The following is a 144,179-nucleotide window of genomic DNA, read 5'->3' as shown; positions in this document are numbered from 1 at the left end:
AAAATTAGCCAGGCATGGTGGTACATGCCTGTAGTCATAGCTACTTGGGAGGCTGTAGTGGGAGGATCACCTGAACCCAAGAAGTCAAGGCTGCAATGAGCTGAGATTGTGCCACTGCACTCCAGCCTGGGCGATGAAGTGAGACCGTCTCCAAAAAAAAAAAAAAGAAAAGAAAAGAAAAAATGGAAAATTACTCTAAAACATTAGCAGTATTTGTCTTTGAGTGATGGGATTATGAGTGGTGTTTAAAGTGTGTTCTTTTGCCTATCTGATACAAAGAAGGAAAAAATATTTTAAAATAAAAAATACAAACAAGGAAGAGAAATACACATAAATTAAAGGAACAAGAAGAAAACAAGTTTTGGTGATAGCAATGACAGTGAAAAAGAAAGGATGGCATAAGAGACTTTCTAAAAGAAGAATTGATACAAACTTAGTTCACCAGCTTCTGAAACTTCCTGGGGTTTCAGAATTCATTCACACTGAAGCAATTTTAGGTCAACAAGCTGTTTAGATTATTGAAGTCAGTTACTTTCTTCATGCTTCTCAAATCCTAGCTCCACACTCTCATCCCCATTAATACTCATTCCCTTGCTCTTCTCTCTCTCACTTTTTCCTACATTACCCTCTGTAATTCTCTCTCTATTGTAAATAAGCTCTTGGATTTCCTCCCCCTATCTTACAATCTGTTGCTCACGCCCTAAAGAACATAGCACCTTGTAGTTAATGATGCTGAACAGATATTTGCTGAATGAATACTTCTCCGTAGTGTAACTCCACCTGATTCCATCATCATAGCTCCTCATCCTTCAACCTGTTGCTTCTTCTGTGTTCCCATTCTGAGGAAATAGTACCAACACCCACCCAGCTGGCCAAACTAAAACTAGACATCTGAGAGTATGGTAGAGTCACCATCCATCTGCCAAATCTTATCAGTTCTGTTTCCTTCATGCATCTTAAATAAGTTTTCTTCCCTTTATCCTTTCTGCCACTACCCTAGTTCAGGCATCCCTCATTGCTCCCCTAAATTATTGTACTGGTCTTGCTTCTGCTTTTTGCTTCCTTCGGCTTTTCCATTCTTTGACCAATGTCCAGGCTGATCTTTTCAAAATGAGATTCTGATGATATTATCACACAGTTTTATTAATAAATCCTATGAAGTGCTCCCAGAGGGTTCACTGAAAGAGAGAAATAGAAGAGAAGGAAGGAAGGAAGAGAAAGAAGAGAAGAGAAGAGAAGAGAAGAGAAGGGAAGAGAAGGGAGAAAAGAGAAGGGAGAAAAGAAAAGAAAGACTTGTAGCATAGCATAGTGAGTAGATAAAATTCATTGTTATCAGGTCTCTGTCTCTTTATCTGCCAAACTGTGACACTCCAAGCATATTGAAAAATCTGTGATTGTTGGAACACATCCTGCTCTTATTTGCCTCCAGCTCCCTCTGCCTGGAGTGTTCTTCTCCCATCTTCATCCTGTTGTTCTTGTGATTATATCTTATTACCACTCTCCCCAGCCCCAAACTTAGCTCAGACGTTACCTCCTCTGTGAAGACCCCCTTGATGAGGGTTTTCTCTACTCCCTTTGTTCTCCCAAGCTATCCCTGTTTACTTCAACAGCACTTTATACAATCTTGGGATCATTTAATTATTCTCACATCTTCTCCACTGCAATGTATGTTACTTGGAATCACAGATCATGTCTTGTTCATCATGTGATTGGCACATAGTTAATGCACAAAAAATGTTGATGTTAACTGAATGAATAACCACACGTTTTGATGATTGATAGGCTGTGAGGACTAAACAAAATGGAGAAGTCTAAGTTGACCAATTTTGATACTGAGAGGTTGGAAGAGTTGAAGCACTGAGAACAGGAACAGGGAAGTTTGGAGGCACAGTTAGTCTTTATACATCATGAATTTTAACTGAAAGTATCCAAATGACAAATATGGACATTTTATTTTTTATTAACTTTTTAAAAATAGAGACGGGTTCTCATTATGTTGTCCAGGCTGGTCTCAAACTGCAGGGCTCAAGCAATTTGTCCGTCTCAGTCTCCCAAAGGGCTGGGATTACAGGTGTGAGCCACCGTGGCTGGCCGACATTTTCTTGTAGATCCACAGTGCCCCCACCCACACAGATCCATGGCAAACACACCATCATGGATGACACATGGGCACAGCAGACCCCTCACTAGAGAGGCAGCAGCCAGGGCAGTGCAAGGCTCCCATGATCACTCTCTCTCAGTGCTGTACAAGAAGCCAATAGGGTTAAAATGAATAGCTGTCTGCTTACATTCGCAAAAAGAAACTGAAAAGATAAACCAAAACCAATAAAAATGTAGATGGAAGTTATTCTTCTGAGAGTAGACTTTATACAGTTTTAGTATCTTGTTAATATTTCACATATCCAAAAGATAAAATTCAATCAAAAAGGAAAGATAATCACTAATTAAAAAAAAATTGAAATAACATATTTTATTGTTTTTAACTCTATATCAAGTTAGTGATATAAGCACATAGAAAATAATTACTTGAAGTCATTAACACAGCATTTTGATATATTTGTTCAATGGAATATATTCTAAGGACAAATAGAGCTGCAAAGAAATCATAAAATTCGTGCATTAAATACTTACTGTTAATAGCAATGTCAGTATTATTTCAAAACTGTTTTATATGTTGCAGAGAAAGCAATAACTATGTTACTATTGTTGGGAATCAAAACCTCTTTCTCAGTGTGTGTATATATATATATATTCCCTGTAATGTTAAATTTGAATTGGAAATATCAGTATGAGCCTGTGATTTTTAAAAAATTTCCAGAAATATTTCCTAGCTGTGTCCACTGAAAAGTCCTAGAAGTGATGACAGCACAGCTTGTGGCCTTTAAATATCATTTCCCACTCAAGAAACCAAGTTTCCTTGGAGAAATGATGATTCCAGGTCTATGTATATATACACACACATATATATAAAAATATACGGCACCTTGCCTTTTTCATTGATATTGATAAGATGATCATGTAGAAATTGAATCATCCTTGTCTTAGGTGGTGGAGATCTGGAGAACATTTAATTTAACCAAAAGAGATTAATTTGTATCAGAATGCCCATTTATTATTTTAGAAAGTGAAATAACACTACCAAATAAACTGGATATTCATACTGGCATTCTCTGTCTGTGGGCAGATCTTGGGAAGCCAAATTATAAGTGGAAGTAGCTTCTGAGCACCAAGCCCAAGTGAAGAGAGTTAGGTGGTAACCCCAGGGTATACATAGGTATATATACATATACATGTACACACATACATATACACACACACACTGAGAGAGAGGTTTTGATTCCCAACAATATTAACATAGTTATTGCTTTCTTCTGCGACATATAAACAAATGACCATATTGCCAAGCCATGGTCATCCCAGGCAATCTCCACATAGACAACTCAATATGCAACTACTCCATGGAGTGGACTGTTGCACTGTCTCACCTGGGCTTGCAGTGTTATAGACCCTTGGCCTCCGTTCACCCTTTGGCCCTCCCTTCCCCCCGCCCTTTTTTTTCTGGCCACCCTCCTCCCCACTGGCAGCCTCTTTCTTTAGATATGATAAGACTATTAAGCCTTAGCAAGCAAAAGATCACATCTGTCCCTGCAGATGTGTTTTTGTACCAGTTGGCATACAATATTGGTTGCCCACATTTCACATGCAAATACAGAATTCTGACTTTATTTTGTTAAGAGACAGGGTCTCGCTCTGTCAGCCAGGCTGGAGTGCAGTGTTGAAATCATGGCTCACTGCAGCCTCAGCTTTGACCTCCTGGGAGCAAGTGATCCTCCCACCTCAGCCTCCCAAGTAGCTTGGACGACAAGTGTGCACAGCCACACCCAGCTAATTTTTAATTTATTTTATTTTTTTTAAGATAGGATCTCACTATGTTGCCCAGGCTGGTGTCAAATGCCTGGGCTCAAGTGATCCTTCTGCTTCGGCTTCCCAAAGTGCTGGGGTTACAGGTGTGAGTCACAGTGCCCAGCCTGCTTTTTTTTACAAGAAGAGAAAAAAATAGAAAAACAAATTGAGCCACAAGTAGCTGGAGAAGTAGAAGCTGTCCAAAATCCCCAGTTTACCATGGACCTGCCCTGCCCAGCTCACTCATTTCTATCACCTGTCTTGCCACAGTCAGTACTGAATTTGCAATCCTGGCTTTAAGATTCTTCTGTAGGATCAGTTCTTCTTCTGAGCCACTGCCCTTATTCAGTAGTGAACTCTCAGAAGAAAATCTTTCTTCTTATTAATAGTACTCAGGTTTAAGGCTTGACTGGAAATCTCCCTGCTGGTTTCCTGTCTGCGTTGGCACCACTTAGTGATGAACTGGTTAAAGCCATGCCAGAGAAGGACTTTGCCAAACAGAAAGAAAGCAAGGCCTGAGTCTTGAGGAAAACCCACAGTAGAAAAGCAGAGTGGGGGAAAGAAGCCTCTCCAGAATGAGCTTCCTATTTGCTCTTAATTTTACATTTCTCATGTACAGACTTGAGAATCAGGCCCCTTTCTGGAGCGAAATCTCTGTAGCCAGAATCCCTGGGGCAAATCTCCAATGTGAAGTTTCTTGCCTGAATTCACTAGTTGAGTCTTGCACACGTTTGCTTTGTCATAGGCTGACATTCCTGACATAAGCATGTGCGAAGCTATCCCTTTTGTATGAATTATGTACAGGCTGGAACCCAAATTATTTCTGATCCCCATTACAGAAGTTAGCCTGCCTCCTTTTTTAACTCTGACATAGAAGCATATAGTGTTTGCTCAGGAGATATGAATCTGGGCATGCCTGAAGGGTGATGTATTTTGCTTCTCTGTGGTCCTGTTCACTAGTAGCCTCCAACACCATTCTCTCACTCCCATTCCCCACCCACACAGATCCACGATAAACCCACAGCCATGAGAGGTGTGTAGGTATGGCTAACTGTCCCTGGGTGGCAGCAGTTGCGATGGTGGAGCTCCCAAGAGCTCCCCTCCTCTTAGTGTTGGCCACATCGCCCTGTTCCACCTGCTCAAAAGAGCCATGGTCGATCTCTCTGGGTCAAATCTCAGTGAACATTTGCCGTATCCAGAACCCATCCTTTGCCACACGGCTCCCCATTGCCATTTTCCACGTATTTATGTGTTTGGTTAATGTCTCTTTCTCTCACTAAAAGGGCACCATGTCTGTTTTGTTCATCTATTTATATCCAGCATCTAATATACTCCCTACCCAGAGCAGGCACTCAATAACAACTGTATAAGAGAATTAATTTCAACGCATTCATAGTGGAAAGGACCTTAGATGAAATTTGGTTGCTTTCTTTATGTGAAAGATGAATACAGTGGTGAAGAAATGTTCCCAAATCATGTGGATTTTCAGAGAGGCAGCATTAAGTAGTGGTTAAGACCAAAGACTCTGAAGGCAAAGTGCCTGGGTTCGTATCTCAGCTCTACCACTTGCTGACTTAGCACTTAACATCTTTGTGCCTCAGTCTCTTATCTAGAAAATGGAAATAATTGTAGCAGCTCCTAAGGTTATTATGAGGATTAAGTGACGTTAATAAGCACTTTATAAAGTGCTTAAAATAGTACTATTTTAAATGTTTGTGTTTGTCAAAAAAAAAAAAAAAAAAGAGGCTAGGATAGGTTCAAATTCTATGTCTCTTAACACCTCATCTGGTGCTTTTCACAAAACTGCCTAATGTTATTTTGTCATTGGTATAGAGTAGTGCTGTCCAGTAGAATTTTTCGTGACAATAGAAAGGCTCTACGCTGTCCAATATGGTAGCCCACTGGCCCCATGTGACTGAGTACTTGAAATGAGGCTAGCATGACTAAAGAAATTAATTTTTAATTTATTTACTTTAATTAACCTTTAATTTGAATTAAACTACCCTAATAGGGTCATTGCAACAGCTAAGTCATCATGGCTGATAGAATACGTGTCTTACTGCTCTAAAACTCTGGGGGATCCTTTTGAGCATAAGCATTACAGTGTTCTGGAAGCCAAGAGACTCCCCACATCTTTATTTTGGCCAGACCTCCCAGGCCAGGCACCTGACATTAAGGTGAGGTTGCTGTTGTATCAGGTTGCTGTACAGGTTGGCATATACCCCAAAACTGTGGTTACATAAACCAATTAAGAGCATCTTCCTTTTTTTTCAGGACCATACACGATGAATTTTAAAACAACAACAGTCTATAGATAAACAATACTTGCAAAGCTCTGGCATGAACATTTTTTTCAACCAGCTTTAGAATTATACATTCTTCAAGAGTGCTTAAAATGCTACATTTAGAGAACACTTTTCTGTATGTATAGCTGTCTACTGCCATTAAAAAAAAGTCAATCCAAGAAAAAGGCAAGACCTCAACTGCTTGGTTTCCAAATTAAGCTACAGCTTGCGCTAAAAATAGCTTGCCAGTGTTGAGAATCTGTTCCCTGAATTTAAATGGCTTGCTCCTCTCCCAGAGGACAACATTCACTGTGTTCCATGGCAGGGGTGGACTCTGGGAAAGCACATTTCATTTTTTCACTGGATTCATTTCTACTTTGTGCTCAGAGCAGAGTGAAAAAAAACTAACAATAGTTTCAGACTTCACACATATGCATTGTAAAGTGTAATGAGCGTAAATATCTATAGCTTTTAGTAGGAGTGTGTGTGTGTGTGTGTGTGTGTGAATTCAGCTTTGTGTAGATAATCCTAAAGGTATCTATAGAAGCCTGAAGGTATGTTCTGAATAGATTTTACCTTCTTTTTTTTTCCAAACATGTTACTATTTACTCTACTAAAATTTATCTTCTCCTAATTGTCACTGAAAAGTTTTATGCTTTTTAATTTTAAAAACAATCTCTATTTTTTCTCATATCTCATGGAACTCAGGGATGGCTTTCTATCTGGTGGTAAAGACCAGAAGATGAAAATAAGAGATATAAGTTGTATGCTCAACATGGGGAAAAAGTGAAAAAAGTTGTATATCAAGATGGGTTGTATTATATATACTTAAAATTTTTTTAATACTAAAGAAAGGATAAGGCATTTCTCATGGGCAGCAATTTTTTTTTTTTTTTTTTTTTTTTTTTTTTGAGACAGGTTCTTGTTCTGTTACCAGGCTGGTGGTGTGATCACTGCTCACTGTAGCCTCGACCTCCTGGGCTTAAGCAAGCCTCCCACCTCAGCCTCCCAAGTAGCCAGGACTACAGGTATGTGCCACCACCCCAGTTAATTTTTGTACTTTTTAGTAGAGGTGAGGTTTCTCCATATTGCCCAGGCTGGTCTCAACCTCCTTGGCTCAAGTGATCCTCTTGCCTTGGCTTCCCAGAATGTTGGGATTACAGGCGTGAGCCACTGCATGTGGCCTACAGCATTTTTTTTTTAAGTTTTCATTTTTATCAGCTATACATGTACATAGTCTAAGTGGTCAAAGAATTCTACAAACCTTATAATTATGTTTTAGGATGAGTGCTTCTGCATATGCAAATACTTCCATAGGTACTTGCAAAGCCCTCCTTTTTTATTTTCTTGTTCACATAGACAATACATTTTAAGTATAATAGCCATGTTTCCTAACATCAGTGTTCTCTCTCCCACCTACCTTTTTAAAAAAATTTTTGAAATCTTTGATACTGTTTTTTATTTAAAAAGTTACTGCATTCAACAGGAGTGGGGTAAAAATTAAAAAGTTATGGATACATATCATAAAATTAAAATAATTCAGTAATATAGAAAACATAAAATAAAAGCCCTCTGAAATCTCACTTTTCCATGGATAACCACAAAGTTTGATGCTTATCCTTCCTGATCCCTCAACCCCTACCTGGTAGTCATTGGCAGGCAATCAACATTTCATTTACTCATTCAACACATTTTTTAAGATTGAATGCAGAATGAGACACTGTGCTGCAGAAGGATTACAGTGATGGCAAGGATGAATCAGAACTAGTTGATACCTCAGGAACGCATAGCGGAGTTGAAGCATGAGCTGACATAAAATTGAGAAAATGAAACGTGCTAAAAGGAGCACATTGTGCCAGGGAGCTTGGCTGAAAAGAGAGGATTTCCATCAGGGTGGACTAGGACAGGTGTCCCAGGAGAAGCTGCACTTAGGCTGGATCAGAGAAACAGGTATGACGTGGACATAGAAAGATGGGGAAAGGCATTCTAGAGTCAAGGAACAGAATAAGTGCAAGAAGGAATATACCCAAAGCAAACAATGCTTGATGAATTTTGTTTAAGACACAGAAGCAGCCCATGGAAAAGCAAGGTGGGAAGTCGCCTTTAGTCACCATGACTTAGGTTGCAACTTCTCTGAGGGTAATGAGGAGACCTTCAAATTTACAGGGCAAGGGTGTGAGGCAGACAGAGTGTTAAGGGCTGAATTATGTCCCCCACCAAGTTCATATGTTGAGTCCCTAATTCCCAATGTACCTGTATTTGAAGACAGGGCCTTTCTGGAGGAAATTAAGGTTAAATGAGGTTGTGAGAGTGGTGCCATAATCTAATAGGACTGGGTGTCCTATAAGAAGAAGAAGAGACAATAGGGGTGTGATTATGCAAAGAAAAGCTCACATGGGAACACAGTAAGAAGGCAGCCACCTGCAAGTCAAGGAGAGAGGCTTCACCAGAAACCAACCCTGCCAGCACCTTCATCTTGGAGCTCCAGCCTCCAAAACTGAAAAATTATAATATCTGTTGTTTAAGCCACCCAGTCTGTGGCATTTTGTTCTAGCAGCCCTAGAAGACTAATACACAACTTTCCTTTGGTTTATAACATTTCTCGGTTCTTACTAAAGAATAGACTTTAGAATGGCCACATATTAAAATGATGGAATTACTTTTATCCTTTGTGTTCTTTGCTTCTCCAGTTAAATAAGTGAGATTGACTTTATTGCTATGTTTTATCATCATTTAATGTGAGAGCCTCATATCAAAAACCCATTAATATTTACAGTATGCTAACTTCTCTACAAATATCCAAAAGTCACAATCTTAGCATCCTGAGTGACTTCAGTAATACAGCTTAATAAAAATAACAATGAAGTTGAGATTCGCATTCCCAATTTTAGGTGGCAGTCACAACTCATACTATTCGGACAGATGGCACAGAAACCGCTGCGCCTCTTGGCTTGTGGAGATGTTGAAGGAAAGTTTGATATTTTGTTCAATAGAGTTCGAGCAATTCAGAAGAAAAGTGGAAACTTTGATCTGCTGTTGTGTGTAGGAAATTTCTTTGGCTCCACCCCAGATGCTGAATGGGAGGAGTATAAGACTGGCATCAAGAAAGCTCCTATTCAGACATATGTGCTTGGTGCTAATAACCAGGAAACAGTAAAATATTTCCAGGATGCTGATGGATGTGAATTAGCTGAAAACATTACTTATCTGGGTCGTAAAGGTATCTTCACTGGAAGCTCGGGGCTGCAGATTGTGTACCTCAGTGGCACAGAGTCCTTAAATGAGCCAGTACCAGGTTATAATTTTAGTCCCAAGGATGTGTCTTCTCTGAGAACGATGCTGTGTACAACCTCCCAGTTTAAGGGCGTTGATATCTTGCTCACATCCCCGTGGCCCAAGTACCTGGGGAACTTTGGGAATTCTTCTGGAGAAGTGGATACCAAAAACTGTGGTTCTGCTTTGGTTTCCAGTCTTGCCATGGGCTTGAAACCAAGATATCATTTTGCTGCTTTGGAAAAGACCTATTATGAGAGGCTTCCAGATCGAAACCATATCGTTCTACAGGAAAATGCACAGCATGCCACCCGGTTTATAGCTCTGGCAAATGTTGGAAATCCAGAAAAGAAAAAGTATCTTTATGCATTCAGTATTGTTCCCATGAAGCTAATGGATGCAGCAGAACTGGTAAAACAGCCTCCGGATGTCACTGAAAACCCTTACAGAAAATCTGGGCAGGAAGCATCCATAGGAAAGCAAATTCCTGCCCCTGTGGAGGAATCAGCCTGTCAGTTTTTCTTTGATTTAAATGAAAAGCAGGGAAGGGAGCGTTCATCCACAGGTAGAGATAGCAAATCTTCTCCTCACCCAAAGCAGCCTCGCAAACCTCCTCAGCCTCCAGGACCCTGCTGGTTTTGCCTTGCTAGCCCTGAAGTGGAAAAGCATTTGGTGGTCATTATCGGCACACATTGCTACCTCGCCCTGGCCAAAGGAGGCTTATCTGATGACCATGTCCTCATCCTGCCCATTGGACACTACCAGTCAGTGGTGGAGCTTTCAGCAGAGGTGGTAGAAGAGGTGGAGACGTATAAGGCCACACTGAGACGGTTCTTTAAGAGTCGAGGGAAATGGTGTGTTGTATTTGAGAGAAATTATAAGAGCCATCACCTCCAGCTACAGGTCATTCCTGTCCCAGTCAGCTGCTGTGCTACTGATGACATTAAAGATGCCTCATTACCCAGGCCCAGGAGCAGCAGATAGAGCTGTTGGAAATCCCAGAGCACTCTGACATTAAGCAGATGGCACAGCAAGGAGCAGCATATTTTTATGTTGAACTTGACACAGGAGAAAAGCTTTTCCACAGAATTAAAAAGAATTTTCCTTTGCAGTTTGGAAGGGAGGTCCTGGCCAGTGAAGCCATCCTTCATATTCCAGGTAAGTCTGACTGGAGGCAGTGTCAGATCAGTAAGGAAGACGAGGAGACCCTGGCTCGCCGCTTCCGGAAAGACTTTGAGCCCCGTGACTTTACTCTGGATGACTAAACAAAGGTAAGATCTTTTTATGAACTTCATAGGAAGTAGTAGAGCCTTTTTCTTTTTTTTTTTAATTAAAAGAATTTTTTTCGAGACAAGGTCTCGCTCTGTCACCCAAGCAGGACTGCAGTGGCGCAGTTGTGGCTCGCTGTGGCCTCAACCTCCTGGGCTCTAGAGTTCTTCCCACCGCAGCCTCCTGAGTAGCTGGGACCACCAGGTGCATGCTACCATGCCTGGCAAACTTTTTAAATTTTTGGGTAGAAGGTAGAGACGGGGGTCTCCCTGTGTTGCCCAGGCTGGTCTGTAACGCCTAGGCTCAAGGGATCCTCCGCCTTGGCTTCTTAACCTGCTGGGATTATAAGCATGAGCCACCATTCCTGGCCTAGAAGCATATTTTTAAAGAAACTACAATCTCCCATGGGGACTGTTTCCCCGCCTCTTTTGTGCAGTCCCATGGAACTTGCCTGCAGCAAGAGGCCTAAGATTGAATCTTTTTGGGGAAAAGTCATTCTAGGATGAAAATCCTATGTTAAGGCTGGGCGTGGTGGCTCACGCTTGTAATCCCAGCACTTTGGGAGGCCGAGGCGGGCCGATCACAAGGTCAAGAGATGGAGACCATCCTGGCCAACATGGTGAAACCCTGTCTCTGCTAACAGTACAAAAATCAGCTGGGTGTGGTGGCACGCGTCTGTGGTCCCAGCTACTCAGGAGGCTGAGGCAGGACAATTGCTTGAACCTGGGAGGTGGAGGTTGCAGTGAGCCAAGGTCGCACCACTGCACTCCAGCCTGGGTGACAGAGCAAGACTCTGTCCAAAAAAAAAAAAAATCCTATGTTAAAAGCATGTCGCCAGGCACAGTGGCTCATGCCTGTAATCCCAGGACTTTGGGAGGCCGAGGCAGGTGGATCACCTGAGGACTGGAGTTTGAGACCAGCCTGGCCAACATGGTGAAACCCCGTTTTTACTAAAACTACAAAAATTAGCTGGGTGTAGGGCCAGGTGCTTGTAATCTCAGCCACTCGGGAGGCTGAGGCAGGAGAATGGCTTGAACCTGGGAGGTGGAGGTTGCTGTGAGCTGAGATTGCTCCATTGCACTCCAGCCTGGGTGACAGCGAAACTCCATCTCAAAAATAAAATAAAAGAATAAAAGTATGTCTGTCCTCCAGCTTCAAGTACAGCTTGTGTATATCAACATTTTCAAAATCCTTTAAACTACCAAATGAAATCCAGATGTTTTTCCAAAAAAAAACAAAAAACAATGAAGTTAACGCAGCTGCTAGCACTGAGTGTTTACAATGTGTCAGATAGTATTCTAAGTGCTTTTTATATATTGATTCATTTAATCCTCACAACAACCCTGTCCGGTAGTTACTATTATTATCCCCATTTTACAGATCAGGAAACTGTCATGCATGTCCCTGTGAAGAGACCACCAACCGGCTTTGTGTGAGCAACAAGGCTGTTTATTTCACCTGGATGCAGGCGGGCTGAGTCCAAAAAGAGAATCAGCAAAGGGAGATAGGGGTGAGGCCGTTTTATAGGATTTGGTTAGGTAGTGGAAAATTACAGTCAAAGGGGGTTGTTCTCTGGCGGGCAGGGGCAGGGGTCACAAGGTGCTCAGTGGGGGAGCTTCTGAACCAGGAGAAGGAATTTCACAAGGTAATGTCATCAGTTAAGGCGGGAACCGGCCATTTCCACTTCTTTTGTGATTCTTCACTTGCTTCAGGCCATCTGGATGTATATGTACAGGTCACAGGGGATATATGATGGCTTAGCTTGGGCTCAGAGGCCTGACATTCCTGTCTTCTTATATTAATAAGAAAAATAATGTAAAATAGTGTTGAAGTAATGGGACAGTGAAAATTTTAGGGGAATGGTATGGAGAGATAATGGGTGATGTTTCTCAGGGCTGCTTTGAGCAGAATTAGGGTCACTGTGGGAACCTAGAGTGGGAGAGATTTTGTGGTAAGGGGTGATATTGTGGGGTTGTTAGAAGAAACATTTGTCATATAGAATGATTGGTGATGGCCCGGATATGGTTTTGTATGAATTGAGAAACTAAACGGAAGACATGAGGTCTGAATAAGAGAAGGAGGAAAACAGGTATTAAAGGACCAAGAATTGGGAGGACCCAGGATATCCAATTAAAGAGTGCCCAAGGGGGTTCAGCGCAATTACTCGCTTGGTTGGTGAGTTTTGGGGCTCTATTCTTGACAGAGTCCTCTTTTTTAAGTTGGAGGCTGAGCTTGGTGAGGTGTGTTTTTAAAAGACCATTAGTCTGTTCTACCTTTCCTGAAGATTGAGGACAGTAAGGGGTATGAAGGTTTTACTGAATACCAAGAGCCTGAGAAACTGCTTGGGTGATTTGACTAATAAAGGCCAGTCCGTTATTGGACTGTATAGAGGTAGGAAGGCCAAACCTAAGAATTATGTCTGACAGAAGGGAAGCAATGACTGTGGTGGCCTTTTCAGACCCTGTGGGAAAGGCCTCTACCCATCCAGTGAAAGTGTCTATCCAGACCAAGAGGTATTTTAGTTTTCTGACTCAGGGCATGTGAGTAAAGTCAACTTACCAGTCCTTGGCAGGGGCAAATCCCCAAGCTTGATGTGTAGGGAAGGGAGGGGGCCTGAACAATCCCTGAGGAGTAGTAGAATAGCAGATAGAACACTGAGAAGTGATGTCCTGGAGGATATATTGGCATGATGGAAAGGAAATGAGAGGTTTTAAGAGATGGGCTAGTGGCTTGTAACCTACATGGAAGAGGTTATGAAATGATAACAGAATAGAAATGGACCTGTGAGGCTGGAAGGAGATATTTTGCTTGGTCTAAGAACAATTTGCCTTGTGTGGAAAGAGATTGATAGGTGGAAGCTTCAGTTGGGGAGTAGGTGGGAGTGACTGATTAGAAGGAGAAAAACTGGCCATGAGGGACAGAAGTTGGAACGCTAGCTGCTTCTTTAGCAACCTTATCAGCATAACCATTGCCCTGAGCAATGGGATCTGATGCCTTTTAGTGGCCCTTGCAGTGAATGACTCCAGCTTCCTTTGGAAGTAAAGTGGCCTTGAGAAGAGTTTTTATTAAAGAGGCATTAATGATAGAGGACCCTTGCATAGTGAGGAAATCTTTTTCAGCCTACATAACAGCGTGGTGGTGCAGGATATGGAAGGCATATTTAGAGTCAGTATAGATATTGACACATAGTCCCTTTGCAGGAATGAGGGCCCAAGTTATGGTAATGAGTTTGGCTTGCTGAGAGGTAGTGGAGAGGGGCAGAGCGGTAGCCTCAATGATAGATGTGGAGGATACTATAGCCTGCCTTTGCTGGTGAGTGGCAATTAGGCCTGGTGGAACTGCCATCAATAAACCAAGTGTGATCAGAGTGAGGAACAGAAAAGAAGGAAATATGGGGAAATGGAGTGAATGTCAGGTGGATCAGAGATACAATCATGGGGGTCAGGTGTGGTATCAGGTATAATGTGGGGGCCAGCCTAAAACAGTAAGGTCAAGTTGGACAGAAAGACTACAGGGCACAGTCCCGGCTCTTGTGTAAGAATTTTGACCACACAGCCCTATATTTTAGCTGTGTGTAATGAAAAGGGTTGGAATGAGTTAGGGAGAGCTAGTGTGGGAGCAGCTTCTAGGGCTATTTTTAAGGAAGGGAAAGAGGAGTAGTGAAAGGATTAGGATCTATGGGGTCAGCTAGGTTTGCTTTTGTGAATTTAATGGTTTAATCAGGATGGTAAAACTAGGTATCCAAAGACAGAAGTATCTAACCATGCCTAGGAAGGAAGTGTAGAAGGGGTTGGAGTTTGAGAGATTAGCCAGACATGATCAGCAGGGAAAGCATGTGTGCTTTCATGAAGAATTATGCCGAGATAGGTAAGGAATGAGGAAGAAATTTGGGCTTGACTGAAGTAATGGGAGCTGTCTGTGAAGCCTTGCAGCAGCACAGCCCAGGTAATTTGCTGAGCCTGATGGGTGTCAGGGTCAGTCCAAGTGAAAACAAAGAGAGGCTGGGATGAAGGGTGCAAAGGAATAGTAAAGAAAGCATGTTTGAGATCTAGAACAGAATAATGGGTTGTGGAGGGATTGTGGAGGGAGGTATTGAGGATAGGAGAGTATATGGATTTGGCACCATGGGGTGGGTAGGCAAAACAATTTGGTTGATAAGGCGTAGATCCTGAACTAACTTGTAAGACTTATCTGGTTTTTGGACAGGTAAAATGGGGAACGGTAAGAAGAGTTTATGGGCTTTAAAAGGCCATGCTATAACAGGCGAGTAATAACGGGCTTTAATCTTTTTAAAGTGTGCCGTGGGATGGAATATTGGTGTTGAGCAGGGTAAGGGTCATTAGGTTTTAATGGGATAGTAATGGGCATGTGATTGGTTGCCAGGGAGGGAGTAGAGGTGTCCCATACTTGTGGGTTAAGGTTGGGGGAAACGAGAGGAGGATGTGAAGGAGGCTTTGAACTGGGGAAAAGGGTGGCAATGAGGTGTGGCTGTAGCCTAGGAATAGTCAGGGAAGCAGATAATTTAGTTAAAATGTCTCAACTTAATAAGGGAGCTGAGCAGGTGGGGATAAGTAAAAAGGAGTGCATAAAAGAATGTTGTCCAAGTTGGCATCAGAGTTGGGGAGTTTTAAGAGGTTTAGAAGCCTGGCCGTCAATACCCACAACAGTTATGGAGGCAAGGCCCTTGAAAAGAAGGTAATGTGGAGTGGGTAGTCTCCGTATTAATTAAGAAGTGGACTGACTTACCCTCTACTGTAAGAGTTACCCAAAGTATCTGTGACAGTCCATGAGGCTTCTGAGGCGATCGGGCAGCGTCAGTCTTCAGCCACTAAGCCAAGAAGATCTGGGAAGAAGTCAGTCAGAGGGCCTTGGGCCAGACTTCCAGGGAGTGACTGCCAGGCGAGTTGGACAGTGTGGTTTCCAGTGAGGTCCCACACAGATGGGACATAGCTTGAGAGGAATCCTGGGCTGCGGGCATTCCTTGGCCCAGTGGCCAGATTTCTGGCACTTGAAGCAAGATCCTGATGGAGGAGGTCCTGTAGGAATGCTTGACCACTGCAGCTTAGGCATTTTGAAGTTTTTGTGTGCTGGAGATGTGGCTGGGTTTTCTCTCACAGTAGAGGCAAGTAATTGTAACTCTTCTCTATTATTGTACACCTTGAAGGTGAGGTTAATTAAGTCCTGTTGTGGGGTTTGAGGGCCAGAATCTAATTTTTGGAGCTTTTTTTTAAATGTTGGGAGCTGATTGGGTAATAAAATGCATATTGAGAATAAGATGGCCTTCTGATCTTTCAGGGTCTAAGGCTGTAAAGTGTCTCAGGGTTGCTGCCAAACAAGCCATGAACTGGGCTGGGTTTTTATATTTGATGAAAAAGGGCCTAAACACTAATGGATTTGGGAAAGGTCAGATAAAGAAAAAGAAACATTAACCTTGGCTATGCCTTCAGCTCCTGTCATCTCTTTAAGAGGAAATTATTGGGCAGGGCGGGGAGGGCTAGTCTCAGAACGAAACTGTAAGCCAGACCAGGTGTGAGGAGGGGAGGTAGTAGATGGATTATAGGGTGGGGGAGCGGATGCTGAGGAAGAATTGGCACCTGGCTTGGCCTGGTGAAGAACAGCCTGGGGAGGAGGGGAGAGGTCAGATGGGTCCATAGTAAAGGAGGATTCAAAGGACTCAGAGCTTGGGGTGGAGACTGAAGGAAGAGAAAGGAGAGAAAGAAGAAAGATTTCAGATGAGTTGTGTTGGGAGCAGAGACTAGGGAGGGACCAATGTGTAAAAGAATGCCTGGACATCAGGCACCTCAGACCATTTGCCCATTTTTTGACAAAAATCATCCAGGTCTTGTAAAATGGAGAAATCAGAAGTGCCATTTTCTGGCTATTTAGAACCATTATTGAGTTTGCATTGGGGCCAAGCGGTGTTGCAGAACAAAATAAGATGCTAAGATTTAAGGTCAGGTGAGAGTTGAAGAGGTTTTAAGTTTTTGAGAGCACGGGCTAAGGGAGAAGAAGGGGGAATGGAGGATGGAAGGTTGCCCATAGTGAAGGAGGCAAACCCAGAGAAAAGAGAGGGTAGAGACACCGAGAATGGGGGTGGTGAGCAGCCCTGGGCTGCAATGTGGGTGAGCAGCCAAAGCAGGCGTCCCTGCAATTGACTTGCCACCAAGGGAATGTGGGTGAATGACCAAAGCAGGCATCCCTGTGGTGATCAGACACCAATGAAATGTGGGTGAATAACTAGGCAGGCGTCCCTGCAGTGATTAAACACCAAGGGAAGACTGTCTTCTTGAGTCCATGACTGGCACTGGATTTTGGGTCCATGAATAAAATGTGTCTCCTTTGTCTCTACTAGAGAGGAAAAAGAACTGGAATTGGAAGGACAGGGAGATTGAAGGGTAGCAAGAGAGGCTGGAGAAGAGAGTGAAAAGACCACTTAACCTGATTTGAAATTGGTGAGATGCTCCTTGGGCTGTTTGGTCTGAGGATCAGAGGTCATAGGTGGATCGCCTCACGGAGTGAGGGTGAGGACAGGGGACCTGTCTCCCAAAGTAGTCCTCCTGTCCCAGGCTTCGGCACCAAATGTCACATGCGCCTGTGTGAAGAGACCACCAACAGGCTTTGTGTGAGCAACAAGGCTGTTTATTTCACCTGGATGCAGGCGGGCTGAGTCTGAAAAGAGAGTCAGCAAAGGGAGATAGGGGTGGGGCCATTTTATAGGATTTGGATAGGTAGTGGAAAATTACAGTCAAAGGGGGTTGTTCTCTGGCGGGCAGGGGCAGGGGTCACCAGGTGCTCAGTGGGGGAACTTCTGAGCCAGGAGAAGGAATTTCATAAGGTAATGTCATCAGTTAAGGCAGGCAGGAACCGGCCATTTCCACATCTTTTGTGATTCTTCACTTGCTTCAGGCCATCTGGATGCCTATGTGCAGGTCACAGGGGATATGATGGCTTAACTTGAGCTCAGAGGCCTGACAGAAACCGGGCACAAGAATGTAAAATCATTTGCCCTAGATTTTATAGCTAGAAAATGCAGAACTGAGACTGTTGCCTTTCTCTACTCCACTGTCACTGAAGATAAAACATATTGCACTTCAATTTGCAGAAATATGATCAAATATCCCTCAGAAGATTCTGAGGTCTAAATGAAAGTCGGAGTTTCTGGGCCAATAAAGCTGAGGGCCACCCTTTGGACCCTGGAAGGCCACGCTGAGTGGTCTGCTTACCTCTCTCTTGGATGTCTCTATTTTATTCTCTCTCTAACTCGACACTGTCTTTGTTATCTTTATTGCAAATATCTGAACTGTGCTTCCATGCCAAGGCTCTGTCAAGTTATAATCTAGATTGAATTTTCTTAGTCTAGTTGTGCAAACTCTGCAAAACAGAACAAAATTTTCTTCTCTCTTTTTCTCATCAGCTAGCTGAGAAGTAAATTTCAGTATTACACACCTACAAGATCCTCAGTAAACAGTTCTGAGTTCAGGAAAATTCTTTTTGGCACCATTCCCCAAATTAACAGCAACAAAAATTAATTTTATATATGAGCGGTATAAATGGATATTGTAGAATGCATGAGGAGGCTAAGCAGAACGGAGAGAACATTCTGTGAACTGTTCCCTAACCCCAAGATAAGACTGTGCATTGTTCTGGGAAAATGGTCTTTAGCAATTAAATAGTTAAACCTCCAGTGAAAGCAGGCCACAGCTGGAGAGAGTGTTTATAGTGCAAGGCAGGAAGTATGGAGTCAATGACTTCTGCTGGCAGGAAAGGGTGGAGGGGAAGGGGGAGGGAGAGAAAAGCAGGGTGCCGGGAAGGAGGATTCTTAGTTGTTCTCAGCCTGGAAGACTTCCTCTCTCAATCTGAAGCCAGATATTGGCCAGAAAACTTCTCCCATTGCTACAGAAAGGATGAAAAAGGTGCTGAGTGCAGACAGAGTGAAGCCAAAGTTGGGAGATGCAGGCGTTGTGCCCAGAATACAGTTGGAACTTCCAGCATTTGAATGGAGCTACACAAAAGTAGGAATTGAGATGCTTAGACATCCAGAAATACAGTTGAGAAAGCTTTCTTAAATAATAGTGATATTTATTTAGCAATTTTACATGCCAAGAGCTGCACTAAATGTTTTATATTCATTATCCCATTTAATTCTCAAGAACCCAATGAGAAAAGTCTCTGTTTTAGAAACTATTCCTCACTTTACAAGTGAGCAAACTGAGGCTTTACAAAGTTGAATAGGTTTCCCAAAGTATAAATTCAAATAATTTGCTCCTATCAAAATACAAATTTCAAAAAGTTAAAACATGATTTTCATACAGATATATAGTCCAAGACTTACTTACTTCATTTGTGACAGAACCAGCTCGTTTAAAGAGGAGGAAAGAAGATTGCTGATGTGTGTGTGTGTGTGTGTGTGCGTGCGTGCGCGCGTGTATACATGTCACCAGTAGAAGAAAAGAATGCTAGATAAAATTGCAGAGTTATATAGAGAATAGAGAACTGACTAATGTCCCACAGACCAATACAACCAAAACCATGGCTGGGCGCAGTGGTTCAGGTCTGTAATCCCAGCACTTTGGGAGGCTGAGGTGGGTGGATCACGAGGTCAGAAGATTGAGACCATCCTGGCTAATATGGTGAAACCTTGTCTCTACTAAAAATACAAAAAATTAGCCAGGCATGGTGACATGCGCCTGTAGTCCCAGCCACTGGGGAGGCTGAGGCAGGAGAATGCCTGGGCGACACAGCGAGACTCCATCTCAAAACAATAAAAAAATAATAATAAATAAATAAATAAATAAACTTTAGGGTTCTTTTTTATTGGACATAAATCATTTGACTCTCTATATGACAAAAAAAACAATTGTGACTGATTAATTTTCTAGATGTTCACATCTAATTTTAAAGACAATCAACCCTAATCAATAAAGCATAGTAGATCAAACAAAATCACATCCCTAGGTGATCAGTGGCTTCAGGTGGACTTAGACAACGTTTGCTATGGCCTGAATGTCGTCCCCTCAAAATTCCTATTTTGAAAGCACCAATGTGATGGTATTACGAGGTAAAGTCTTTGGGAGGTGATTAGGTCATGAGGGGAGAGCCTTCATGAATGGGATTAGTACCCTTATAAAACAGGGTCCCAGGGAGCCGCTTTTCCCCTTCCACCCTGTGAGGATACTCTGAGCAGGCGTCTTCTAGGTACTGAATCTGCCAGTGCCTTGATCTTGGACTTTCCAGCCTCTAGAACTGTGAGAAATACATTTTTGTTGTTTATAAAGTTACTCAGTCTAAGGTATTTTGTGATGGCAGCCATCAAGGACTAAGACAATGTTGTGTACAGCACTATCGAATGAAGCTTTTTGAGATGATGGAAATGTTCTATCGCACTGTGCAGTGACGTAGCCACAGGATACGTGTAGCTGTTGAGCACTTGAAATGTGACTAGTGTGCTGAGGAGTTGAATGTGAATTAATTTAAACTGAAGTAGTCACATGTGACTAGTGACTCCTTTGTTGAATGACGCACTCTAAGACTTTGAAAGAGCACAGTCTGCAGAATACCCAGGTGATTCATACCCACAGTAAATGTTGGGAAGAACTGTTGTACACGATACTGACAAAGGTAGTTGTAGACCAATTTTTGAGAAATACTGCTCCAATCCCTGCTCTTACAGATTCCACTTTCAAAAAACGCAAATATGGTATTATCAATCCTACTTAACAGGGGACAGAAGGTCAACTGCTGAAAGGCAGTATAATTAGTCAGTGGTCATGCAGTTTGGTTATAAAACAAACTGAAGGCAGCTTGTCTAGATCCTGTTGGTTGTAGCCCAGAATTGCCAGATCTTGCAATTTTTCAGAAAACTCCACAAATCTGAATTTTTATATGAGATATTCTTGGATTTTCAAAATCCTCTGTAGACCAAACAAAATGAGTTTGGAATCCTGATATAGTCCGTAGGCTACCAGTTTCCAACCCTGGCTAGCTCAGTACAAACATTACCCTGCTGCTAGGCCAGACGTAGTGGCTCACACCTATAATCCCAGCACTTTGGGAGGCTGAGGTGGGCAAATCACCTGAGGTCGGGAGTTTGAGACCAGCCTGACCAACATGGAGAAACCCCATCTCTACTAAAAATACAAAATTGGCCGGGTGTAGTGGCACGTGCCTGTAATCCCAGCTACTCGGGAGGCTGAGGCAGGAGAATCATTTGAACCCGGAAGCAGAAGTTGTAGTGAGCTGAGATTGTGTGCCATTGCACTCTAGCCTGGGCAATGAGAGCAAAACTCTGTCTCAAAAAAAAAAAAGAGAAAAGATTACCCTGTTGTCTCTACAAGGAACTGAGGACAGAGGTTTGGCCCTTCTAGATCTTTCCAGGCAGAATCAAAGGCTTCTCGCAGCACTTGTTAGTATGGCCCTTTCAATGCTCAATGCTGTGAGAAAAAAATATCTGTTATTTATAAATTACCCAATCTAAGGTATTTTATTACAGCAGCCCAAATGGACTGCTTGTCACATATCCCTAAAAAGTTATTTACATGCCATCTTTCCAACTAGATTGCAAGTCCCTGGAGGAGAGGCACATACTCAGCTATCTATTGTCAGCATAACACCTGAAAAACAGAAAGCATTTAATATATCTTAGTTAAATGTGTGTGTGAAAATTAGAAGCTTAAACCAGGCATAGTGGCTACACCTGTAATTCCCGTTCCTTGGGAGGCTGAGGCAGGAGGATTCCCTGAGCCCAAGAGTTCAGACCAGCCTGAGTAACATTGTGAGATTTCTCCCCAAAATAAGTTAAGTTTTTTTTAAAAAAATCAGAAACTGGCTGGCCACAGTGGCTCCCACCTTTAATTCCAGCACTTTGGGAAGCTAATGGGGGAGGATTGCTTGAGCCAGGAGTTAAAGACCAGCCTGGGAAGCATAGCAAGATCTTGTTTCTACTAAAAGTAAAAAATAATAAACAAAATTAGCTGGGCAAGGTGGTGCATACCTGTAGTCCCAAATACTTGGAAGGCAGAAGCAAGAGGATTGCTTAAACACAGAAGTTTGAGATTGCAGTGAGCTATGATACACCACTGCACTCCAATCTTGTCTCTTAAAAAAAAAAAAAAAAAAAAAAATCAGAAGCTTAAATGGGATGGCTATGGGCCAAATGAATTTATTTCCTTGTTGTCATGTTGTTTTTAAACAAGATAGCAGACCCCATTTCTCAAATAAATAAATAAACAGAAAAGTACAGAGTCTTGCTATGTTGCCCAGGCTGGCCTGCAGCTCCTGGGCTCAAGCGATCCTCCCACCTCGGCCTCCCAAGTAACTGGGACTATGCACCACATTGGAGAACCTGGCTTGTGTGTAGGTTTAAAAACTGTGATGGGGTTCCTCCTTAATCCATAATGGTTTATTTATTGCTACCACAAATAAAAACATACATGTTAAATGTGTACAGTTATAAAACTTACCCTTATTTATTTATTTATTTATTTATCTTTAAGACAGAGTCTTACTCTGTTGCCCAGGCTGGAGTGCAGTGACACAGTCATGGCTCACTGCAGCTTTGAACTCCCTGAACTCAGGTGACCCTCCCACTTCAGTAGCTGGGACTACAGGTATGCACCACCAGGCCTGGCTAATTTTTTTATCTTTAATTTTTTTGGTGGAGATGGGGGTCTCCCTATGTTGCCCAGGCTGGTCTTGAACTCATGGGCTCAAACCATCCTCCTGCCTTGGCCTCCCAAAGTGTTAGGTTTACAGGCACGGGCCACCACACCTAGCCAAACTCATGTTTTCTTTATATAAAATATAGAACTGATAAAATGCAACATCTGTCCAGGTAGAAATATATCAATTAACCATGCTGATTGATAGCCCTAAGTATTATGTCTTAACTGATTTTTTTAAATCACATACTTTCCAAGGAACATGATATATTCCTGTTTTGAACAGATCCAATTTTTCCCATGCCTACTTTTGAGGTAAACTAGGTCTTTCTACTGATTTTACCAAAATTATTTTTAAAATATACCTAGCATTTTCTCACATTTTTTTCCCCGGGGGCGGGTGGAAGGGGGGGAAACTGTGGTATAAAGAGAAGTCTACATACAGTTTTTTTTTTTTTTTTAAGCAAATCCAGTCATTAAAAGCAGAGCTGCAGAGACAAGAGTAGGGAGCTCTTTTCTGTACTGTGAAGTCTGCTTCTCTCTGAAGTAGAATTTCATCAGACTGAATGTGTTATGAATTTTAAATATATTTGAGGCTAAAAGGGAAAAAATAAGTATGTTGTTCTTTCTTATAGGCTTGCCTTTAGATGTGTCTGGTCACTACCTTGGAAACCCTTACAAATGGCAACTGACGTCAAGAAAAGAGAAAAAACACTGCTGAGAGCACACACTGCATGCATTATAGATGATTCTGAGGACTGAGGCTTGTGCCGGTCCTAAGTGGCTTGAAGATGAGCATAAGCAATCTTCCATTTCACATTCTTCATAAACTTTTTAAGGACTTGGAGGTCTGAAAAAACATCTTTGAGTTTTTATTTAAGCAAAGTGACAATTCAGTTATTAGCTTAAGTGTTCTGCCCCACCATAACTGCCAAGGTCATTAAAATGTTTGGCACTAATAAATCTCAAAAACAAGTGGAAGCTGCACCCTTGTTTTGAATATAGTTTATCCCAACATTTTATTATGAAAAAAATTCAGACATACAGCAAGTTGAAAGAATTTTACAGTGAACAAGCAAATACTCATCACCCACATTCTTCTATTTTCAATATACAAAACTGGCCTTATCATATGTCTGTCTGTCTACCATGCATCCATCGATCCATCCATTTATTCTTTTACCTATACCTTAATCCATCCAATTTTGATGCATTTCAAATAAATTGCAGACATGAGTGCACTTCCCCCATAAATATTTCAGCATGCATATCACAACTAGAATTCAATATTTGTTTATAGATTTTCTTTTGATATAACATTTACATACAATGAAATGCACACATCTTAAGTGTATATTTGCTGTTTTGATAAACGATTAGTTTCAGAGTGTAGTGGGCTAGTTTTTCTGGATTTATGGTTCTTTTTTTTCCTCTAGGATCTCCACACATATTATTCTTTTTCTTTTTTAAAAGGGAGTTTACTTTCTAGAGGTGTTTGAGGTTCATAGCAAAACTGAACAGAAAGTACATAGAATTCCCATATGCCCCCTGCACCAACACCATGTACAGCCTCCCCAACTGTCAACGTCCCACACCAGAGTGGTATATTTGTTACAACCAATGAACCTACATTGATACAGTCCATAGCTTACGTTAGTGTTCAGTCTTGGTGTTTTACATGCTATGGGTTTGAACAAATATATAATAATATATATCCACCATGGTACAGTCCAACAGAAGTTTCATTGCCTTAAAATCCTCAGTGCTTTGCTGTTCATCCCTCCTTCCCCTGGTAACCACCGATCTTTACTGTCTCAATAGTTTTACCTTTTCTAGAGATCACATAGATGAAATCATACCTTCCCCTGGGAACCACTGATCTTTTTATTGTCTCAACAGTTTTACCTTTTCCAGAGATTGCATAGTTGAACTCATAGTTGAATTTGCATTTACAAGTTTGGAACACTCTTTTTGTAGAATCTAAGAAGTGATTTTCCGAACCTATTGACCTTTTATAAGAAAATATGAATATCTAGTCCTGAAAACTAGAAACAAGCTATCTGTAAAACTGCTTTGTGATGTGTTGTTTTATATGGCAGAACTGAACCTGTGATACAGGTTTTCAGATTGGCTTTTTTCACTTAGCAATATGCATTTAAAGTTTTTCCATGTTTTTTCATGGTTTGATAGCTCATTTCTTTGTAGCACTTTTTAGCATTTCTTTTTAGCATCCCCTTATCTGGATGTCCTACAGTTTATTTATTCAGCTACTGAAGGACATCTTGATTGCTTCCAATTTTTGGCAATTGTGAATAAAGCTGCTATAAACATTCATGTGCAGGTTTTTATGTGTACATAAGGTTTCAACTCATTTGAGTAAATACCAAGGAACATGATTGCTGGATTACATGGTAAGAGTAGGTTTAGTTTTGTAAGAAGCTGCCAAACTGTCTTCCAAAGTAGCTGTACCATTTTGCATTCCCACCAGCGATGAATGAGAGCTCCTGTTGTTCCATATCCTTGTCAGCATTTGGTGATGTCAGTGTTTTGGATTTTGGCCATTCCAATAGCTGTGTGGCAGAATCTCATCGTTGTTGTTTTAATTTGCATTTTTCTAATGACATATGATATTGAGCTCCTTTCCACATGCTTATTTGCCTCTGTGTATCTTCTTTGGTGAGGTATCTGTTCAGGTCTCTTGCCATTTTTTCATCGGGTTATTTGTTTTCTTATTATTGAGTTTTAAGAGTTCTTTGTATTTTGGGTAATAGTCCTTTATCAGATACATCTATTGCAAATATTTTCTACCAGTCTATAGCTTGTCTTCTCATCCTCTTGACAGTGTGTTTTGAAAAGTTATATTCATTTTCCATTAAACAATTAGCCTATTCAACGGAGGGGAAAACTTGGTAGATAAGAAGATTCCTGCCGTCATGGAACCTAAATTTTAATAAAAGAGACAACGATAAACAAATAAATGCATAAACATATAATAGGTATTTACGTGGAGTTACTTGCTGGAAAGAAAATTAAAATAAGGTAAAGGGTTAAAGAGTAGCTGGAGAAGGATCACTCTGGCTGCTGTGTAGACCTCATGGGGCCAAGGTAGAACAGACCATACTCGGGGCAAGGGTAGACATGGGGGTTAGGAAGTTACTGCCCTCATACAAGCAAGAGACAATGTGGGCATGGACTAGGGTGGAAGCAGTGGGTGTGGTGAGAAATATCCAGATTCTGGACATTTCTTAAAAGTGGCACTGGCATAACTTGCTCATGGGTTGGTTATAAGAGAAAGGATTCAGGGATGAAAGCTAGGTTTGGCCTAAACAACTATGTGAATGGTGGTGAAATTGGGAGGACAGTATAGAAGGGAGGCGATGAGGACCAGGCTGGGAGATGGGACAATCAAGTGAATATTCAGGAGGAGATGACCAAGAAGGCCATTGGGATTTGACCAGAGAGGTTAGGGCTGGAAATACACAATGTGGGAGTCTTCAGCATATTTACAGTGTGCTGCATATCTTTGTAGCCTTCCTTATTCTCACTCCATGCCTCTCCACTCTGCTCTTTACCTTCACACAGCCTGACCTGTATGGATTAAGTCAATGGACTTCAACCCTTTGTTTCCAGCTGGAGTCAGCCAGTCCTGTGGCAGATCAGAAAAAAAGAGCAAGTGAGGTGGCGTATTCCCCCAGCTCCTTTCCTGAAGATTGCCTGAGTCCCTTGATCAAAGCCACAGCTGCCGTCACACAGGCCTCCCCACAGCTGTTCCTCTCTAGGTGCAGTCACTGCTCCTGATTGAATGAGGTTGGATGAGATCATTTAGAGAGTGTGAATAGATAGAAGAGAAGAGCTTTGAGGACTGCCTCCTAGGACACTAATATTTAGAGGCCAGAAAGAAGAGGTGGGCTCTGCCAAAGTGGAGTCTGTGTGGCAGAAGAAAAACAGGAACATGTGGCATCTGATGTCTGGGTAGAGGCTCAATGAAGGTAGAGTTCTTCAAGAGACAGGTCTCCTGGCCACGCACAGTGGCTCATACCTGTAATCCCGTCACTTTGGGAGGCTGAGGTGGTTGGATCACTTGAGGTCAGGAGTTTGAGACCAGCCTAGCCAACATGGGGAAACACTGTCTCTACTAAAAATATAAAAATTATCTGGGTGTGGTGGCACACACCTGTAATCCCAGCTACTTGGGAGGCTGAGGCAGGAGAATCGCTTGAACCCATGAGGCAAAGGTTGCAGTGAGCCGAGATGGCACCACTGTATTCCAGCCTGGGCAACAGAGGGAAACTGTCTCAACAAACAAACAAACAAACAAACAAGAACAGTTCTCCTAAAGTGTCCTAAGCTACCATTTTCCTTAAACTCTCAGGACCCTTTCTTGTTCCCCCTCATCATTCTTGACGTTTTCTTTTCTCAGGGTTGTTGAACTTGCTTTGCAATTAAGCTTTAGACACTCTGGATATGCTGATATGTTGTGTCGGACCCCAAGGGAGGTGATGGTTTGAGCTCTGGTCAGAGGCTCTCAGCAGCTGTGCACATCTACAGATGCATCAGGTATGGGAAGAAGAGGGAAAAGGAAACAGGGAGAAACTACCAGAAATATACACAGACAATTTTTTTTTTTTTTTTTTTTTTGTGATGGAGTCTCACTCTGTCACCCAGCTGGAGTGCAGTGGCATGATCTTGGCTCACTGCAACCTCTGCCTCCCGGGTTTAAGCGATTCTCCTACCTCAGCCTCCCGAGTAGCTGGGACTACAGGTACATGCCACCATGCCCAGCTAATTTTTGTATTTTTAATAGAGACGGGGTTTCACCATGTTGACCAGGCTGGTCTCGAACTCCTGACCTCAGGTGATCCACCCACCTCGACCTCCCAAAGTGCTGGGATTACAGGTGTGAGCCACCGCGCCCGGTCAGACAATTATTTTTAAATATCTCTTGGGTACTACGCTGTGAATATGGTCAAAGCAGGAATTATTTCATATTCACCATCGATGTTCAGAACCTAACACCCACTTCACCATTGCAGCTCAATAAGATTTTTTACAATAAATAAACACTTTAAAAAATTGACATACCCCGTCTCTACTAAAAATACAAAAAATTAGCCAGGCTCGGTGGCGGGCGCCTGTAGTCCCAGCTACTCAGGAGGCTGAGGCAGGAGAATGGCGTGAACCCGGGAGGCGGAGCTTGCAGTGAGCTGAGATCGTGCCACTGCACTCTAGCCTGGGGAACAGAATGAGACTCCGTCTCAAAAAAAAAAACTGACATGTTGTAATATAAGTATACTATGCTTTCAGTGCTTGAAGTCAGCCTTACAGACTTGACAACCAGTTCCTTGAATTGTCCTAGTATTATACAGCTCTGATTATGCTTTCAAATGTTACAAATTACTTAGGTGTGAATGCACTTTTTTAAAAAAAGAAAAAAAAAACAGAATTGTATTGAGAAGATGGCAACACAAACTCTGCAGAAACAAAGGCTGTGGATTTAGGTCATTTGGACTCTGGGGCCATCAGATAAATATATTAGTACTGCACTAGCAGTTTTTGTTTTAAAATGTGACACTGTTATTCCCTAATATCTTGGTGCCATTCCCAGAAAGCATGCTTTGTGTAATTGGCAAGCTTTTGCAAAGACTGTTCTTTATTTGCAGGCTCCATGTTAATGTGTTTGACGGATTTCCTCAACTCTCTGGATCTCTTCCTGACTTAGTTTAACTGACAAAAATCTGTCTCTTCTACAGGATTCCTAGAAAATATATATATTGATTTATTCATTTATAAAATGAAATTTCACATTCAGCACAACACTGTTGGGTTTTGGGGGTTTTGTTTGTTTTAGGGGGAAGAAGGAAGATAGGGGGCATAACCATTCCATTCAAGTAACTGTGGCATTCCTCATTTAACTGGTGGACCATGGATAAATATGGGTCTCAGCATCTCAGCTCTGGCTGTATTGGGCTCTGGGGGAGGGGAAAAAGTGGTTGCTGAACTTCCCCGTAGACAGGAAGTGTTGTACTAAGCAGGACTCTTTTGGTTGCAGATGACAGAAATAAAGCCAAAATAGAATAAGCAAAAGGGAATTTTTGGCTCTGATAAACTGAGGAAAGGGCAGGGCACAAATGGGCTTCCAGGGATGCCTGGAAGCAGGAAGTCAAATGCCATTAGGATTCCCTGTCTCTGCCCCTTTCTCAGACTGCACAGTGATGGAGAGGCCTGAAGCTCCTTCCAGGCTCATCATTCCAGCTTCATCACACATGAGACAGTCCCTGATGTTTTTATTCCAATTTTTAAACTCCCGAATGAGGACTTTGAAGATCCATGCTTGGGTCACTTGCCTAGCCCTGAGATCAGTATTTGCTAGAACCAACTAGTTGGAGTAAGGACAGGAGCTGTTCTTCAGGAGGAGAGGAGGGAAGTGCTGGGCAGACAGTAGCAGGTGACCTCCACAAAGCTCAAACTCGTGACTTGGAAACAGCCAGCCTCCTTGAATTGCCCTGATTTATAAGTTGTCTTGGCTGAGAACTGACCCCTATTCTCAGTTGCTCAAAAATGCCTTCCCTACTCACAATTCTCTCAAATGGATTATTATTGGCATTTAAGGGGTTTTGAGGGATGGGAAAAGAGACGCCAAGAGAGTTTACTGAGGCATTTGCTTTTCGGTGTTTGAGTTGTTAAACTTTTCTAAAACACCATGGGCATTTTTCAATGATTTTCATCAAAATAGAGAATGTGAACATATGACTAGAAAAGCAGAAGGAAGTCTGTAGGAAAATTATTTATAATTAAAATGCTGCTGCCAGGCTACAGAGAAAGCCTCCGACCTAAGTTCAAGGCAGAGGCAGGGTAGGGGTGCTGGGGAGGGAAAAGTACCTAAACTTTCCCTTCCCGAGGAAATGTGTTTTTGGTCAAGATAAGCAGATCTATCCCAGTCCACCTCTCCTTGTCTGTTGTTTTTAGAGCACTGAGCAAATGCAAAGCTCATACCAAAAGAGCCCCAGAAAATTTTTTTCCTGCTCCTGGGGCTCTGACACTGTGATCACTGCTCTTGCCTGCCTTTGTGATACTGTAGCAAAGGCCAATGCTGGGTTACAAATGGGATTGTAGGCTGCTAACCCAGTTGTCTTGGTAGGAAAGAGCTGGATGGAAGAAGGGAGGAAACGGAAAGGCTCCCTGCAGGCATGGGAAACTGGAAGAACGAGTGAGAAAGTGCTGAAGGGTGCAAACCAGGATGGGTAACATGGGTTTGGGAGGTGTCATGAGTTGAGTGGTATCACTCCCAAATAGATACAGTAAGGTTGTAACCCCTACTGCCTGTGTCTGTTAGGCACAGCAATATTCTTGCACTGCAATAAAGAAATACTTGAGACTGGGTAATTTATAAGGAAAGAGGTTTAACTGGTTCACAGTTCTGTAGGCTGTCCAGGAAGCATAGCAGCATCTGCTTCTTGGGAGGCCTCAGGAAACTACCAGTCATGGCAGAAGGCAAAGGGGGAGCAGGCTTATCATAGGGTAAGAATGGGAGCAAGAGCAAGAGAATGGGTGGGCAAGGTGCCACACACTTTTAAATGACCAGATCTTGTGAGATCTTACTCACTATCTTGAAGAGAGCACCAAGCTATGAGGGATCTGCCATCATCCAAATACCTCCCATCAGGCCTCACTTCCAGCACTGGGGATTAGAATTCAACATGAGATTTGGGCGGGGACAAATATCTAAATTATATCACTGTGAATGTGTCCTTATTTGGAAATAGGGTGTTCGCAGATGTATTCAAGTTAAGATGAGGTCATTACGGTGAACTCTAATTCAATTAATTCAACATGACTGGTATCCTTATTAGAGAGCAACATTTGGACATAGAGACAGACTCTCACAGAGGGAAAGCAGTGTAGACACGGAAGAATACAGCCGTATGAGGGGTCATGTGGTGACGGGATGGAGGCAGAGAGATTGGAGTTGTGTTGTCACAAGCCAGGGAACATCTGAGGCTGCCAGAAGCTGGAAGAGGAAAGGAAAGATCTTCCTCTGAGGCTTCCAAGGGAGCATGATCCTGCCAACACCTTGATCTTGAACTTCTAGCCTCCAGAACTGTGAGACAATGAATTTCTCACAGTTGTTTGAAGCCACTCCGTTTGTGATATTTTGTTGTGACAGCCCTAGGAAACGGATACAGGGGGTGACGTGGGGTTTAGGGAACCAATACCAAAAAAAAAAAAAAAAAGAAAGAAAAGAAAAACATTAAAAGACTTCATTGGAAAATCCAGTATGTATAATGTGATAGCATTTATTCATCTATGTAAAATTACAACATATGTATAAAGAAATTCAAATTAAAAAGGAAAAATATCTTCCCCATGTTTTCAGCCAAGTAGAGATTCATTCATTTGGATTCACAGGCATCTATTTTAAAACACAAACATCCCTTGAGATTGTTAACTGGAAGAGTTCATTACATTTCATGTAAAGTTTTGTAATTAGCTAATCAAAATACTTTGCTCTTAATGCTCAGCAGAAACCAGTATAGAGGGCCTTCAAATTTTTGCTTAGGAGGAATGGAAGGAAGGAATGGAAGGACTGGTAGTATCTCAGTATGATTAACTTAACCAGGAGTTCAATTTTTCTTTTTAGGACTAATTCTATTTTGAAAATTTCCCTCGCTATTTGACTTGTTAACGTGACCTGATCTTTTGTTTGAAGCATGTAAAGTTTGGAGAACTCTGGGTAGAATGAAAACTTGGCCAGGCACAGCAGCTCATGCCTGTAATCCCAGTGCTTTGGGAGAACTGCTTGAGGCCAGGAGTTCAAGACCAACCTGGGCAACATAATGAGACCCCATCTCTACCTACCCCCAATTTTTTTTAATCAGTCAGGCTTGGTGACTCACACGTATAGTCCTAGCTATTTGAGAGGCTGAGGCTGGAGGATCACTTGGTCCTACACATTTGAAGCTGCAGTGAGCTACGATCATGCCACTGCATTCTACCTAGGATGACAGAGTGACAGTCTATGTCTGAAAAGAGAAAAGAAAAGAAGAAAGAAAGAAAGAAAGAGAGAGAGAGAGAGAGGGAGGAAGGGAGGGAAGGAGGGAGGAAGGGAGGGAAAGAAAGAGAAAACCTAAATAGTATTCTTCAGTAAGAGTGCTTTAGACAACAAAGGGACAGGCGAAGGCCAAGTGTCATCTATGGGAGGGTGGCAGTGGTTACTGCTGTGGAAAAAGAGAAAATAAAGTGAGAGAAAAATTTTGCCGAGTTTCATCATTATGAAAACTGCTTCTTGATGACCTTTAATGTCATTTGGCTATTACCTTTTCAACTTGCCAGTATCTGTATTGCTGGTCAACAAACTGTTGCAAAAATGCAACTGCTGATGTAACAGATCCTGCATCCTAATTCTCTGACCCCAAATTTAGTTTGGTCCCATGCTTGGGTAGGTTGTACTCTCTTTTTTGGTTTATTTGACTAGTAACAATTTTGGAATCTTTACGCCAAAGCACCTTCCTTTCACTTCTCCTCAAACTAGAGATGTGCATGGATGTGTGTCCAGCATGAGGGGTAAGGCAATAGTCACTGAGGAGAAAGTTTGAAATGGCCTGCAGCAAGTAAAAAGTTTGGGTTTTTTCCAAAAATTATTTAAATTTTACATTCTACTCAGTGCTTTATCAGTGTTTGTTTTAATGTTAAAATGTTTTGGCCGGGTGTGGTGGCTCACACCTGTAAGACCAGCACTTTGGGATGCTGAGGTGGGCAGATCACCTGAGGTTGGGAGTTCGAGACCAGCCTGACCAACATGCAGAAACCCCGTCTCTACTAAAAAATACAAAATTAGCCAGGTGTGGTGGCACATGCTTAGAATCCCAGCTACTTGGGAGGCTGAGGCAGGAGAATCACTTGAACCGGGGAGGTGGAGGTTGTGGTGAGCCGAGATCGCACCATTGCACTCCAGCCTGGGCAACAGGAACAAAACTCCATCTCAAAAAAAAAAAGGGTTTTCATATTTTAACCCACACATGGGTTAAATAATGTTTTCATTGACTTTTCTATTAGGTTAATTCCCTTTCTCCATATGCCCCCTCTTCTGTCTTTGAGCAAAAAAGAGGCTACAGAGCCTCTTACCACATCTTAACAAGATGTGCCATGTTACGTGCTGTAACACGTAAAGAGAGGACCTCGTCTCTTTGGCCACCTCCTTTATTGTATTCCAGGAGTACATACACTCCAGCTTGAGGGGCATAAAGCTGGCACTGGACACAGGAGCTCAAACCCCAGGAGTGACTTAAGGAACACAGGCAATGGGAGTGAGTAAGTCAGTACAGAGCACATTCCAGCCATCTGCTGCTGATGCTCAGCTCTCTTAAGGCCTCTTAAGGAACTCTCAGAAGTGCTGCAAGCTCATAAGGCCTGTGCTCACAGTTGAGGTCATCTCAGCTTCTAGCCTAATCGAGATGTAGGACTGGTCTTTGGCAAAACTTCGAAGGAGGCAAAGTGTAGCTTCCTCTTGTTGATTCTGCTTTTGAATTGTTGTATAAGATTGCTCTTCCCCAAAGTGCTCATTCTTCAGATATTTGTCCTTGTCTCAGTGTCTTAGTCTATTTTGTGCTCCTATAAAGGAATAGCTAAACCTAGGTAATTTGTTTAAAAAAAAAAAAAGTTCACTTTTTGTTTGTTTGAGACAGAGTCTTTTAAAAATAAGTTTTCCAATTTTAGAATTCTGTTATAAGCAACAGAAAATGGATTAAGACAATGTCATTAAACAAAAACAAACATAAAACAATATTACGTACTGATTGGTTGATGAACATATTGTGACCAGAGGCTTACAGGAACCTAACCCTTTGTTGTCCCTAGGTTCAGTGTTCTGAACTAAACAGTACGGAACAATGATTCAGTACTCACTGAGTCAGTGTTCATGGTGATTTTCTAGTTACCATGAATAATGAGAATCAACTGTGCCTCTTTTTCAAGGGCTTTGTGAAGATTCAATGTGAGCATTTAATGTGAGGATTCAGATTTTCTTTTTCTCCCACACTCCTGTGAGTCAGACACATCCATAATGATGAGAGCCTTTTGTAATGTGACTTAAGACTGGGAAGAATATAAACACTCTCTTTGACTATTAACAAAGAGAGTATTGACTGTTAAATATAAAAAGTCTGATTACCTGCAGATGTGCCAACCTGCGACCAGACCGCCACAAAGACTTACTGATACTTGTCGCCTCCCCCATCTTCCTTCCAGCAGTGGAACCAGAAAGAATGCCTGGCTCCTAGGCTGGTGGCTGGACAGCAGAGCAGGTGAGTGAAGAACTCGGGAGTGAAGAGATAAAAGGAGTGGACATAGCTCAAGTGTGGACAGCACCCTGGGAGCTACTCTTAGCCAGCCATGGAGGTGACTGTGTAATGTGATCCCACTGTCCAGGATAAAAGGTCCCATGAACAGAACTAGAGATAAGTTGAAAGGACTAGAGAAGCTAGTCCAAGTTTCTGATACCTCTGCACTCATTTCTTATTTCTATGGACTCTGTGAGAGTTAGAATATAATACTTGAACTTAAGTAAAAGTCCTAAATTAGTATTTCTCAGAATTTCATGGGAGTGGTTTATAGGCTAAGAGTAAAATCATTTTGAAATGGACTTATTCCTCCACAGTAAGTGTCTTAATACTGGAGTTACATATATAGAACACAGAATAGTATACCTGGCATATAATAAGTTTTCAGAATATGAAAAAATATTGAGAAAGGTAGAGAAGCAAAATGGACAAATAGAACCCTTCACTGATTATCCTCCCTGCAGGAACACCAAATTGAATAATTATCCACACAAAAAAGCACCTTCATAAGAATCAAAAATCATGTGAGCAATCACAGCACCTGGTTTTAACTTCATATCACTGAAAGAGTTACAGAAGAGGGTAGGAAAGAGTCTTGAATTGCTGACACCATGCCTCCCTCATCCTAGCTCCTGGATAACATTTCTAGACACATGTTGAGCCAGAAGGGAACCCACTGTCTTGAAGGGAAGAACTCAGTCCTGGCAGGGATTTATCACCTGCAGACTAAAGAATCTCTGGGCCCCAAATAATTAGCAGCATTAACCAGGTAGTACACACTATGGGCCTTGGGTGAGACTCTGGGATGTACTGGCTTCAGATGTGAACAAACATATTCACAGCTATGGTGGCAACGAGGATAGACTCCTTCTGCTTGAGAAAAGAAGAAGGAAGAAAAAGGGGACTTTGTCTTGAAGCTTAGGAACCAACTTGGCCACACTGAGAAAAAGCACCAAACAGGCTCTCATGGTCCCCAGTCCCAGCCCTTGGCTTTTGGGTAGCATTTCTGTACCTACTCTGGGCCAAAGGAGAGCCCACTGTCCAGAATGGTGAGTCCCAAGCCTGGCAGCATCCACCACAAGCTAACTGAAGAGCTCTTAGGCCTTAAGTGAATATCAGCTACACCCTGGAAGCACTTACTGTGGGCTTGTGGTGGTGTTGGACATGGGGAGAAATTCCTCCACCTGGGGAAAGGGGAGGGAAGAATAGGAAGGACTTTGTCTTGTGGTTTCTGTACCAGCTCAGCTGCAGTAGAAGAGAGCACCAGGTAGAGTTCTAAGATTTCTGGCTCTAGGCCCTGGCTCCTGGACAACATCTCTGGACCTGCCCAGGGCCCAGGGGAACTTGCTGCCCTTAAGGGATGGACACAAGTCTGGCTGGCTTTGGCATCTGCTGATTGCAGAGACTTAGGGCCTTGAGCAAACAGGGTAGACAGGTAGTGGTTACAGCAGGCCTTGGGTGAAGCCTGTGCTTGTCAGCTTCAGGTCTCACTCAGCATAGTCCCAGTGCTGGTGGCCACAGGTGTCCTTGTGTCACCCCTCCCCCAGCTCCAGGCAGCTCTGCACAGACAGCAGCTCCACTTGTTGGGAGAAAGTAAGGGAAGAGAACAAGTCTCTGTCTGGTAATCCAGACGATTCTTGCAGGTCTTATCAAAGATCATGAAGGCAGTACCTCCACTCTTTAAGAACCACAGCATTTAGCCGGGCGAGGTGGCGGGCGCCTGTAGTCCCAGCTACTCGGGAGGCTGAGGCAGCAGAATGGCGGGAACCCGGGAGGCGGAGCTTGCAGTGAGCTGAGATCCGGCCACCACACTCCAGCCTGGGCGACAGAGCGAGACTCCGTCTCAAAAAAAAAAAAAAAAAAAAAAAAAAAAAAAAGAACCACAGCATTAATGGGCTTGGAGCCCCCGAATGCAGATACAGCTGCAGTAACCAAAAACTTAGATCACAACACCCAAGTCTCTTTGAATACCTGGAATACCTTCCCAAGAAGGAGGAATACAAACAAGCCCAGACTGCAAAGACTATAATAAATATCTGAAGGGGTGGCCTGCCCCTCCACACCTGTGGGTGTTTCTCGTAAGGTGGAACGAGAGACTTGAGAAAAGAAATAAGACACAGAGACAAAGTATAGAGAAAGAAAAGCGGGGGCCCAGGGGACCGGCGCTCAGCTTACAGAGGACCCACGCCGGCACCGGTCTCTGAGTTCCCTTAGTATTTATTGATAATTATCTTTACCATCTTAAAGACAGGGGAGTGGCAGGACAATAGGATCATTTTTAGGGAGGAAATTAGCAGTAAGACATAAGAACAAAAACCTCTGTGATATGAATAAGTTCAAAGGAAAATCCTGTGCCTTGAGATAAACCTTTTAGCAACATTGTTTCATCCTATCACATGGGGATAAACCTTGGACAATACCTAGCTTTCCTAGGCAGAGGTCCCTGCGACCTTTGGCCGTGTACGTGTCTCTGGGTAGTTGAGATTAAGAGAATGGTGATAACTTTTAACCAGCAAGCTACCTTCAGGCATTTGTTTAACAAAGACACATCCTGCACAGCCCAAAATCCATTAAACCTTGAGTCACCGCAACACATGTCTCTTGCAAGGACAAGGTTGGGGGTAGGGTCACAGATTAACAGCATCTCGAATACAGAACAAAATGGAATCTCTTATGTCTGCTTCTTTCTATATAGACACAGTAACAGGCTGATATCTCTTCCTTTTCCCCACAAATATCTAACTCTTCAATGCCCAGACACCAATGAACATCCACAAGTATTTGGACTATCCAGGAAAACATGTCCTCACCAAACAAACTAAATAAGGCACCAGGGGCCAAGCTTGAAGAGACAGAGATATGTGTCCTTTCAGACAGAGAATTCAAAATATCTGTTTTGAGGAAACTCAAAGAAATTCCAGATAACACATAGAGGAATTGAGAATCCTGTCAGATAAATTTAACAGAGATTGAAATAATTAAAAAGAATCAAAGCCAGGCATGCTGGCTCACATCTGTAATCCCAGCACTTTGGGAGGCCAAGATGAGTGGATCTCGCTTGAGCTCAGGAGTTCAAGACCAGCCCAGGCAACATGGTGAAACCCCATCTTCACAAAAAATACAAAAATTAGCTGGGCATGGTGGTGCACTACAGTGACCTGTAGTCCCAGCTACTTGGGAGGCTGAGGTGGGAAGATTGCTTGAGCCCAGGAGGTCAAGGCTGCAATGAGCCATGATCATGCCACTGTACTCCAGAGTGAGACCCTGTCACAAAAAAAAAAAAAAAAAAAAAAAAAAAATCAAGCAGAAGGTCTGGGGTTGAGAAAATGCAATTGACATACTGAAGAATGCATCAGATTCTCTTAGTAGCAGAATCAATCAAGCAGAGGAAATAATTAGTGAGCTTGAAGACAGGCTATTTGAACATATATAGTCAGAGAAGACAAAAGAAAAAAGAATAAAAAGAGTGAAGCATGCCTACAAACAGCTAGAAAATAACCTCAAAAGGGCAACTGTAAGAGTTATTGGCCTTAAAGAGAAAATATAGAGAGAGATGGGGTAGAAAGTTTATTCAAAGGGATAATAGCAGAGGATATCCCAAACCTAGAGAAAGATATCAGTATTTAAGTACAAGAAGGTTGTAGAACACCAAGAAGATTTAACACAAAGAAGACTACGTCAAGGCATTTAATAATCAAACTCCCAAAGGTCAAGGATAAAGAAAGGATCCTAAAAGCAGCAAGTGAAAAGAAACAAATAGCATACAAGGGAGCTCCAATACGTCTGACTTTTCCATGGAAACCTTATAGGCCAGGAAGAGTGACATGACATATTTAATATGCTGAAGGAAAAAAACTTTTACCCTAGAATAGTAGATCAGGTGAAAATAGCTTTCAGACATGAAAGAGAAATAAAGACTCTTTCAGACAAACAAAAGCTGAGGGATTTCATCAACACCAGACCTGTCCTATAAGAAATGCTAAAGGAAGTTCTTCAATCTGAAAGAAAATGATGTTAATGAACAATAAGAAATCATCTGAAGATACAAAACTCATTGGTAATTGTAAGTACACAGAAAAAACACAGAATATAACACTGTAATTGTGATGTGTAAACTACTCCTATCTTAAGCAGAAAGACTGAAAGGTGAAATCACCAAAAATAACTGCAACAACTTTACAAGACATAGATAGTATAATAAAATATAAACAGAAACAACAAAAAGTTAAAAAGTGGGGAGATAAAGTTAAACTACAGAGTTTTTATGAATTTTATTTTTGCTCATTAGTTAATTTGTTTATGGCATCAGTGTTAAGTTGTCATGAGTTTAAAGTAATGGGTTGTAAGATACTATTTACAAGCCTAATGGTAACCTCAATGAACGTATAAAAATAAAAAGCAAAAAAAATTAAAATATGTCATCAGAGAAAATCACTTGCACTAAAAGGAAAACAGGAAGGAAAAAAAGAAGGAAGAGTAGCTACAAAACAACCAGAAAACAAATACCAAAGTTATAGGAGTAAGTCCTTACTTATCAGTAATAACTGAATGTAAATGGAATAAGCTCTCCAATCAAAAGACATAGAGTGACTGAATGGATTTTTCTAAAAAAAGCAAGACCCCATGATCTGTTACTTATAAGAAACACACTTCACCTATAAAGATGCACATAGACTGGAAATAAAGGGATGGAAAAAAATATTCCATGAAAATGGAAACCAAAAGAAGAGCGAGAATCGCTGTATCAGACAAAATAGATTTCAAGACAAAAACTATAAAAAGAGACAAAGAAAGTCATCATATAATTATAAAGGAGTTAATTAAGCGAGAGGAGATAACAGATGTAAATATGTATGCACCCAACAGTGGAGCACCCAGATTATGTAAAGCAAATATTATTAGAGCAAAAGAGATAGACCCCAACAGAATAATAGCTGGAGACTTCAGCACCCCTCTTGCATCATTGGACAGAGTATCCAGACAGAAAATCAACAAAGAAACATTGGACAAGAGAAAGAAATAAAAGGCATCCAAATGGGAATGAAAGAAGTCAAATTATCCTTGTTTACAGATGATATAATCTTATATTTGGAAAAATCTGAAGACTCCACCAAAAAACTATGTAAACTGATAACCAAATTCAGTAAAGTTTCAGGATACAAAATCAACATATAAAAATCATAGGATTTCTATATGCCAACAGCAAATGATCTGAAAAAGAAATTAAAAAGTAATCCCATCTACAATAGCTACAAATAAAATTAAATACCTAGGAATTAACCAAAATGAAAGATTTCTACCATGAAAACTATAAAACGTTTATGCAAGAAATTGAAGAGGACACAAAATATAGAAAGATATTCCATGTTCATGAATTGGAAGAATCAATATTGCTGAAATTCCATTCTACCCAAAGCAATCTACAGAATCAATGCAATCCCTATCAAAATACAAACAATATTCTTCACAGACATAGAAAAGACAATCCTGGTCAGGCATGGTGGCTCATGCCTGTAATCCCAGCACTTTGGGAGGCCGAGGCAGGCAGATAACCTGAGGTCAGGAGTTCGAGACCAGCCTGACTAACATGGAGAAACCCCATCTCTACTAAAAATACAAAATGAGGCAGGCATGGTGGTCCATGCCTGTAATCCCAGCTACTCAGGAGGCTGAGGCAGCAGAATTGCTTGAACCCAGGAGGCGGAGGTTGCGGTGAGCCGAGATCACGCCATTGCACTCCAGCCTGGGCAACAAGAGCGAAACTCCATCTCAAAAAAAAGAAAAAAGAAAAAAGAAAAAAAGAAAAGAAAAGAAAAGACAACCTTAAAATTTATATGAACCACAAAAGACCAAGAAGAGCCAAATCTATTCTGAGCAAAAAGAACAAAACTAGAGCAGTCACATTACCTGGCTTCGAATTATACCTCAGAGCTTATTGTAACCCAAACAACATGGTACTGGCATAAAATAGACACATAGATCAATGGAACAGAATAGAGAATTCAGAAATAAATCCATACAGCTATGGTGAACTCATTTTCAACAAAGGTGCCAAGAACATATATTGAGGAAAAGACAGTTTCTTCAATAAATGGTGCTGGAAAAACTGGATATCCATATATAGAAGAATGAAACTAGACCCGTATCCTTGCCATATACAAAAATCAAATCCAAATAAGGCAGGGACACAGGTAGAGCCGTGGGTAGGCTGTGTGAGGAGAGCCAGGCCAGGCAGGACCCCAGGCAGGGTCCTCTAGTGTGCTAGTCAGCATGAGGAGATGGCAGGGCACAGTAGTTGATGCCTGTAATCCTAGCACTTTGGGAAGCCAAGGGAGGAGGATTGCTTGAGCCCAGCAGTTTGAGACCAACCCAGGCAATATATAGAGATCCTGTCTCTACAACCACAACAATAACAAATTAGCGGGGTGTGGTGGTGGTGGTGCATGCCTATAGTTTCAGCTACTGAGGTGGGAGGATGGATTGAACCCTGGAGTTTGAGGCTGCAGTGAGCTGTGACAGCGTTCAAGGCCCCAGTGCTGCAGGGAGCTGCGATCATGCCACTGCACTCCAGTCTGGGTGAAAGAGTGAGACCCTGTCTCAGTTAAAAATGAAAGAAAGAAAGAAAGAAAGAGAGAGAAAGAGAGAGAAAGAAAGAAAGTGAAACAAATAACGAGATAAAAGAATTCAACCCACAGCCTGAGAAGATCAGCTCAGTCCCAGGCAGCTGGAGCACACCAGAGTAAGGGGACCAAGTCCCAGGCAGCAGCTACCTGCCACTGTACTTTGGTTTTGAGCCGTTTTCCTGATATAGATGGAAAAAGAACAAGCAGGCCCATCCAAGGACTAGAGAAGTCAGAAGAAGATTAGGTTTTCTGGAAAGAAAAAAAAAAAAAGTTCGTATGAGTTCTGGGGTTCACTATTTTAACAAAAGTGAGCCATTCCTTTTTTTTTTTTTTTTTTTTGAGATGGAGCCTCCCTCTGTTGCCCAGCCTGCAGTACAGAAGTTGAATTACTTGATATGTACCGGAGATTGAGGCCTGCAGCTGCAGTTACCCGCTATTTCAGGCATACAATTCATTTTGTAAACAGATGACATAAATCTATAGTGCCTATAAATACATTTACAGTACTGTAAACGTATTTTCTCTTCCTTAAGATTTTCTTAATTATGTTTTCTTTTCTCTAGCTTACTTTATTATAAGAATACAGTACAAGCATACAAAATATGTCAATCAACTATTTACATTATCCATAAATAGTCATCAGAAAGCTATTAGTAGTTAACTTAGGCTAACCCTAACCCCTGCATTGTTCGAGGGTCAACTGTAGTTCTTACAGATATTAAAAGCATCAGAGTCGTTCCCATTGTGCCAACTGGGCTGTAGTAAGAAACAGAGAGTAGCAATGCTCCTGGAATTTTTTGGTGTCTGTCTCCTGGGACATGTGAACAAAGATATTCTGAAAGATTCCACACAATAGCCCATCTGAAAGGTTCTTGAGTAACACTTGAGAGTAACATTTTGAGTGCGTTGGTTTTCCCCAAGAAGGCTTATTTTTAGAAATTTTACCTAAACTTGCTCTATTTCACATTATTACCATTATGATTATAATCACAACTTTTGTCTAATTTTTTTTTTTTTTTTTTTTTGAGATGGAGTCTTGCTCTGTCGCCCAGGCTGGAGTGCAATGGTGCAATCTCGGCTCACTGCAACCTCTGCCTCCCAGGTCCAAGAGATTCTCCTACCTCAGCTTCCCGAGTAGCTGGGATTACAGGCGCCCGCCACCCCGCAAGGCTAATTTTTGTATTCTTAGTAGAGACTGGGTTTCACCATGTTGGTCAGGCTGCTCTCGAACTCCTAACCTCAGGCGATCACCCACCCACCTCAGCCTCTGAAAGTGCTGGGATTACAGGCGTTAGCCACTGCGCCTGGCCTAATATTTTTTAAACTGTGGTTTATTGCAAGCTGCTGACCCTGAGCACACAATAGGAATAAAGCAAAGAAAACTAGGAAAATATGTAAACTTTGACAAGCATAAAGTGCAGACAAGCATTGAAAAGAAAGAGACAAAAGTGATTGTATATAACTAGTAATGTGTACATTTTAAAATGTTTCATTTTGTGTCATAAATTTGTTTTAAGATTATTGCTTTCTAAAAAACATTTAGGCCAGGCACGGGGGCCCACGCCTGTAATCTCAGCACTTTGGGAGACTGAGGTGAGCAGATCACCTGAGGTCAGGAGTTCAATACCAGCCTGGCCAACATGGTGAAATGCTGTCTCTAGTAAAAATGCAAAAATGAGCCAGGAATGGTGGCGGGCGCCTGTAGTCCCAGCTACTCAGGAGGCTAAGGCAGAAGAATCGCTTGAACCCGGGAGGCAGATGTTGCAGTGAGCCAGGATCACACCACTGCGCTCCAGCCTGGGTGACAGAGCGAGATTCTGTCTGAAAAAAAAAATTTTAACTTTTATATTAAGAAAAGCTTTCTACAATCCCAAATTGAGGTTTTAGTCACCAGGTTAACATTTTGGTGCATATTACATCAGGCTTTTTTCCTTTGCTTATATTACCTGCTTATCTATATAAAGATATAATTTTATATATAGACATATATAACTATATTTTAATATATAATTACATGTAGTTACACACATGATATATAACATTTATATATAATTATGTAGTTACAGAGTTTTATTTATATAATTTTTACGTATAACTTTTAATAAAATAACAACATACTCTATAAATACACAATCTGGTTTTTTGTTTTTTTTTTTGAGACAGTCTCGTTCTGTCGCCCAGACTGGAGTGCAGTGGTACGATCTCAGCTCAGTGCAACCTCCACCTCACGGATTCAAGCGATTCTCCTGCCTCAGCCTCCCGAGTAGCTGGGACTACAGGTGCCCGCCACCACGCTCGGCTTATTTTTTTTTTTTGTCTTTTGTATTTTTAGTAGAGACAGGGTTTCACTATGTTGGCCAGGCTGATTCAAACTCCTGACCTAGTGATCCACCTGCCTCGGCCTCCCAAAGTGCCAGGATTACAGGTGTGAGCCACCGCACCCACCCTACACAATCTATTTTGAAACATACATTTTTTTACAATGTAATTTGAAAAGTTTTCACATTATTTATGGATTTACCTAATTTTTTAAAAAAATGTTTAGAAGAGGGGTCAGTAAACTACAACCTGCGGGCCAGCCATCTTATTTTTGTAAAGTAAGTTTTGTTTCTTATAATATCATGACTTTTCTCTGCTTCTTGGGAGCACTTAAAGCACGACCAGTGGCATTTCATATGAGTCCCATGGTGTTATTCAAGGTTTATGGTTTGCATTAAACAACATAAAAATATTTAAGAACCGTGAGAGATCACTTTTTACTGCAATACGCAATTTAATGGAGAGACAACCTGCTCACACGAAGACGAATAGTACCACGCCGTGTTTCAATCAAATACTTGCAACACTTGAGCTCACAGATATAGAAACAGGAGATGATCACAGAATTATTACAGTAGTGCAGTATGTACTACATTTAATTTTATGCAGCCATGTTTTAATAGTGCTTTTTTTTTTGGGATAGAGTCTCGCTCTGTCATGTGCAATCTCGGTTCACTGCAACCTCCACCTCCCAGGTTCAAGCAATTCTCCTGCCTCAGCCTCCCGAGTAGCTGGGACTACAGGCACACGCCTCCACGCCGGCTAACTTTTTGTATTTTAATAGAGATGGTTTCACCTTGTTACCCAGGCTGGTCGCCAACTCCTGAGCTCAGGCAATCTGCCCGCCTCAGCCTCCCAAAGTGCTGGGATTATAGGCGTGAGACACTTTGCCCAGCCTAATCCTGCATTTTTACATTTATTTCTCTTGACTGCGAACGGGGCTCATTTAATATCTGTGTTTATGTGTATAGTAAGTTCTTATAAATTTTAACCTTTTATAATAGATTTGTGTATTATGTTAGTGAATGATAAAATAGCTGGTATCTGCTATATCTTATGCATTGATGACATGCCTTTTTCTTAACTTTTTGGATATGTCTAGGCTATGCAGTTCATTCGTCAGTCTTTTGTAACTGTCACAGATCTCAAAAAAATTTTCCAGTATATTTGTTGAAAAAAATTCGTGGCCAGGTGTGGTGGCTCATGCCTGTAATCTCAGCACATTGGAAGGCGGAGGCAGGTGGATCACTTCAGGCCAGGAGTTCAAGACCAGCCTGGTCAACATAGCTAAAACCTGTGCCTACTAAAAATACAAAAAAAAAAAAAAAATAGCTGCATGTGAGGGCACAAGCCTGTAATCCCAGCTACTTGGGAGGCTGAGGTAGGAGAATCACTTGAACTCGGGAGGCAGAGGTTGTAGTGAGCGGAGACTGCGCCACTGCACTCCAGCCTAGACAACAGAGTGAGACCCTGTCTCAAAAATAAAAAAAAATAATAAAAATAAAAAAAAACATGTATTTTGAACCTGCACAGTTCAAACCCATGTTGTTCAAGTTGTTCAAAACAAACTCTATAACCAATCCCTGGTTAGAAAGGTAGTGCACACTACAATTAAAATGTGAATACTACATATTACGTGTGGCAAATGCCTTTTCTCTTGTTTGCAATTGTTTTAATCATGTGCCAGGGTGGAAGAGAAACAACTGTAAATGGAGGAAGGAACTGTGCAGTCACCACCCACATCTTCTCAAGCATTGGTGGAAACCTCAGCCTAAGTGGATATTTGGGATCCATTCTCCAAGTAGCAACTGGAATGTGCTATCAGCCACTTTCACATTAATGGGAGACCTGTTACAGCCCTTGAGTGAAAGAATGGCTCATTTCTCCTAGTATCCCTGGGGCCAGGCTTAGAGCAGGAGTTCAAAAAGTTAGCAGATCAGAAGTTTTGCTTGTAAATTATTCTGCTTCTTTTTTCATTGAAAGTCTTAGAGCTCCCAAAATGCACTCTTGGATCTGGTGCACTGTTGTTGGTACAAACAGTAAATCACAGGCTCTACCTAAACAGCTAATGAATGAACAAAACATCTTATATAAAAGCTCCATCTTAACAGAAGTTTTAAAAAGTCCTGTGTTGGTGAGGGTTGGAGGAAAAAAGTGTACTCCCAAACATATCATTGGGGAAATGTAAATTGTTTAAGTCCTGTGTAACCTGGCAATGACCATTACAATTAAAAATGTATATACCCTGTGACCCAGCAATGTCACTTCCGCTATTTCATCCTGCACAAAAACTCTCATATATGCACAAAGAAAATAATAGTCATTACAGCATTCTTTGTAATGGTAAAAGACTAGAAACAAATGTCTCTTCAACAGAGAACTGGTGAAATAAATTATGACATATACATGTAATGGAATTCTGTACTGACGTTAAAAAGGAATAAGAATTATACATGTTGACATGGACTGACCTCTAAGATAATACTGTTAAGTAAACAAAGTCAAGTACAAAATCACCTGTTCAGTATGTTACAGCTTGTGTAAATAACAATAATGGGGGGAAGGAATATAAATATATGTTTCTATTTGAAAAGACTATCTCTGGAAGGTTACATAAGAAACTGGTAACAGTTGTTCAATTTGGGGAAAGGAACTGAGGAATTGGGAGGATTGAAAGAGAAGGAAGGGAGCTTTGTTTTTTACTGTTGTGTCATTTCAGTTTCTAGCCGTGTGTAGACCATTTAAAATTATTAAAATAAAAATGTCCAAAGTAAATATTTTAAAATTGATTTCTAAAGAGAATAATGCTTTTTGTTTTGTTTTGTTTTTTTGTTTTTTGAGACAGCATTTCTTTCTGTATCCCAGGCTGGAGTGCAGTAATGTAATCATGGCTTACTGCACTCTGGACCTCCCAGGTTCAAGTGATCCTCATACCTCAGCCTCCTGAATAGCTGGGACTACATGCACACACCACCAGCCTGCCTAATTTTTTTTTTTTATTACTTTTTGTAGAGAAGGGGGTCTCACTCTGCTGCCCAGGCTGGCCTTGAACTCCTGGGCTCAAGCAGTTCTCCCACCAGAGCTTTCCGAAGTGCTGGGATTACAGGTGTGAGTCATTGTGCCCAGCCAAGAATGCTTCTTAAAGATCACTAGTGTATTGTGAGTTACATTTGGATCAGAAAAAACAGAGTAGGGGGAATATATCTACATAATCAGTTGTTTAAGCATAGAACCACCCTGAAGAGGAGACAGCTAGGGATACAGGTAAAAGGGAAGACTTAGTTCTCTGTATCTTTTTGTACCTTTAGATTTACATACATATCTGTATATATACATACGTAATATGTGTAGATTATATTATTATATATTATATATAATTGAAATTATTGTTTTTAACATTTACTGGTAGCATGGAAGTGGAAAGAGAAAAATAATCTTGAAGTAGAAACAGCATACTCAGTAGGTTCAGACAACCCTAGTTTCAAATCCTGAATCTCAATAGCTTTGTGATGTTGGGCAAGCTGGTAAATCTCTGGGCCTCTTCTGCCAAAACCCTCAGAAGGATAAGTTGATTAAATGGAAAATATTATACATAAAGCATCTTTCCTATGATAGCACATAAAGTTCAGTAATTTGTAGTCATTATTATCATACGGCCAATGAAATCCTTTCTATTCCAAAACAGTTTCAAGTGTTCCAAAGAAGCCATCCATAGCAAGAATCTTGGACTCAGGAGAGTGTTGCTGCTTGAACTGTGTAACAACAGCCTTACAACATGGTGTTGCTACTGACCTAGATCAATGAGAAGCCCCGATTTGCCCAAAAGTGGCCCCAAGCAACACAGCGTCACTTTACAGCACCAATTGATTAAATGTTGGCATTGCTTACGCACATTGTGATTTTCCCCAAAAGCTCTATCAAATGAACAAAGAAGAGGTTTTTGTTTTTGTTTTTTTTTTAAGATAATAAAATAACAATACAGATTCGTAAAATTCACTGAGCATTTAGCACTTCATCTTTTTTTCTTTCCTTTCTTGTCTCTTCAGGACCATTGTTAATACTATAGCAAACCTATTAGTGTGTTATAAAGTTACCAGCTGTGATCAAACATACTTTTATTTGCTTCTTTGTATATCTAGGTTATATTATTGAAATGGATAGATCTCTTACTATTCCGACGGCAAACATGTATGAATCTGACCAATCATATTTCTATTGTTGAAAAACCCTATATATGATACCAGGTATTTATCTTTTATCTCAGTAGTGCTCGGATGAGTGTTACACATTTGGAACTTCAGTACACAAAGGATGGTGCTTACAATGACTCCTCATACACATACAAAATGTCTATATTGAAAATTGCTTTTTACTATTGCCAACTTTATATATTTTGCAGCATGAAACAAAATAATTCTAAATGTACATAAGTTTCTGTGTCATTCCTTCCTGACAGACGGATGATAATTTTCTGAATTTGTTTCCTAGCTTGCATAAATAGCAGTTGCATTTTTTTCAATGCTGAACTTAATAAAAGCTCAGACAGAGGACAAGATACGTAACATTTCATAATAACTGCTGAAATTCTATAACTTGAGTGCAGACAGGGCTGGTGAAGAAAGGAGAGAGGATCCAGCATCACAAGTCCTGGTGCAGCATTCCAAGAATGGAGGACCAGCGACCCAATGTGGCAAAGCCAATTGTTGCACCCGGGGCCGCAGAGGAAATTCTGGATGCTTGGCTATTACAAAGGATTTTTGAAAGGCTCTTTATTTTTGTAAACTGGATTCAGAATCAACCACTGAGCACCTACTGTGGTCTAGATAAATTTATATACCTGTTACTTCAACATCTTTTGTTTTTAGGTTGACATACCTGATATATTGGTTCAGGGGAAATTTTACAAGCATTGATAGTTTTGATATGCTGTGCCCTTGAGAACTGAAATAACAGACAATAACCTTGAGTTGTTGTTGCTGTTTAATCTGACTAGTTATTGATAACATTAATATAGGCTGAGCCAACACTTTAAACATTTTAGACAACAGGGGAGAAATATCACTACTCAAAAAACCCCAACCTTCGTATATTTTATATTTCATAAAGCAGATTTTGCTGGGTTAGTACTTTTGTTTTAATGTACTTTCAACTAGTTTTCCTAAGAATGGAAGATTGGAAGGCCAAGGCAGGTAGATCTTTTGAGGCCAGGAGTTCGAGACCAGCCTGGCCAACGTGGTGAAACTCCTTCTCTACTAAAAATACAAAAATTAGCTGGGTGTGGTGGCACATGCCTGTAATCCCAACTACTGGGAAGACTGAGGCAGGAGAATCAATTGAACCTGGGAGATGGAGGTTGCAGTGAACCGAGACCATGCCACTGCACTCTAATCTGGGCGACAGAGCAAGACTGTTTCACAAAAAAAAAAAAAAAAAAAAAAAAAAGAAAGAAAGAAAGAAAAAGAAGAATCAAAGAAAACAAACTGCTATGCTGTAAGTCAAAGGAAATAACGTCATTAATGTGGAGGATGCCCGTCCCCTGACATAGTTCTCTTAGAAGCCTGAATAGATTTTCTTTCTGAACAATCCCATCCTCCAGCAATTCAATACTTCAGGGCTAATAATCTTAGTGTCCTATTACATTTTTTATTGATTAAAATTTATTAAAGGCTTCACAAGTGTGCACTTCCATCTGTGTCAACATGTGATTTGTCCTGAAACATCAGATGTACTGTGAAGTTTATTTCCTTTGAAATTCATTTCAATGGCTTATTATTAAATGAAGCCATGGTTCCAATGGGACATCAAGAGATCAAGCCAACCTGAAATTACAAATGAACAAACACACGAATGACCAGTCTAGTATTTTTCCAAATTATCAAATGGTGCAAAACCTGACTTTAAGCAAAATCATGTAAGTGTGACTTTCTTCTTCTTTGTGCTTACGATTCTCCTGCACAGTGTGGTTACTCTGCACACAGTTCAGGACAGTCTTAAATCTGGGGAGGAGACAGTCCCATCTCAGGCTTTCCAGAGGCTAGGGGGTGTGGTCCTCATCAACCCTCTTGAACTGTTTTGTTTTCTGATAAACGCTGAACAAGTGGAACAAATATTTTACTCTCTTAGCCTAGATAGGTATTTTACTTCTAGGACATATTATCTTCAAACATGAGAGATGTTGGAGATAGTATTGAAGAGAGATATCAATGTTCAGCAATATCAAAATCTAGTTAATTTGCTGTATATAAATTACTTGGCATTTAAATGCTACATTGATTTAAATGGATAACTGTGTATTACAAACTCACAAATAGCATCTCTTCAATATTTAATTATTAGAAAGCATCTCAATATTTTATAACTCTTCAGCTACTAGTCAAACACATCATAAAAACAGATTGGAAGAAGAAATATTTGGGGATTTGATATACGTCTACAGTGACAGCTATAATAATGGGGACAACAGTTAACATAGGGTACTTATGCATGCTATACTGTTTATATCACATGTGTTAGCTCAGATTTGCAAACTTTTCTTGTAAAGGGTCCAGTAATAAATGTATTCTCCAGTTTAGTGGGACGTATAGTCTCTGTCTCCCAACTACTCAACTCTACCCTTACAGAGCAAAAGTAGTCATAAATGGATAAGCATGGGCTGTGTCCTAATAAAACTTAGTTTAAGGTCACTGAAGTGTGAATTTCGTATAGTTTTTTTTCCTCTTGCTCTCTTTCTTGGGCTTGCTTTGTCACCCAGGCTGGAGTGCATTGGGGAGATCACGGCTTACTGTAGCTTTACATTCCCGGGCTCAAGCCATCCTCTCACTCTAGTCTCCAGAGTAGCCAGGGGGCATGTACCACCATACCCAGATAATTTTTAAATTTTTTTGTAAAGACGGAGAGGGGTGGGTAGTCTCCCTGTGTTGCCCAGGCTGGTCTTGAACTCTTAGCCTCAAGATCCTCCCGCTTGGACCTCCCAAAGTGCTGGGATTACAGGTGTGAGCCACCATGCCCAACCTGTCACACATTATTCTTTAAAATTTTTTAAAAAATAATTTAAAAACAGAAATAATCATTCTTAGCTCATGGTCGTAAAAAAAAAAAAAAAAAAAGGCAGTCTTCCCACCTGCTTCCCTTTTTCCCCACCTCCCCTCCCCGCCCCACACACAAAAGATGATTTGGCCCTAGTGCCTTAATTTGCTGACATCCGCATTATCTCACTGGGTTAATAGGGCTTTTCTAAATGATCAGATATACTGTGATTATATTGTCAAGTGAATGGGAAAGAGTTTTCCCGCTAGCCTTGTTTCCCACCCTACTGCCTCATCACTGTCTGCCACTCTGCTGCCACTGAGACTGATGGGGTTTTAGTCAATTGTTTCTGAGGTTAAAAGCAAGCTCTGCGTGTCTAGACTCTAGACATATCAACTTAAGAACTGCTATCAATTATAAGGATAGGCAACAATCTTACGGGTTTGAGCGCTGGAGTGTCCTGATTGGGTTTGGTCGTTTTTACAGATGAAGCTCCGTTGATCAAGAGTGGCAAAGAGACAGAGCAACAAGTTGCTGCAGTAATCCGGGGATAAAGGAAGGTGATCTGGACTAGGCTGGTAGAAACAGGGGACTAAGACAGGCTGTTTATAGGATGCATATTTAGGATTGGGTGCTTGCTTGAATGAAGATTGATTAGCTGTTTTAAATACCTCTCACAGGATAAAATAAAGTTATTTATTTTTATTTATTTATTTATTTTGAGACAGAGTGTCGCTCTGTTGCCCAGGCTGGAGTGCAGCGGTGCAATCTCGGCTCACTGCAACCTCCACCTCCTGGGTTCAAGCGATTCTCCTGCCTCAGCTTTCCAAGTAGCTGCGACTACAGGTGTGTGCCACCACGCCCAGCTAATTTTCGTATTTTTAGTAGAGACGGGGTTTCACTGTGTTGACCAGGCTGGTCTCGAACTCCTGACCTCGTGATCTACCCGCCTCGGCCTCCCAAAGTGCTGGGATTACACGCGTGAGCCACCACACCCGGCCTGAAATTTTTTTTTTTTTTTTTTTTTTTTAAGAAATTGATTTTTTAAATCGTTTTTAAAGCGCTACCTAGGTTTAGCTGGGATAATGCATCATTTCATTCTTCTTTTACTTATTAATAACCATTTTAAAAATTGCAAGATCCTATCAATTTGTCTGATTTACTGATTCCCCTATCCCAAAGTGGAGCGCAAAATTTTTATTTCTTCAACCTAAAAGTTAGTTTAAAATACTTTTTCTGAAGAAAAAAAGAAAGAAATCCGCATTGCCCACAGTCACTGGACAGGAATCTCAGCGTGGAGACACACGTTCAATTTCCAGAAGTCTACCTTCCCCTACCCAGGTTCCCGCCGCTCCTCAGCGCCCAGCCGCACCTCTTACGCCCCTCCCATGCTTCCCTCCAGCCTTCCTCCTTCTTCTCCACTGCCTCCGCCCACTCTCTCGCCCACCCGGGAAGCTCCGCCCGCTTCAGCTCCGCAACCCAACTCCTTCTGTCCGGCTGTCGCTTTCCTCTTTCCCCGCCCCCATGGCTGCCTTCGATTGGCTAAACCTGCTGGGCCGCGGCGGGATGCGGCGCAGCCGCATTCTGATTGGCTGAACGTAGGCCTGGACCCTCGTGATTGGCTGATAGGAGGAGACAGCAAGTGTAGCTGAGCTCCTGGGTGTGTGGACGCCGCTTTGTTGCCTGAGGGGGGTGGCGGTGGAAGTTAAGGGAGTCAGGGGCTATCGCTTCTCGGGACTCGCAGTCGCGGCCACTGCAGTCACTTCTCCAGTTAGCCCTTAGGGTAGGGGTCGCGCCGGCAGCAGCCATGAGCGGCGGCGTGTACGGGGGAGGTGAGTGAGTGCGGCCGGAGGAGAGAGCGCGCGTTTTCGGCGTGTGGGGTTTGTAACCGCCGCTCCCAGCCCTCCCCTCTTCGGCGTTCCCTTCCGGTTTCCCCCTCTCGGGACCCCGGCCTCCCCGCCCCGTCCCCGCCCCACGCTCTGCCCGCCCCCGGAGCCCACCAGGCTCGGCCAGCGCCTCGTGCGCCCTGGAGTGGCAGCTCTCTGTGGCCGGTTCCTGCCTCTGCCCCCGGAGAAGCAGGGTTTTGGGATGCACGCTCGTTTCTCTAGAGAGCCTCGGGGCTGGGCGGGAAGCTCAGTCCAGCCGGCCGCCGGGCCCCGGCTTGCGTTACCGCCCCAGGGTCGCATCTCCACGAGTGCCTCCTGGACTCGGCTGTGTCGGGGCGCATGTGCTCGCGCCTAAACTTGGAAGGTCCCGGCGGTTTGCAAGCGTGGACGGAGGGTTCCCAGAGCGTCTCATAGGTGGCAAAGCGAGCCTCAAGCCGTAGAACTGACTAGGGAAGCGGCGGCCACTTAGGGTACTGCCTCCTCCCTGTCTGTGCCCCATGCGCGAGCTGCCTCACCTTTCAGTAACTCCTGCCTGTTTGTTGGCTGCGGAGTCTCCAGAGTGACTCGTGGGCGGGTCTGTTTGAGATTAATTCAGGAGCACGTGTAGTTTAAGGATGCCCAGAAAGTTTGCCGGGGTCCTAGGCGTCTTGTTTTTTCACTTATCCTTGATTAGACTGTGGTGTGGCAGAAAGATTACCAGGTGCGGGGGGTTACGTACCTGAGTTGAAATATCCGCCTCACTGTTGAGCGCTTTGGTCTTGGGCAATTTACATAACTTTCCAACTTCAGGCCTCATTTGTGGAATAATTCCTAGCCGATGGGGATGGGCGTGAAGGTTAAATGAAATAATGCTACATTTGCCACTTAAAGTCTGGTCCATGGACCAGCAGTGTCAGCATCACCTGCAAGCCTGTTAGAAATGCAGAATCTCACGCGTCATTCAAAATCTACTGATTTAGAGCCTCCATTTTTGCAAGATCTGCAGGTGAATCAAAACACTGATACATATAATTAATGTTTTGGGTTGTGTTTGATGAGTTAGAGACCCAGAAAACAAATCCAGACTATTGCTATTGTTGCTGTGTCTAGTAGTGATGCTGTTTCTATAAAGGATGTCATTTTACAGGTAAGATACAACAAAAATAAGATTTTTCCTTCATGTTCCCCAAGAAAATCACATCACCCCTAAACTTGGAAGGAGAAAAACATTTAAATCCTCAAAAAAGAAAAAAAGCCTTTTTAGTAGAATAGAGGTTCAATTCTTTTTTTTTTTTTTTTGAGACGGAGTCTCGCTCTGTCGCCCGGGCTGGAGTGGGCTGGAGTGTTTACGTCATTCTCCTGCCTCAGCCTCCCGAGTAGCTGGGACTACAGGCGCCCGCCACCTCGCCCGGCTAGTTTTTCTGTATTTTTTAGTAGAGACGGGGTTTCACCGTGTTAGCCAGGATGGCCTCGATCTCCTGACCTCGTGATCCGCCCGTCTCGGCCTCCCAAAGTGCTGAGATTACAAGCTTGAGCCCCGGCGCCCGGCCGAGGTTCAATTCTTGAGGATTTTTATACACTAGAAATTGCATCCTAGGTTTTAAACATCCAGAACTCTGTGGTTCTTTCTACTAAGCCTCCTGCCTCCCATTGCCACTCTCCTACTTAGGGTTCATGGGGCTTGATTTTTAATGAAGCAGGGTACAGGAATTAGATGTATCTCCCATCCTGAAAAAGGAACAGATGTAAAATTCTAAGAATTTAGAGTCTTAAATTAAACTTCCACCATATCCAGTTTACTAATTAGGGCAGGAAAATGAGCTGATATGTTGGATTTTTTTCTATTTCACAAAAATGTTTTTTGAGCACTATGTGGCAGGTATAGGCTGTTGTCATCAAGAAGTTCAGTCTTGTAGATGAATCCGTTAGGTAAATAGACACCATATTTCACCGATTCTTAATTGTACATTTTTCCCACATTTAAACAGCTGAAGCTGGAATATGTCTTTTTATTGTTTGTTTGTTTTTAATAGAGACGGGTCTTGAACTCCTGAGCTCAGGCAGTCCTCCTGCCTCAGCCTCCCAAAGTGCTAGGATTACAGGTTTGAGCCACTGCCCCCAGCCAGAATATGTCTGAGTAGTGCTGGCCTGGCAGAGTTTTAATTGCCATATTATTTTCTTAGTGATGCCGGAAATAGTGGTGCATCATGTGGTTGATAGCATCTTATATTGATCAGAAATGGTAACTGTAATTCAATGAGAGCTGTTCATTGATAACAATATGTAGAAGGGGCCAGGTGCGGTGGCTCACACCTGTAATCCCAACAACTTGGGAGGCTGAGGTGGGCGGATCACCTGAGGCCAGGAGTTCAAGATCAACCTGGCCAACATGACAAAACCCTGTCTCTACTAAAAATACAAAAATTAGCCAGGCATGGTGGCACATGCCTGGAGTCCCAGCTACTGGGGAGGCTGAGGCACAAGAATCACTTGAACCCGGAACTGCACTCCAGCCTGGGTGACAGAGCAGGACTGTATCCTAAAAAAACAAAAACAAACATATATATATTTATATATATTTATATATGTTATATATAATTTATATATATAATTATATATATAATTTTTATGTTATATATTTATGTTATATATATTTATATGTTATATATTTATGTATGTTATATATATTTACATATGTTATATATATATAGTGCAAAGGTAGTTCAGAGAATAAAGTTATTGATTCCATGTGGTGGAGTCAAGGGACTTTACAATAGAGGTAATGGGGATGATGGAGGAGGAGTGGAAAGGGACAACATATGCAAAGGTTAGCTGAGAGTATGTGGTGTGTTCAGGAGATGACATATTACCCAGTAAGTCAGTGTATGAGGCAGGAAATGAGACTGCTACCAGATACTGCTACGCCTTGAATTTCAACTGGCTAGAGTGATTTAAATTTTATCAAATTCAATGATGAGAAACCACGGAATGATTCACCCCCTTATTTTTGTTGAAGGATTTATGTACCAAAATAATGACAGTTACAATATTGAAAGATCACAGTGCAGCAGTTGGAAGGGTAGATTTAAGAGGCAAAGAGGTGGAGGCACGGTATCTGTAGGGAATTGTAGTTTCCCTGTTGAGATAAGAGCTTGATTGAAGGCAGGGGCAATGGTATTTAAAAGGAGGGGATTTGAGAAATACTTAGCAGAAATATTTGGCAGAACTTGAAAGATGGAGGTGTTCACAACAACTCTCAGCTTTTTGCCAATGTGGACTGTGGTCAGCAATGTGTTAGGCAATGCTGAGATGAGCAGTGCTTCAGATGTGTTGAATTTGAGATACCCATGAGACATCAGATACAATTATGTTGTACAGTAAAAAGTTCAGGATATGGATCTAGACATTGGTTAGAGCTGAGACAGAGAGAGAGAGAGAGAGAGTTTTGAGATTGGAATTACCAGTATTTAGGTAGAAGTTGAAGCTATAGGAGTACAGTATATTATCCAGGAAAGGGTAAATTAGGGAAGGGGCTCCTAACATGGGGTTTGTGGCCTTCCCAAAGTTTTCATGGTAGAACTATATTTTATTATAATTGGTTTCTCTTATAAACATTTAAAAACATTCTAAGAAGGGATTCATAATTTCCTAAACTGTGTGTATTAGTTTGTAGGTTGCCATAATAAAGTACCACAGTCTGTGTGGCTTAAACAACAGAAATTAGTTTTCTCACAGTTGTGGAGGCTAGAGGTAGATCTTAGTGTCAGCAGAGTTGGTTTCTTCTGAGGTCTCTCTCTGTGCGTAGATGGCTATCTCCTCCCTCTGTCTTCACATGGCCTTCCCTCTGTACAAGTCCAAGTCTGAATTTTCTGTGTTTTTGTTTTTTTGTTGTTGTTGTTGTTTGTTTTTTGAGATGGAGACTTGCTCTGTCACCCAGGCTGGAGTGCAGTGGCACAATTTCAGCTCATTGCAGCCTCCGCCTCCTGGGTTCAGGCAATTCTCCTGCCTCAGCCTCCCGAGTAGCTGGGACTACAGGTGCACACCGCCATGCCCAGCTAATTTTTTGTATTTTGGGTAGAGTTGGGGTTTCACCATGTTGGCTAGGATGGTCTTGATCTCCTGTTCCGCCCGCTTGCCTCCCAAAGTGCTGGGATTACAGGTGTGAGCCACCATACCCAGCCCGAATTTTCTCTTAAAAACATCAGTTATACTGGATTAGGACCCAATCTAATGATTTCATTTTAACTTAATTACTTCAGAGATTCTGGTTTCACTGGGCATGGTAGCTGACATCTATAATCCCAGCACTTTGGGAGGCCAAGGTGAGTGGATCACCTGAGGTGTGGAGTTTGAGGCCAGCCTGGCCAACATGGTGAAACCCAGTGTCTACTAAAAATATAAAACCTAGCCAGGCTTGGTGGCCAGCAGATGTAATCCCAGCTACTCAGGAGGCTGAGGCAGAAGAATCTCTTGAACCCAGGAGGCGGAGGTTGCAGTCAGCTGAGATTGTGCCATTGCACTCCAGCCTGGGCGGCAGGAACGAAACTCTCTCTCAAAACATAAAAAAAAATAAAATAAAATAAAAGTACAGAATAAAGACTCTGGTTTCAAGTACAGTCACATTCTGAGGTACTAGGGGTTAGGATTTTGACATAGGAATTTTAGAGACACAATTCAGTCCACAACACTGTCACAAGGGTCCATAACACAGAACAGGTTAAGGGTTCCTAGTGCAGGGCAAAAGATAAATCCTTGAGGAACAGAAGTTGAAATTTTTGGTTAACTATACAATTAATTCATTTAATTAGGATATCTCTTTACCCAGCATTCTGGTTAATAAAAGTATTAAATGTTATCAACTCCTGTTCATTGCTATACTTACCATTTGTACTCAAGTTTAGGTGCTGTGGTGAAAACAAATACAGTGTTCTCCTTTTAAGGATCCCCTAGTTTCTGACAAAATAATTTGGACCAGAGAATTTTACAGGGTTGTGTTAATTATCTTGAGAAATGTAACAAATACATAAACTTTCTTTTATATTAGAAATTTAAATGTGTCTTTGTTTTATTTGAGTAAAAACGAAAGGCTGGATGCGGTGGCTCACACCTATAATCCCAGCACTTTGAGAGGCCAAGGCAGGTGGATCACGAGGTCAGGAGTTTGAGACCAGCCTGGCCAATATGATGAAACCCCATCTCTACTAAAAATACAAAGATTAGCTGGGCGTGGTGGTGCACATCTGTAGTCCCAGCTGCTCGGGAGGCTGAGGCAGGAGAATCAGTTGAACCCGGGAGGTGGGGGTTGCAGTGAGCCGAGATCACACCACTGCACTCCAGTCTGGGTGACACATCAAGACTGCGAGTCCAAAAAAAAAAAAAAAATCATTCTGCAAAGATACTATCTCTTAACTGATATTTGCAAAGTAATGGGTTTACTTTTAAAATTTTTAAGAAGTTTTTGAAATATTTTAAGCATACTAAAAATATATAAACATAAAAAATATATAAATATATGTTTGTATGTGATATTACGGTAATATTACTATAAGTTTGTATGTAATACAATACTATATTCACCAGTGAGATTAAATAGATGTCATATTTTGCCATATTAATACCTCAGATATTTTAAGAATAAAAATGTTAATTGATACAGATTTCCTCTCTCCCACTTCTTCAGTTCAGGTAACCACTGAACTGAAGTTGGTATGTAACATTCCCAGACCCCATGCGTATTTTCTTTTCTTTCTTTTTTTTTTTTTTTTTTTGAGGGGTGTGTGTGTGTGTGTATACATATATAGTTTTTTGGTAACTAGCTTTTAAAACTAAGCGTTCTTTTAGATTTATTGATGCTGACATATGTAGATCTAGAGTGTTCATTTGAACTGCTGTACAGGATTCCATTGTATGAATATACTATTGCTTATCTATTTCACTACTGAGAGACCGTTAGATTATTTCTGCCTTTTCCTATGGCAAGCAGTGTATCAATTATAATAGCAGCTTACATTTAGTGTGTGAGTTTTCTAAGACTTCATATACATGAAAGTATTTAATACGTTTAATCATTAGCGCATCCTGTGAGGTAAGAGCTATTATGTATATTTTACATGTTAGGAAACTGAAGCAGAGAGGTTAATAAATTGCTCAGTTCTTGTAGCTGTTGAACATTCTTGTACATGTCTCCTTGCAACCTGTATGAGAGAGTGTCTCCAGAATAAATAAGTGTAATTCTATGTATGCACAATTTCAACTTTAGTAGATGTAACTAAATTGCCCATAGTGGTTGTCCCACTTTGGATAATAAATTATAGAATCACCCTAGTTGATGGTGGAGGGAGGTTACTGGTATATTTATTAGCCTGATTCATTCACCTCAGGGTAATCTATGGCTAACTGCATCCCCTCTACTAAAAGTCACAGCTCCTATCAGGTAGCCCTCCTCATACAACTTTCTCTCCAGATTCGGATAACAGTAATTTCTTCTTGTTTCTTCAGTTTGAAGAATGGCAATGGATCCATTATTATTAGTTATCATTATAGTACTGGGGTACTGTACTGTTCCTTCTGGTTGTCCGTATTTCACCTATATCTTTGCAAATAATTCCCTTTAATAAGTAAACTCAAATTACCCAGTTTTAGTGTACCATTTCTTAACTGATTGAACCTCTACTGAAATACGGTGTAAATTAAAATCATTTAATTAAATGATTCTTTAAGGTGTATTTGAAACTAGGTTCAAGTGAATAATAATATGAATATAATTGGGTTGAGTGCAGTGGCTCATGCCTGCAGCACTTGGGGATGCTGAGGCAGAGAATTGCTTGAGCCCTGGAGTTTGAGTCCAGCCTGGGCAACATAGTGAGACCTTATCTCTACAAAAAAATTTTTAAAATTTGCTGGGCGTGCTGGCATGCATTTGTAGCCCCAGCTACTTGGAAGATGAGGCAGGAGGATTGCTTGAGCCTAGGAGATTGAGGCTGCAGTGAGCTGTGATTTTCATGTGATACTTCTGCAAGCTGTTAATGCTAATTATCTTTTAATCTTTTCAGATGAAGTTGGAGCCCTTGTTTTTGACATTGGATCCTATACTGTGAGAGCTGGTTATGCTGGTGAGGACTGCCCCAAGGTAAGTGTAAAGTTAGAGTTAATTGGATATGTAGAGCTATTCATGTAAATTAAAGTCATGCAGAAATTCTAATTTAAAACAAAATATAATAAAATACATTAGTTGGGGGAAAAATGCCTCCTTGATAAAAGGTGAAACTTGTGTATCATATTTCTGACTCTTACAGGTGGATTTTCCTACAGCTATTGGTATGGTGGTAGAAAGAGATGACGGAAGCACATTAATGGAAATAGATGGCGATAAAGGCAAACAAGGCGGTCCCACCTACTACATAGATACTAATGCTCTGCGTGTTCCAAGGGAGAATATGGAGGCCATTTCACCTCTAAAAAATGGGATGGGTAAGATGTTTTCCCCATGGAATTGATTATAGAGTATACATGTTACAGTTTACATATAAAGTAGTAGCTTCCTATAAGTTAAACATCAGCCATGGTTTTTTTTTGTTTTTTGTTTTGTTTTTATTCCACAAACTGATTTCAGACACTGAGAATATAAAGATACATAAGAAATGTTCCTTTTCCTTAAAAGCTTAGTTAGGAGAAATAGATGTATGTGTATATACAAATAATGGTACACTGTGATAAGTGCTACAATATAGGTATATGCAATGAGCAATGGGATTAGAGAGGAGAGGTATTTTACTCTAGTGTTGGGAGTCAGTGATGGTTTTCACAAAGGAGGTAACTTGTGATGAATCTTGATCAATGAATAAGAATTAGTCTGGCTGAAAATTGACAAATGGGATCTAATTAAACTAAAGAGCTTCTGCACAACAAAAGAAACTACCATCAGAGTGAACAGGCAACCTACAGAATGGGAGAAAATTTTTGCAATCTACCCATCTGACAAAGGGCTAATATCCAGAACCTACAAAGAACTCAAATTTACAAGAAAAAAACAAACAACCCCATCGAAAAGTGGGCAAAGGATATGAACAGACAGTTCTCAAAAGAAGACATTCATACAGCCAACAGACACATGAAAAAATGCTCATCATCACTGGCCATCAGAGAAATGCAAATCAAAACCACAATGAGATACCATCTCACACCAGTTAGAATGGCAATCATTAAAAAGTCAGGAAACAACAGGTGCTGGAGAGGATGTGGAGAAATAGGAACACTTTTACACTGTTGGTGGGATTGTAAACTAGTTCAACCATTATGGAAAACAGTATGGCAATTCCTCAAGGATCTAGAACTAGAAGTACCATATGACCCAGCCATCCCATTACTGGGTATATACCCAAAGAATTATAAGTCATGCTGCTATAAAGACACATGCACATGTATGTTTATTGCAGCATTATTCACAATAGCAAAGACTTGGAATCAACCCAAATGTCCATCAGTGACAGACTGGATTAAGAAAATGTGGCACATATACACCATGGAATACTATGCAGCCATAAAAAAGGATGAGTTTGTGTCCTTTGTAGAGACATGGATGCAGCTGGAAACCATCATTCTCAGCAAACTATCACAAGAACAGAAAACCAAACACTGCATGTTCTCACTCATAGGTGGGAACTGAAAAATGAGAACACCTGGACTCGGGAAGGGGAACATCACATACCGGGGCCTATCACGGGGAGAGGGGAGGGAGGAGGGATTGCATTGGGAGTTATACCTGATGTAAATGATGAGTTGATGGGTGCTGACGAGTTGATGGGTGCAGCACGCCAACATGGCACAAGTATACATATGTAACAAACGTGCACGTTATCCACATGTACCCTAGAACTTAAGGTATAATTAAAAAAAAAAAAAAAGAGTCTGGCTGACAAAGCTGGGTAAAGCAGAGGGACCAGCATGTGTGAAGGGATGGAATTGTGAAAGAAGCTTATGTGCTTAAAAATGTAATACAATTAAGTATGCTTGCAGCATTGGGCTCATTAGGGTCAGTAGCAGGAAAGGTAGGCAGGGAGCAGTCATAAAAGGGCTTGTAAACCATCCCAGGGTTGTATTAAGCTAGTTACTGAAGGATAACCCCAAAGGAATTTAAACAGATGTGATATGCTCGTATTTGCCAGCTGGAAAGATTAATAGTAATATGTAGTCTAGATTGGAAGGAGACACTAGAGACGGAGCTCAATAAGGGAGGTAAGAGTCCAGATGAGAAATGAAAAAGGTTTAAACTCTTATATAACGCTGGTAGAGATTCTGAAGGGACTTTCAGGGTAACCAGGAAACAAATGGTACTAAACGATCGAGGGAGTGAAAGCAAGAGAGAAGTTGAGAAAGTTTCCTAGATTTTTGGTTGGAGTAACTCTGAACAGAGAGTACCATGCATTGAGATAGGAATAGAAAGGGAAGAAGCAAGTTTTATGGTTTTAAAAGGCATGGTTGGCCATGCGCGGTGGCTTGCGTCTGTATAATCCCAGCACTTTGGGAGGCTGAGACTGCGGGTGGATTGCTTGAGTCTAGGAGTTCGAGACCAGCCTGGGCAACATGGTGAAACCCCATCTCTACTAAAAATACAAAAATTTGCCAGGTGTGGTGATACATACCACCTGTAATCCCAGCTACTCAGGAGGCTAAGGCATGAGAATCACTTGAACCCAGGATGCAGAGGTTGCAACTGAGATCCCATGACTGCACTTCAACCTGGGTAACAGACCGAAATTCTGTCTCAAAAAAAAGAAAGAAAAAGAAAAAAGCGAGGTTATCAGGGATACTCCAAATCACTCTCAGGTTCAGTTACTCACCAGCAAGACTCCCTCACAGGACTCAGCATATGGTTGTATTCACAGCTAAGATTTATTGTACTGAAGATTCAGATTCAAAACAAAATCGACAAAGGGAAAAGGGACAGGGGATGATGAAGTCCAGATGCAAGCTTCGGAGAGTTTTCTCACAGTGGAGTCACACAGGATGTGCTTAATCCCTCCATCAACAAGTTACAACCTGTGTTATCTTCCAGGAGAACTCTGAAACTCAGTACCCAAGGATTTTACAGAGGGCTGGTTATGTAGGTACCATCTACCTGGCATGTAACAAAATTTTAGATTCTCAGAAGGAAAGCAAGTGTTCAGAACCAACCACATTGTACAAACAGTGTAGGTATAGCGAGCTACTTTTGCCATTTAGGGACAAGTTTTATATGAACATAGGGAACTGTTTGCCAATCGTGTTTCCAGACACCAGCTAAGAGTGAGCCTTACAAGCAGGCCTTTCTCAGGCTTGCGGTGTTAACTCTTTCATGTAGAGTAAGTAAATGGGTTCACTAAGTTAAAAGTGCTTAGAACATCCAGGTGACAATTCTGTAAACAGGGGAATAAAAGATTATAAGAAAGATTTTAAGACATGGAGTTGCGTTTTATTACTCTGAAAAAATTTGGAATATGGGAAGAGGATTGAAGATGGAGTTCTTAGTAAAAAACGTGTATATTTTAACCAATAGAGAATAAAAGGTACCCTTGAAGGAGAATGAAAGGGAACAATTAGGGATGTAGGAAAAAATTCAAGGGAAGAATAAGAAAAGAAAAAGTTTCTGGAACATAAAATTCCATTTATTCTCAGTGTTTTCCGCTGTGACATTGAAAGCTTTACACTAAGAAAGAAGTTAAAAAAATCCAGGTGGGCCTGTGGAAATATATAATTAATGACATTTTTTCTTTGGGCTGCAGTAGAAAAGTTTGTAAACTCTTGTGAAGGCAATACTGTTATAATTTAGAGAAGTCAGATGAGATTAAAAATGTTAAGTGTCCATGAATTTGCCTAGTAGAAGGTCATTCGTGACTGGGGGCGGTGGCTCACACCTGTAATCCCAGCACTTTGGAGGCCGAGGTGGGTGGATCACCTGAGGTCAGGAGATAGAGACCAGCCTAGTCAACATGGTGAAACCCTGTCTCTACTAAAAATGCAAAAATTAGTTGGGCATGGTGGCGGGCACCTGTAATCCCAGCTACTTGGGAGCCTGAGGCAGGAGAATTGCTTGACCCCAGAAAGCAGAGGTTGCAGTGAACCGAGATTGCGCCATTGTACTCCAGTCTGGGCGACAGAGTGAGACTCCATCTCAAAAAAAAGAAGGTCATTAATGACTTATGTCAGTAGTTTTAATGGAATGTTTAGGTGGAAGCCAAATTGAAGACAGACGTTCTTCTTTGAATTTTTAACATGTCTTTTAGTCTTTTTCCAAATAGATTGTAAGCTTTTTTGAGTGTTGGGTCTAGACCATACAAATCTTTGTTGTTTTTTTTTTTTTTAAACCCAGCAGTAGTATCATTTAGAAGGCCATATAATTCTTCTGTACTTCCTGTTATTCTGATCACATTCTGGGCCTCTAATAAGTATTTATTGAATTGAATAACATTTACTTGGTATTTTAGGTCTGTTAGATTAATTACATTTGGGATAGGTCTGGGGGCTGGAGGGACCAAAAAGAAGTTCTATATATCTAGAAGACAAAGGTAATCTTTATATAAAGTACTGTGGTATGAAGTTGATCTGTAAAATTAGTAGGTTCTGTATAATACGGTATTAATTGTTAAGTCACAGAAACAATTTCTCAAAATATGTTGTATTCATCTTCAACTATGCATTGTTTCCAAGTTACTAATCTTATATTCTAGTTGAAGACTGGGATAGTTTCCAGGCTATTTTGGATCATACCTACAAAATGCATGTCAAATCAGAAGCCAGCCTCCATCCTGTTCTCATGTCAGAGGCACCGGTGAGATAAACATTTTCTTTTTCATGTTTCTGTAGTTGTTTTTTTTTTTTTCTTTTTTCCTTTAGTTTTCTACTCATTTGATGACTATTTTTCTATAAAGAGGCATAGAAATTCATATTTTGAATTTGAAAATTAGGGAAAAAGATTAATTTTTTAATACTATTGTAACTTTCATTTTACTATTCTGATAAAATATGCAGAGAACGACAAAACACACTAATGAATTCTTGTGGTTATTTATGTATTTCTAGGGATTTAACATTTTATTTCCTAGGACTGCTTCCCATTTTGAATTACGAATCATTTCTTGTGCCCCAAGGGCAGCATATATCTACTTTATTCAAGTTTCCAAGAGAGAATTGAGATGTTGAACAAGGGCTGGAAATTTCTGGACCAAAGTCTCTTGTGAAATACATTTGGTACATAGACAGAAACGACCCAGAAAGCAAGCATAATGGTCATAAATTATCAGTATCTTATTGTTGCTAACTTATAGTTTCTTTTATGAATACCATCGATAAGTGGGAGAATTTGGTGGTCTAAAATTCATACTTAGGATTTGGATTGACCATATTTACTCTTTAGATTTAATAATATGTTTATAAGAATACTGATTTCCTCATATGTGGAAAAGTCTGTAATTCTAGAATTTATAGAAGCAATTTTATTATTAAAGAATTTTAATTCTTATCTGATTGATTTGTTAAATTTAATCTACATCTAAAGAAATATAGAGGTTTTGTTTTTATTTTTGTGAGATATTATTATGAAAGATTATTTCCCATGGTATTTTTTGCTGTTCTTACTGTTTTATTTCTTTGTTAATATAGTGCTAGATTTTATCTGGAGATAAATCAACTTTTTAATTCTTAATAACTTGCATTTCTTTTTCCCCTCTTCTCAAGTGGAATACTAGAGCAAAGAGAGAGAAACTGACAGAGTTAATGTTTGAACACTACAACATCCCTGCATTCTTCCTTTGCAAAACTGCAGTTTTGACGGCGTATCCTTGAAAGAGTAATACCTTTCCTCTTGAAGTGTATACCATACTACTGAATGTGATAACTCTGGCAGAAGACATAAGCCAATTATTGCTTGTTCAGAAGTTTTTTTTTTCTCTTTTCTCTTGCTTTTTAGCTATTCATCTTTTGGTGTTTCTCATTAGAACTGATGATACACTAGAAAGTATGAGGGAAATAAAGTAACACTCAAATTCTGAGTGTTAAGACGTTTTTGTTTTTAAGAAGGTGCATGTGGATAGAAGGCAATATTTTAACCAGTTGGCTTAGATGAAATGAAAGATTGCCATTTTCTCCCTCCCTTCCAATATCACAGAAAACTGGAAATTGGCTGTAAATTCATTCCCCTTCAAATTTAGTCAGTCATCAAGTCCCACCTATTCTTTCCTGCTATTTGTTTCTCTCTTTCCCACTGCCACAGCATTAGGTGGAAGCTATTTCCAGGATTACTGAAGCACATCCTCTTGTCTGCCCATTCTTTACACTGTTGATCTAATAATCTTTCTATTTTTATTTATTTATTTATTTGGTAGAGATGGAGTTTCACCATGTTGCCCAGGCTGCTCTCTAACTCCTGGACTCAAGCGATCTGCTTGCCTCAGTCTCCCAAAGTGCTGGGATTACAGGCATGAGCCACCATGCCCAGCCTCTCATAATCTTTCTAAAGTGCTAGTCTGCTTTAAGCTAGAATCATCTTCTACATTTCTTCCTTTTACTTTCAGACCGTACTGAGGTGCTTGCAGTTCTCTGACCTCGCTGTGTTCTCTTGCCTCCTGGTCTTCCCACATGCTCCTACTCTTGCCCATATTCCCTTCCCCATAATTAACAATTGGATATCCCAGGAATAGGTTTCTCTTTTACACCACCACCTTCCCTGGGACATCGTGAGCTTTTCTTTTTACAGCTTTATTGATCATCTACTTCACTAAACAGGATAACCTTCAGGGAAAAGGCAGTTTTGGTGCACCATTGTGTGTCTACTGTGTTAAAGGAATTTTAGTGCCAGGTGAGCAGCCTCCCTCTTTCCTCCCTCCCTCCTTATTAAGCACCAGACTTAGTAGACACCTAATAGACGCTCAGTAAATATTTGATGAATGAGTGAATGCCCCTACTCCTAAACTTCAGTTTAGTATATTCAGGTAGTATAGGCCTTCTGCAGCACAGAATGTGGAAAATGGGATCTGCCAATATTCACCAACTGTGGAATTCACCTGGCATAGTTTTCCCGCCCATTGAGTTAGAGGAGATAGGAACTGCCATATGGCTTTGCCAAACTGCTGAAACAGCTCCTCTTCAATGCTATGTGAGAATGGTTATAGTCCCTAGCTCAGTTGTCACAACCTCCGACTGTTCTTACCAAGTTTCTGTACATTTTGTTAAATAAATGCATCTCAGTTTGTTGTAAGCGCTTTGATCAGTCTCCAGAGACTTTCAATGATTATGTTAATTTTGACCAGCTTAATAGTAGCTGTTTCTAGGATAAAAGTTTCCCTGAGTTCCTGATACCTCCATTCTAGAATTCCTGCCTCTTGCTATTTGTTCTTAAGCCATAAATATTATTTTATACCAATTTTTATCCCTGGATTCACTGTAATACATTTTTAACTATGAGATAGATGTTTAAGAAATAGTTTCTGAAATACAAGAGCCTGCCCTTTACAATAAACATTATTTTAGCGGCCTTGATACTTTCTTTTCCTTAATGTTTTAAACTAGATTTGCTAATGGTCGTTCTACTGGGCTGATTTTGGACAGTGGAGCCACTCATACCACTGCAATTCCAGTCCACGATGGCTATGTCCTTCAACAAGGTAAATGTATTTAACCAGGATACACTGAGATGATTTTAGGTGTTATGAGGACGCACATAATGAAATAAAATGATGAGTAGCACTTTTAAAGCATATCAGTTTCTGAATAAGATCATTTTTAAGTATGTTAAAAATCTTTAGTATATAATGTGTATTTAAAACTGATGCATTGCTTTATTTATGTGTTGAAGGATAGTTCATTTACCTGAAAAAGTTACTCATATAAATACACCCGTAGGGGAAATTCGTTCTAGGAAGTTTGGACTTAACTGCTCTCTTAGCCTTGTCTCATCTGTTTCATAGGCATTGTGAAATCCCCTCTTGCTGGAGACTTTATTACTATGCAATGCAGAGAACTCTTCCAAGAAATGAATATTGAATTGGTTCCTCCATATATGATTGCATCAAAAGTAAGTATTGAATTTTCTTTCTAGAACTTACCTCTAGCTCCCCCACCCCTATGAAATGAACTCCATTAACCTAGCATCTCTTGGTACTCTCAGGAAGCTGTTCGTGAAGGATCTCCAGCAAACTGGAAAAGAAAAGAGAAGTTGCCTCAGGTTACAAGGTCTTGGCACAATTATATGTGTAATGTAAGTAACCCTCATTCTCTTTACAAAAATGTTATAGGCTTTTTGCGTGAGTGTTAAAAAAAAAGTTATATATAGGCTGTAAATCCTTGAGTAAAATATGAGCACTTTATATTTTCAAGCTCTTTTTTTAAATTACTAAATATATTTTGAAGATTAAATAGAGCATGATCTCAGGATTACACTCTATATTTTTAATGATACTTTACTAACAAAAGAGCTTTGCTGTGAGAGGCATGCTTTTCATATTTGCCAAACAAATGTCTTTGCAAATCACTACATATTCACTTGGATTACTATGGTGAGACCTGGAAGGAATTTTGGTTTTATGCTATTCTGAACATTTTTGACTGAGAAAATGGTTTTAGGTTTTGGAGAGGCCTACTAGTATGTCTCAGTTATGTTCTGTTTCCCAGCATCAGTCAGCCATATCAAAAATGTGTTTTTGTTCAGAACAAGGAACCCATGAGAGATTCTCTACTAAAAACCCATCTCTGAACATATGGCTTACTGATGCGGAAGAGGTTAGTAAAACAACCTGACACCACAGATACACCTTAATTTCTTTTTGTTTTGTTTAAAAAAACTGTTATTTTAGGTTCAGGGGTACATGTGCAGGTTTGTGATATAGGTAAACTCGTATCACGGAAGTTTGTTGTACAGATTATTGTCCCCCAGGTACTAAGCCTAGTACCCAATAGTTATTTTTTCTGCTCCATTCCCTCGTCCCTCAGGGAGGCCCCACTGTCTGTTGTTCCCTTCTTTGTGTCCATGTGTTCTCATCATCTAGCTCCCACTTGTGAGACCGTGCTGTGTTTGGTTTTCTGCTCCTGCATTAGTTTGCTAAGGATAATGGCCTCTAGCTCCATCCCTGTTCAGACATGATCTCATTCTTTGTTTTTTTTTTTTTTTCACTGTGGTCTGTATATACCACATTTTCTTAATCCAGTCTTCCACTGATGGGCATTTAAGTTGATTCCATGTCTCTGCTATTGTGAATAGTGGTGCAGTGAACATACGCATACATGTGTCTTTATGATACAGTGCTTTATATTCTTTTGGGTATATACCCAGTAATGAAATTGCCGGGTCAAATGGTAGTACTGGGCCAGGCATGGTGGCTCACGCTTGTAATTTGAGAGGCTGAGGTGGGTGGATCCCTTGAGCTCAGGAGTTAGAGACCAGCCTGGGAATCATGGCAAAACCCTGTCTCTACAAAAACAGAAAAATTAGCTAAGTGGGGCCAGGTGCGATGGCGCACTCCTGTAATTCCAGCACTTTGGGAGTCCGAGGCGGGTGGATCACCTGAGGTCAGGAGTTCAAGACCAGTCTGGCCAACATGGTGAAATCCTGTCTCTAAAAATATTAAAAAATTAGCTGAGTGTGGAGATGGGCACCTGTAATCCCAGCTACTTGGGAGGCTGAGGCAGGAGAATTGCTTAAACCCAGGAGATGGATGTTGCAGTGAGCTAACATGGTGCCACTGCACTCCTGCCTGGGTGACAGAGTGAGACTCCATCTCAAAAAAAAGAAAAAGAAAAATTAGCTAAGTGTAGGGGTGTGCACCTTTAGTCCCAGCTACGTGGGAGACTGAGGTGGGAAAATCACCTGAGCCCTGGGAGGTCGAGTCTGCAGTGACCCGTGAGTGTACCAGTGCCCTCTAGCCTGGGTAACAGAGTGAGAACCCACCTCAAAAAAGAAAAAAAAAAACAAATGGTAGTTCTGTTTTTAGCTCTTTGAGGAATTGCCACACGGCTTTCAACAATAGTTGAACTAATTTACATTCTCACCAAAAGTGAATAAACTTTCATTTTTCTCTGCAGCCTTGTCAGCAGCATCTGTTATTTATTTATTTTTTTCAAGACAGAGTCTTGCTTTGTTGCCCAGGCTGGTGCGCAGTGGTGCAATCTCGGCTCACTGCAACCTCCGTCTCCCGGGTTCAAGTGATTCTCCTACCTCAGCCTCCCGAGTAGCTGCAACTACAGGCGCGTGCCACCATGCCCGGCTAATTTTTGTATTCTTAGTTGGCCAAGGTGGTCTCGAACCCTTGACCTCATGATCTACCTGCCCCAGCCTCCCAAAGTGCTAGGATTACAGGTGTAAGCCACCGTGCCCAGCCCTATTTTTTTACTTTTTTTATAATAAATAATAGCCATTCTGACTGGTGTGAGATGGTGTATCATTGTGGTTTTGATTTTCATTTATCTGATGGTCAGTGATAGTGATCTTTTTTTCATATGCTGTTGACCGCATATATGTTTTCTTTTGAAGTGTCTGTTAATGTCCTTTGCCCACTTTTTAATGAGGTGGGTTTTTTTGTTTAAGTTTTTTATAGAAGCTGGATATTAGACCTTTGTTAGATACATGGTTCGCAAATATTTTCTCATTCTGTAGGTTGTTTGCTTACTCTGTTGATAGAAATTAATGTGTATCCAGCAAAAGAAACTAAGAGTAAAATTATATAAGTCATAATTACTATGAGAAGGATCACGTCTAATAGGTTTTTTAAAAATTATATCATATATATTTATATAATGTATATATCGTGTGTATATATATACATATTATATATATACACACATATGTATATATACGCACACACACATATACATATATATATATATATATTTTTTTTTTTTTTTTTAAAGACAGGGTTGGCCGGGCACGGTGGCTCACACCTGTAATCCCAGCACTTTGGGAGGCCGAGGTGGTGGATCACTTGAGGCAAGATGTTCAAGACTATCCTGGCCAACATGGTGAAACCCCGTCTTTAGTAAAAATACAAAAATTAGCTGGGTGTGGTGCTGAGTGCCTGTAATCCCAGCTACTTGGGAGGCTGAGGCAGGAGAATTGCTTGAACATGGGAGATGGAGGTTGCGTTGAGCTGAGATTGTGCCACTGCATTCCAGCCTGGACAACAGAGCAAGACTCTGTCTAAATAAATAGAGCAAGACTCTGTCTAAATAAATAAAAATAAAATAAATAAATAAATAAATACAGGGTCTCTCTCTCTCTCTCTCACCCAGGCTGGAGTGCAGTGGTGCAATTGTAATTCACTGCAGCCTCAAACACCTGGGCTCCCCCTGCCTCAGCCTCCTAAGTAGGGAGGACTACAGGTGCACACCACCATGCCCGGCTAATTTTTTATTTTTTATTTTTATAGAGACAGGGTCTCACTATGTTGTCCAGGCTGGTCTTGAACTCCTGGCCTCAAGCGATCCTCCTGTCTTGGCCTCTCAAAGTGCTGAGATTACAGGCATGAGCCACTGCACCCGGCTCTGACAGTTTTTGCACCTAAAGATAAAGATTTTGTGTGTGTGTACATGTAATATATGAGGAAAAATTAGGATTACTCATTTTTCCTAGATATTAGACAAGATTTTTCTAGAGGTCATGTTAGTTCATAGCATTTTATTAAACTGTTTTATACTATGTACAGTCATTAAAAGTTGCGTAAAATGTGATGTATATGCACATGTGTATATGTAGGTAATGAAATCTTGCTTCTAATCTAGCTTATTTTTAAGAAGAAAGTGGTGTTCTGAAATTGGTTTTGTTATGCAGGACTGTGGTGCAGGGGTTCCTGCACCTGCAGTTGTTTATCTCTCATCGTTTCATAACTGTTGTAACTTAAATGTGTGTAATTTAGCTTCTAATGCAAATATTTAGAATTAGGTTTCTTGATACTCAGAATTCTTGTTAGGTAGATTAATACTGTTGAAATGATTTACACATCTAGAAACATGGTCCAATTTCATTCTGAAAAGTATTTAAAATATATTATAAAAGTATAGATTACAAAGATAAATCTCAACCTTGTTTGTTAAACTTTTTTCTTTTACTCATAGTGTGTTATCCAGGATTTTCAAGCTTCGGTACTTCAAGTGTCGGATTCAACTTATGATGAACAGTATGTTTTTTTATTTAAATTGTATACTTTATAAATGAGGAAAGGATTTGTTTAGAAAACATAGAAAGTACTTAATTGAATAATGTTTAAAATATTCTCATTCCCATTTTTTTACAAGTTGATAATTCCCTAGTAGTTTATAATTTTGAAGAGAATTATTTTTGTCTTTTGTGTAATACTGTTTATCATGTTTTCAGAGTGGCTGCACAGATGCCAACTGTTCATTATGAGTTCCCCAATGGCTACAATTGTGATTTTGGTGCAGAGCGGCTAAAAATTCCAGAAGGATTATTTGACCCTTCCAATGTAAAGGTATAAAAGCTTTTCATAATTAGCCTGGCTTTTCCTATATAGGTAAAGAGCTTTTGTGGCTAAAATGTTTTGGATATGCTTTACTGTATGAAGAGCCTCCATGTGACTACTTGTTTTCTTTTGTTGTAGGGGTTATCAGGAAACACAATGTTAGGAGTCAGTCATGTTGTCACCACAAGTGTTGGGATGTGTGATATTGATATCAGACCAGTAAGTGCCAGTCTCCTGTTATGGTTTAAAGGTACCTTTTAGGGGATTGAAATGCCCCCAAATCATTGTTAGGTTGACAGTGACCTAATGGTTGTCAATGTCATTGACTTTAAAGTTCATTTTATAACAGTATCTATAAAAAGATGAAGTACTAGAAAAAGAAAAATGTGCAACTCTAGAGCTATGGTGTCCAGTTTTGTAGCTACCCTCCACATGTGGCAATTTAAATTAAAATAAGTAAAAACATAAAACTCAATTCTTCAGTTGTAATAGCCTCATTATAAATGTGGCTAGTGGCTGCTGCGTCAGACAGTGTAGATATAGAACATTTGCACCATCACAGAAAGTTCTGTAGACAATGCTGCACTAGAGATTTCCTGAAATGTGGCAAACCAAAATATGTATTGTTGGTGATTTTCTTACAGATAGTACAACTTCTACTTTTATTTTTCAGGAAGGTGTGGTTTAAATGGTATGAGTAACTTTTACATGAAGTTTATTTTAAATGATCTTCATATTTTTTGTGCTTTGTCAGGTTTTAAATACTAACTCCATATTATATACTTCACTCATTATCAGTGATAGGTTCTTGGAGACTGAACTTTAAGTGAAACAATGTACAGTAAGTCCTTGAAGGACATTGTTTCAGGAAAAAAATTGGTTTTGTTACATGTCATTTTGTTGAAAGTCAGTTTCCAAGGTCATATTGATAACATTGAGGACTGACTTTATCTTATTTAAACCTAATTCAGCTTCTCACCCACACACTGCCTAGATTTTGAATAAATTAATTTGCTTAAAGCATAGTGCTAATAGCTACTATGTTGTTCAAAAAAGGCTTTGAGTGGCTATGAAAATCATACTTTATTTTACCTTTATTTCACCTGGTAACCTGGTAGGCATGTGATGTTTCTAGGACAATAGTAATATAAGTTTGGGATGTTTTTTAGTGCAAATACAATTCCACCTTTGGGGGAAGGTAATTGAATTGAAGTATATTTATTGCAACAGTGATAACTTTGTTTTTAGTGAAATTTCTCCCTTTAACTAATGAGATACTTTTGCATTCTATTTTCTACTTCAAAACTTAGATGATTTAGACATTTGAAATACGTTTTAAAAATAGGAACTTATCCACTAAAACAGGTTGACATTTAACTTTCTGATGCATACATGCAAATTCAAAGTAAATATAAGTAGTAATTTATTTTTATTTGGGGAGGCCTTAGCATGTGTGTTTTGGAAAAGCTCCCATGTGCTTCTGATGTATATATACCTCTGCAAAAGAGAAAGGTAGCAATCATTTTGGCCAGGAATATGTTCAGTTTATCATTGTCTGTCACAATCATAAAATAATCTGTCTAATTTTGAATATCCTAACTTCCAGATGAGCATTCTTTTTCAAAATATTTGTAATTTTAATTTTTGGCTGGTGGTTGCTATTAATATTTCCAGATGACCATTCTAAGATAAAGTCATTATAGAATGTACTTCTAATTAAATATTGGCAGCTATCTGCCAAAAAAATTATGATTTTTAGAATGATTCCTTTAAGTTAGTGGTTCTTAAAACTTCATGCACATTAAAATAATCTTGGGAGTTAAAAACCATGCCTGCCAGGCACAGTGGCATGTAGTCCCAGCTACTTGGGAGCCTGAGGCAGGAGGAATGTTTGAACCCAGGAGTTTGAGGCTGTGGTACACTATGACTGTGCCTGTGAATAGCCACTGCATTCCAATGTAGGCAATATAACGAGACCCTGTCTCTAAAAGTAATCTTGCCTGGATCCCATCCCCAGACATTTTTATGTAATTGCCCCTAGGAATTTGTGTTTTAAAAGCTCCTTAGATGAGTTGAATGTACAGCTAGGATGGAGAATCAATGGATTAAGCTATTAGGTCTATATAATAGTAAAACATTTCCAAAAAATGAAAGGGAAGATTGTAGTAGCGCACATTTTTGTTGTATTTAAAACTTTTGGAAACATGTGGAACTGATTTTTCTTGTATTTTTATCCTAGGGTCTCTATGGCAGTGTAATAGTGGCAGGAGGAAACACACTAATACAGAGTTTTACTGACAGGTTGAATAGAGAGCTGTCTCAGAAAACTCCTCCAGTAAGTTCTGTTTGTTCTTTAATGGTATTCTTCAGTCATATATTTCCTCACTGATGGTGTCATTTTGTAGATAAGCATTCATTTTTCAATAGATACATGATATTTTGTATGTGCCTGGTATAGTATCACTAAAGTTAATATCCTTTAACCAAGTTTTCCTAGTTAACATCTATTAGTTTCTCTTAAATTATTTGAATCTCATTTATTAACTTAATATTTAAATATGGATAGTTTGCTAGGCACTAGTCCCTGCACACCAAGGGCTCAGTCTACTAGGATGGTTAGACATGCAGAAAATGATGACTGTAGCGTGCTAAACAATTCAGTATGTCATGGACCAGGTGCTGTCGGGAACACCAAGAAGCCACTACTTAACTCGCTAGGAGTATCAGAGAATAGCCTCATGAAGAAGCTATAGTTTGAATGAATAGTTCAACTCATTACTAATTTATGAAAGGATATCTAGATGGAGGGAATAAAACCATTTACAAAAATATTAAGAGAAGATGGGTATGTTCCAGTAATTCAAAGTAGTTGGCTTCTAGTCTTTACATAAGTGGGGAAAGCAATGTGGCTAGAAAGATGGATTAGTTTCCTAGAGCTGCCATAACAAAGTACATGTTGGTGGCTTAAAACAGAAATTTATTGTCTTATAGTTCTTGAGGCTAGAAGCCTCAAGGTGTCAGTGGGGCTGTGTTGAATCTCTAGGGGAAAATACTTCCTTCTTCACAGGATAAAATCTAGCAGTGGACTGATGAGCTCATATGTTTGTTTTAGAAAGATCAGTGGGTATATTGTAATAACTTTTAAGAGAATAGAAAAACTCGGTTTGAGAAGGTAATTTATATAGTACTTCAATAACAGAATGGCAGTTATAATCTTTTAACTTTAAATTTAAAATTTTTATTGGCTGGATGCGGTGGCTCATGCCTATAATCCCAGCACTTTGGGAGGCCGAGGCAGATGGATTACGAGGTCAGACCAGCCTGGCCAACATGGTGAAACCCCATCTCTACTAAAAATACAAAAATTAGCTGGGCCTGGTGGCGGGCATCTCTAATTCCAGCTACTCGGGAGGCTGAGGCAGGAGAATTGCTTGAACCCGGGAGTCAGAGGTTGCAGTGAGCTGAGATTGCGCCACTATACTCCAGCCTGGGTGACAGCGCGAAAGACTCCATCTCAAAAAAAAAAAACAAAAACAAAAATTAGCCGGACATGGTGGCACGTGCTTGTAATCCCAGCTACTTGGGAGGCTGAGGCAGGAGAACTGCTTGAACCCAGGAGGCTGAGGTTGCAGTGAGCCAAGATCATGCCACTGTACTCCAGTCTGGGTGACAAAGCAAGACTCTGGCTCAGGAAAAAAAAAACAAACAAAACTTCAAGTGGTTTTTTTGTAAGGTGTTCTGCACTAAATATTAAATTTTAAAACCCTTATTAGTGGTTACATATGCCTTAACAATGTCTATAAATCTGTATATTTAATAGTCTTTTAGCTTCCCATATAAAAGAATGTTTTACATATGCCACATTTCTATTATTACAAGTGATATCTAAATATATAGGCACACAGTTGACATCTGCCTTGTATTTTCTAAATTCTTGGAGATCTAGAGCATACGTGAATTATAATACTAATCATTAGATTGATTTATTGATTGATTTGAGATTCGTTATCCTATTTCAAAATTACCGTATTTTAATCAGTGTTTGAACCACAGGGAGCCATTCAGAAGTCTGTCAAAATTGAATTTCCTGGCTGGGTGCAGTGGCTCATGCATGTAATCCCAGCACTTTGGGAGGCTGAGATGGACCGATTGCTTGAATGCAAAAGTTGGAGACCAGCCTGGACAATATGGAGAGCAAGACCCTGTCTCTATTTAAAAAAAAAAAAAAAAAGAAAAAAAAATTTCCTAAGTCGAGTCACAAGATTTGATTGAACTAATGCATATTCTTCTATTTCAGAGTATGCGGCTGAAATTGATTGCAAATAATACAACAGTGGAACGGAGGTTTAGCTCATGGATTGGCGGCTCCATTCTAGCCTCTTTGGTTAGTAGATGAGCTACTTTGCAAAAATGTTCTTACTGAATTATACTAAATTTAGTAAAAATACAAAAAACAATTCCAGTGCTTCATTTGTCTTTGCATTTTATAACTGTCAAATGAGCGGAGGACCTAATAGAATAACCAGTTTTATGTGTTCTGATATAATAAAATGCCTCTTTGCCTAATTAGTGGACATCTGTCAGCCTAATTTCAATGTCCTCTCTCAAACAGAGGTGGAAATATGTTAACATATGCATGCCTCTTCTAATTATACCCCCATTGGCACTGGTCAGGGCTTGTCTGGAATGTATTTAAAATCGAAACATTCCTTCTCAAGTTCTGGTCATTCCCCAGTTTACAGTGAGGTCTAGGAAGTCAGGAATTGGTTCTTGGAGCAAATGGTGAAGTCATGGTGCTGTGTGTAAGATGTTTCTTGGACTACCATCTGCCTTGAATAAGGAGAAAAAAATCCTTATACTTTTCTGCATCCTGGACTTACAGCATCCTCCCCCTTTATATACTGTATATATACACACCATATATACTGTTCTGGAGTATGGTTCTGGAGGAGGACAGAAATAATCGAGTACTATTTTGGGAGGTGGGACTCTTAAATGAATTATTCAAAGTTTAGGAGTTATGAAAATAAGATATTAAAAGAAAAAAAGGCTGGTGCAGTGGTTCACACCTATAATTCCAGCACTTTAGGAGGCTGAGGCAGGAGGATCACATGTGCCCAGTAGTACAAGACCAGCCTGAGCAACATAGTGTGAGGCCCCATCTCTACAACAATTACAAATTAGGCAAGGTGGCATGCCCCTGGAGTCCCAGGCTGATGTGGGAGGATCCCTTGAACCAAGAAGTTCGAGGTTGTTATGAGCTATGATCACGCCATTGCACTCCAGCCTGGCTGACAGAGCAAGACCCTCTCTCAAAAAAATAAATTAAGAAAAGCCATTTCTAGTAAAAAGTAAGGCATAATTATATAAATTTCTTTCCATTTTACAGGGTACCTTTCAACAGATGTGGATTTCCAAGCAAGAATATGAAGAAGGAGGGAAGCAGTGTGTAGAAAGAAAATGCCCTTGAGAAAGAGTTCCCAAGCTTCTACCTTCCTTTATCACCTTACGTTTCATAGCTTTAGTATACTCAGGAAAAGAATGACCATCTTTTGTAGAATGTTTATACATTTTTGCATATTTCAATTTCCACTTAAATTTTTTAAAGCTTTAACTGGCTCTATAAATTAAGATAAGTTTGTGCTTTCCTTGAAATGCACTTATTCTTATTACAAGCATTTTTATAATTTTGTATAAATGTCTATTTTCTCTAAATATTTTGCTTTCAGTAAAATGCTTTCCAACTCTGTTTAGTATATTAATTACCAGTGGATTGGTAGAATTGCTTTTTATTGACTAGTAAAAGTTACTGCCTATCCTTTTTACCTTAGGCTTATAGAATTAAATAAAAATTAGCCATTCCAGAAATAAATTTTGGACTGTGGTGCACTGTGACTTACTACTTTAAGGACTGAATGTATTTATCATTATTTTGAAGCAGTACCCACATCCTCTTCATATCCTATTAACAACAGAGGTAAAATTATTACTCAAATTCAGTTATTGCCTTTGCTGTGGCAGTTACCATCACCTTCACCCTCTAAGATAGTAGGCGACATTTAAAGCCTGCTTAAATGTCAGAATTCATAAAGTGGGAATTTAATCTGAACTTTATACCTGATTTTTAGAGGTAAATTAGCTTCTACCAAATTAGCTAATTAGCATGCCATATTCACACTTAGAACAACTGATTAAAGTCACTTGACTAAAAACAGAATTTCTTTATAAACCACTTAACATATTTACTCTTGTACACAGACTATTCAAGAAAAACAAAATGGTAAATTTAAGAGTTCAGACATCTTAGACAAGACTTGACTTCTGCGCTTCAGCAAGATGTGGAAACTTTTTTAGAAGAATTTTTGCTTTCTTTCTCTCTAAATTTTCCTTCCGTGCTTTGATGCGGGCTCGTTTCTCACGTTCCAGTCTAGAATAAAAAAAGCATAAAGCAATTTATACAAAAATATTTCCTTGTTATTCAATACTATCAAAATATGCATAAATCAATTACATCAAAGCTTCAAACATGCCAGTCTCTGTATTTGGTGTGTTATATATATTATTAAACTTGAATAGTAATCACTGTAAACCTATACAAGTCAAGAGCATCTGAAACCCTATACCAACTATCCCTGTTTCTTGACTAGAAAGAATGTCCCGATCTTACAAACCTGTAACAAACTGGGACTTAATAAGCATCATCTCTTAGCAGGGTTTTACTCTGTGTATAAGGGAAATGATAAGCTAGAGTGAGTACTATTTGAAAGTAGGGAATTCCCACAAGTCTCAGGATATATCTCATGATGTCAAAAATAAATTCTTAGGCTCTGGCTAGGCTTACTATTCCTTAAATGAGTTTGTTCCCACACATCAGTATCCCAGGGCATGACACATGTGCTGCATAAATTACAACATAAATTACTTGACCTGTAGGGTCAACTTGGGAGTTGTAAAAATTGAAAATGAAAAAAAATGCTTGGATACCAAACCTCCATTTAAATTGATATCTTACAGGATATTGATCAATAGAAATAAGCTTATATAAAATACAGCAATAAAGTTACTACAAATGAGTTTTTTTTTGGGAAAAAAAGGCTGAATACAATATGCCAGTGCTGTGGGAGAGGTCATAGAAAATTGGGTGAAGTAAAAAATATGCACATATATAGGAAAAGTATAAAGGCTACAGTCAAAATGAGATTACCCGTTCTATTCATCAGTCTTTGCTCCAACTAAATTTTGACCATTTACAAAAACAAAGACCCATCTGAAGGAATAAAGGTTTGCTATTCTTAAGAATATTAAGATGATGCCAAATTCTGAAGGTGAGGCTAAAAAAGGTACTTTCAAAAACAAAATCAGAATGTGTATAAAACCTGTAAAAGTGATACAGGATTGATACATTCTCATACATTATTTTAAAAGTTATGGCCAGGTGCAGTGGCTCACGTATGTAATTCCACCACTTTGGGAGCCGAGGCAAGAGAATCACGAGGTCAAGAGATCGAGACCATCCTGGCCAACAGGATGAAACCCTGTCTCTACTAAGAATACAAAAATTAGCTGGGCGTGGTGGCATGCGCCTGGAGTCCCAGCTACTCGGGAGGCTGCAGCAGGAGAATCGCTAGAACCTGGGAGGCAGAGGTTGCAGTAAGCTGAGATCACACCACTGCACTCCAGCCTGGCAACAGAGCAAGACTCCATCTCAAAAAAAAAAAAAAAAAAAAAAGATTTATAACCACCCTGTATGACTAAGGGACAAAAGGATCAAACAGCACAACACTGGGCTTGGAGAAATCTCAGACTCAGATTTCTTCAGTTGCTTAGCATCTCAACTAGGTCTTAAATGTGAATAGCAAAGAAAAAAAAAAGAAAAAAAAAGCTTTCGCCACAGAAGAAGCAACAGTGGAAAATGAGCAAGGAACATTTAGGAAACAAGGCAAGAGTTCTGACTTCGATGAAGGGTAGGTAGCTAAGACTTGGAATGCTGGGAGGAAAAGAGTTTAAGATTTGATCCCGTAGATAAGAAGCTGCTGTATGTTTCTGAACAGCCCTGATGTGATTAAAAAAAAAAAAAAAAAAAAAAAGTCTTGAGGAAAATTAGCCAGGAAGCAATACTTGATTGGACTGCAGTCAAGAAGATGTGCGGTAATTCAATTTGATAAAGACAGAGACTGCACTAGGGCAAAGACAATGGAAGAAGAAAAGACAGATCCTGGAGACATTCTGCAGCAAGAATTAAATCAAGGACTGATTAAATATACAGCAATGGTGATGAAAAAGACGACTGATGGTTTAGTGCCATGCAGACTGGATGTACTACACATGAAATGAGGAGAGGTAGCTGGTTCAGTAAGGAAGATACGTAATTTTAAATGTGATTCTAAGGTACACTAAACACTTTAAAGCCAAGCTTAAAGATACATTCCATTCCTGTTTAAATTGTTTTTAAAAGTTTGTTTTGGTATGAAAATCTTTCGTGGTGGGGGGCGGGAGAGAATCAGTTTTTGAGGAACTTGCTAAAAGTAGAATGTATTATTCAAGAGAATTGTTAAAAGCTGTGGTTCTTGTGCTGCTACAATTTCCCTTTTAATTTTCTAGCTGCCTTCCCAGCCTTGAATTCTGACTTCTAGCACCTTTAGCCAGGAGCCTTTTGGTTCCTCTGCCCTCTCTCTGGAGCCACAGCAATGGGAATTGAGTAGCACCCTTGGCCCAGGAAACCATAAACTTGCAATACTTTTCCCTTCTAATTGCAGTTTTGGGGATTAAACTCTATCCTCTGGCTTTGTCTCCTTTTGGATATGGCCCAAGTGTTTTAAAATAGCTCTTTAAAAAAAAAATCTTAAGTTTGTATAGTTATCAGCGAGTGGTTCATGGGAACACGCGCTCCTCTATCATAACAGAAGCCCTATGTTCTCCCTATTCAATGATAAACCTAATGCAGGAAAAATGTGCTAAAGGAAATATTTGGAGATCAACATTCTGCAGGACAACATGAGTTTACATATAATACAACAGACTTCTCTTTCTAGCCCCATTTTCTTTTCAACAGCCTTGGAATAACATGAACTCACAGTGTATGCAACTGAATTATTTGGACCTTCATTTTAACATAAGAGTAGAAATTTTTCCATTTACATATAGATGCAAGAATAGAAAGGCAATAAAACTTTTCAAAGGATACATATTATAATGTTAACAGTGGCTATTTCTTTTTTTTTCTTTTTTTTTTTCTGTTTTTTGAGACGAAATCTCACTCTGTCACCCGGGCTGGAGTGCAGTGGTGCAATCTCAGCTCACTGCAACCTCCACCTCCTAGGTTCGATCAATTCTCATGCCTCAGCCTCCTAAGTAGCTGAGATTACAGGCGCATGCTACCACGGCCGGCTAATTTTTGTATTTTTAGTAGAGACAGGGTTTCGTCATGTTGGCCAGGCTGGTCTCAAACTCCTGACCTCAACTGATCCGCCTGCTGTGGCCTCCCAAAGTGCTGGGATTACAGGTGTGAGCCAGCACGCTTGGCTGACTGTGGCTATTTCTGATAGTGAGCTTATATGTGACTTCAATTTTCTTTTTTACCTGACTTTCCTGTTTTTTTTCTTTTTTTTTTTTGAGACGGAGTTTCACTCTGTCACCCAGGCTGGAGTGCAGTGGCACAATCTCTGCTCCCTGCAAGTACTGCCTCCTGGCTTCACACCATTCTCCTGCCTCAGCCTCCCGAGTAGCTGGAGTACAGGTGTCCACCATCATGCCCGGCTAATTTTTTGTATATTTAGTAGAGACGGGGTTTCACTGTGTTAGCTGGGATGGTCTCGATCGCCTGACCTCGTGATCCACCCACCTTGGCCGCCCAAAATGCTGGGATTACAGGTGTGAGCCACCGCACCCGGCCTGACTTTTCTATTTTTAAAAATACTTATGTAATAACAGAAATTAAAATGTAAAGAAAGCTTTCTTTATGTCTTTATGTCATATTTCTTTATGTCTTTATGTCTTTATGACTTTCTTTATGTCATCTGGTATAAAGATAATATGTTTTATTAAGAGTACTTGTGCTCACCTGAGAAAATGGTCCACATAAGGCATGGCAAAGAATCGTTTCCTATTGTATCTTTTATTTAGGTGCCAAGGTATAACCCACTGCTTGAACTTATGCCTGCCAATAAAGCAAAAAGTTATTTGCCTTAAAGAAAACATTTAATACATTTTCACTTTCCTAATTTACCTCAAATGGGTTAGTCCAAATACAAATTAGTAGAAAATAAAACAGATAAACGTTTTTAGTGAGATGTTTTGGCAATTTCTCTCTTTTCTGTGTTGGACTTAAACCCCATTGAAAGAACCTACCAAATGAGCTATGAGTTAAGTGGTATAATGTCAAGAGTACAGGGAAGGTCTCTAACCAAAATGCCTTCCCCATTCTGCCTACATTTAAAAGTCTAATGATGCTTCATCTTGGTTGTTCAGCCCAAAGGTAAATAAACCTCCTTCTGAGCGGAAGTTTATTTACCTTTGGGTTGAACAGCCTTCCCACCGAACGAGGTTTATTTACACCAGGTCTTCTTAGTTACTTACACCTCAGCATGAATGCTGATTATCAGATCCTTTCCCAAAGGCCGACAAGACTCTGGAATATGAATGTAGGAGAAACAAGGAGGTATAAAAAATAAACTATTTTTCTTTTTTTTTTTTTTTAAATAAACTATGTCATAACTTGTCCTAGGGTTTATCCTGATGGCAACGGGAGCAAACTGAAACTGGTTCATGTGACATTCCCTGAGACTTTAAAAAAAATAGTTCCAGGTTCTCAATGGGCAAAGAGGGCAGGTGTGTGTCCTGAAGTTAGCTTCGTGGATTTTATACCTTCTGAAATGATACGTGTGCATGTACATTCTTCTGAGGAAACTATCCATAACTTTCATCAAAGTCTCAAAAGGCCTTGTGATTCATGTAAGACTACGAACCACTACAATAAAGACTTATAGGTAACTGAATCATGGGAATGGGATGTCTGGGCTGGTTTTACCAGATAAAGCTACCTTCATTCATATCCCCCTTCGTTAAAGTGCAAAGGAGTGTGGGGCCTCTTCTTTTATTAGACATATCACTAATATATCTCATATGGTGCAAGTTTTTTTTTTTTTTTTTAAAGATATTGGGCAGGGGAATGAGGCATGGATTTCCACTCTCATCTTAGAAGAGCCACAGTGTAACTACCTACCAGATGATTCTTCCAAAGATGTCTCTTCTCCAAGCACCAGGTCTAGCTCTTTCTTGACCAGTCTGAAGAAGCCTTAGGGCATCTTCTCTTTCCTGGACAACTTTATCTAATGCATCCATGGAATCTACTACCTGAAAGGAGAATAGAAAGATACAATTTCAACAATCACCTACTACAAAATTCCAAAAAAAAGAGAATGTATAAACACTCTGCTACAGAAAACTTATGATGAATATTTATACCAAAGAACCACTCTGTTAAGTATTTCCTAAAAATCTTTTTGGCACAAGTATGTCTACATGGGTGTCTAGATTACCACTTTCTATGTTTTTAAAAAAGTTTATACAAAAAATTAGCCGGGCGCGGTGGCGGGCGCCTGTAGTCCCAGCTACTCGGGAGGCTGAGGCAGGAGAATGGCGCGAACCCGGGAGACGGAGCTTGCAGTGAGCCGAGATGGTGCCACTGCACTCCAGCCTGGGCGACAGAGTGAAGACTCCGCCTCAAAAAAAAAAAAAAAAAAAGGTTTATAGTTTTATATAACTACAAATCTATTTCCACATATTAGTTCTGTTTGGAGTGAGATACACTTACATAGATTCTTTTTGGAGACCCAATTTGATTCATGTTATTTCAAAACTCAATGAGCTAATAAGAAGTGACAACAATTTGCTATTTTCATTATATTAAAAAAGACATGTTCTGGTCTCAACTAATCATTGTGTCCCTGACATGCAGACAGAGATATTGCGGCCTGCTTGGTAGCTGTTGCTACTACAGGGAAAGGAATAGCAGTCCATCTAGATAAGAATCTCCAAAGATTTATCAAGATGCAAGATGATACTATTAAACTTCTATTTAATTTTACCTCTTTAAGATTTCTATTGTTTTATAATGTATACATTGGCAGAGTTATATATATATATATATATATATATTTTTTTTTTTTTTTGAGACAGAGTCTTGCTCTGTCAATCAGGCTGGAGTGCAGTGGTGTGATCTCGGCTCACTTATCTTAGCTCACTGCAACCTCCACCTTCCAGGTTCAAGTGATTCTCCCGCCTCAGCCTCCTGAGCAGCTGGGATTACAGGCACCCGCCACCAAGCCCAGCTAATTTTTTGTATTTTTAGTAGAGACGGGATTTCACCATATTGGCCAGGCTGGTCTCGAACTCCTGGCCCCAGGTGACCTGCCCACCTTGGCCTCCCAAAGTGCTGGGATTACAGGCATAAGCCACCATACCCGGCCCTATATTTGTTTATACATAAATATTCATATGTTGGGGATTGTAATGTGAGATGGGCCAAACTTTTTCATAGTTCTAAATACATACTGAGAGCCATTTTATGTATTATGTATGTCCCTTAAGCATCACAAGAGATATCAAATACTGCATAAGTACATTTGTTTCTCATAAGAATCCTCAAAAAAAGCACAGATTATAATCTCCCAGGTAGCTATGAGATCTGAAAAAGATGTGAAAGCCACAAATTTAGATAAATTATTTCATAATCTGTTTCATTTTTGTTTTTTGAGACAGGGTCTAGCTCTGTCACCCGGGCTGGAGTGCAGTGGCACGATCTTGGCTCACTGCAACCTCTGCCTCCTAGGCTCAAGCAGTCCTCCCACCTCAGCCTCCCAAGTAGCTGGCACTACAGGCATGCACTATCACGCCCGAATGATTTTTGTATGTTTTTGGTAGAGACAGGGTTTTGCCATGTAGCCCAGGCTGGTCTCAAACTCCCTGGCTCAAGTGATCTGTTTGCCTTGGCCTCCCAAAGTGCTGGGATTACAGACGTGAGCCATCGCACCCGGCCCATAACCTGCTCAGTTCACACTCAGCACTTCTGCTATCCTCAACTTCACTAAATGGCTTACAGTAGCTGAATTCACATGCCTTCCTCTTAACTATTTTATTTTCTACAAAATCCCTGAAAAAGAAAAGATGACTAAGGCAAATTCTATTTTGAAGACAAGCAAACTCAGGAGGGTAAAGGGACCACACTGATAAGGGCTTTATATAAAATTCGCTAATCTTTAGACATTTTTAGTAAATCTGGTTGTTGATTAACTACATTAAACAGTTTGCCTAAGCAAGGGTAAGACTTGAGGCTTTCAGCTGAAATCCAGTGTTAGCTCACAAAGATAGAAAGTAAATGGCTACCAAGTCCACAGAATTAACATTCAGAAGTTCATGCCAAGAAATGTGAAGGAAAATCAGAAGTATTATTTAGATATACCTTACTGTAAACAAGTCAACCTCAAAGAGCCATCTTTTCTGTAAGTTTCTCAGTGCCAAAAGCGTCAGTTGAGAGAATATAAAATTAATAGGACTGTGTTCCAGGGTAAGAGTACACACTTCTCTTTACAGCCAAGAATTAATATTACAGAGTAGCCCTTGAAACACATTTTTTAAAAAGAGACAAAAAGATACACTTGCAAAATTATAATCAATCTTTTATCATGTGCCTTGTTTCTGTATTTCAAACACAAGGGAAGTAACATAATATCATTTATTTGTGTGATAAATAGGTACTAATACTCTGAAGAGAAGCACATATAGTGAGGGTTTTTTATCTCAGATGGATAGTTAATACTTTAGTTACAATCATAGCTATTGTGCCAGAATTATACAATTTCTCCCTTAATTTTTATATTATTCTGTAAGTAAAATTTGTCTGTAATATGCTTGAACTGGGTATCAACTCAGATCAGCCCAGTGATAAGAATTATATCCCAGTTATAATTCTTCTTTTCTGTTTTCCTTAAAATAGTTCCAAATCTTTGGTTTCTATCTTATATTGAGAAATTTTTTTACATTTTTGCTTAATAAAGTTTCCTAGTAGTATGTCACAAAACACTGGAAACACCAGATATATTTGAAGTTTGAAAAAATTACAGTCACTTTCAGCTTCTCTGGAGTAAACTTCTATTATTTTGGGTTCTACTGATTGAGAAAGTGCAGTACATATGACCTACTGGGCTGAAGTTCACCTCTGAAATATATATTTAAAGCAGATAATCCACTGTTGAAATTCAAAAGTTCTATAACAGCACCATTATAACAAAAGCTTTTTCATCAAATAATGTGTTCTTTATAAAGCATCCTTGTCAATGCACTTTCAGTTTTTTATTTATTGAGACAGGGTCTTGCTCGGTCACCGAAGCTAGAGTTTGGTGGTGCAATCGGGGCTCACTGCAGCCTCAACCTCCCAGGCCCTATCGTTTTAAAAAAGTTCAATGTCAGGAAACACAATGAAAGATTAAAAAATCTATTTGACAACAAATACAAGAACCACATAGCTAAACTCCTTTTAGCTGTAATCGTGTATACCAGTCTCCAGCCTCCCCCAATCCTTACCTTATCTAACCGCTCTGGACTTGGCATTGGCAATCTCTGCCGCTTGGCCTCCTGCTCTAGGGTTAAAAGCATGTTTCTTTCTTTCAGTAAGACATACCTAAACAAAAGAACACAAACCTTGTGACGCTATTCTGTGGTTATGTTAATAAAGTTGTGATTTCTGACATCAAAATTAATTGTCTGTACTTGAAAGTCACTTAGGGGCGAGGTGCTGTGGCTCACACCTGTAATCTCAGCACTTTGGGAAGTTGAGGTGGGAGGATTGCTTGACCTCAGGAGTTCAAGACCAGCCTGGGCAACACAGCAAGACCCCATCTCTACCAAAAAATAAAAAATACACTTAGCCGGGCATGGTGGCACACACCTGTAGCCCCAGCTGTTTGGGAGACTGAGACAGGAGGATTGCTTGAGCCTGGGAATTCGAGGCTACAGTGGGCTAAGATCGCACTACTATACTCCAGCCTGGGGATAAAGTGAGATCTTGTCTCAAAAAAAAAAAAAAGTCATACTAGAAATCTCAATATATAGAATATGATTACAAAGAATAATCCTATATACATAACTATCTTTGCTTATCCATTTGTTCAATAAACTTTTCATCTGCCACATGTATTAAGTGCAAAGATAGTTACAAAGAGGCATAAAATATAGTCCTTACATTCTGAGTGGAGAGTAGAGAAGGCAGATGGAAGATAAATAACATTTGTTGAGTACCTATTATACGCCAGACAATGTGTTAACCATTTTATATACACTAATTTCATCTAGTTTTCACAACCGCCTTCTGAGGTTGGCATTATTTCCACTTACTAAACAAAGAAGCTAAGGCTGAGAGAAGTAAGGTATTCTGGGTCATACAGGTAATTCAAGATTCAAATCCCTGATCTCTGTGTACAAAATGCATTCTATTTTAACTCCACCATGCTGCTTCTGAAACTGTAATGTATGTGGGATAATAAGTGGGGCAGGCAATAAGTACCGGAAGAATTAAGTGGGGGAGATGAGAAACATCTCTTCTAGCTAAGATGGCCAGGGAAAGATTCATAGAGGAGATGCAGTTTATCATAGAAGGGAGAGCACAGCAAACATAATCAAAGGTACTGAAGCAGCAGAGCTAAAGTGAAGACAGATTTTCTGAATACATCTATTTGAGAATAAGAGTTAGGGCCGAGTACAGCGGCTCACACCTGTAATCCCAGCACTTTCAGAGGCTGAGGTGGGTGGATCACTTGAAGTCAGGAGTTTGAGACCAGCCTGGCCAACATGGTGAAACCCCGTGTCTACTAAAATACAAAAATTAGCTGGGTGTGGTGGTGTGCGCCTGTAATCCCAGCTACTCAGGAGGCTGAGGCACGAGAACCTAGAAGGCAGATGTTGCAGTGGGCTGAGATCATGCCATTGCACTCCAACCTGGGCGACAAAGCGAGACTTTGTCTCAAAAAAACAAAAACAAAAACAAAAAAGAGAAATGGCAAAACTTTGGTTGGTTGCAGCCATGAATGTTGAAATAGCCTTAACTATCCTTTCACCGATAACCCATGGTAACTAATAGTGCTTTAAAACAACTTATTTTTCTATAATGAATAAACATAGTATCAGTGGTTTTTATAAACACCTTACAATTCTTTAATTTGTCAAGAAAGATAAACAATGCTTTACATCAGGGGAAAAAACATAAACGCTGGCCAGGCACGGTGGCTCATGCCTGTATATAATCCCAGCACTTTGGGAGGCCAAGAGAGGCGGATCACTTGAGGCCAGGAATTCAAGACCAGCCTAGCCAACCTGATGAAACCCCGTCTCTACTAAAAATACAAAAATTTAGCTGGGCATGGCGGCGTGAGCCTGTAATCCCAGCTACTTCAGAGGCTGAGGCACGAGAATTGCTTGAACCTCGGAGGTGGAGGTTGCAGTGAGCCAAGATCACGCCACTGCATTCCAGCCTGGGTGACAGAGCGAGACTGTGTCTCAAAAAAAGAAAATAAAAAAAAGTAAATGTCTACTAGAGTCCTTAGGCAGATAACAATTATGAAGGAAGTAGACACAGTGAAAGAACCACAGGGTGCCTAAGAAGTGGTGTGTCCCTGCTCCATCTAGGAGGGGCAGTTGCTCCACAGACCAGCCAAGTTGTTGCCACGTAGGAATGCAGGGCCAGTGTTGCCAAATCACAGGTCTCGTTATTCAAGAGCCGACAGAAATAATATTTTCTGTGTGAAACTTCCCAATTTAAAAAACAATTATGGTCCAAACAAAACATATCTTTGGCCTACATATAGTACATTAAAAATGCAATCCTGTCTTAAATCTTCTCAACCCTCTCTAATTCATCAGAGCCCGCCAGAAAAATCTACCTATATTCCCAATTAAATGCACCCTCCAACATGCCCTTCCAAAGCAAATATGCTAAAGATTACAGATCATGAAAACATAATAAAAAGGAGAGAATTCTAAATATAACCAATGGCTGGGCACAGTGGCTCACACCTGTAATCCCAGGATGTTGGGAGGCCGAGGTGGGAGGATCACTTGAGCCCCAGTGAGACCAGCCTGGGCAACATAGGGAAACTCCCTCACCACAAAATGCAAAAAAATTAGCTGGGTGTGGTGATGCATACCTGTGCTCCCAGGTACTCAGGAGGCCGAGGTGGGGGATTGCTTGAGCCCAGGAGGTCAAGGCTGCAGTAAGCCATGACTGCACCACTGCACTCCAGCCAGGGCAACAGAGCGAGACCTTGTCTCAAAGAAAAAAACAAAAGCAACCAACTGTTCCCCGTTTCATTTTATTAATTGACTGAAATTGCTAGTATAAAGGTGTTAGTAGGACCAATGTAAATCACAGTAAAATTTCTGAATTCCCGACCACTTGAGAACTGTGACATTTGTCATAATCTAACCTCTGTCATATAAAATCTTTCATGATCTTAAATATCAGATTTATCATCCATAGTACTACAAAACAAATCACTTTACTCAATTTCCTATATCAGATTTAGTTTTTACCTCATTGTTACACTATAACTGCTTCAAACGTCTAGATATTAATGTACTTACTATACTTACCAAAGTTTGTGTAAATCTTCATTACTTTTGTTCCTTAGTTGCTGACAGGTCCATGCTGCTCCTATTAAAATAATACATAACATGAAATAATATTTCTAGCCATGTGCCCTTTGGCAAATTATTTAAGCTCTCTAAACCTGTCTAAACCTGTTTCCTTATCTGTAAACTATATAATAGCTTTTTTACAGTATATAACATAATGTGTAATTAGGGATACATTAGGTAACATATGAAAATAACATTAACATGATTGGCAATAGCATTCAAAAAATGTTAGCATTAGTACAGAATGTATTTTCACATCCTAATGACAAAATACTTTATGTCATTATAAGTTAACTTTTTGGCCGGGGGCAGTGGCTCAAACCTGTATTCCCAGCACTTTGGGAGGCCAAGATGGTGGGGATCACCTGAGGTCGGGAGTTCAAGACCAGCCTAACCAAAATGGCGAAGCCCCACCTCTACTAAAAATACAAAATTAGCTGGGCATGGTGGCACATGCCTGTAATCCCAGCTACTTGGGATGCTGAGGCAGGAGAATCACTGGAATCCAAGAGGCAGAGGCTGCAGTGAGCCAAGGTTGTGCCACTGCACCCCAGCCTGGGCAACAAAAGCAAAACTCCATCTCTAAATAAATAAATAAACTTCTAATTATCATTAAAAAATAAAATCTAAAATAAGCCCTAAACCTTACTTTAGTTAATAATTTCAACCTATTCCTTTTCTAACCATCTTGCCAATCTGCCAAGGAACAATTAACTCTACTATTATATGGTTCTTTTAATTTTCTCTAGTAGACAGTCTCAAAGAAAACTGAAAAAGGAAACATCTAAATAATTCCTAAACTGGATAAATAATCCTAGAATGATGGGGGGAGGTTCCATAAATATATTTAATGTTGACAAATCCAAGTATCTTACCAGATTTTACTTTTTCTTGCCCCCAGTTTTTTGGGTCATCAAAAAATTCTTCTAGTCCTTTTCTTGACAATGTGGTATGAAGTAATCTATATTGGTGAAAGGATGTCACATTTGGTGTACTCTTAGGCAACAAACCAAGAAAAAACCTGCAATTGAACACATATAAACAAGTTTTATAATATTTGGATTTTATAAGCAGCAAACATTATCATAATAAATATAATCATTTTGTCATCTATAATGTTTTAAAAAGCTACTCAGGGTTTCTGCACAAGAATTAATTTTTTTTTTTTCTTATTTAGAGACTTGGTCTCACTATGTTGTCCAGGCTGGTCTCGAACTCCTGGACTCAAGTGATCTTCCTACCTTGGCCTCCCAAAGTGCTGGGATTACAAGCATGAGCCACCATGCTTGGTCACAATAAATTTTGAAAATGCTTTAGAAAGTATTTTCAATATTGCATTATAGAAGCTGCTATCTTATAATTTCAGAGGTAACATATTAACACAATTATATTTTAAGGTAACATTTTTGGGTCCTTCTTACATTGCTAATGGGTGCAAGCACAGGTAAAAAGAGCAGTCAATTTTGCAACATGTGGGCTGGGCACGGTGGCTCACACCTGTTATCCCAGAAATTTGGGAGGCCGAGGTGGGAGGATCACTTTGAGTCCAGGAGCTCAAGACCAGCCTGGGCAAGATGGCAAAACCTCGTCTTTTAACAAAAATACAAAAATTAGCCAGGAGTGGTGGCACGTGTCTTATAGTTACAACTACTCGGGAGGTTGAGGTGGGAGGATGGTTTGAGCCTGGGAGACAGAGGTTTCAGTGAGCTGAGATCACACCATTGCACTCCAGCCTGGGCGACAGAGTCAGTCCCTGTCTCAAAAAACAAAAACAAAAAAGCCCCACAATTCTGCAACATGTATCAGGAGCCTCAAATACTTCCTCCTTTAACTCAGTAATTCTACATCTAGAAATTTCAACTGAAGAAATTATCATAGATGGGAATTTGTAAATTAAGATGTTTATTAAAGCACTATATAGGATATCAAGTTTTTAATTATGTAAATGTGCAGCTGAGAATGGTTCAAAAATTATTGTGCATCTGGATAAATTATTATGCAGTAATTCAAAATTCCTGTTTTTAAAAAATAGTTAATGACCTGAGATGATCTGAAACTAAATAATGAAGTTTATCACAAGTGTTGTATCCCTACCAAAAATATTTAGCCTAAATCTAATCATGAGGAAACAATCAGAAAAATCCAAAAGAAGAGAGATTCTTAAAAAGCTAATCTCATCAAAATGTCAACAACATTAAGACAGAGAAAAAAAGAAATTGTTCCGGATTAGAGACTAAAGAGTCAGGGCAACCAATGTAATAAATGATCCTTCACTGGATCCAGAACCAAAAAAAAAAAAATTAAAGAAGTTACGAAGTTACCAGTTACTTTCATTGTAACACATTCTGTAAATACAAACACCTCTTCTTTTTTAAACCATCCAAACTTGACACGGACTTGAGTATCATAACAAAAACATCTTAGGTAAAGTTTTTCCCACCTCACCCAGCCCAACAGGATGCTTCTGTACTTATAGGTTTATTTACTTGAACAAATTCTGGACATCTACAAACCCCATATACTGTCTTGTCCGCAGCGGGCAGCAACAAAATGAGGAAGAAATAGAAATGTCGGAGGTGGGCGACTTCTCCAAGGTCACTCACTCCTCACCAAAGTGGGCTCCGGCTCTGCCATCCAGGCGGCCTTTCCATTCTTGAACTGTTCTCGGCATCTCGGCAACCAAAGAAGATCCAGAGTTGGAGAGGTGGGCAAACCTACTTTACACATCACTTACCCTGTGCAGGCAGGGACCTGAGGAGTTATTAAGGACCTGGAAGCTTTCAGGGCAGCTGAGACTCTCCTACAAAGAAGGGCCAAACCTGCCGCAGCCATGTTTTCGCATAACTAGGCAAACCGCGTTTCCGCCAACGATGGCGTCACTTCCGGCGTCTCAAGCCGGCCGTGAAGGGACTAGAAACTTGCCCTCACTTAAGATGGCCACTTCCTGGCTTTGTCCTCATTGGTAAATTGGCTCTCTCAGCTTCCGTGACCCGCCCCCATTTTTCCTGTTGCTCGTAGTAGCCATGGCGGGCATGAGTTTGTTGCGACGGGTTTCGGTTACTGCGGTGGCAGCGCTTTCTGGCCGCTCCCTTGGCACTCGACTCGGATTTGGGGGCTTCCTCACTCGTGGCTTTCCGAAGGCTGTTGGTGGGTGCTGGCCTTGGGAGAACGGGCGTGAAGCGGGTGCAGGGCGAGAAAAGAGAGGACGCTTCCAGGGTGACCTTGGTGGGATCCGGAGGGAGCCGGGACAAATTGTGGGCTTGGGGCTTGAGAGGAGAGACGGAGCGCGAGCTATAGGAGGGGTTTTCGTGAAGTAGTCTGATCGATCGCGTTTACATTATTAGCATTTCTAAAACGTTGTTATTCACCATCTCAATGCTAATTTGCTGATGAAGCTGAGTATAGGAAGCTATAGAGCTGAGACCTGTATCTCTAGGTCACAAGCTTATTGTTGCGTTCCACCTGCCCAAAGGCTGGGTTCTAGTCCCACATATGCAAAGTCATGTTGCTGAGAAGCCCACCTATGCTAAGGAATATGAAGACAGGTAATATGTAGACAGGTAAAGAGGCTCAGGGCCAACTTATTCTTTAGGCACAGTAAGTACGGTGCCGCCCAATAATGAGATGCAGATGGACTGGGGGGGAAGAGAGGTTTTTTTTGTTTTCTTTGTTTTTTGAGACAGTCTCACTTTGTCACCCAGGCTGGAGTGCAGTGGCGCGATCTTGGCTCACTGCAACCTCCGCCTCCTAGGTTCAAGCGATTCACCTGCCTGAACTCATGATAGTTTTAGGGGTCCACGAAAGTGTTTTAATTTAAATTTCTTTTTTAAAAAGATCATAATGTTTATGAATATGATAACGAATCTAGCCTGTATTATATTCGTTTTATACCAATGCAGTCATAAAATACGATTTTTGGTAACTTAGAGGAAGGGGCCCTTGAAGGCAAAAGTGCCTAGGTCTCAGGAAAGTCATAATACAGTCTTTTTGTTTGTTTGTTTTGAGACAGTCTCACTCTGTCACGCAGGCTGGAGTGCAGTGGCACCGTCTTGGCTCACTGCCCGGGTTCAAGCCATTCTCCTGCCTCAGCCTCCCAGTAGCTGAGACTACAGGTGCACACCACCACGCCTGGCTAATTTTTGTATATTTAGTAGAGATGGGGTGTCATCATGTTGGCCAGGCTGGTCTCGAACTCCTGACCTCAAATGATCCGCCTGCCTCAGCCTCCCAAAGTGCTGGGATTATAGGCGTGAGCCATTGCACCTGCCCAATACAGTCTTAACAGGGTTATTTGGACCTAGTGAGTTGCATTATGGCGGTGTGAATAATCATAGCAAAGCATCAAATGCTTGGTATTTGGTGCATTTTATTATCTCAAAGACTGTGCAAAGAAATTACAATGTTATTTTCATTTTACAGATGAGGAAATTGACTCAATTATTAAATAATGTGTCACTGTACTAAATGATAATGACAGCCAACATTTACTGAGCACCTGTTATGTGTCAAGCATCATTTTCCTTTTTTTTTCAAGACGGAGTCTTGCTGCGTTGCCCAGGCTGGAGTGCAATGGTGTGATCTTGGCTCACGCGACCTCTGCCTCCTGGGTTCAGGCAATTCTCCTGCCTCAGCCTTCTGAGTAACTGGGTTTACAGGTGCATGCCTCCGTGCCGGGCTAATTTTTTTTTTTTTTGTAGAGATGGGGTTTCACCATGTTGGCCAGTCTGGTCTCGAACTCCTGACCTCGTGATCCACCCACCTCGGCCTCCCAAAGTGCTGAGATTACAGGCGTGAGCCACCGCACCTAACCTCAAGCATCATTTTAAGGGTTTAAAGTATTAATTTATTTAATCCTCCTCATTAAATATATACTGTGAGCTATTTGCCCTGTGCAATAGAAACAGGTAAAGAGGAAGTGAAACTTTAAAGTCAAAAAGTTGTCTCCAGCCTCAAAATATCTTGTTCTGTTTTTACCCTTATTCTCCCAATTTAATTTGAATTATGCCACTCCACAGGATGAGGCAATATACATAGGGATTTGCTCGAAACATGATGCAAAGAACCAGTGGTATTTAACAGATTTCCAGCAGGAATTTGAACTTGTTACAAAATTACATATGCTAACATTCCTTGATGAAAATCCCTTTTAAGTCTTTTCTGATTACAAATATCCTCATATAGCCAAATACAAATACTTCAAATACTCGCCCTGGTAGTATTCAATCAAATCTAGCTGGAGATAAACTGCAGCAAAATTTCACCCCCAGTTTCTCTTTCTACATTATTGCCCTTTCTTGGGGTTCTCAAAGAATCATTACCGTGTTCTGCGCCCTTTCCAGTCAGAGCAGGGAAGGATCTAATAGCTATCTTTACTAAAGGTTACTATGTTTTCTGCTGTGTACCTGCTTTCAAAGGTATTTTGCATCTGTCACTGTGATATGAAAGGTTTTAATCTCTTATATGGTTGTTTGTATCTGTCCCTACAAGAATGTAAGCTCTAGTGTAGTAGACAACCTGTCTTGTCTTGTTTTCTCTGGAGATAGACTGCCTATCTTCAAATTCTGGCTCTAGAATTTAGAAGCCATGTCTGTGATCATCACATCTTGGAAGCTAAAGTGGAAGACACCTAATTGCTCATAATCTGCATTTCCTCCTCTTTAAAAAAGATGAGAATTTTAACCTGCCTCAAAAGGTAGTTGTGAAGAGTGAGTGGAAAAAATCAACAGTGCCTGGCAGCAGTAACCTTTAAGAAAATTGTGGTAAAGTACACATAACATTTACCATTTTAACCATTTTTAAGTGCACCGTTCAGTGGTATTAAATACATTCCTAATGCTATGCAACCATCACCATCATCCGACTCCATAACTTTTTTCATATGGTAAAACTAAAACTCCGTATCCGTTAAACAATAACTCTCCATTCCCCTTCCACGTAGACCCTGGTAACCACCATTCTGCTGTCTTTATGATTTTGACTACTCTATTTCTCATGTAAGTAGAATCATAAAATATTTGTCTGTCACTTAGCATAATATCCCAAGGCATATTTATGTTGTAGCATATGTCAGAATTTCCTTCTTTTTAGAGCTGAATTGTCCATTGTCCATTGTATGTATTTACCCCATTTTGCTTATCCATCATCTGTCAATTGGGTTGCTTCAGGTTTTTTGTTTGTTTGTTTGTTTGAGACAGAGTCTTGCTGTGTCTTCCAGGCTAGAGTGCAGTGGCACGATCTTGGCTCACCGCAACCCCTGGCTTCCAGTGTTCTCATATCAAACTGAGGGTCAGGCTGCTATTTCTTGCTGCCCAATAATGAGATGCAGATGAACTGGGGAGGAAGAGAGGGTTGTTTTTTTTTTTTTTGAGACACAGTCTCATTCTGTTGCCCAGGCTGGAGTGCAGTGGTGCGATCTTGGCTCACTGCAACCTTCGCCTCCTGGGTTCCAGGGAGTCTCCTGCCTCAGCCTCCCAAATAGCTGGGATTACAAGTGCATGCCACACCACGCCCGGCTGATTTTTGTATTTTTAGTAGAGATGGGGTTTCACCATGTTGGCCAGGCTGGTCTTGAACTCCTGACCTCAGGTGATCCGCCCGCCTTGGCCTCCCAAAGTGCTGGGATTATAGACATGAGTCACCACGCCTGGCCAGAGAGAGTTTTTATTCCTGTAACTGGTTACAGGGAGAAGTCCTGGAAATTATCGTCAGACCAACTTAAAATTACGGTTTTCCAGAGCCCGTAGACCTTTTAAGCTGTATGTCTACATGTAAGTGTGCACTCATCTAAAGACATAAGTGACTAACTTTTTAAAATCTATAATTAAGGTCTGAGTCCTGAAGACCTTCCTCTGGAGCCTTAGTAAATTTACTTAATTTAAATGGGTCCCGGTGCTGGGGTGATTACCCTTATCTTGTCTCCTGCTAAATCATGGAGGTTTGGGAAGTTCCTTCAGACCCCCAGTAAACTTGTTTGTGGAGGCCTGGGGAGTTTCTTCATACCCACAATAAAACGTGTTTAATCCTAAATGGGTTCTGTTAAGAATTCCTTCGAACTCCTGTCCTCAAGTGATCCACCTGCCTTGGCCTCTTAAAAGTGTTGGGGTTACAGCTGTGAGCCTACACCCAAGCACTTGCAGATTTTAATTACTGTAAAGCTTCACTTAACATCATTGGCTTTTGAAACTGCAACCCTCAGAACCTATAATAAAGATGGAAATGATGTTGTTTAAGGACCTGCTGTATGTGGTTTCACTTAAAGTCACAGTTTCCAAGAACTTATCAGTGACATTGAGTGTGACTTGTTTTGTGAATAATGTTTCTGTGAACATGGATGTACAAATATCTCTTCTGAGACCCTACTTTCAATTCTTGTGGGTGTATCTGCAGAAGTGTAATTGCTGGGTCATGTGTGTCATGGGTGTCACTGGCTGGGACTGGCATTGTGGGTGGTAAAAGAATTTACCAAGACAGTCATAGGTAAAGAGGACAGATTTGTTAGAGAAAATACAAAGATAAAGTTGCAAGGGAACAGTGGGCAGCACAGCAGAGAAGGGGCTATCTGCAGAATCAGGGGCTACAGGGAAGTTTTATAGGGTCATACTGACGGGACTATGAGCAGAGAAGGTGTGCAGATAAGCTCACTCTGCTGGGGCTATGTGTTGAATGAGGTATTTGGGAACAGGATGTTGTGCCTGTGGGTCGCCTGTGATTAGCCGTGTGTCAGCAGAATTGCTTTCCTCCTCCTGGGGCCCCTTACTTGTTGCTTATGTATCTTACTAGGATTCCACAATATGGTAATTCTGTTTTTAATTTTTTGAGGAACCCTCATGCTATTTTCCATAGCAGCAATACCATTTTACATTCCTTTGTTTACCACCAGTGTGCAAAGATTCCAATTCCTCCATATTCTGACACTTGTTATTTTCTGGTTTTTTGAAAGTAGCCATTCTGATGGGTATGTGATGATATCATTGTAGTTTTGATTTGCATTTCCCTAATTAGTTTGATTCTTGGCCATTTGTATATATATCTTCTTTAGAGAAATTTCTATTCAAATTCTTTGCTTATTATTTATTTTATTATTTTTTATCTTGAGTATGAGGTCTCCCTAATGTTGCCCATGCCGAACTTGAACTCCTGGACTCAAGCAATCCTGCTTCAGCCTCTCAAGTAGCTGGGACTACAGGTACATGCCACTCTGCCAAGCTATTTGCCTGTTTTATTTTTTTGTTTATTTTTGGCAGGATCTTGCTCTGTCACCCCGGCCGAAGTGCAGTGGCGCAGTCATAGCTCACTGTAGCCTCAACCTCCTAGACTCAGGTGATCTTCCTGCCTCAGCCTCCTGAGTAGCTGGGATGACAGGTACACACCACCACACCCGGCTAATTTTTTAAGTTTTTTGTAGAGATGAGATCTGGCTATGTTGACCAGGCTAGTTTCAAACTCCTGGGCTCAAGAAATTCCCCACTTTGGCCTCCCAAAGTGCTGGGATTACAGGCATGAGCCACCATGCCCAGCCTATTTTTAAATTAGATTATTTGGTTTTTTATTGTTGTTGAGTTTTCTATGTGTTCTGATATCAGTCCCTTATCAGATATATGATTTGCATATATTTTCTCCCATTCTGTGGGTTGCCTTTTTACTCTGCTGATAGCGTCCTTTCAGACACAAAATTTTTAAATTTTCATGAAGTCCAGTTTGTCTGATTTTTCTTTTTTTGTCTGTGCCTTTGAAGTCCTGGCATTAGCCTTCTACAAATTCCTATAGCCTCATCTTTCCTAAAAGTCTAGTGCTGTCATGTTCTCCATCACCCTCTGTAAACCTTTCTCAGAAAATTAGCAGATAAAGCTATTCTATTTAATTAAATTATTTATTAAACATCAGAGATTGTGTAATTCCAGAAATGAGCTAATTTCTCCCCTCAGCTGCAGGTAAATTTAATTTATAATTGAAGACTGATATGCACAACTTATGGTTTTTAAAAGTGTGAAGAATATTAATATGAATATATAAACAAGAGTGCTGTGGAGTTAATCCAGACATGGAATAGATGGGGCATTTTAACCGAATTAAAGGGATAGTTTTAATTGGTGGAACTGGCAGAAAAGTAAAGGTTAAGTTTTTTTTATTAGATATATGACTCTTGGGGTAGGTAGGTGTTGGGAGAAAAGGCAAATAAAGGAAAGTTGGGACCAAATTGGGGGAGGGGAGGGACTGACTACAAAGCCAAAGTATCTTCATTTGATTTTGTAGGCAACAGAGTGTTATAGCAGAAGAACAATATCAGGAGTGTGTTTTAGGAAGATGCTTCTGAATATTGGATGGCTTATAGGGTATGTTGATTACCTAGGCCAGTAAGGTAAAGAAGGCATGGAATGAAATGGAGAGTTTAAATCTTAGAATCAAGAGGCCTTGGCAAATGATGAATGAAGGATAGATGCACGGAAGATGATTGAGATTTTTATCCAAGGTAATTGAGATGGTGGTGCCCTTTACTGGGAATGATGGAAAGAAAATGACCAATTTTTATTGTTGTCGTCTTTTTATTTTTTTATTTTTTTGAGACAGAGTCTCACTCTGTCACCCAGGCTGGAGCGTAGTGGCACAGTCTTGGTTCACCACAACCTCCACCTCCCAGGTTCAAGCGATTCTCTTGCCTCAGCCTCCCAAGTAGCTGGGATTACAGGCCTGGCTAATTTTTTGTATTTTTAGTAGAGACAGGGTTTCACCATGTTGGCCAGGCTGGTCTCGAACTCCTGACCTCAAGTGATCTGCCCGCCTCGGCCCCCCAAAGTGCTGGGATTACAGGTGTGAGCCACTGTGCCCAGCCCAATTGTTGTCTTTGATACACAAAAAGTTCCTACATTATCTTATTCAATTCTTATAAAAATCGCAATCGTCAAAGGCTTAGTAACTTTTCTGAGGCTATTTGCATTTTAAAAAATTAGTTATTGAGGCCTTGGGCCTATGAAATTAATGAATACTTAATGGAGAAATTTCAGGCTTTAGAAAGCAGTGAAAGATGCCTATTTTTGGTGTCAGGAGGATCAGGGTTCCAGAAATCCTGGTAGTCACTTCATTGTAAGCAATGTTCACCCTATAATTTAATTTTTTTTTTAGGGGAAAGGGTCTAGCTATGTTGCTCAGGCTGGCCTCAAATTCCTGGTCTCAAGTGATCCTCCCGCCTCAGCCTCCTGAGTAGCTGGGATTACAAGCACGTACCGCCATTCCTGGTTACACACTAATATTTTTAGATTTAAGCAGATGGCCCTACTACATCAAAAATCATGACGGCTCAAAACATTTAAAAAGAGTTAAGTGCAAGTCAGTTGTGGTGGTGCGTGATGTAATCCCAGCTACTCCGCAGGCTGAGGTGGGAGGATCTCTTGAGCCCAGGAGTTTGAGACCAGCTTGAGTAACATAGTGAAAAACCTTGTCTCTGGAAAAAAAAAAGAAAAAAAGAGTTACATGCTATGAAATATACTTTGAAACAATATTAATAAGTTATCTAGGACTTTTAGTGACATGACTAATTGTTTAATAATTGGGTAATATGTGTAAAGAAAGAGCAAGCTGTTCACATTACTAAATGCATTAAACTTTGTGTTTTTTTTTTGGAGACGGAGTCTCGCTCTGTCACCCAGGCTGGAGTGCAGTGGCACAACCTAGGCTCACTCCTGGGTTTACTTACACCATTCTCCTGCCTCAGCCTCCCCAGCAGCTGGAACTACAGGCGCCCGCCACCACACCTGGCTATTTTTTTTTTTTTTTGTATTTTTAGTAGAGACGGGGTTTCATCGTGTTAGCCAGGTTGGACTCCATCTCCTGACCTCGTGATCTGCCTGCCTCAACCCCCCAAAGTGCTGGGATTACAGGCATGAGCCACCGCACCCGGCCAAAAACCACAATTACTTTCAATTGCAAAAACTGCAATTACTTTTGCACCAACCTAATATTAAGCTGAAAATAGATTGTCCCTCTAAGAGAGTATGCTCTTGAATGAACACATTTCTGCAGGTGTAGTCAGGGGATAAGGGACAGGGAAGATCATCCTGTTTTGACCCTGTACTTCTAGTGTATCGGATTAATATTGAATTGGCCTTTTGCTTTTTTGTGAGCAACTAAATTTCTGGGATTTCCAGGTGGAAACCCACTTACCTTATTACATTGAATCCTTTTGGATTCAGCCTTTTGTAATGTGTGTAAAGACTCTTTTGGGACCCTGTTTCATCAGTGTCTTAGCCACTGATGATGTAGCAGTAGCTTTGTGTTTCTAAGTAGTTGTGTTTCTAAGTAGTTCTTTGTGTTGTAGCAGTAGCTTTGTGTTTCTAAGACTTGACAAGTCAGGAATGCTGTATCCACCTCATCTAGGCCATTCATAAAAACCTTGATGCTGCAGGACTTTTGAGAGATCCCTGTGCCAGGTTACTGCAATAATTAATCAGTACCTTTTGGTTACAGTCAATCAAGTACCCATTACAAATTTCTCTAACTTGCTCTTTCTCTCAGCTTATAATGTCTCCTCTTCCTAACCCCCACATCTTGTCCAAATAGGAACTTTTCTTCTGGGCCACTGTATCCTATTTCTTTCCCTTGTTACCGTTACAGATTTGTAATTATTTGTGTATTGTGTATTTCTCCCAGCAAGATATATATCCCTCTTAGACCGTATATAGATCTAGCATAGGATCTGCACATAGTATGCAATTAAATATGTATTGAATTAATGAGTACTTTGTACTGTCATCCAACCCTTTTTCTTCATCTAGTCCACAAAAAAATTCTATTATGTATCTTTCAGATGATTTGCTGAAGTCCATACTTACTTTGTCAAATTCTCTTAATCTTGTTCTTTAAAAAGCCTTAGTAGTATGAATTATATATAGTAAATTCATGCCAGTTTCTAATTTCTCTTGTGATTCTACCTCCCAAACTCACTGCAAGCTGCTTTCAGGTGTTAACCAAAGTTAAGAAGATAGTTCCTGCTTTCAAGATATTTATACTTAAAAGTGGCAGCAGTGAACACAAATATACACATCACAGTAATGTAATTCAAAAGTAGGAAAGATCTCGTATGGTTGGGAAGAATGTTGGCATCTTGGAAGATAAGATGTCATCTGGGCCTAATACAGATTTTAGGAGAGGGGACACCTTTCTAGACATTAAACATGAACAAAAGATTCAGATCTTTCTGACATCTATTATGACTGAAATTCCTTCAATGGGAAATTAAAGTTTTTTATTCCACAGTGACTCACATGCAAAATATCCTTGAGAGTAGTTACACAGTGAAAACATAGGAACTTTCAGTTTCTAAGTAACAGCTAGATCCTTTCCTGTTCCCAGTGCAAAGGGCTTGGAATGCCTGTAGTGATCCTTCCAGACCTTCAAGAGGAAGAATGTAAAAAGAGGATCCAGAAGTGAAATTTTGCCTCAATTTACTTCCAGCAAGGCTTGATTAAATTCTGTCAGGGGGGAGACTTGAAGAGGATATTCTTAATCAGCAATGGTTTACCATGTGATTTTATCAAGATATTTTAGAGTGTGTAGTTTGATAACAAGTTCTAATTCCTGCTGGTGATTTGTTGAATAAATACTGCTGGTCCTTTCCATCTATTTTGCAGCATAATAATACATATAATACAGATAATGTGTCATGTGAAATGTCATAATGGAATAATTTACATTAATGTATTTCTTTTGCAGCATTAGCAAATATTTGTTGCAGAGGAGACACAGATAAACAGCTCATTAAGTAGCTAACCTCTCTGCCTGCTATTGAAACAAATTAAAATGATTATTTAGATACTTCTTTAACTTTGAATTAAAATGAGGAAAGTTATGCTTTAGAACAGTAGATCCATCTTTGTTTAAAGATATCCTATCTGACCTGGCCTTGTTACTCAAATAAGACATTTTAAAATCTTATATTAAACATCTAAGAATGTATATTTTCTTTTTGTTTCATGTCAGATGAGTAATGTGCCTACCTCATAACAAGGTTTGAGGGAGGCATATCTCACACATGAATGTGAAAACCCAGTCACCCTGCTTATGATCTGCAAAAGGATCCTTGTATTTTTTTCTTTATAATCTGATTTTAACTCAGAATATAACAGTATACCCATATGAACCTTGTATAAAACAGGGTAATTCAATATTTCCAGCTCCTGTTCGACACAGTGGAGGCCATGGGAAAAGACTATTTGTCATCAAAGCTTCTAAATTCTATGACAGCCGGTTTTTGAAGTTATTGGTAAGTTTAAATTTTTTGTTGAATTAGAGTCTCTGCATGTAATGGAAAAAATTTTTGCCTCTTTAGAAAACATCTTTCATTTTATGAAATATTTTATTTTGTAAATTTATATTTCTTTCTGTAGAAGAGACTGAGATTGTAAAGTCTGATTTGTTACTGAATTTCTCTTTAAATTAGTGAAGCTTTCCTTCTTCACAAAAGGATTTACACTAAATGGAGGTAAAACGTGAACCATTCCTTTCTTCTGAAGATTATGGCGTTTCGAAATAGAATCTGTGTTCCTATAACTCAAATATTCTTTAAATGACCAAAGAACTTGTTGAAAGACTTTTTTAAATAAAGGAGCTACATTATTTTGGGATATGGTTTTATATTTATATGTTGCTCAAGAACACTGATTTCAGAGGGTAACAGGGATCTATAGTGCCATCTTAATTTAGCAATAATATAATTACATTGCTTATTTAGAATGCTGACTGTATTTCTGTCTCAAGGCTCAAGAGGAACAAAGTAGAGGCTTAGAAAATGGGAGATTGTCTGAACCATCTGCCACTGTAGATAAAGCTCTGAATCATCATTTGAGTACTGACCTTAAAACTTTCTCTTGCCCTTCCATTGTGTTTAATGACCTTTTTCATCTCCTTGGTTGAGCCCTTACTTTTCTTGTTATGACTAGCTCAAATCCTGTTTAGTGATAGAAATCACCTTGATGTTTTTACACTTTTGTTCTTAATGTGTTGTTTTCTTTCATGACATTGCTTTACCAAAAAGTAAAATCACAGAAATTAATAATTTGGTACTGTATGCCCAATTTGGCAAGTTTATTTTATAAGAAATATGAGGAAATCATATCATGAGGATGATTTGTGTGTGGGGAGAGTTACGAAACGGTCATGAGAAACATTTTTTTATTTTTTATCTTAGAGATTCTACATTGCATTGACTGGGATTCCAGTAGTAATTATCATAACTCTGGTGAATGTATTCATTGGTAAGTCACTTCCATCCCCTGCCAGCACCACCAGATTGGAAAAATTTTTAAACATATGTACATCAATATAAAAAAGAAATTACGGATATTGTAATGAAAAGCTCTTTAAGCATAAGCATGGCAGTTTATCTTAAAATAACCAAATCTCAACCTGAACTAAGAATTTTTTAATCCATCCTAGAACATATAAAACTATAATCCTCGGCCGGGCGCAGTGCCTCATGCCTGTAATCCCAGCACTTTGGGAGGCCGAGGCGGGCGAATCATGAGGTTAGGGGTTCAAGAGACCAGCCTGGCCAACATAGTGAAACCCCATTTCTACTAAAAATACAAAAAATGAGCCGGGCGTGGTGGTGGGCGCCAGCTACTCGGGAGGCTGAGGCAGGAGAATGACTTGAACCCGAGAGGTGGAGATTGCAGTGAACTGAGATTGTGCCATCGCACTCCAACCTGGGCGACAGAACGAGACTCCATCTCAAAAAAAAAACGAAACTATAGTCCTCTAACAAAGAATGAAAATGTCAATGACAATAAACGTTAGATTTTCATGGGAAATTTTGTTCAAAGTACTTCTAACATCTTGAATCCTAAAATGTTTCGTATCATAGGTATAGGGAAGACCAGAAGGAATAATATGTCTTTTATTATATCTTGTTACAGTATATAAAAACAAAATGAGAAACTCATGGAATACCTATAAATAATGCCTTACACAGAGAGATGTCTAAAAATGTCTAACAAATGAATTGATTTTCAACCAGATTAAAGTGAATTAAAGATATTAGATATCTTCATTGGTACAAAGTTTTTAAAGGATCCTTTAAAACCACAAGAAGTTGGTTTTATTACTTTAATGGTGAAGAATTAATTTTTTAAACTCCTCATGCTGAAGTTGAACATAACCATTTTTTCTTATTAGGTGAAGCTGAACTAGCAGAAATTCCAGAAGGCTATATCCCAGAACACTGGGAATATTATAAGGTTTGTATAGGACATTGACAATTACATACTGTTACGTGCCTTGTCAATGCACTAGTTAATATCTTAATTCAGCAATTATGATATAGTCAGGTTTTTTGTTTTGTTTTACTTTGTTTTGTTGAGACAGCATCTCTCTCTGTCGCCAAGGCTGGAATGCAGTGGCACGATTTCGGCTCACTGCAATCTCTGCCTCCTGCGTTCAGGCAATTGTCATCCCTCAGCCTCCCATGTCGCTGAGATCACAGGTGTCTGCTGTGTGATCCTGGCTAATTTTGGTATTTTTAGTAGAGACAGGATTTCACCATGTTGGCCAGGCTTTTCTTGAATTCCTGGCCTCAAGTGATCCGCCCACCTCAGCCTCCCAAAGTACTGGGATTAAAGGTGTGAGCCACTGTGCCCAGCCATGATAGAGTTTTATATTTCATTTTTTATATCAAGTAGATACATTTTTTGCATACTTTTTATAAACAACAAGTTTTGATACTTAATTTTTTTAAAATCATTTTAAGCTTTACAATTTTTTAAAGAATGATTGCAGTGTGTTCTCAGCCTAACAGACTAACATAATTTATCCTAAGTTCAATGCCTTAGGAAAGATTTCACCAATGTTAATGCTAGCTGTCATTTATTGAGCACCTACTGTGTAACGGGTACCGTGCTGAGTGTTTTACAAACATTTATTATTTCATCCCATGTAAAATGTACTATTATTATTCCCTCTTTGGAGATGAAGAAACTGAGGCTAAAAGAGTTCAGTGACCTGTCTAGATAGGGTCACTATTTCAACCCAGGCAACTTTGACTCCAGAGCCTGCACTGTTGGTCATTACGCCATACTGCCACTGCTACCAAAACCCAAAATTAATTTTGTTATTTGTTTACAAGTGTTATCATGAGCCTTGAATAGAGTATGTCCCATCATGTTTTATTATCTGAATGAATTATATTTTAAATATAAATGTTTTTTTTGTTTTTTGTTTTTTTTTTTGAGACGGAGTCTCGCTCTGTCGCCCAGGCTGGAGTGCAGTGGCCGGATCTCAGCTCACTGCAAGCTCCGCCTCCCGGGTTCACGCCATTCTCCTGCCTCAGCCTCCCGAGTAGCTGGGACTACAGGCGCCCGCCACATCGCCCGGCTAGTTTTTTGTATTTTTTTTAGTAGAGACGGGGTTTCACCGTGTTAGCCAGGATGGTCTCGATCTCCTGACCTCGTGATCCGCCCGTCTCGGCCTCCCAAAGTGCTGGGATTACAGGCTTGAGCCACCGCGCCCGGCCTAAATATAAATCTTAAACCATTAAATCTTAAGGCAGGCCTTAGAATTAGTTCGTTTATGCTAACTGGTGCAAAGAGCTCCATTTTTGAATTACCAAAACCTGGGTTTGGCTTCTGAATCTGCCACCTAAGATGCTCAGCATAGTGTAATGGAAAAGAGCACATAGCTTTGGAGTCAGACCTGGTTTGAGTCCAGGTGCTGCCATTTATTAGCTACGTAACTTTGTGCAATTCACTTATCTTTAAAATGTGGACAAAAATAGTATCCACCTAATCTGTTAAAATTATTTTTTATATATATCTATAAATCATACTAGATATAAATCAAATAACATCATACTAGATGTTATTGGTTTATCTAACTGAAATGATCATTTTAAAGAATAGTCAACTAGAAACGCAAAATATTATTCAGAAATGGACTAATATTAAACAAATTTTCTCTTGTAGCATCCCATATCAAGATGGATTGCCCGTAATTTCTATGACAGTCCTGAAAAGATTTATGAAAAATCAATGGCTGTCCTTCAGATTGAAGCTGAAAAGGCTGAATTACGGTAGGAAAAAAGAGGGGGTAGGTGGGAAAGAAAATCTTCCTAGGGTTGCCAACCACCAGAAAAATAAATTAATAAAACTATTACTATTTCAGCAGTATAGAATGTTTTATGTAAAAGGATAAATTTATATCCAGATGCAGTGGCTTACACCTGTAATCCCAGCACTATGGGAGGCTACAGAAATTAGCTGGGCATGGTGGTATGTGCCTGTAATCCCAGGTCCTCAGGAAGCTGAGGCAGAAGAATCACTTCAACCCGGGAGGTGGAGGTTGCAGTGAGCCAAGACCACGCCAATGCTCTGCAGCCTGGGTGACAGTGCGAGACTCTGTCTCAAAAAAAAAAGGCGGGGGGTAAAGATAGAATTCGCTTGTTTGGAGTGAAAATTATAAACTGGTGACAAGGAGACTATTAGGAGATATGTGTCAGATTAAAAGGAGTTCTTTTTAAAATTTAAAAATTTTTTTTTAGAGTTGAAGTCTTGCTCTGTTGCCCCAGCTGGGCAGCAAATGGATGGATATATCCATCCAATGAAATGTATAATGTGGCCATTAAAAAGAAAGGGATATATGCTGTTATGGAAAGCTATGTGGATTTTCTTTCTTATATATTATATTTTATATACATATTAAAAAACTAGACATATATATTTTTTCCCTTCTCTTATGCTGCTGAGTGCCTGTATTAGTTTAACCAGTCCCCTATTGCTGATACTTGGGTTCTTTCCAAGTTTTTTGGTATTATACATACTGCTGTGTTTAATTTTTCCCATATTGTTTGCATATTTATGTAACGTATCTGGAAAATAAATTTCTGGAAGTGGCATTGATAAGCCAAATAGCACATGCTTTTAAACTTTGGGTACATATTGCCAAACTCTTCTCCAAAAAGTTGCACCAGTTGTTTCTTCATCAGTTTCCATGTTTCAGTTTTCCATGTTTCTCTGTAATGGAATTTATCAAAGTGAAACATTTTGCTGATACGGTAATTGAAAAATGTTGCCTCATCATTTCAATTTTATATTTCTTTGTAAAGTTGAGTAGTTTTTTCATATATCTGTTAGTTGTGTGTATTTCTTTTCTTTCTTTTTTTTTTTTTTCCTGAGACAAAGTCTTGCTCTGTTGGCCAGGCTGGAGTACAGTGGCATGATCTTGACTCACTGCAGCCTTGGTCTCCTAGGTACAAGCCATCCTCCCACCCAAGCCTCCCTAGTAGCCAAGATTACAGGTGTATGACACCATGACCAGTTTATTTTTGTTTTTTGTGGAGACATGATTTCACCATGTTGCCCAGGCTGGTCTCAAACACCTGGGCTCAAGCAATCCACCCTCCGGGGCCTCCCAAAATGCTGAGATTACAGGCATGAGCCACTGCACCTGGCCGTGTGTATTTCTTTCTCTATATGTTGTCTTTTGGCAGTGTAGAAATTTTTGCAACACAGAAGTGTTTTTATATTTTCAGACAAATTTGTAATAGTAACTAAGAGCATTTTCTTTTTTTCCTTTTATTTTTTGAGACAGTTTTGCTCTGTCTCCCAGACTGGAGTGCAATGGCGTGGTCTTGGCTCACTGCAACCTCTGCCTCCCGGGTGCAAGCGATTCTTCTGCCTCAGCCTCCCAAGTAGTTGGGATTACAGGCGCCCAACCCCACGCCCAGCTAATTTTTGTATTTTTAGTAGAGACAGGGTTCTGCCATGTTGGCCAGGCTGGTCTTGAACTCCTGGCCTCAAGTGATCTGCCTGCCTCAGCCTCCCAAAGTGCTGGGATTACAGACGTGAGCCACTGTACCTGGCCGCTAATAAAATTTTTAATACATTTTGTATCAGTGTTTTAATTACTTTCTATGTATTTACTCATTTAATTATTGTCAGGTTTGCCAGTCTTTGGCTTTTGGGATTTTGTGTCATACAGAGATCTCTGATGATAATTAAATCAGTAAATATATAAATCCAAAATTTTTTTTTTAATATTCACTTGTGCTTTCCTTTTGTTTTTTTGAGACAGGATCTCGTTCTGTTGCCTGGGCTGGAGTGCAGTGTTGCAGTCATGGCTCACTGCAGCACCGACCTCCTGGGTTTAAGCAATCCTCCAGCCTCAGCCTCCTGAATAGCTGGGACCACGGTGCTGGCCACCATGCCCAACTAATTGTTTGGGGGTTTTGTTTGTTTGTTTGTTTTGGTAGAGATGGGATCTTGCTCTGTTGCCCAGGTTGATCTCGAACTCCTGGGCTCAAGCAATCTTCCTGCCTTGGCCTCCCAAAGTGCTGGGATTACAGGCATGAGTCAACTTGCCCAGCCTGTTTTTGGCTTTTGTGTTTTTTTTTTTTTTTGACATGGGGACTTGCTGTGTTGCCCAGGACAGACTCGAGCTCCTGAGCTCAAGTGACCCTCCCACCTCAGCCTCCCGAGTAGCTAGGACTACAGACATGTGCCACTGCTCCCAGTTTACTATTTTTTAATGAAATAGGAAAGTGCTACACATGCTTATTTTATACCTTGCTTTTTAAAAACATAACAGTATATATAGTATCTCCTCCCATGTTACTACATACAGATTCTCCTTATTCTTTTTAGCAGGTATATAGTAGTTCATTATGTGGATGAATCATAATTTAACCAGTTAGTCTCATGTTGATAAATATTTTAATTACTCATGGTTTGGATAGTTATACTCTAAAGAGTAGACCAGAAAGAGGATGTTATTTAATCCTTCAAAAAATGATACCTGCTAAATACACCATCACAAAGGCATATAATCTCCCATAGGGTTAGTGAGCTGGTTGAGGTTAATAAAGTGACTTATTTAACTGTGATAAATTTTTAGTCCTATGAAAAAATATGTATTCTGTAAAAACAGAAAGTAGAAGGTTTGATGGAGAAGGCACTGCTTCAGGAATGTGTGATTGTGCAAAGACTTAGATATTGAAGCGGGAAAGCACCTGTATAAAATACGAGAGAATTCAGTTTGTGAAGAACAAGAACAAGTAAGTAGATGTTAGAGTTGAAGAATGTTTTTCTTGATCTTGATTTTTCTTGCTTTCTATTTATGTTTGTATAAATATTGACTGAGTGTCTGATGTTGACCGGGCCTGGTATAATGCTGGCAAATAAAAAACCAGTTCTACTCTCAGAAAGCTTTCTGTCCTAATGGCGATGGGCAGACACAAGATGTGAAACTCCAGGAAAGTTTATTCATATGTTAATTCCTAGCACAGCATATGACCATAATAGTAGACATTCTATAAATGACTCTCCTAGCATCTAAAAGGTGAGAAGATAGGAAAAGCACTGTAACAATTCAGATGAAAGTGATCTGTGCAGGCACAGTGAAGGAGAGAATTCGGTATCAATTTGAGTAATGTTTTGGTCTTAAAAACTGTTTGGTGGACCGGGTGTGGTGGCTCACGCCTGTAATCCCAGCACTTTGGGAGGCCAAGGCAGGCAGGTCACAAGGTCAGGAGTTAGAGACCAGCCTGGCCAACATGGTGAAACCCTGTCTCTACTAAAAATACAAAAATTAGCTGGGCGTGGTGGTGGGCCCTTGTAGCCCCAGCTACTTGGGAGGCTGAGACAGGAGGATCACTTGAACCTAGGAGGTAGAATTTGCAGTGAGCTGAGACTGCGCCATAGCACTCCGGCCTGGGCAACCGAGCAAGACTCTGTCTCAAAAAAAACAAAAACAAAAACAAACAAAAAAATTGTTTGATGGCTCCCTATATAAGCAACATAATAAAAGTCAAAAATTTAAGTCCCAACTTTTGCTTATAGATGTATACCAGATGTATGCCTACATAAAGGTCTGTGGAGGGACATTATACTTTACATAAAAGCAGACTCTAGTGATTGTCCTTTATGGAAATGGCTCATTAAATTTATAATTGGAAGTGCTGGGATCTCAATATTGCTGTTCCATTTGTTACAGGTTGAAGGAGCTGGAAGTACGAAGATTGATGCGTATGAGAGGAGATGGACCCTGGTATTACTATGAGACAATTGATAAGGAACTTATTGATCATTCTCCAAAAGCAACTCCTGACAATTAAGCATTTTTTTCCTCCAAATACAAAGTATGTTCTCTTTGTTGGAAAATAAATTAGTAAATATATTCTGTATTTTTGCTCTCCGTGAAAAACAAAAGAACTTCTGACATTACTGTCTCTGTGTTGGTTCAGACTGAGGCTTTCGTTTAGGGAGTTTGGCTTCCAGTCCACAAAGAAGGTTTAAAATGTACTAATAAAAACTGGAGAAACAGGAATTTGTGAACTCCTAAAGTTGTAGCAACTTTGAAAGGTTAGTGTTTTATTTACCTGACAAATGGAAGTTATAGAAAAGAAGTTTAATTATGTTAAGTACGAGTAATTATAGTATTTTGTACAAATGCCTGTACTGTAGATGTCTGTATTATTGAGGTGCAACTCAGGATTTTAAGTTCCATAAAGCATTGAACCAACTCTGTAATGTTAACTCCTTAATAAACAGATTTTCAATAAGCAAATTTTAAAGTTTATAATGCTTTCATGTTTCTTTTTTTTTTTTTTGCTATGTATTGTTCTTTTTTTAAACTACACACATACAGACATGTACACACACACACACACACACACACACACGCACACACACATTCTTTTCCTAGATGCAATCTCTGAGATCCCTTAGAGTCCTATTTTGTAAACACTGGGGAAGTAGTTGTACTAGGTAATATGATTCCTGCAGAGATTATAAAATGTGAGTAAAAGATAAAAATGACTGTCATTTATTAAGTATTTATTGTCTGCTAGACACTATATTAAATAACTGCATGTTTTTTTTTGGACGGAGTCTTGCACTCCGGAGAGTGCAATGCTGTGATCTTGGCTCGCTGCAACCTCCGCCTCCAGGGTTCAAGCAGTTCTTGTCTCAGCCTCCCGAGTAGCTGGGATTACAGGCACCCACCACCACACCTGGCTAATTTTTGTATCTTTCAGTAAAGACTTTCGCTGTGTTGGCCAGGCTGGTCTTGAACTCCTGATCTCAGGTGATTGGCCTATCTCTGCCTCCCAAAGTGCTGGGATTACAGGCCTGAGCCATGGCGCCCAGCCAACATTATTTTCAAAATGACTTACGAGGTAGTATTACTCTTGAGTTTTACACATTAGAAACCTGAGGCTCAGATGTTAAACACAAACTCAGCATTTACAAAAATAAACATTTAAAATATTTACACTTCAACTTCCAAAATGGCTTTGTAGCTTAAGCACTCAGGATTTTCAAACCTGTAACAGCTTATCAATGCATCTCATCTTACAAGTATGTTTTACATTCTTCATAAAAGTAAAAATGAATCCAGGTTTCCTAAGATTCAGGCCAGTGAGTCTCCACTTAAAACCAAATGGAGAAATAATTTTTTGCTGCCTAAACACACAAGTGAATTGAAAAGACACAGGCCATTGATTCAACAAATACCTTTATTATTTTTATTGATAATGTTCTTGTACATGTAATATGCTATTTTGATACATGTATGCAATGTATAATGGTCAAATCAGGGTATTTAGGATATCCATCACCTCAAACGTCTATCTTCCTTGTGTTAGGAACATTTATTTTGAAATATAGTATGAGTTATATAACTTATGATAACTACATTTCAAAATATAATTATATTTCAAAATAAGATAACATATAAGTATGTTATTGTTAACTATAATTTACCTACTGTACTATCAAATACTAGAACTTATTCCTTGTATCTAACTGTATTCTTATAGCCATTAACCAACTTTTCTAAATTTCCTACTCTCCCCTTCCCTTCCCAGCCTCATAACCACCTTTCTACTGTTTGCTTCCACGTGATCCTTTTTTTTTATCTTCCACATATGAGTGAGAATATTCACTATTTGTCTTTCTAGGCTTGGCTTATTTCACTTAACATAATGACCTCCAGTTCTATCCATGTTGCTACAAATGACAGAATCCCATTCTTTTTCATAATATTGTCCATACATACCACGTTTTCTATATCCATTTATCTTCTGTTGATGGACACAGGTTGCAAAGGGATTGCTGGATTATATGATAGTTCTATGTGTAGTTTTTTGAGGAACCTTCATGGTGAGGAACCTTCATAGTGGTTGTACTAGTGTACAGTCCTACCAACAGTGGATGAGCATTCTTTTCTGCACATCACCAGCATGGTTTTTTTTTTTCTTTTTTAAAAAATGCCCATTTTAACTGGGGTGAGATGATACCTTAATGTGGTTTTGATTTACATTTCCCTAATTATGGTTGAGCATTTTTTCACATATCTAATGGCCATTCATATGTCTTCTTTTGAGAAATGTCTGTACAGATCTTTTGCCCTTTTTTTAACTTTTTTTTTTTTTTTTTTTAATTTTTTGAGATGGGGTCTCACTCTGTCACCCAGGCTGGAGGTGATCTGGGCTCATTGCAGCTTCTGCATCCTGGGCTCAAGTGATCATTCCACCGCAGGATGACCTAAGTAGCTAGGACCAAAGGCGAGTGCCACCACACTCGGCTAATTTTTTTGTATCTTTTATAGCGACCGGGTTTTACCATGTTGCCCAGGCTGGTCTTGAACTCCTGTGCTCAAGTGATTGCTCACCTCAGCCTCCCGAAGTGCAGGGAATTTAGGTGTGCCTGGCCTTTTTGTCCATTTTATTTTTTTATTTTTTAACGGAGTCTCACTCTGTCACCCAGGCTGCAGTGCTGTGGTGTTATCTCGACTCACTGCAACCTCTGCCTCCCAGGTTCAAGCAGTTCTGCCTCAGCCTCCTGAGTAGCTGGGATTACGGGTGTGCACCACCACACCCAGCTAACTTTTATTGTATTTTTAGTAGAGAGAGAGTTTCACAATGTTGGCCAATGTGATCTTGAACTCCTGACATCATGATCCACCCATCTTGGCTTACCAAAGTACTATGATTACAGGTGTGAGCCACCGCACCCGGCCTGTCCATTTTTTAATCAGGTTATTTGGTTTTTTGCTATTGAATTGTTTGAGTTCCTTATATATTCTCGTTATGAATCCCTTGTTAGATGGTGTGTTAGGCCATTCTTGTGTTGCTATAAAGAAAATCCTGAGTCTGGGTATTTTATAAAGAAAAGAGGTTTAATTGGCTCATAATTCTGCAGACTGTACAGGAAGCATGGCACCAGCATCTGCTCGGCTTCTGGGGAGGCCTCAAGGAACTTTCACTCATAGCAGAAAGCAAAGCAGGAGCAGTCACATCACGTGGCAAGAAAGCAAGAGAGAGAGGTGGAGGAGGTACCACACGCTGTTTTAAAGAACCAGATCTCTCAAGAACTCACTCTTGTTGGAACAGGCATTAAAAGAGATTAAAGAGTGTGTAAGCAGAAACTCAGTTGTACGTAAGAAAACTCAATTCCCCCTGAGAAAGATAAAGAGCTGGAGTCCTTTAAAAATTAACTGCCTCTTTTTCTGTGGTTAGTGAGCCTTATCTCTCCTCCCTTCCCAGGCATTGTGAAGACCATGTTTCACTAGCTGTGCAGTTGCAAGGTCACTAGACAGATAAACCCAAGTTGTAAAACATGTTTTTCCTTGAAAAGTAAGAAATGATGTAATGCATATCTCAATTGAATAACTGTCTTTGTTTCTTGCTTCTGTATTATGTTTCCCCTGCACAGATCTCCCCCAACCCCACGAAATGCTTAAAAGGTAGCTTAACTCTTTGTTCAGGGCTCAGTCCTTTGGATGTTAATCTGACTGGGCCAGTGCACCTAAATAATAAATATCCTCATGAACCCCATCAGTCTCTCTGATTCCTTAAAAATCCTGCAACATTTCTGGGGGCTTGTCTGGGATTGGAGACAACAGATTTATCGTCTCCTTTGCCTGTGGGACTAGAGTCCCAGGGCGGGAGGAGACCCAGTATCCAAGGCATGCCATGGGGGAGCTTCACCCAGGCAGAAACCAGCTCCCACGTCCCAGCAGCCTGCCCGGCAGGGCAACAAGACCAGGGACGGGGTTGCGGAATGATACCAGCACTTCAGGAACCATGGTAAGGAGCAAGGGCCCAAGGCAGGGAAGCCTGTCCCATAGGGATGAAGGGAAACTTGATCACTTCCCAGGGAACAATGACTAATCCAACCCAGAGTGGCTGGGGGCAGCAGGAGTGGCTTGCCAATTTGGATGAACCTCGTGTCCCCACTAACAAAGTGAAAGTGGTTCACTGGATCTGGAGACAGGAAATGGGAGTGTGTGGGTGTATGTGAACCCACCTGGGACATGAGAGAGGCTCATTTTGCCTGATGAGGAGTCCTGGGGCAGGGGAGGTGTGTGAAAGTATGTGAAACAGACAGTCTCCGGAGAGGCCAATGCAGGGAGTGACGTGGGGAGGCATGGATCCCTTAGCATGGGCTGGTTGCTCCGAAGGGACTGTGGGGGAACTCAGACCTAGGATGCTGCATACGGCTGATAGGACCAGCTTCACAGCCACAGCAGGCTGTGACAGGGGAAGGCACGTTCCTGGCTAAGCAACATCTGAAACTCCAGTAATAGGACCCGGTCTGGTGGACCTGAGAGTGAAAATGAAAGTGAAAGTGCGCCGCAAGGGAGGAAATGGGAGGGAAAGCATCAAAACCAACTCCTTTGGAGTGCATGATAAAGAATTTTACAAAAGGATTTAGAGGTGATTATGGGATGATACTGGATGCTCAAAAGTTAAGGACAAACTGTGAGATAGGTTGGCCTGCTTTCAATGTGGGGTGACCCTCTGAAGGTACAATAGACAGGGAATTAATTGGCCATGTGTTTAAGGTGGTCACTGGAGTTGGAGGACAACCAGGATACCCAGACCAGTTTCCCTGTATAGACTCTTGGCTCAATGTGGCACAAACTCGCCCCAAGTAGCTACAGCTCTGCCTGATATTACAAGGCATTAGTGACTCTGGCAGCCCAACCAAAGAAAGAAAGAAAAACCAGAAACAGAAACAAAGACACAGCTCAATTTATAGCTGCTGCCCTAGCAGAAGGTAACCCTGGATTTGATAGAGGGCGTAGCTGAGGTAGCGGCCGAAGAAGGGGCCAGACAACACCGGGAGAGGAAAGCTGGTCCCAGTTGGACAGGAACCAATGTACAAGGTGTAGGCAAATGGGCCACTGGAAAGATGAGTGCCCTGAAAAGGAAAAGGATTGAAATGATGGTCAGTGGTCTAACACCCAAGTGCAGCATTTGGTAGCTAGTCATGGTGCCTCAAAGGCAGATCCTGATCTGATCAGCTTAGTGGGGGCCAGGAATTTTGAGGACTGAAACAGATTGAGCTCCATCTTTTTAGATCCTGGGGAGCCTACAGTCTCTATGGAAGTAGGGGGCTGGATAACAGAGATTTTACTCGATACTGGTGCTGATTTCTCCATGGAAATTCACCCAGTTAGCCCCCCAATGAAGAACTGTGCTACTATAGTAGGGGCTACTGGGGCCAAAGAAAAGAGATCTTTTTGCAAGTAAAGGAGATGTGTTATTGGCAGACAAGAAGTGCAGCATAAGTTTCTTATTTATTTATTTATTTATTTATTTATTTATTTATTTATTTATTTTGAGATGGAGTCTCACTCTTTCCCCCAGGCTGGAGAGCAGTGGCACAATCTCGGCTCACTGCAAGCTCCGCCTACCGGGTTCACGCCATTCTCCTGCCTCAGCCTCCCAAGTAGCTGGGACTACAGGTGCCCGCCACTATGCCTGGCTAACTTTTTGTATTTTTAGTAGAAATGGGGTTTCACCGTGTTAGCCAGGATGGTCTCGATCTCCTGACCTCATGATTTGCCTGCCTTGGCCTCCCAAAGTGCTGGGATTACAGGCGTAAGCCACCACACCCGGCTGAGATGAGTTTCTATATATGCCAAATTGTCCAGTGCCCTTGTTGGAGAGAGACTTACTCCAGAAACTGCAGGCACAAATTTCCTTTACACTTAAAGGGAATATGACACCAAAGTTTGGAAAGTCTAAGGCAATGATATTGATTCTAACTGTCCCAAGGACTGAGGAATGGTGGCTCTATGAACTGTGTGCCAGAAGGCCACCGGAGGGACCTACACAATATGTGGGGGATGGTTTTGAAGGTACTGGGTGTATGGGCTGAGGATAACTCCCCTGGACTTGCTGCAAACAGACCCCGGATGGTAGTAGAGCTTAACCCTCATGCTGCCCCAGTACGAGTCTGTCAGTATCCACTACCCAGAGAGACAATTGATGGAATAACAAAGCATCTAAATCAGGTTTATACACATGGAATTATAGTAAAATGCAAGTCCTCATGGAATACTCCTCTGCTTCCAGTGCGCAAACTAAATGGAGAATACAGGCCAGTGCAGGATCTCTGGGCAGTAAACAAGGCCACTGTCACTATCTATGCCATAGTACCCAACCCATACGCAATGCTGGGACAGATTCCTGTTGATGCTGCTTAGTTCACATGTCTGGACTTAAAGGATGCCTTCTTCTTCCTCTTCCTCTTCCTCTTCCTCCTCCTCCTCCTCCTCCTCCTCCTCCTCCTCCTCCTCCTCCTCCTCCTCCTCCTCCTCTTCTTCTTCTTCTTCTTCTTCTTCTTCTTCTTCTTCTTCTTCTTCTTCTTCTTCTTCTTCTTCTTCTTCTTCTTCTTTCTTCTTCTTCTTCTTCTTCTTCTTCTTCTTCTTCTTCTTCTCCTTCTCCTTCTCCTTCTCCTTCTTCTTCTTCTGTTCTAGGGCACATGTGCACAACGTGCAGGTTTGTTACATATGTATACATGTGCCACATTGGTGTACTGCATCCGTAAGATGCCTTCTTTTGTTTGAGGCGTGCTCCCCAAAGTCAGCCTGTATTTGCCTTCCAGTGGGGGCAATGGTAATATACCTGGACAAGGATGCTGCAAGGGTTTAAGAATTCTACCATTTTTGAGGAGGCCTTGGCTACAGATATTGAGGCTTTTACGCCACCTAGTGACAATTGTGTGCTATTACAATGTATTTATGATTTGTTATTCGCTGCCCCCATGAGGGAGGAATGCCTCCAAGGAACAGAGAGGCTTCTTCACCTGCTGTGTGAGTTGGTTATAAAGTGTCCAAGAAGAAGGCAAAAGCCTGTTTTTGGGAGGTTGGATATCTAGGATTCATGGTATCCCAAGGCCAGCGCAGGCTTGGAAGTGCACACAAGGAGGCTGTATGTGCATTGCCTACCTCAGTTACAAGGCGGCAGGTCAGGGAATTTCTAGGCGTGGCAGGATTCTGCCGAATCTGGATTCCAAACTTCTCCGTTATAGCAAGGCCCTTATATGAGGCCACCAAAGGTAAGGAAAGAGAGCCCCTCCTATGGGAAAAGGAACAGGAAAAAGCCTTCAAGGATATAAAGGAAGCTCTCATCCAGGCCCTGGCACTAGGATTGCCAGATGTAAAAAAGCTCTTTTTGTATGTGAATGAACAAAAGGGAAGGGCAGTCGGAGTCTTAACTCAGTTGTTGGGCTCTTGGCATTGGCCGGTAACATACTTATCCAAAATACTGGACTTGGTGGCCTTAGGTTGGCCCCACTGCCTCAGGGCATTGGCAGCTACCACAATCCTTATAGAAGATGCCAACAAGCTAGCCCTAGGTTAGCAATTAATAGTTCGGGTGCCTTAGGTGTAGTCATCTTAATGGAACAAAGAGGACATCGTTGGCTGTCCAACTTTAGAATGCTAAAGTATCAAGGACTTCTGTGTAAAAATCCCCAGATAACACTAGAGACTGTAAATACCTTGATCCAGCTACCCTGCTGCCTGTGGAGGAACCCTATTGGAAGGATGGTGGGTTACCTCACTGATGGCAGGACCTTCCCCACTGTTGCATAAATATGGTGGACAAAGTGTTCTCGAACTGGGAAGACCTCAAATATACCCCCTTGGAGAGCCCAGATGTTGAATACTTCACTGATGGTAGCAGTTTCATAACACATGGGGTGAGATATGCAGGGTATGCAGTAGTGACCCAACACTCGGTGGTTGAGACTCAAGCAATACCTTCTGGGACTTCTGCTCAGAAGGCTGAATTAATAGCATTAACCAGAGCACTGTTATTGGCCAAGGGGAAGAAAGTAAAGACATATACTGACTCCAAATATGCTTTTGCAACTCTGCACACCCATGGGTGATATAGAAAGAGAGAGGACTTTTGACTACTGAAGGAAAAGAAATAAAAACTAAAGAGGCAAGATGGCCAAATAGGAATAGTTCTGGTTTGCAGCTCCCAGCATGATCGACACAGAAGATGGGTGATTGCTGCATTTCCAACTGAAGTACCTGGTTCATCTCATTGGGACTGGTTGGAAAGTGGGTGCAGCCCATGATGGGTGAGCCAAAGCAGGGCAGGGCATCGCCTTACCCGGGAAGTGCAAGGGATCAGGGGATTTCCCTTTCCTAGCCAAGGGAAGCCATGACAGACTGTACCTGGAAAAATGGGACACTCCTGCCCAAATATTGTGCTTTTCCCAAGGTCTTAGCAACTGGCAGACAAGTTGATTCTCTCCCGTGCCTGGCTGGGTGGGTCCCACACCCTCAGAGCCTTGCTCACTGCTAGGACAGCAGTCTGAGATTGATCTGCAAAGCAGCAGACTGGCTGGGGGAGGGACATCTGCCATTGCTGAAGCTTGAATAGGTAAACAAAGCAGCCAGGAGACTAGAACTAGGTGGAGCCCACAGCAGCACAACAAGGCTTACTGCCTCTAGACTCCACCTCTGTGGATAGGGAATAACTAAACAAAAGGCAGCAGACAACTTCTGCAGAGTTAAATGTTCCTGTCTGACAGCTCTGAAGAGAGCAGTGGTTCTTCCAGCATGGCGTTTGAGCTCTGAGAAAGACAGACTGCCTCCTCAAGTGGGTCCCTGACCCCCGTGTAGCCTAACTGGGAGACACCTCCCAGTAGGGACTGACAGACACCTCACATAGGCAGCTGCCTCTCTAGGACGATGCTTCCAGAGGAAGGATGAGGCAGCAATATTTGCTGTTCTGCAATATTTGCAGTTCTGCAGCCTATGCTGGTGATACCCAGGCAAACAGGGTCTGGAGTAGAACTCCAACAGACCTGCAGCTGAGGGACCTGACTGTTAGAAGGAAAACTAACAAACAGAAATGAATAGCATCAATGTCAACAAAAAGATTATTTATACCAAAACCCCATCTGTAATTCACCAACATCAAAGACCAAAGGTAGATAAAACCACAAAGATGGGGAGAAACCAGAGCAGACAAGCTGAAAATTCCAAAAATCAGAGTACCTCTTCTCTTCCAAAGGAACGCAACTCCTCGCCAGCGACGGAACAAAGCTGGGCGGAGAATGACTTTGACGAGTTGACAGAAGTAGGCTTCAGAAGGTCGGTAATAATAAACTTCTCCGAGCTAAAGGAGGATGTTTGAACCCATCAAACAGAAGCTAAAAACCTTGAAAAAAGATTAGACGAATGGCTAACTGGAATAAACAGTGCAGAGAAGACCTTAAATGACCTGAGCTGAAAACCATGGCGTGAGAACTTCGTGATGCATGCACAAGCTTCAGTAGCTGATTTGATCTAGTGGAAAAAAGGGTATCAGTGATTGAAGATCAAGTTAATGAAATAAAGCCAGAAGACAAGGTTAGAGAAAAAAGAGTAAAAAGAAATGAACAAAGCCTCCAAGAAATATGGGACTATGTGAAAAGAACAAATATATGTTTGATTGGTGTACCTGAAAGTGATGGGGAGAATGGAACTGAGCTGGAAAACACTCTTCAGCATACTGTCCAGGAGAACTTCCCCAACCTAGCAAGGAAGGCCAACATTCAAATTCAGGAAATACAGAGAACACCATAAAGACACTCCTCGAGAAGAGCAAACCCAAGACATGTAATTGTTAGATTCACGAAGGTTAAAATGAAGGAAAAAATGTTAAGGGCAGTCAGAAAGAAAGGTCGGGATACCCAAAAAGGGAAGCCTATCAGACTAACAGCGAATTTTTCGGCAGAAACCCTACAAGCCACAAGAGAGTGGGGGCCAATATTCAACATTCTTAAAGAAAAGAATTTTCAACCCAGAATTTCATATCCAGCGAAACTAAGCTTCATACATGAAGGAGAAATGAAATCCTTTACAGACAAGCAAATGCTAAGAGATTTTGTCACCACTAGGCCTGCCTTACAAGAGCTCCTGAAGGAAGCACTAAACATGGAAAGGAACAACAGTTACCAGCCACTGCAAAAACATGCCAAAGACCTTCAATGCTATGAAGAAACTGCATTAATTAATGGGCAAAACAACCAGCAAACATCATAATGACAGGATCAAATTCACACATAACCATATTAACCTTAAATCTAAATGGGCTAAATGCCCCAATTAAAAGATGCAGACTGGCAAATTGGATAAAGAGTCAAGACCCATCAGTGTGTTGTATTCAGGAGACCCAGCATGTGGGCTCAAAATAAAGGGATAGAGGAAGATCTACCAAGCAAATGAAAAGCAAACAAACAAACAAACAAAAAAGCAGGGGTTGCAATCCTACTCTCTGATAAAACAGAGTTTAAACCATCAAAGATCAAAAGAGACAAAGAAGGCCATTACATAATGGTAAAGGGATCAATTCAACAAGGAGAGCTAACTATCCTAAATATATATGCACTCAATACAGGAGCACCCAGATTCATAAAACAAGTCCTTAGGGACCTACAAAGAGACTTAGACTCCCACACAATAATAATGGGAGACTTTGACACTGCACTGTCAATATTAAACAAATCAATGGGACAGAAGGTTAACAAGGATATCCAGGACCTGAACTCGGCTCTGCAACATGCAGACCTAACAGACATATACAGAACTCTCCAACCCAAATCAACAGAATATACATTTTTCTCAGCACCACATCGCACTTATTCTAAAATGGTCCACATAATTGGAAGTAAAGCACTGAAAGAACAGAAATCACAGCAAACTGTCTCTCAGACCACCATGCAATCAAATTAGAACTCAGGATTAAGAAACTCACTGCAAACCACACAACTATATGGAAAGTGAACAATGTGCTCCTCAATGACTACTGGTAAATAATGAAATGAAGGCAGAAATAAAGATGTTCTTTGAAACAAATGAGAACAAAGACACAATATACCAGAATCTCTGGGACACATTTAAAGCAGTGTGTATCACTCATACGTGGGAACCGAACAATGAGATCACTTGGACTCGAGAAGGGGAACATCACATACTGGGGCCTATAATGGGGAGGGGGGATGGGGGAGGGATTGTATTGGGAGTTACACCTGATGTAAATGACTGGTTGATGGGTGCTGATGAGTTGATGGGTGCAGCACACCAACATGGCACAAGTATATGTATGTAACAAACCTGCACGTTATGAACATGTACCCTAGAACTTAAAGTATAATAATAATAATAATAATAAAGCAGTGTGTAGAGGGAAATTTATAGCACTTTATAAATGCCCACAAAAGAAAATAGGAAAGATCTAAAATCAACACCCTAACATCACAATTAAAAGAACTAGAGAAGCAAGAGCAAACAAATTCAAAAGCTAGCAGAAGGCAAGAAATAACTAAGATCAGAGCAGAACTGAAAGTGATAGAGACACAAAAAACCCTCCAAAAAGTCAATGAATCCAGGAGCTGATTTTTTGAAAGGATCAACAAAATTGATAGACTGCTAGCAAGACTAATAAAGAAGAAAAGAGAGAAGAATCAAACAGATGCAATAAAAAATGAAAAAGGGGATATCACCACTGATCCCACAGGAATACAAACTACCATCAGAGAATAGTATAAAGACCTCTAAGCAAATAAACTAGAAAATCTAGGACAAATGGATATATTCCTGGACACCTACACCCTCCCAAGACTAAACCAGGAAGAAGTTGAATCTCTGAAAAGACCAATAACAGGCTCTGAAATTGAAGCAATAATTAATAGCCTACCAACCAAATAAAGTCCAGGAGCAGACGGATTCACAGTCAAATACTACCAGAGGTACAAAGAGGAGCAGGTACCATTCCTTCTGAAACTATTCCAATCAGTAGAAAAAGAGGGAATCCTCGCTAACTCATTTTATGAGGCCAACATCTTCCTGACACTAAAGCCTGGCAGAGACACAACAAAAAAAAGATAATTTTAGACCAATATCCCTGATGAACATCGATGCAAACATCCTCAATAAAATACTGGCAAACTGAATCCAGCAGCACATCAAAAAGCTTATCCACCACGAGCAAGTCAGCTTCATCCCTGGGATGCAAGGCTGGTTCAACCTACGCAAATCAATAAATATAATCCATCACATAAACAGAACCAATGACAAAAACACATGATTATCTCAATAAATGCAGAAAAGGCCTTTGAAAAAATTCAGCAGCCCTTCATGCTAAAAACTCTAAATAAACTAGGTATTGATGGAATGTATTTCAAAATAATAAGAACTATTTATGGCAAACCCACAGCCAATATCATACTGAATGGACAAAAACTGGAAACATTCCCTTTGGAAACCAGCACAAGACAAGGATGCCCTCTCTCACCATTCCTATTAAACATAGTGTTGGAAGTTCTGGGCAGGGCAATCAGGCAAGATAAAGAAATAAAGGGTATTCAATCAGGAAAAGAGGAAGGTAAAGTGTCACTATTTGCAGATGACATGATTGTATATTTAGAAAACCCTGGGGGTGCACCCAAGTAGGCCGAATAGGAACAGCTGCAGCCTCTAGCTCCCAGTGTGAGCAGCACAGAAGACAGGTGATTTCTGCATTTTCAACTGAGGTACCGGGTTCATCTCACTGGGGTGTGTTGGACAGTTGACGCTGGTCCGCGGGTGCAGCCTGAGCAGCAAGAGCTGAAGCAGGGCGAGGCATCACCTCACCTGGGAAGCACAACGGGGAAGGGAATTCCTTTTCCTAGCCAAAGGAAATTGAGACACACAACACCTGGAAAATCAGGTAACTCACACCCCAATACTGTACTTTACCAAGGGTCTTAGCAAATGGCACACCAGGAGATTATATCCCACACCTGGCCCAGACAGTCCCATGCCCACAGAGCCTCCCTCATTGCTAGCACAGCAGTGTGAGATCTAACTGCAAGGTGGCAGCGAGGCTGGGGGAGGGGCGCCCACCATTGCTGAGGCTTAAGTAGGTAAACAAAGCTGCCAGGAAGCTCGAATTCGGTGGAGCCCACCAAAGCTCAAAGAGGCTGGCCTGCCTCTGTAGACTCCTCCTCTGGGGACAGGGCATAGCTAAAAAAAAGCAGCAGAAACCTTGGCAGAGGTAAATGCCCCTGTCTGACAGTTTTGAAGAGAGCAGTGGACCTCCCAGGATGGAGGCTGAGATCTGAGAATGGACAGACTGCCTACTCAAGTGGGTCCCTAACCCCTCAGTAGCCTAACTGGGAGACATCCCCCACTAGGTGCAGATCGACACTTCACACCTCACATGGTGGGGTACACCCCTGAGACGAACCTTCCAGAGCAAGAATCAGACAGCAACACTCACTGTTCAGCAATATTCTATCTTCTGCAGTCTCCGCTGCTGATACCCAGGCAAACAGGGTCTGGAGTGGGCCTCAAGCAAACTCCAACAGACCTGCAGCTGAGGATCCTGACTGTTAGAAGGAAAACTAACAAACAGAAAGGACATCCACACCAAAATCCCATCAGTACGTCACCATCATCAAAGACCAAAGGCAGATAAAACCACTAAGATGGGGAAAAAGCAGTGCAGAACAGCTGGAAATTCAAAAAATCAGAGCGAATCGCCCCCTCCAAAGGAACACAGCTCATCGCCAGCAACAGAACAAAGCTGGACGGAGAATGACTTTGACGAGTTGAGAGAAGAAAGCTTCAGTCAATCAAACTTCTCAGAGCTAAAGGAGGAACTACGTAACCAGTGCAAAGCAACTAAAAACCTTGAAAAAAGAATGGGTGAATGGATAACTAGAATAATCAATGCAGAGAAGACCTTAAAAGAACTGATAGAGATGAAAACCATGACACAAGAACTACATGGCAAATGCACAAGCTTCAGTAACTGACTCAATCAACTGGAAGAAACAGTACCAGTGATTGAAGATCAAATGAATGAAATGAAGCGAGAAGAGAAGTGTAGAGAAAAAAGAGTAAAAAGAAATGAACAAAACCTCCAAGGAATATGGGATTATGTGAAAAGACCAAATCTACATCTGATTGGTGCACCTGAAAGTGACAAGGAAAATGGAACCAAGTTGGAAAACACTCTGCAGGATATCATCCAGGAGAACTTCCTGAACCTAGTAAGGCAGGCCAACATTCAAATTCAGGAAATACAGAGAACGCTACAAAGACACTCCTCGAGACGAGCAACTCCAAGACACATAATTGTCAGATTCACCAAAGTTGAAATGAAGGAAAAAATGATAAGGGTAGCCAGAGAGAAGGGTCGGGTTACACACGAAGGGAAGCCTGTCAGACTAACAGCAGATCTCTTGGCAGAAACTCTCCAAGCCAGAAGAGAGTGGGGGCCAATATTCAACATTCTTAAAGAAAAGAATTTTCAACCCAGAATTTCATATCCAGCCAAACTAAGTTTCATAAGTGAAGGAGAAATAAAATCCTTTACAGACAAGCAAATGCTTAGAGATTTTGTCACCACCAGGCCTGCCCTACAAGAGATCCTGAAGGAAGCACTGAATATGGAAAAGAACAACCGGTACCAGCCATTGCAAAAACATATCAAAATGTAAATCCATCGGTGCTAGGAAGAAACTGCATCAACTAACGAGCAAAACAACCAGCTAATATCATAATGACAGGATCAAGTTCACACATAACAATATTAACCTTAAATGTAAATGGACTAAATGCTCCAATTAAAAGATGCAGACTGGCAAATTGGATAAAGAATCAAGGCCCATCAGTTTGCTGTATTCAGGAGACCCATCTCACATGCAGAGACACACATAGGCTCAAAATAAAGGGATGGAGGAAGATCTACCAAGCAAATGGAAAACAAAAAAAAGCAGGGGTTGCAATCTAATTCTCTGATAAAACAGACTTTAAACCATCAAAGATCAAAAGAGACAAAGAAGCCCATTACATAATGGTAAAGGGATCAATTCAACAAGGAGAGCTAACTATCCTAAACATATATGCACCCAGTACAGAAGCACCCAGATTGATAAATCAAGTCCTTAGGGACTTACAAAGAGACTTAGACTCCCATACAATAATAATGGGAGACTTCGACACCCCACTGTCAACATTAGACAGATCGACGAGACAGAAAGTTAACAAGGATATCCAGGAATTGAACTCAACTCTGCACCAAGTGGACCTAATAGACATCTACAGAACTCTCCACCCCAAATCAACAGAATGTACATTCTTCTCAGCACCACATTGCACTTATTCCAAAATTGACCACATAGTTGGAAGTAAAGCACTCCTCAGCAAATGTGAAATAACAGAAATTATAACAAACTGCCTCTCAGACCACAATGCAATCAATTAGAACTCAGGACTAAGAAACTCAAAACCACTCAACTACATGGAAACTGAACAACCTGCTCCTGAATGACTACTGGGTACATAACAAAATGAAGACAGAAATAAAGATGTTCTTTGAAACCAATGAGAACAAAGACACAACATACCGGAATCTCTGGGACACATTTAAAGCAGTGTGTAGAGGGAAATTTATAGCACTAAATGCCCACAAGAGAAAGCAGGAAAGATCTAAAATGGACACCCTAACATCACAATTAAAAAAACTAGAGAAGCAAGAGCAAACATATTCAAAAGCTAGCAGAAGGCAAGAAATAACTAAGATCAGAGCAGAACTGAAGGAGATAGAGACACAAAAATCCCTCCAAAAAAATCAATGAATCCAGGAGCCGGTTTTTTGAAAAGATCAACAAAATTGATAGACCGCTAGCAAGACTAATAAAGAAGAAAAGAGAGAAGAATCAAATAGACACAATAAAAAATGATAAAGGGGATATCACCACCGACCCTGCAGAAATACAAACTAACATCAGAGAATACTATAAACACCTCTACACAAATAAACTAGAAAACCTAGAAGATATAGATAATTTCCTGGACACTTACACCCTCCCAAGACTAAACCAGGAAGAGGTTGAATCCCTGAATAGACCAATAGCAGGCTCTGAAATTGAGGCAATAATTAACGCCCTACCAACCAAAAAAAGTCCAGGACCAGATGGATTCACAGCCGAATTCTACCAGAGATACAAGGAGGATTTGGTACCATTCCTTTTGAAACTATTCCAATCAATAGAAAAAGAGGGAATCCTCCCTAACGCAATTTATGAGGCCAACATCATCCTGATACCAAAGCCTGACAGAGACACAACAAAAAAAGAGAATTTTAGACCGATATCCCTGATGAACATTGATGCAAACATCCTCAATAAAATACTGGCAAACTGAATCCAGCAGTACATCAAAAAGCTTATCCACCATGATCAAGTGGGCTTCATCCCTGGAATGCAAAGCTGGTTCAACATATGCAAATCAATAAACATAATCCAGCATACAAACAGAACCAAAGACAAAAACCACATGATTATCTCAATAGATGCAGAAAAGGCCTTTGACAAAATTCAACAGCCCTTTATGCTAAAAACTCTCAATAAATTCAGTGTTGATGGAACGTATCTCAAAATAATAATAGCTGTTTATGACAAACCCGCAGCCAATATCATACTGAATGGGCAAAAACTGGAAGCATTCCCTTTGAAAACTGGCACAAGACAGGGACGCCCTCTCTCACCACTCCTATTCAGCATAGTGTTGGAAGTTCTGGCTAGGGCAATCAGGCAAGAGAAAGAAATCAAGGGTATTCAGTTAGGAAAAGAAGAAGCCAAATTGTCCCTGTTTGCAGATGACATGATTGTATATTTAGAAAACCCCATTGTCTCAGCCCAAAATCTCCTTAAGCTGATAAGCAACTTCAGCAAAGTCTCAGGATACAAAATCAATGTGCAAAAATCACAAGCATTCTTATACACCAGTAACAGACAAACAGAGAGCCAAATCATGAATGAACTCCCATTCACAATAACTTCAAAGAGAATAAAATACCTAGGAATCCAACTTACAAGGGATGTAAAGGGACTCTTCAAGGAGAACTAAAAACCACTTCTCAGTGAAATAAAAGAGGACACAAACAGATGGAAGAACATACCATGCTCATGGATAGGAAGAATCAATATTGTGAAAATGGCCATACTGCCCAAGGTAATTTATAGATTCAATGCCATCCCCATTAAGCTACCAATGACTTTCCTCACAGAATTGGAAAAAACTGCTTTAAAATTCATATGGAGCCAAAAAAGACCCTGCATTGCCAAGACAATCCTAAGCCAAAAGAACAAAGCTGGAGGCATCATGCTACCTGACTTCAAACTATACCACAAGGCTACAGTAATCAAAACAGCATGGTACTGGTACCAAAACAGAGATCTAGACAAATGGAACAGAACTGAGCCCTCAGAAATAATACCACACATCTATAGCCATCTGATCTTTGACAAACCTGACAAAAACAAGAAATGGGGAAAGGATTCCCTATTTAATAAATGGTGCTGGGAAAATTGGCTAACCATAAGAAGAAAGCTGAAACTGGATCCTTTCCTTACTCCTTATACAAAAATTAATTCAAGATGGATTAGAGACTTAAATGTTAGACTGAGACCATAAAAACCGTAGAAGAAAACCTAGGTAATATCATTCAGAACATAGGCATGGGCAAGGACTTCATGTCTAAAACACCAAAAGCAATGACAACAAAAGCCAAAATTGACAAATGGGATCTAATTAAACTAAAGAGCTTCTGCACAGCAAAAGAAACTACCATCAGAGTGAACAGGGAACCTACAGAATGGGAGAAAATTTTTGCAATCTACCCATCTGACAAAGGGCTAATATCCAGAACCTGTAAAGAACTCAATCAAATTTACAAGAAAAAAATGAACAACTCCATCAAAAAGTGGGCAAAGGATATGAACAAACACTTCTCAAAAGACGTTCATACAGCCAACAGACACATGAAAAAATGCTCACCATCACTGGCCATCAGGGAAATGCAAATCAAAACCACAATGAGATACCATCTCACACCAGTTAGAATGGCAATCATTAAAAAATCAGGAAACAACAGGTGCTGGAGAGGATGTGGAGAAATAGGAACACTTTTACACTGTTGGTAGGACTGTAAACTAGTTCAACCACTGTGGAAAACAGTGTGGCGATTTCTCAAGGATCTAGAACTAGAAATACCAGTTGACCCAGTCATCCCATTACTGGGGATATACCCAAAGGATTATAAGTCATGCTGCTATAAAGACACAAGCATACATATGTTTATTGTGGCACTATTCACAATAGCAAAGACTTGGAATCAACCCAAATGTCCATCAGTGACAGACTGGATTAAGAAAATGTGGCACATATACACCATGGAATACTATGCAGCCATAAAAAAGAATGAGTTCATGTCCTTTGTAGGGACATGGATGCAGCTGGAAGCTATCATTCTAAGCAAACTATCACAAGAACAGAAAACCAGATACCGCATGTTCTCACTCATAGGTGGGAATTGAACAATGAGATCACTTGGACACAGGAAGGGGAACATCGCACACCGGGTCCTATTGTGGGGGGAGGCGAGGGATAGCATTAGGAGATATACCTAATGTAGATGACGAGTTTAATGGGTGCAGCACACCAACATGGCACCTGTATACATATGTAACAAACCTGCACATTGTGCACATGTACCCTAGAACTTAAAGTATAATAAAAAAAAAAAAAAGAAAAAAGAAAACCCCATCGTCTCGGCCCAAATTCTCCTTAAGCTGACAAGCAACTTCAGCAAAGTCTCAGGACACAAAATCAAAGTGCAAAAATCACAAGCATTCTTATACATCATTAATAGGCAAACAGAGAGCCAAATCATGAGTGAACTCCCATTCACAATTGCTACAAAGGGAATAAAATACCTAGGAATCCACCTTTCAAGGGATGTGAGATGTGAAGGACCTCTTCAAGGAAAACTACAAACCACCACTCAACGAAATAAAAGAGGACACAAACAAATGGAAGAATATTCCATGCTCATGGATAGGAAGAATCAATATCAAAGGCATGAAAATGGCCATACTGCCCAAGGTAATTTATAGGTTCAATGCCATCCCCATCAAGCTACCAATGACTTTCACAGAATTAGAAAAAAACTACTTTAAAATTTATATGGAACCAAATAAGAGCCTATATTGCCAAGACAATCCTAAGCATAAAGAACATAGCTGGAGGCATCACACTACCTGACTTCAAACTATACTACAAGGCTACAGTAATCAAAACAGCATATTACTGGTACCAAAACAGATATATAGACCAATGGAACAGAACAGAGGCCTCAGAAATAACACCACACATCTATAACCATCTGATCTTTGACAAACCTGAGAAAAACAAGAAATGGGGAAAGGATTCCCTATTTAATAAATGGTGCTGGGAAAACTGGCTGGCCATATGTAGAAAGCTGAAACAGGATCCATTCCTTACACCTTATACAAAAAGTAATTCAAGATAGATTAAAGACTTAAATGATAGACCTAAAACCATAAAAACCCTAGAAGAAAACCTAGGTAATACCATTCAAATCATAGACATGGGCAAGGACTTCATGAGTAAAACACCAAAAGCAATGGCAACAAAAGCCAAAATTGACAAATGGGATCTAATTTAACTAAAGAACTTCTGCATGGCAAAAGAAACTGCCATCAGAGTGAACAGGCAACCTACAGAATGGGAGAAAATTTTTGCAATCTACCCATCTGACAAAGGGCTAATATCCAGAATCTACAAAGAACTCAAACAAATTTACAAGAAAAAAACAAACAACCCCATCAAAAAGTGGGCAAAGGATATGAACAGACATTTCTCAAAAGAAGACATCTATGCAGCCAACAGACACATGAAAAAATGCTCATCATCACTGGTCATCAGAGAAATGCAAATCAAAACCACAATGAGATACCATCTCACGCCAGTTAGAATGGCAATCATTAAAAATTCAGGAAGCAACAGATGCTGGAGAGGATGTGGAGAAATAGGAATCCTTTTACACTGTTGGTGGGAGTGTAAATTAGTTCAACCATTGTGGAAGATTCCTCAAGGATCTAGAACTAGAAATACCATTTGACACAGCAATCCCATTACTGGCCATATACCCGGAGGATTATAAATCATGCTACTATAAAGACACATGCACACGTATGTTTATTGTGGCACTATTCACAATAGCAAAGACTTGGAACCAACCCAAATGTCCCAAATGTCCATCATTGATAGACTGGATTAAGAAAATGTGGCATATATACACCATGGAATACTATGCAGCCATAAAAAAGGATGAATTCACGTCCTTTGCAGGGACATGGATGAAGCTGGAAACCATCATTCTGAGCAAACTATCACAAGAACAGAAAACCAAACACCACATGTTCTCACTCATAGGTAGGAGTTGAACAATGAGATCACTTGGACACAGGGTGGGGAACATCACACACCAGGGCCTGTCGGGTGCTGTGGGGCTGTGGGAGGGATTGCATTAGGAGAAATATCTAATGTTAATGATGAGTTGATGGGTGCAGCAAACCAACATGGTACATGTATACCTATGTATCAAACCTGCATGCTGTGCACATCTACCCTAGAACTTAAAGTATAAAAAAAAAAAAAAAAAAAAAAAAAATAGAGTGTGGGTGGAAGTAATATTCCATCCCTTTTTTTTGTACTTGTCAAAAAGGAACGAGTAATTTCTGCATGTATGGATTCTGCTACATATATATTTTGACTAATAAACCCCTGAAAAAAAAGCAAAAAAATAAAGAGGAAATTTTACCATTATTAGATGGCATATGGGTTCCGGAAAAGGTGGCTGTCATTCATTGAAAAGGTCAACAAATTGGGAAAAACTATGAGGCACAGGGCGATAGAAAGGCAGGCCTAGAGGCTCAGCGGGCAGCAATGAGCAAGGCTTTACCTGAAGAAAGAACTCTAGTAATGCCTCTCCTTATGGAGCTCCCTTTGCCAGAGTTACCCAATTACTATTCAAGTGAAAAAGCTTGGTTTGGTCAGGAAACGGGGAAATACATTAAAGGTGGATGGTGGCTGTTCTCCGATGGAAGGCTAGCCATCCCAGAAACAATAGCCCCAAGGTTTGTGAAGCAGATCCATCCAGGAATACACATTGGAAGGACAGCCCTAGAGACATTGATAGGTCGGACACTTCTATGTGCCATGGCTTTATGCCATCACCTGTGCTGTTTGCAAACAACGTCTGTCCTGTGCCTGGAATAATCCAAAACAAGGATCTACTCGACCCCCAGGAATTCAGGAAATAGGAGCTGTGCCTTGTGAGAACCTCCTTGTAGACTTTACTGAGTTGTCTCAAGCAGGAGGTTACCGGTATATGCTAGTGTTCGCACCTTCTCAGGGTGGGTGGAGGCCTTTCCCATCAGGACTGAAAAGGCATGAGAGGTGACAAAGATGCTACTAAAAGACATCATACCAAGGTTTGGATTGCCTTTAACCCTAGGATCAGACAAGGGTCCTGCATTTGTGGCAGAAGTAGTACAACAGCTGACTCAACTTTTATTTATTTATTTATTTATTTATTTATTTATTTATTTATTTATTATTTTTTGAGACGGAGTCTCACTCTGTTGCCCAGGCTGGAGTGCAGTGGCACCATCTCGGCTCACCTCAAGCTCTGCCTCCCGATTCACGCCATTCTCCTGCTTCAACCTTCCTAGTGGCTGGGACTACAGGCGCCCGCCACCACGCCCAGCTAATTTTTTGTGTTTTTTTGCAGAGACGGGGTTTCACACCATGTCAGCCAGGATGGTCGTGATCTCCTGACTTTGTGATCTGCCCGCCTCAGCCTCCCAAAGTGCTAGGATTACACGTGTGAGCCACCGTGCCCGGCCTCAACTTTTAAAGATCAAATGGAAACTGCACACAGCCTGCCGACCAGAGTTCAGGGAAGGTGGATGGGATCAGGTCTTGCCCATGGTCCTCCTCCAGGTCAGGTGTACATCTACAAAACAAACTGGGTATTCGCCCTATGAAATATTGCTCGGAAGACCACCCCAATCATTAATCAAATTAGAGGGGATTTAGAGGAGTTAGGAGAGCTAACCCTTATAAAATAGATGCAGGCTTTGGGAGTGGCAATGCAGGAGGTGCAAGGCTGGGTAACGGAAAGGATACGTACAAGTCTAACAGACCCAGTGTATCCACATAAGCCAGGGGACTCTATCTGGGTTAAAAGGTAGAATCCAACAACCCTAGGGCCCTTATGGGATAGGCCCCATATTGTGATCATGTCTACTCCCGCTGCTGTTAAAGTTGCAGGTGTCACACCTTAGATTCACCATAGCCGGCTGAAACCAGTGGCAACAGTGACTCCTGACGACGACCAGTGGATTAGCCAACAAGATCCAGATCGTCCCACCTGAATAGTCCTACAGCGAAACCCAACAACCAGTAAGAAGGACAACTGCCCTGCTCTGACCACACTGGAAGCTGATCAGTCTATGCATGGCTGAAGCTTGAGGATCCTGCAAGCTCTGCTCTAGTCACATCCTGGAAGCTGACTAGTCTACGCACTGCCAAAGCTAAGAGGACCATCTCTGGATAAGTAAATGTGGATACAATTCATAAGTCTAGTTATAATTATGTCCATACGGATTGTTCTGTTGTTACGTTATTACTGCAAAAGCTGCAAATGTCTATGCCCAGAGGAAGGTTTGCCATGCCCATGAGTAGTTTAAGCATGTTTCTATTACATACACTAATGTTCTTACCATTTCTGCCTATACTAAAAGGGGAGAAATCTCTAGAAGGATGCCCATAGTGTGTACACACTACCTGGGTAAGGAATACCACAGTTAAAACTCTACTGTACCATTCCTACTATGAATGTACAGGAACCAAGTTAGGAACCGACTGATACAACCAGACCACCTATTCAGTCTGTGACCCAGATAATAATCAGCTATATGTATGTTATGACCCTAAGCTCTTACTCTATGAATTCTGGTTTGAAATACATATTAAATCAGAGGGAAAAAAAAAGAGAGCTTATAGCTCCAACCAAAGAAGCCCCTCCCACCTATAAAGGGCCTATTTCCTTGTACTTTGATGCCTGCCATGCCACGCATGTTCATAATCCTAAAAAACTAGAAGCAGTCTGCAATAGTTTGACACAAGAGAGGCTTAGCAGCAACAGTCCTAAACATTCATACGGAGAACCACAAATTGGATGCCCAGACTGTAACATCCAGTGGTCTAAGCTAACACAGCTTGAACACTTATATTCAGGAAGGACTGCTCTGCTAAGTAGTATGTCAACCAAACCAAATTCTAAGACAAGGACATGCAATCGTTTAAATTTTACTATCTTAAAGCCAGAGCCACATTTTTGGTCTACAGGACAGACAGCACTATTACGAGTTGATAGACAAGGGGCAGGACTTGGAGTTCCACTACTAATTGTCAAAAAGACTAGAAGGACTCAAATGCATCCAACCCCGCAATTCCGGGTCCATAAGTCATTCTATAAGCATTTTGATCAGCCAGTGCCTGAGCTTTCCCCATCAATCAAAAACTGATTTGCTCAAGTAGCTGAAAACATAGCTGGCAGCTTAGGAATTTCCCCATGCTGTGTATGTGGAAGAACTAATATGGGGGGACCAGTGGCCATGGGAGGCAAAGGAATTAATGCCACAAGATAATTTTACTTTGCCTTACCCTGCCAGTGAACCAACAGCCTCAGCAAGTGCTTGGTTGTTATAAACCTCCATAATTGGAAAGTACTGTATTGCCTGATGGGGAAAGGCTTGCACAGAGGCAGCAGGAGAAACAACTTGCCTAGGGCAACAGAATTATGAGACTAAAAACAAAACTCAATGGAGAAACACTCAGAAGGACTCCTACTTACAGATCCAAACCCTTTTTCTCAATTCTCTACTCTAAGCCACACTTGGAATCAGCTAGAGGCTCCAAATGCTTGGAAGGCACCCTCTGGCCCATATTGGATCTGCGGAGCATGGGCATATTGGCAACTGCTGGCTAAATGGATGAGGCATGTGTGTTAGGAACAATCAAACCATCCTTCTTTCTAATTCCTCTAAAGCAAGGGGAACTCTTAGGATATCAAGTTTATGATGAAAATAAAAGAAGAACTAGAAGAAATATAATCACAAAAATAGACACAAATATCAAAAAGGATGTGGACATAGTGTGTCCGGAATTGGTTCCTTCTGGTGGGTTCTTGGTTTTGCTGACTTCAAGAATGAAGTTGCGGACCCTCACGGTGAGTGTTACAGTTTTTTCTTTTCTTTTCTTTTCTTTTTTTCTTTTTTTTTTTTTTTGAGACAGATTCTCGCTCTGTTGCCCAGGCTGGAGTGAGTGCAGTGGTGCAATCTTGGCTCACTGCAAGCTCCACCTCCCAGATTCATGTCATTCTCCCGCCTCAGACTCCAGATTAGCTGGGATTACAGGTGCCTGCCACCATGCCCGGCTAATTTTTTGTATTTTTAGTGGAGAGGAGGTTTCACCACGTTAGCCAGGGTGGTCTCAATCTCCTGACCTCGTGATCTGCCTGCCTCGGCCTCCCAGAGTGCTGGGATTACAGGCGTGAGCCACCACGCCAGGCCTACAATTCTTAAAGATGGTGTGTCTGGAGTTTGTTCCTTCAAATGTTCAGAGGTGTCCGGAGTTTCTTCCTTCTGGTGGGTTCGTGGTCTCACTGACTTCAGGAGTGAAGCCGCAGACCTTCACGGTGAGTGTTACAGCTCATAAAGGTGGCACATCTGGAGCTGTTAGTTCCTCTTGGTGGGTTTATAGTCTGGTTGGCTTCAGGAGTGAAGCTGCAGACCTTCATCGTGAGTGTTATAGCTCATAAAGGTAGTGCAGACCCAAAGAGTGAGCAGCGGTAAGATTTATTGCAAAGAGCAAAAGAACAAAATTTCCACAGCATGGAAGGGGACCAAAGTGGGTTGCCTCTGCTGGCTTGGGTGGGCAGCCTTTTTTCCCTTATTTGGCCCTCCCCACATCCTGCTGATTGGTCCATTTTACAGAGCGTTAATTGGTCCATTTTAAAGAGTGCTGATTGGTCTGTTTTACAGGGTACTGATTGGTCTGTTTTTACAGAGTGCTGATTGGTGCATTTACAAATCTTTAACTAGACACACAGCACTGATTGGTGCATTTACAATCCTTTAGCTAAACAGATAAGTTCTCCAAGTCCCCTATCTGACTAGCTAGACATAGAGTGCTGATTGGTGCATTTACAAACCTTTAGCTAGGCAGAAAGGTTCTCGAAGTCCCTACCCGACCCAGGAAGTCCAGCTGGCTTCGCCTCTCAATAGGAGCCTGGAAAGATAATGAATGGCCACCTGAAAGAATCATTAAATGCTCTGGGCCAGCTACTGATTGTAGATGGGTCATGGGGGTACCACACCCCAACCTATATGCTCAACCGCATCATAAGGTTGCAGGCAGTCCTAGAATTTATAACCGGTGAAACATCAAGGGCACTAGATTTATTGGCAATACAAGCAACACAGATGAGAAATGCTATATATCAAAATAGATTGGCTTTAGATTACCTCTTAGCCTCAGAAGGAAGAGTATGTAGAAAATTTAACCAACTGTTGCCTAGAAATGATAATGGCTGAGCTGTCATGGAAATCACACTAGAATGTGCAAGTTGGCCCATGTTCCAATTCAGACTTGGTCCAGGTGGTCCCCAGATTCCTTGTTTGGAGGAAGGTTCTCAACCTTTGGAGGATTCAAAACCCTCATTTGTGGGTTCTTGCTTATTCTTGGCATCTGCCTCATCCTCCCTTGCCTTTTACCCCTGTTTATTAGAAGTGTTCAGTCAACTATAAAGGCAATAGTAACCCAACACACTACTGCGTAGTTGATGGCATTAACCAAATATCAGCCACTGCCAGTAGAAGCAGAAGCTCAGCTCCATGAGAAGGTGGCAAATAGTGGTGCTTTGTATTAACACTTTTGTTTTAAAAAGCACCAAAGAGGGGAATGGAACAGGAATTAAAAGAAATTAAAGAGTGTGTAAGCAGAAACTCAGTTGTATGTAAGAAAACCCAATTCCCCCTGAGAAAGATAAAGAACTGGAGTCCTTTCAAAATTAACTGCCTGTTTTTCTGTGGCTAGTGAGCCTTATCTCTCCTCCCTTCCCAGGCATTGTGAAGACCCTGTTTCCCTAGCTGTACAGCTGCAAGGTCACTAGACAGACTCAAGTCACAAAACATGTTTTTCCTTGAAAAGTAAGGAATGATGTAATGCATGTCTGCATGTCTCAATTGAATAACTGTCTTTTTTTCTTGCTTCTGTAATATGCTTCCCCCTGCACAGATCTCCCCCAACCCATGAAATGCTTAAAAGGTAACTTAACTCTTTGTTCAGGGCTCAGTCCTTTGGATGTTAATCTGACTGGGCTGGTGCACCTAAATAATAAATATCCTCCTGAACCCCATCAGTCTCTCTGATTCCTTAAAAATCCCGCAACAGTGTGAGGACAGCACCAACAGGATGGTGCTAAATGATTCGTGAGAAATTTGCCATCATGATCCAGTCACCTCCCACCAGGCCCCACCTCCAACACTGAGAATCACATTTCAACCTGAGAGCTCAGGGGACAAATATCCAAACTCTGTCGTGTGGATAGTTTGCAGATATTTTCTCCCATTCTGTAAGTTGTCTCTTCACTTTTTTAATTGCTTCCTTTGCTCTACAGAAGCTTTTTTAGCTCAACAGAATCCCATTTGCCTTTCTATGCTTTTGTTGCCTATGCTTTTGAGATCTTACCCAAAAATTCTTTGCCCAGACCAATGTCCTCTATCATTTCCCCAATGTTTTCTTTTAATAGTTTTATAGTTTCAGGTCTTAACATTTAATCTTTAATCCATTTTAAGTTGATTTTTATATATAGTGAAAGATGGGGATCTAGTTTCATTCTTCTGCATATGGATGTCCAGTTTTCCCAGCACAATTTGTTGAAGAGACTAGCAGCTATGTGGGATCTTTTGTAGTTCCATATACATGTTACAATTTTTTTTTTCTATTTCTGTGAAGAATGTCATTGGTATTTTGATAGGGATTGCATTGAATCTGTAGATTCCTTTGGGTAGTATAGACATTTTAACAATGTTGATTATTCCAATCCACAAGTATGGGAGATCTACCTTTCCATTTTTTGGTGTCCTCTTTGATTTCTTTCATTAGTGTTGTATAGTGTTCCCTTTTGGAGCTCTTTCACTTCTTTGGATAAATTCATTCCTAGGTTTATGTTGTTGTTAGTTTGTTTTGTTTTTTAGATTTCCCTATGCAATCTAATTACCACCTCATAATTCTGCCAAAGGATTTGGGAGAAGGACATATTGTCTCTAAAGCCCCTGCTTAAGCAAGCCAGTTTGTAAAAGAGGGATAAGGAGAATTGAAGCAGATGGGTCTCGTATATGGTGATAGTAAACGATCCTAGATTTATATACGTTGATATATTCACCTTAAAAAATAGCCTACAGGATGTTTTTTGACAGTTGTAGGTTTTACTTTACTTTCTCTTTTCTACTATTATAAATACAAGAAAAGCTTAGAATAAAAAATATGGAAAGTATACAATAAATACTGATAATCCTAATGTTCATAAAGACATTTCAGAAATTTCCTCCAGGCTTTGTTTAACACAGCTGGGATCATGTATAAAAAATGGGATTGGCATTTTTGGTGGAGCGTGTGGCTCACCCCTGTAATCTCAGCACTTTGGGAGGATGAGGCAGGCGGATTGCTTGAGGTCAGGAGTTCAAGGCCAGCCTGGCCAACATGGTGAAACCCTGTCTCTACTAAATATACAAAAAATTAGCCGAGCCTAGTAGCATATGCCTGTAATTCCAGCTACTCAGGAGGCTGAGGCAAAAGAGTCGCTTGAACCTGGGAGGCAGAAGTTGCAGTAAGCCGAGATAATGCCATTGAACTGCAGCCTAAGTGACAGAGCGAGACTAAGACAAAAAAAAAAAAAAAAAAGTAAAATAAAATGGGACTGACTTTTTTTCCTTTTTTAAGTTGTAAAGTGTTTCTTGGGGAAAAAAAGTGTTAATTAAAGCTAATATATGTGTTTATATTGATTCTTATGCTAACGTTTTAAAAGTTCAATATTTAAACTTGTTCAATATTGGTTGAAGGAAAGAAGAAGGCACTTGTAGTAACCTATGGGATCCCAAGGTAGCCCAAGGGTTACTGGAATGACTGTGAGCTGTAACCCGAGGATGCATGTAGGGAAGGGAAGAATACTACATTCCAAGTAGAGAAAATAAGAGGCAAGAGAAAATTGAAGTGAAAGCCGGTTAGAGAAGCCTGAAATATAGGGCATGAGTGGGGTGAGAGTGCAAATGAGATTATTTGCAGTATTGTAGCTCTCGGTGAAGATTTGGATCTCATCCTATGGACCATGGGATGTCACTGAAGTGTTTTAAATGGGGAAATGACATGATTAGATTTGCTTTTTAAAGATCACGCTGGCTACACGGCAGAGAACAAATTAAAGATAGTGAGTGTAAATTATTCATTCTCAATGAAATCAATATTATACTTGAAGGGAACAAAAACTGGTTCTTGGGGGACAAAAAGACCTTACTCTCTTATGAACAAAGGATAGATATACATACATGAGCAAATATATGGTACATTTGTGGTATTAAAATTTTATGGTGGGGGAAGGAACAATTTGGGGAAAAAAATCTAACATGCTCCATAGGGGGTGATAGTGGAAAAAATGGTTGAGAAAAACAGACACAAATGCAGGGAAAACCAGTTAGAAAGTTGTTCCCATCATCCAAGTGAGAGAGGGTGATCACACGGCTAGGCCAGTTGCAATGGCGATGGATGAAAAAAACTGGACGATATTGAGGTGACAGAATTAACAAGACTTGGTGAATCAACTGAATGTTTTGGGAAGTGGAAAGAAGGAGTGAAGCATAAATCCTATTTCTGGATTAACCAAGCGGGTATTGCTGCTGTTTGCTGAAATGGGGAGGACTGATAGGAGAAACGGGTTTGATACAGAAGACGAGTTCAATTTTGGACTTGATTTCGAGGTGCCTTCTGGGACAGAAGCCAGTTCAGGCTGAGGAAGATGGAAAGTGATGGAAGGGGGGCAACTTCAAGAAATTTGGCAGTGGAGAGGGGAAAAGAGGTAGGTAGATTTAACAGCACATGGAGGAGCCAGTCAATGGACAGTTTGTGGGGAAAGGCTTCCATATATTAAATGCTGAGCAGAAGGGACAGTAGAGAGGGAGAGGTTGAAGATAGAGATCAAAAAAGGAGTACTTGATGGGCTGAGATATCTGGTAAGGCAGGAGGAAAGGAGATCCTAGGGAGGTGAAAGGAAAGATTAGGCAGTAGGTTTGGTGGTAGGAGGCTGGCATAGTTCTTACCTGATAATTTCTCTTTTTTTTCTGGTGCAAGAGGAAAGGTCATCTGCTGAGAGTGTAAGGGGAAGTGGGACTTTGAGAAAACTGAGAAAAGAAAGCGGTTGCAAAGAAGAGGAGAGTGAGCCAACATGGGGAATGTGGTCTTTTGACTGAGCATCATCGAGAGCCCATTTGAGATTGGCGACCATTTATTCATCGTGGTACTACCTGTGAAGTTGGTGGCCTCTTTTGGCAGTACTTAGTAGCCTGAGTGCATGTGCAGGGAAGGTAGATGTTGGAGGATGAAAGTTGCTTGGACAGGAGCAATAGAAAGACCATGGGGAAAGGAAATTTATGGCATTAATGAGAGTGTCTGGCACAATGAACCAGGAAATAATCTGCTTGGGGGAGGAAGTGAAGTGGGAAGGTGTGATGTTTAGATTGAAGAACTAGTGTATTATGCAAAACTGAGCATGGAAGCTGGAAGGATTGGAAGTTGTCTTCAGAGTGGATTCTCGTTCCATTCTGCTTCTAATTAGCTCTTTATATCCTCGCTCATCTGGTATGGATCCTTGTTACTCAACTAAATTATATCGGCATCCTTCCTTCCAGTTTCCCCTTACTGCAAACCTTTCCCCACACTTACCCAAAGTGATCTTTCTAATTTTTAAATGTAATCACACCCTCTGATCTTTAATAGCCTTCAGGTAGTGGCCTGAAACACTGTCTAATTTTTTTTTTTTTTTTTTTTTTTAGGGGTCTCATTCTGTTACCCAGGCAGATTGCAGTGGCGTGATCCTGGCTCACCATAACCTCCGCCTTCTGGGTTCAAGTGATTCTCCTGCCTCAGTCTACTGAGTAGTTGGGACTACAGGTGCCTGCCACCATGCCTGGCTAATTTTTATATGTTTAGTAGAAATGAGGTTTCGTCATGTTGGCCAGGCTGGTCTTGAGCTCTTAACCTCCAGTGATCCACCTGCCTCAGCCTCTCAAAGTGCTGGGATTACAAGTGTGAGCCACTGCGCCCGGCCGAACACTGTCTAATCTTACCCCCTACAACTTCTTACATCACTCTGGCCCATAAACTTACTAAGCAACTTGCTCTTCCCAGAATAAGCCACATTGTCACCTCTGCATCTCATCTGCCATTTGAATGACTGATCATTCTTCACATATCAGCTCAGAAGCTACCTCCTTTATGAAGGCAAAGGTGAATGGGTGTCATCCTGAATTCTTCCATAGGATGGCATTTAAAAAAATTGTTATGACATTTTCTATTGTATTAGAGCTGTATACAAATCATTAGGTCTTACTGACCTGAGAGCTTCTTTAGAAAAAGTGCCATGCTTATTCCTCTTATTATCCCCAGCTCATTTCATACCCTCTGGAACACAGTAGACACTGAGTAAAGATCTGTTGAGTGGATGATACATGGATTTAACACGGTCTGGGGTTATCTTTACTCTTTTTTATTTTTATTTTTTAGACAGAGTCTCTGTCACCCAGGCTGGAGTGCAGTGGCAAGATCTTGGCTTACTGCAACCTCCACCTCCAACTGTAAGTGATCCTCCTGCCTCAGCTTCTGAAGCAACTGGGATTACAGGCGTGTACCACTAGGCCCATTTAATTTTCATATTTTTAGTAGAGACGGAGTTCTGCCATGTTGGCCAGACTGGTCTCCAACTCCTGACCTCAGCTGATCCGCCCACCTTGGCCTTCCAAAGCGCTGGGATTACAGGCATGAGCCACTGTGCCCGGCCAAGTTTTGGGTTATCGTTAAATAATATTTTTTCTTTTCTGCAATTCTACAGGAGCCCAGCATTATAAAAAGACATGGCATAGGTTGAACAGACTTCAGACTAAATCCAATCACAAAGAAACACTGAACAAACAAAAAAAATTAACAAACACTTTATTTCAAAAACATTGAGTGGACTGTGTTCATTAAAAACGTGAATATAGGCCGGGTGCGGGCTCATGCCTGTAATCCTAGCACTTTGGGAGATCGAGGTGGGCAGATCACCTAAGGTAGGGAGTTGGAGACCAGCCTGACCAACATGGAGAAACCCTGTCTCTACTAAAAGGCGTGGTGGAGCATGACTGTAATTCCAGCTACTCGGGAGGCTGAGGCAGGAGAATCGCTTGAACCCAGGAGGCAGAGGTTGCGGTGAGCTGAAATTGCACCATTGCACTCCAGCATGGGCAACAAAAGCAAAACTCCGTGTCAAAAATAAAAAATATAAAAAAAATGAATATAGTCCAGGTGTGGTGGCTCATGCCTGTAATCCCAGCACGGCAGTTTGGAGGCAAAGGTGGAAGGATTGCTTGAGGCCAGGAGTTCAAGACAAGCCTAGGTAACACAGTGAGCAAGACTGCATCCCTACAAAAAGAGTTTTAAAAATTATCACCTGTGGTCCTAGTGAAGCGGTGTTGTTCGTCTGGGATAATATCTGAGGTTGGTTGCCTCACACCAAGGAAATCAAGGATGCAAACACACAAGGAATGAGGTTAAGAGTGGAGGTTTAATAGGTGAAAGAGAAAATCTCCCTCCTGCAGAGAGAGGGGCTCCCGAGGGCACGTCTTCTAGGTCTGTGGTGAAATGCACAGGGTTTTATAGACTAGCTTGAGGAGGTGGTGTCTGATTTACATAGGGCCCAAAAGATTGCTCAAATCAGGTGTCCCATTTACATAGCGCAAAGACGCTGGTTATCTTGTATTATGCATATGGGTTCTCTACCTGGCCGGCGCCATGCTGACTGTACTTTACTGTACATGACTTTACTGTACATGTGGTGACAAAGAAAAGGGAAGATGGAGCTTCCATGTTGAACATACCTGGCTTCCAGGTAGCCCTTTTCTATTGGCACAGCTACCGGCATTCACCCGTGCAAACTTCCAACTTGCTTATCCATATCTGCAGCTCGATTTTACAGGCTGTTCTTTGTTAGAAAAGAAATGATTTGGCAGCTGCTTTTTGTTAAAAGGGAAGCCGTGCTGAGAACTCGCTTACCTTCACTATCTGCCTAAATAATGTCTTTTTAGCTTCTGTATCACTAGCTACTCCAGAGGCTGAACAGGAGGATCACTTGAGTTCAGGAGTTTGAGGCTCCAATGAGCTATGATCATGCCGCTGCACTCCAGCCTGGGCAACAGAGCAAGACCCTGTCTCTTAAAAAAAAAAGTGAAGGCTGGGTGCGGTGGCTCACACCTGTAATCCCAGCACTTTGGGAGGCCGAGGCGGGCAGATCACAAGGTCAGGAGTTTGAGACCAGCCTGGCCAATATGGTGAAACTCCGTCTCTACTAAAAACACAAAAATTAGCCTAGCATGGTGGTGAGCACTTGTAGTCCCAGGTATTTGGGAGGCTGAGGTAGGAGAATCGCTTAAACCCAGGAGTTGGAGGTTGCAGTGAGCTGAGATCGCGCCACTGCACTCCAGCCTAGGTGAAAGAGCCTGACTCCATCTCAAAAAAAAAAAAAAAAAAAAAAAAAAGTGAATATTCATGAAAGACAAAGAAAGGCTGTGGAAATCTTCCATATAAAAAGAAGATAAAAAGACACGCAAGTAAATGCAATACCTGACACTACACTGAATCCTGTGGTAGAGTGAGAGATGTGTTAGATCAAATGACAAAAACTGGAGTATGGAAGGTGGATTAGATAAAAGTATTATATCAGAGTGAATGTAGGAGTTGATAAGGTACTGTGGTTATATAAGAGAATATCGTGACCAGGTGCGGTGGCTCATGCCTATAATCCCAGCACTTTGGGAGGCTGAGACGGGGGATCACCTGAGGTCAGGAGTTCGAGACCAGCCTGACTAACATGGTGAAACCTCATCTCTACTAAAAATACAAAAAATAGCCAAGCATGGTGGCACATGCCTGTAATCTTAGCTACTCAGCTTCCCAAGTAGCTGGGACTATAGGCACTTGCCACCATGCCCAGCTAATTTTTGTATTTTTAGTAGAGACAGGGTTTCACCGTGTTGGCCAGGATAGTCTCAATCTCTTGACCTCATGATCTACCCGCCTTGTCCTCCCAAAGTGCTGGGATTACAGGCCTGTGCCACCATGCCTGGCCTACATTGGTTTTTTTTTTTTTTTTTTTTTTTGAGACGGAGTCTCGCGCTGTCGCCCAGGCTGGAGTGCAGTGGCCGGATCTCAGCTCACTGCAAGCTCCGCCTCCCGGGTTCACGCCATTCTCCGGCCTCAGCCTCCCGAGTAGCTGGGACTACAGGCGCTGCCACCTCGCCCGGCTATTTTTTGTATTTCTTAGTAGAGACGGGGTTTCACCGTGTTAGCCAGGATGGTCTCGATCTCCTGACCTCGTGATCCGCCCATCTCGGCCTCCCAAAGTGCTGGGATTACAGGCTTGAGCCACCGCGCCCGGCCTACATTGTTTTTTAAATACATTAAAACTAGCTATCAGGCTGGGCGCGGTGGCTCGTGCCTGTAATCCCAGCACTTTGGGAGGCTGAGGTGGGTGAATTGCTTGAGCCCAGGTCTTTGAGACCAGTCTGGGCAATATGGCAAAACCAGGTTTCTCCAAAAAACACAAAACAAAAAAATTAGCCCGGGGTCGTGGCTCACACCTGTAGTTCCAGCTACTTTGAGAGGCTGCGGTGGGAGGATCCCTTGAGTCTGGAGGTTAAGGTTGCAGTGAGCTATAATCTTGTCTAAAAAACCAAAAATAAAAACTAGCTATTATTTATTGAGTCCAATATGTAGCAAACATGAACTAAACATGTTGGGTATTTTATCTTCTTTCTTTCTTTTTCGTTTTTATTTTTTTGAGACAGAGTCCCACTCTGTCGCCAGGCTGGAGTGCAGTGGCGTGATCTCGGCTCACTGCAACCTCTGACTTCCTGGTTCAAGTGATTCTCCTGCCTCAGCCTCCTGAGTAGCTGGGATTACAGGCACGCACCGCCACGCCCAGCTAATTTTTGTAT

At 40.8% G+C, this 144,179-nt stretch overlaps 3 protein-coding genes, 1 non-coding gene and 1 pseudogene across 14 annotated transcripts; 3 read left to right on the top strand and 2 right to left on the bottom strand.

Moving 5' to 3' along the window:
• The first annotated feature begins 9,064 nt into the window (after window positions 1–9,064).
• Window positions 9,065–10,726, top strand: LOC112618742 (annotated as a pseudogene). Its single transcript, XR_003118120.1, has one exon. The product of XR_003118120.1 is annotated as a CWF19-like protein 1 pseudogene (transcript).
• A 40,561-nt stretch (window positions 10,727–51,287) lies between these two features.
• ACTL6A (actin like 6A) lies at window positions 51,288–76,867 on the top strand. Of its 3 annotated transcripts, XM_025373860.1 has the most exons (15): window positions 51,365–51,571; window positions 53,922–53,923; window positions 58,609–58,685; window positions 58,852–59,026; window positions 63,262–63,362; window positions 64,268–64,365; window positions 66,098–66,192; window positions 66,496–66,602; window positions 66,696–66,785; window positions 70,631–70,692; window positions 70,890–71,004; window positions 71,134–71,214; window positions 73,235–73,330; window positions 75,293–75,379; window positions 76,385–76,865. In XM_025373860.1, exons 4-15 carry the CDS (start codon window positions 58,876–58,878, stop codon window positions 76,463–76,465), a joined length of 1,164 nt encoding a protein of 387 aa, XP_025229645.1. In that variant the 5' UTR covers window positions 51,365–51,571; window positions 53,922–53,923; window positions 58,609–58,685; window positions 58,852–58,875; the 3' UTR covers window positions 76,466–76,865. The 3 variants fall into 3 exon arrangements, with proteins under 3 accessions (XP_025229631.1, XP_025229639.1, XP_025229645.1); XM_025373846.1 differs by lacking the exon at window positions 53,922–53,923 and having other exon boundaries at window positions 51,288–51,523; window positions 76,385–76,867; XM_025373854.1 differs by lacking the exon at window positions 53,922–53,923 and having other exon boundaries at window positions 51,288–51,571; window positions 76,385–76,867.
• Window positions 76,868–77,198: 331 nt separating this feature from the next.
• On the bottom strand, window positions 77,199–91,538 carry MRPL47 (mitochondrial ribosomal protein L47). Of its 4 annotated transcripts, none has more exons than XM_025373883.1 (7): window positions 91,415–91,520; window positions 89,556–89,641; window positions 88,636–88,696; window positions 85,576–85,672; window positions 82,217–82,347; window positions 81,056–81,151; window positions 77,199–77,422 (listed from the first exon to the last, which is right to left on the bottom strand). In XM_025373883.1, the coding sequence occupies exons 1-7, from the start codon at window positions 91,510–91,512 to the stop codon at window positions 77,299–77,301; spliced, it is 693 nt and encodes a 230-aa protein (XP_025229668.1). In that variant the 5' UTR covers window positions 91,513–91,520; the 3' UTR covers window positions 77,199–77,298. The 4 variants fall into 4 exon arrangements, with proteins under 4 accessions (XP_025229668.1, XP_025229655.1, XP_025229663.1 ...); XM_025373870.1 differs by having other exon boundaries at window positions 77,258–77,422; window positions 89,556–89,701; window positions 91,415–91,538; XM_025373878.1 differs by having other exon boundaries at window positions 77,258–77,422; window positions 89,556–89,707.
• A 139-nt stretch (window positions 91,539–91,677) lies between these two features.
• On the top strand, window positions 91,678–110,235 carry NDUFB5 (NADH:ubiquinone oxidoreductase subunit B5). Of its 5 annotated transcripts, none has more exons than XM_025373906.1 (6): window positions 91,678–91,827; window positions 101,847–101,935; window positions 102,860–102,926; window positions 103,846–103,907; window positions 105,627–105,733; window positions 109,651–110,235. In XM_025373906.1, exons 1-6 carry the CDS (start codon window positions 91,704–91,706, stop codon window positions 109,769–109,771), a joined length of 570 nt encoding a protein of 189 aa, XP_025229691.1. In that variant the 5' UTR covers window positions 91,678–91,703; the 3' UTR covers window positions 109,772–110,235. The 5 variants fall into 5 exon arrangements, with proteins under 5 accessions (XP_025229691.1, XP_025229722.1, XP_025229716.1 ...); XM_025373922.1 differs by lacking the exon at window positions 101,847–101,935 and adding an exon at window positions 94,619–94,673 and having other exon boundaries at window positions 91,696–91,827; window positions 102,862–102,926; XM_025373915.1 differs by having other exon boundaries at window positions 91,697–91,827; window positions 103,852–103,907.
• Window positions 101,647–101,750, bottom strand: LOC112619951. Its single transcript, XR_003118423.1, has one exon. It is a non-coding gene; the product is annotated as a small nucleolar RNA U13 (small nucleolar RNA).
• Window positions 110,236–144,179: the final 33,944 nt, after the last annotated feature.

Source organism: Theropithecus gelada, chromosome 2, assembly GCF_003255815.1.
Source record: "Theropithecus gelada isolate Dixy chromosome 2, Tgel_1.0, whole genome shotgun sequence".
Lineage (NCBI taxonomy): Eukaryota > Metazoa > Chordata > Mammalia > Primates > Cercopithecidae > Theropithecus > Theropithecus gelada.
This window is presented reverse-complemented; position numbering and strand designations above follow the sequence as displayed.

Coding starts and splice junctions, on each gene's coding strand:
- ACTL6A (XM_025373846.1), top strand. CDS start 51,499: ATGAGCGGCGGCGTGTACGGGGGAG. Junction 59,027..63,261: donor ACCTCTAAAAAATGGGATGG/GTAAGATGTTTT, acceptor CTTATATTCTAG/TTGAAGACTGGGATAGTTTC. Junction 71,005..71,133: donor TTGACCCTTCCAATGTAAAG/GTATAAAAGCTT, acceptor CTTTTGTTGTAG/GGGTTATCAGGAAACACAAT.
- MRPL47 (XM_025373878.1), bottom strand. CDS start 91,512: ATGGCTGCGGCAGGTTTGGCCCTTCTTTGTAGGAGAGTCTCAGCTGCC. Junction 88,697..89,555: donor GCAAGAAAAAGTAAAATCTG/GTAAGATACTTG, acceptor TTATTTTAATAG/GAGCAGCATGGACCTGTCAG. Junction 85,673..88,635: donor GAAGATTTACACAAACTTTG/GTAAGTATAGTA, acceptor TCTTTTGTTTAG/GTATGTCTTACTGAAAGAAA.
- NDUFB5 (XM_025373906.1), top strand. CDS start 91,704: ATGGCGGGCATGAGTTTGTTGCGACGGGTTTCGGTTACTGCGGTGGCA. Junction 102,927..103,845: donor TCTGGTGAATGTATTCATTG/GTAAGTCACTTC, acceptor TTTTCTTATTAG/GTGAAGCTGAACTAGCAGAA. Junction 103,908..105,626: donor AACACTGGGAATATTATAAG/GTTTGTATAGGA, acceptor TTTCTCTTGTAG/CATCCCATATCAAGATGGAT.